Raw genomic sequence first — 144179 nt, 5'->3', positions numbered from 1 at the left:
CCAGTAGTAAGGTGCCTGGAGCTTCCTGAGAGAAATATTTATGTGTGAATGAGGTAATAGTACAGAGCAAGCCTGGGCAAAATGAGCATATGATTGTATAGGGTACAATGCAAGCATACAGTTCATGAGTGAGAATGAAGGAAGATGTGTTCTAGGAGCATAAATCCACTGCTGATGCTTTATGATACAGTAGTCGTGATAGAGAAGTGTCTTCAATCATTTTCTAAATTGGAGCAGATATGGGATGTTCTTTTGGGGGTGATCTGGTGTCTCTCGCCAGTGTGAAGGACATGTCATAGTAAGCACAGGTTGCTCTTAAGGCTATTCTTGCACCACAAGGCACAAGAACATCATTTTAATTAAAATTAACGTCATATGGAGCTTACCTTCAGGCACTAAGTAAGCGTCTGTTTGGCCTGAGTAGTCATCAATGTACAGTCTGTCACAAGGGCACTGTGTTATTGCTTAAAGGACGCTTAGAGTCTGCCAGGGGACAAATATTTTCTCATAACCTTAACTTAAAATGTTATGTGTGAGAGGTAACTGATCGTATGAGTCTACTGTCCTCTGGTGTGCAATGTTTGTATTAGCTGAGATGCTCTACACAGCAATGACAGACATGGTTCGAATTTGATTATTTCAATGTCAGTCTTTAAAATCCAAACTCTGTCCCAATTTTATTTACAGTTCTGCAGCACATGTTTTCACAAAGGTATGAAGAGAGAACTTGCTTTGAATGAAAAAAGAATATTAGGGAAATATGTGGATTAAGAGCTAGTACAGTCTTTTCCTAGGAGTCTGTCAGTTTACAACAAAACTCATAATGAATGTTCATTCAGCATCTACAATACCATTTACATTCTTCTCTGATAACCTATCAATTCCAGGATCAGTCCTACTCATGTTCTAAGAACTGGCATGAACGTTGCAAACAATTCAATGTAAATACTTAAGGCAACAATTATAATGCAAACATATTACGGTTTAGATAATAAACTGAACAACATATTTAAAGAAAGAACAAACAATCATTATTTTTCTTTAGGAAGTATAAAAAATATTTTATTGATAATTATTTGAGCAATAAAATTACCAATTCATACTATTCCGTTCATATCTGCATTCACACGTCCCACAAAATCTGGACTCAATTAAAAACAACAATTTGATGACAAAAATAATAATAACAATTGATGTCCGTTTTTGATGTCCATAGGAGAACAATGTGGTACAATTACAATTGACTGTTGTATTCTGTACTCCTCTACAATCCTCTCAGTGACCTCTTTTAGTACATTGTGTTACAAATGTTTGATGTGAATGTGTGCATTGTTCATTGTGGAGAGCACAAGAATAACCCAACAACTAGCAATGAAGTAGAAGATAATCTAGTCAACTACCGGACTGAAACTCATGGTGGTTTCCCAGAGTAATGTGCTACTAACAGCAAAGTGCATCTGAGCAATTACAATTGCAATATTATAGAAGGGGCCTATGTCATAAAATGGGCAGCTTTGTATACCTCAATGCCTATAGTGAAATTGTAGAGGCAACCCCAGTTGTGATGTGAATACCAGGGTGAACCTATCAGAACTGCTTGCCCTTTAGATCTGCATTGTACCCTATTATATCAGCTCAGCTGCACTATTTTCAGTGGTGAACAGTCATTTTGTTATCCATTCTTGCAATACATTACAAAGGAAATTGGTACTCCCAATTTGCAAGGTACTTTAAACCTCTAACATGATCCAGATATTGTGGTTCAAAAGGGTGCCCAGGGCATGGGTGTTAAAGGTGTTACCAGTGCCCACAGCACTATTTTGTGCCACACTGGGGGACCCACGTGAACAGATGACTGCAGGAACACTGCACACTGCTCCAACTCAACTTCACCCTCACCATGACTAGTAAGGTAAATGCATTTCCTACATTTTGTATATGTCAGTCACCTCTAAGATATGCCTCCTAACCCCAGGAGACAGGATGCAGTATATTAAAAGTATGAACATATAAGTGCAAGCCGATATGTCCCTACAGTAGCCCTTGCCTTTGAGGATTACTACAAGTGATCCGCGGTCCATAGTATAACATTTACTGGCACCTGTGCACCCTGAGAACTTACAGAAAGCTAGAGATTGCTTCCTGGCTTGCACAACCAGTGACAGAAGGGCAAACAGTTCTTGGCCTTCTCAGCAGCATACTATAGCAGAACACAAAGTTGCATCGAAATCAAGAGTTATGGTGTAGTGGGAGCTGTGCCTTGTTGCGCATATTGCTATGTTAGCATAGGCTTTAGAAGTTTAAACGCCATTTTACATTTTCCTGATTTTTGCACACAACACTGCATATAGCTGTTGTAAGTTAGGCTGTGTGAATTTTTTCACTTGAGAAAGGCTTCTTTTCGGCATCCCTAGACTTACATCGCGACCCCAGTCTGCACAGTGAGTGAAAGCCTCCAAGGTTATTATAACAAGGTAGCTGTTGTTCGGGCTGATCACTCACGTTTTAGACATAACATACATGCAGCTGCAAGCCAACGAAGATTCTGGGGCCTTTAATATTGCACTGTGGGCATGATTTCAGACACTTGGAAGAATTCTGTTTCTAGAGAGAGAGGGAACTTTTGCAGATCCTGGTGTGATTCACTCTTGCTGACCTTTGAGGTATGGGGTCTCCCACACAAGCATAAGAGACTTTCTATATTTTATAAAATATAGTTCCTACCTAGGAGGGTGTTACACTAGGCACTATAAGACCTGTTTTTACCATCATTGTAATATGATTTCTCCTTTTGTGTTTTATTGAATTGTAACAATGCTGATCATATTATTTCTAATCATGTGTCTGCTTATGTTTGCAAAGTACTACATCTTAGAGCATCTAAGTCGCATGTTCGGGGTTGTCTAATCATTGGTTCCTTTGCTATAGGACTAAGAGCTAATGTGACACTGATGCTAGTCGGTTAGGGTTTCTAGGTACTGAGGTGAGTTTTTTGGTCCACCACAATTCACTGAGGTCCTAGGTCTCTATGCACAGTTCTGTGTAGGAGCGGAATCCATGTAACAATGAGTCATCATTTAGAGTTGGACAGGCCTTGTGCTATACTCCGTGGGGAATGACAAAAGTCTATATGGTACTAGGGTCAGCCACTGGTTCACGGAAGAGGGCAAAGAAGCCCTGCTTTGCCCCCCATCTGCCAATGTATACTGGCATAGCCTGTGCACACCACTGGTCAGATGCCCATATTGGGTGAGGTGTAGAATCTGGCACGGGTTCAGACTGTGCAGTCCAGCACCCAATGCAAAAACCTGTATTCTCACTCACTGACATACCAATCAAGAAACATATATTTTTATTTAGTTTTAAAAAATGGCAGTTTGCTCAAAATAAATTCATTACTTATGTTCATATTTACTTTTTTATGTTTTGCAACTGTAAATAAAACTATGACTGAGACAGTAGAACACGAACATAAATGATGAAGGTTTAGTTTTTTTTTGCAAGTCAGCTAACTGTACTTCTATGTTTTTTACTTGTGTTCCTTCTTCTCCAGAGGACATCACTGACCTGCACAGAAGTTAGTGCAAGCCAATTCTGAGGAAGCATATACGAATCTGTAGAATGCTCTGTGGCAGAGTGTTGCCAAGTGGGATAGCATGATGTTACACGGTGCCAAATGTAGTTGCATCTCTTCCGAGTATTGTTTAATTTTACCTGAACTAAATTGCCTTTGATGGCTATAGTTAAGATGCTTGTTAATCTGTCCTTCAATTTTTCTTTTTGCATTTGTCACCCCGAGAGGGACGGGTATGCCCAGACGTGGGTCCTGTGCTCTCCATGCCACTGGAGTCAAGCTATCCTGGCTCGTGAGGGCAGAAAGCCCTCCTAGGATGGTTGTTTCCAGTCCAGGAAGGCCCTGGCCTGGCAGTTCGTGCTGGACTATTCCGATTGCGTGCAGGGTCCAGATTCATTTGCAAATGGATGGGTCCAAACTGGAATGGCATAGTGAGCAAAAAAACGATGGTTTTAGACCCCGATCTCTGTGCTTGGTTGAATGTACAACATTGTTCTGCATTCTGCCCATCAATTGTTCTTTTTGCATTTGTCACCACGAGTAGGACTGGTTTGCCCAGATCTGGGTCCCCTGCTCTCAATACCACTAGAGTCAAGCTTTCCTGGCTGATGAGGGCTAAAAGCACAAAACCGGTCCTAGAATGGTTGTTTCCAGTCCAGGGAGGACCTGGCTTGGCAGTTCAGGCTGGACTGGTCCCATTGGGTGCAGGGTCAAGACTGATTTGCATATTGCTGGGTCCAAAATGGAGTGGGATGGTGAGTAAAAAAACGATGGATTTAGGCCCAGAACTCTGTACTGGGGTGAATGTATAACAATGTTCTGCATAATGTCCATCAATTCTTCTTTTTGCATTTGTCACCCCGATTGGGAAGGATTTGCCCAGTAGTGGGTCCCGTGCTCTCCATGCCACTGAAGTCAAGCCATCCTGGCTCATTAGGGCTGAAAGCCCAAAACTGGTCCTAGGATGCTTGTTTCCAGTCCAGAAAGGACCTGGCTTGGCAGTTCGGGCTGGACTATACCCATTGGGCATAGAGTCAAGACCTATTTGGATATGGCTGGGTCTAAACTGGAATGGCATGGTGAGCAAAAAAAATATGAATTTAGGCCCATATCTCTGTACTGGGGTGAATGTACAACATTGTTTTGCATTCTGTCCATCAATTGTTCTTTTTGCATTTGCCACCCAGAATGGGACGGGTTTGCGCAGATGTAGGTCCTGTGCTCTTCAAGCCATTGGGGTCAACCTGTCCTTACTGATGAGGGCAGAAAGCCTGAAACTGGGTGTTAGATGCTTGTTTCCAGTCCAGTGAAGATCTGGTATGGCAGTTCGGGCTGGACTCTTCCCATTTGGCGTAGGGTCAAGACTGATTTGCATATGACTGGTCCAAACTGGAATGGCATGGTGAGCAAAAAAATTGTGCGTTTAGGCTCAGATCTCTGTATAGAGGTGAATGTTTGACATTGTTCTGCATTCTGTCCATCAATTGTTCTTTTTGCATTTGTCAGCCTGAGTGGGACGAGTATACCCATACGTGGGTCATGTGCTCTCCAAACCACTGGAGTCAAGCTTTCCTGGCTGATGAGGGCTGAAAGCTAAAACCGGTCCTAGGATGCTTGTTTCCAGTCCAGGGAGCACCTGCCTGGCAGTTAGAGGTAGACTCTGCCCATTGGGTGCAGGGTCAGTACTGCTTCGCATATGGCTGGGTCCAAACTGGAATGGCATGGTGAGCAAGCAGAAAAACGATGGATTTAGGCCTGGATCTCTGTACTGGGGTGCATGTACTACATTGTTCTACATTATGTAAATTAATTGTTATTTTTGCAATTGTTACACCGAGTGGGACAGGTATGCCCAGACGTGGGTCCGGTGCTCTCCTTGCCACTGTAATCAAGCTTTCCTGGCTGATGAGGGCTGAAAGCCCAAAACTGCTCCTAGGATGCTTTTTCCAGTCCAGGGAGGACTTGGCCTGGCAGTTTGGGGTGGACTGTTCCCATTGGGCGCAGAGTCAATACTGATTTGCATATGGCTGTGTCTAAACTGGAATGGCATGGTGAGTATTAGATTTGGGGGTCTCTAGTTGGCACAGGTAGGTACTTGTGACAAATAGGGACCCTTGCCTCTAGTCAGGGAAAGGATGTACACTCCTAAAATAACCCCCGCTCACCCCCTTGGTAGCTTGGTACGAGCAGTCAGGCTTATCTCAGTGGCAGTGTGTAAAGCATTTGTGAACAGATACAGTAATCAAGTGACAACACTACAGATGGACACCACACAAGTTGTATATTAAAAATAAGTATTCTTTATATTGACTTATCACAAGACCAGAAACGAAAAAAATGTACAATACTATACTTAAGATGGGTAGGTTTAGCTTAGTTCTCTTTAGTTCTTAAAATGCGACACTTTGAGTCAATGTACCTTAAGATGCGACACACAGGGCAACAAAAGTATTGCAAAGATCGAAATGTGGCAAAGATCCAGTGCAAGGAAATAAAGACGTCAAGTTCTTCCTGATAAGGCACGCTTCACCGATGTAGTGAGAAGTCTCGACTCGATGCGTCAGCTGCAGTGGCGACACCCTTGTTCAGTGATGCAACAACAGCGGCTTTGGCCGTGACACTCTTCTCGGACGATGCGAGACGCTTCTGCTCGATGCGACAACTGCAGCGGCGACACCCCTGTTCAGTGATGCAATGACAGCAGCTCTGAGGGCGGCACGCTTCTCCGTGGATTCGAGGCGCTTCTTGTGACGCGGTGCAATGCGACAACTACAGCAGCGACATCCTTACTCAGTGATGTGAAGGCAGCGGCTGCGACGGCGACACACTTCTTCCTCATTGCGGCACGCTTCTCTTGAGGCGGTGCAATGCATCTGCTACAGCGGTGACATCTATGATGCAACATCGACGTCTGCGACATGCTTTTTTGGGATTACGGGACTTTTCCTGAGATGCGGTGCAATGCGTCAGCTACAGCGACGACATCCACGATGCCACGGCAGCGGCTGCGATGGCAACACGCTTCTTCCTCTTGATTCGCGCCTTCCTGCTCCTTGCGACATGCAGTCCCCCAGAAGGCCCAAAACAACAGCAGGCACTTCCAAAGAACTCTGGGGAGCTGGGCGTTGAAGTCTGTTGTCCCTGAGACTTCAGCATGAGGCAAGCTCTTCTCTCAAGCCCTTTGAGATCCTTCACAAGTTGAAATAAAGTGCACACAAAGTCCTTTCTCCTTTCTTTGGCAGTCAGGCAACCACTGCAGGCCAATACCCCTAGCAGCACTTCAGCTTAGGGTCTCTCCTCAGTTTCTTCAGGTTGCTCTCCTCAGCAAAGGTTTCTTGTTGTTGTCCAATAGTGATCTAAATTCTTGGGATCAGGGTCCCAATACTTATACCCCAAAATCCCTTGTCCTTGGAGCCAGCACTATTGGGGGCAGGCACAGTCCTATTCAGGTCCCAGGTGCAACTCCTCCCTCCCGTACAGATGGAGATCTCTCTATTCACCACCGGACTGACTCACCCTGTCTCCTGGAATCCCCCAGCCCTGTCACTCAAACTGCAGACACGGAATAAACAACCTAGCAGAGGCAGGCATGGATAGGTAGACAAGAAAATACAAACTTCTTTAAAGTGGTATTATCAAACACAGAATGTTAAAACCAAAGTCACTTAAAGATGTATTTTATCATTCTGAGTTCAGGCATACTAAACTCCAATTTCTACCATGTTCCCTGAGTAAGTTAAGATTATGAAATGTAATACTCTAACTGCCCATTCTGGCCTATGGAGAACATGTAGCCTTGCAATGGTGAAAAACGAAAATGGCTGTAATTCACTATTAGGACATGCCACAGACACCAGGGCATGTCCTACCTTATACTTGCAATGCACCCAGCCCTTGGACCTACCATAGGGGTGTCTGATAAGAAGAAAAGGGAAGGTTTTAGGGACTGGCAACTGGGTGCACTTGCCCAGTCAGTATTGCAGTACCAGACTACACACAGGTTCTGCGATGGCAGACCTGAGATAAACTTTTACAGGTTGCTTATGTGGGTGGCACAACCAGTGCTGCAGGCACACTAGCAGCCTTTGGATTTACAAGCCCAGAGCACACTCAGTGCACTGTACTAGGGTCTGAGTAGTAAACCAAATCAGCCAATCATGGAGTCACTAATCCATACATCAATTTACAATAGGTAGAGCATATGTACTTTAACACTAATCAGCAGTGGTAAAGTGCCCAGAGTCATAAAACCAACAATAACAGATTAGACAAAATACAGGAGGAAGGCAAAAAGTTCAGGGATGACACTGCAAAAAGGGCCAAGTCCAAAAAGGAGCAAAAAAAACGATGGATTTAGGCCCAGATGTCTGTACTGGGGTGAGTGTACGACATTGTTCTGCATTATGTACATCATTTGTTCTTTTTGCGTTTGTCACCCGAGTGGAACGAGTATGCCCACACATGGGTCCCATGCTCTCCATGCCACCGGAGTCAAGCTCTCCTGGCTGATGAGGGCTGAAATCCATAAATCGGTCCTGGGATGCGTGTTTCCAGTCCAGGGTGGACCTGGCTTGGCAGTTCCGGCTGGACTGTTTCCGTTGGGTGCAGAGTCAAGACTGATTTGCATATGGCTTGGTCAAAACTGGAATGGCACGATGAGCAAAAAAACAATGGATTTAGGCCCAGATCTCTGTACTGGGGTGAATGCACAACATTGTTCTGCATTCTGTCCATCAATTGTTCTTTTTGCAATGGTCACCCTGAGTGGGATGGGTATGTCCACACATGGGTCCCGTGCACTCCATGCCACTGGAATCAATCTCTCCTGGCTGATGAGGGCTGAAAGCCCCAAACCGGTCCTAGGATGCTTGTTTCAAGTCCTTGGAGGACCTGGACTGGCAGTTTGGGCTGGACTGTTCCCATTGGGTGCAGGGTCAAGACTCATTTGCATATGGCTGGGTCCAAACTGGAATTGCATGCTAATCAAAAAAATGATAAATGTAGGCCCAGTTCTCTGAATTCGGGTGAATGTAAGACATTGTTCTGCATTCTGTCCATCAATTGTTCTTTTTGCGTTTGTCACGCCGAGTGGAATGAGTATTTCCAGACATGTGTCTTGTGTTCTCCATACCACTGGAGTAAAGCTATCCTCGCTGATGAGGGCTGAAAGCCTGAAAACCTTCCTATGATGCCTGTTTCCAGACCTGGCAGTTCGGGCTGTACTGTTCCCATTGGGAACAGGGTCATGTCTGATTTGCATATGGCCGGGTTCAAACTAGTATGGCATGGTGAGCAAACATACTATGGATTTAGGCCCAGATCTGAGTACAGTGGTGAATTTACGACTTTGTTCTGCATTCTGTCCATCACTTGGTTTTTTTGCATTTGTCTCCCCAAGTCGGACGACTATGCCCAGACGTGGGTCCTGTGCTCTCCATGCCACTGGAGTCAAGCTATTCTTGCTGATGAGGGTTGAAAGCCCAAAACAGGTCCTAGGATGCTTGTTTGCAGTCTAGGGAGGACCTGGCCTGGTAGTTCGGGCTAGACTGTTCCTATTTGGCGCAGGGTCAAGACTGATTTGCATATGGCTGGGTCCAAACTGGAATGGCATGGTGAGCAAAAAAGCAATGAATTTAGGCCCAGATGTCTGTATTGGGGTGAATGCATGACATTGTTTTGCATTCTGTCCATCAATTGTTCTTTTTGCATTTGTCACCCCGAGTGGGACGGGTATGCCCGGACGTAGATCCTGTGATCTTCATGCCACTGGAGTCAAGCTATCCTGTCTGATAAGGTCTGAAAGTCGGAAACCGGTCCTATTATGCTTGTTTCCAGTCCAGGGAGGACCGGGTCTGGCAAATCGGGCTGGACTGCTCCGATTGGGCACAGGATCAAGACTGATTTGAATATGGATGGGTCCAAAGTGGAATATCATGGTGAGCAAAATAACTATAGATTCAGGTTCACATCGCTGTACTGGGGTGAATGTATGACATTGTTCTGCATTCTGTCCATCAATTGTTCTTTTTGCAATCTACAGTTGAAAACTAACTTTTTATGTCATGTGTGTATTTTCTCACAATATAGCATAGCCTTAAAGAAAACGTAAATAAAGCAATCAGGTATCAGACAATGTCAATATGTTTTTATGTCTCAGAGCACATACACTAAACATGAACAGCATTCCCTTAAAGTGAAAAGTCTAAAAAAGAGCAGTAAAAATCAGAAAAAATGTGGATGATATGGACATATTTTTTTTTGGTACCAATCACCCTTACTGTCCTACTCCAAATATATTCTGTCAAGACCAACCTTCTTGCCACACATAAAAAGCAAGAAAACAGGACCTTTTCGGTCACAACACCCAACTCATTCATATTATCATGTACAGAGTCTGGGCTGCCTTGAACCCCATGTGATTCAAATTCCAATTCCCTTCTAAGCTCAATCTGTTGTCACCCCTTTCCCACTCTACTACTACTGTTGACTGTCTAGTCACCATCCATCAATCTCAGAAGCCTTTCCTTCTTCAACTTCGGATCCCTCAATGAAAGAGTATGACACCTTTTAACATAATCAAAACATATTCAAACCTTTGCTAAGGTGCTATTCATTTATCCATATATGCATTCCATGGCTAGATCACCATGACCATTGTCTGAAGCCACACTGCAGCAATCAGTTCTCACTGCTATGTACAAACACACTTCAAGCACTATACTTACTAAGGAGTGTGTCACTTCAAAGGAGAGGACCTATTCTGTCTACCAATGTGCCCACTGGGATGTGAAAGCAGCCCATTCACTCCAACAGTAAGGTGCCTGGAGCTTCCTGAGAGAAATATTTATGTGTGAATGAGGTATTAGTACAGAGCAAGCCTGGGCAAAATGGAGCATAGCATTGTATAGGGTACAATGCAAGCGTACAGTTCATGAGTGAGAATGAAGGAAGATGTGTTCTAGGAGTATACATCCACTGCTGATGCTTTATGATACAGTAGTCTTTATAGAGAAGTGTCTTCAATCATTTTCTAAATTGGAGCAGATATGGGATGTTCTTTTGGGGGTGATCTGGTGTCTCTCGCCAGTGTGAAGGACATGTCATAGTAAGCACAGGTTGCTCTTAAGGTTATTCTTGCACCACAAGGCACAAGAACATCATTTTAATTAAAATTAACGTCATATGGAGCTTACCTTCAGGCACTAAGTAAGCGTCTGTTTGGCCTGAGTAGTCATCAATTTACAGTTTGTCACAAGGGCACTGTGTTATTGGTTAAAGGACGCTTAGAGTCTGCCAGGGGACAAATATTTTCTCATGAACTTAACTTAAAATGTTATGTGTGAGAGGTAACTGATCGTAAGAGTCTACTGTCCTCTGGTGTGCATGCACTGTTTGTATTAGCTGAGATGCTCTACACAGCAATGACAGACATGGTTCGAATTTGATTATTTCAATGTCATTCTTTAAAATCCAAACTCTGTCCCAGTTTTATTTACAGTTCTGCAGCACATCTTTTCACAAAGGTATGAAGAGAGAACTTGCTTTGAATGAAAAAAGAATATTAGGGAAATATGTGGATTAAGAGCTAGTACACTCTTTTCCTAGGAGTCTGTCAGTGTACAACACAACTCATAATGAATTTTCATTCAGCATCTCTAACCATTTACATTCTTCTCTGATAACATATCAATTCCAGGATCAGTCCTACTCATGTTCTAAGAACTGGCATGAACGTTGCATACAATTCAATGTAAATACTTAAGGCACCAATTATAATGCAAACACATTACGGTTTAGATAATAAATTGAAAAACATATTTAAAGAAAGAACAAACAATTATTATTTTTCTTAAGGAAGTATAAAAAATACTTTATTGATAATCATTTGAGCAATAAAATGACCAATTCATATTATTCTGTTCATATCTGCATTCACACGTCCCACAAAATCTGGACTCAATTAAAAACAACAATTTGATGACAAAAATAATAATAACAATTGATGTCTGTTTTTTATGTCCATAGGAGAACAATGTGGTACAATTACAATTGACTGTTGTATTCTGTACTCCTGTACAATCCTCTCAGTGACCTCTTTTAGTACACTGTGTTACAAATGTTTGATGTGAATGTGTGCATTGTTCTTTGTGGAGTGCACAAGAATAACCCAACAACTAGCAATGAAGTAGGAGATAATCTAGTCAACTACCGGACTGAAACTCATGGTGGTTTCCCAGAGTAATGTGCTACTAACAGCAAAGTGCATCAGAGCAATTACAATTGCAATATTATAGAAGGGGCCTATGTCATAAAATGGGCAGCTTTCTATACCTCAATGCCTATAGCGAAATTGTAGAGGCAACCCCAGTTGTGATATAAATACCAGGGTGAACCTATCAGAACTGCTTGCCCTTTTGATCTGCATTGTACCCCTATTATATCAGCTCAGCTGCACTATTTTCAGTGGTGAACAGTCATTTTGTTATCCATTCTTGCAATACATTACAGAGGAAATTGGTACTCCAAATTGACAAGGTACTTTAAACCTCTAACATGATCTAGATATTGTGGTTCAAAAGGGTGCCCAGGGCATGGGTGTTAAAGGTGTTACCAGTGCCCGCAGCACTATTTGTGCCACACTGGGGGACCCAAGTGAACAGATGACTGCATGAACAGTGCACACTGCTCCAACTCAACTTCACCCTCACCATGACTAGCAAGGTCAATGCATTTCCTGCATTTTGTATTTGTCAGTCACCTCTAAGATATGCCTCCTAACCCCAGGAGACAGGATGCAGTATATTAAAAGTGTGAACATATCAATCAATCAATCAATCATTGCATTTGTATAGCGCGCTACTCACCCGGGAGGGTCTCAAGGCGCTGGGGGAAGGGGTGTGTTACTGCTCGAACAGCCAGGTCTTGAGTTGCATCCTGAAGGAGAGAGGGTCTTGGGTGCGTCGAAGGTGAGTGGGGAGGGAGTTCCAAGTCTTGGCTGCCAGGTAGGAGAAGGATCTTCCTCCGGCGGTGGTTCTGCGCATGCGAGGTACGGTGTCGAGTGCATGGCTGGTAGATCGTAGCTGGCGCGTGGGCGTGTAGAAGGTCATTCGGTCGTTGAGGTACTTGGGTCCCAGGTCGTGTAGGGCCTTGTGTGCGTGGGTGAGGAGTCTGAACGTGATTCTCTTGCTGACAGGGAGCCAGTGCAGTTCTCTCAGGTGTCCGGTGATGTGTGTCTCGGGGGATGTCCAGGATGAGTCGTGCGGAGGCGTTCTGGATTTGTTGGAGTCTTCTCTGAAGTTTGGTTGTAGTTCTGGCGTAGAGGGCGTTGCCGTAGTCCAGTCGGCTTGTGACGAGTGCCTGGGTGACGGTCTTCCTGGTTTTAGTGGGGATCCATCTGAAGATCTTACGGAGCATGCGCAGGGTGTTGCAGCACGAGGAAGAAACGGCGTTGACTTGTCTGGTCATTGACAGGGAGGAGTCCAGGATGAAGCCCAGGTTGCGTGCGTGGTCTGAAGGTGTGGGGGCGGTGCCCAGGCCCGGGGGCCACCAGGAGTCGTCCCAGGCGGAGGGTGATGATCCCAGGATGAGGACTTCCGTTTTGTCTGAGTTCAGTTTGAGACGGCTGTTTCTCATCCAGTCGGCGACGTCATTCATCCCTTCGTGTAGGTTGGCTCTGGCGGTGGTGGGATCGTTGGTGAGGGAGAGGATCAGCTGGGTGTCGTCGGCGTAGGAGATGATGTTGAGGTTGTGTTGGCGTGCGATGGCTGCGAGGGGGCTCATGTAGACATTGAAGAGGGTCGGGCTGAGAGAAGATCCTTGTGGTACACCGCAGATGACTTCGGTGGCCTCGGAACTGAACGGAGGGAGGCGGACTCTCTGGGTTCTTCCGGTGAGGAACGAGATGATCCATTCCAGTGCTTTCTCTCAGATTCCGATGTTGCTGAGGCGCTTCACTAGGGTTCGGTGGTAGACTGTGTCGAACACTGCGGAGAGGTCCAGGAGGAATAGGGCTGCTGTTTCCCCGTTGTCGATCAGGGTTCTGATGTTGTCATTGGCTGCGATCAGGGCGGTCTCGTTGCTGTGGTTGGCCCGAAATCCAGACTGCGAGTTGTCGAGGGATCCGTTCGTCTTGAGGAAGGCGGCAAGCTGTATGTTGACGGTCTTCTCGATGACTTTGGCCGGGAAGGGAAGGACCGAGATGGGACGGTAGTTCTTGAGGTCGGTGGGGTCTGCTGTTGGTTTCTTCAGGAGGGCGGTCAGCTCGGCGTGCTTCCAGCTCTCTGGGAAGGTGGCGGTGTGGAAGGAGGCGTTGATGGTGTCTCGGAGATGGAGTGCGATGGTGGCGGCGGCTTTGTTGAAGACGTGGTGTGGGCAGGGGTCGGTTGGTGATCCGGAGTGGATGGAGTTCATCGTGCGGGTGGTGTCTTCGGTGCTGATCGGGGTCTAGTTGCAGAGGGTGGTGGTGACGGGCGTTGGTTCAGTGGTAGGGTGCGTGGTCTGTTGGTTGAAGCTGTTGTGTATGTCGGCGATCTTGCGGTGGAAGAACGAGGCGAGGGGGTCGCAGAGGTCTTGCGTGGGAGTTATGTCGCTGGTTCCGGCGCTGGGGTTGGAGAACTCTTTGACGATGCTGAAGACTTCTTTGCTGTCGTGGGCGTTGTTGTCCAGTCGTTCTTTGAGTGCCGTCTTCTTGGTGGCGCGGATCAGTTGATGGTGTTTGCGGGTGGCGTGCTTGAGGGCAGTCCAGTTGTCTGTGGTGCGGTTGAGCCACCAGGCTTTCTCGAGGTTGCGGCAGTTCTTCTTGGATTCCTTGAGTTTGTCGGTGAACCAGGGGGTTTTCTTGCTGCTGGGTCCGCTGGGAGGGTTCTTGAGTGGTGCGAGGTCATCGGCGCAGGCGGTCAGCCACTTGTTGAGGTTGCTGGCTGCTAGTTGGGGTCCATTGTGCTGGTGGGGGTGTTCTGGCTGAGGGAGGTGGTGAGTTGTTCGGCGGTGATCTTGTTCCAGCTGCGCGGGGGACCCGTTGCGGATGGCAGTGGGTCGTAGTTCTACTGAAGCTGAAGTGGACGCAGCTGTGGTCTGTCCAGTGGAGTCCGGTGGCGTGGCTGAAGGAGACGTGCTTTCTGGATGTGAAGACAGGGTCCAGCGTGGAACTCTGGGACCTGCTCAACACAACTGCACCGGACGTCGCCTTCCTCACCGAAACCTGGATGAACACCTCCTCAGCGCCCGACATCGCCACAGCCCTCCCGGACGGCTACAAGATCACCCGGAAGGACCGCATCAACCAGACTGGAGGAGGCATCGCCATCATCCACAGGAACACCATCCGCATCTCGACTAACTCCGACGACACCCTCGCACCCGCCGAGCACCTGCACTTCCAGATCCACATCAACCCCAAGACCACCCTCCGAGGCACCCTCATCTACAGACCCCCGGGACCACGCACACAATTCAGCGAGGACATCGTCGACTTCGTCAGCCCGCACGCCCTCCCCTCCTCTGACTACATCCTCCTCGGGGACCTCAACTTCCACCTGGAGAACAACAACGACCGCAACACCACCGCCCTGCTGGACAACCTCGCCAACCTCAGACTCAGGCAACTGGTGACCACCCCCACCCACTACACCAGACACACACTCGACCCGGTCTTCTCATCCAGCAAGGACATCGCCGCCAGCCACGCCACCGGACTCCACTGGACAGACCACAGCTGCGTCCACTTCAGCTTCAGAAGGACCACGATCCACCATCACCAGCAACAGGCTGCACGCAGACGCTGGAACAAGATCACTGCCGACCAGCTCGCTACTTCCCTGAGCAAGAACCCTCCCACCAGCACAACGAACCCCAGCCAAGTGGCCACCAGCCTCACGAAGTGGATCAGCAACTGCGCAGACAACCTGGCCCCTCTGAAGACCCCGACGAGCAGACCCGGCAGCAAGAAAGCCCCATGGTTTAACGACGAACTCAAGAGCTCCAAGAAGAACTGCAGAGCACTCGAGAAAGCCTGACGCAGAGACCCAACACCGGACAACATGACTGCCCTCAAGCACGCCACCCGAAAACACCATCAACTGATCCACGCCACCAAGAAAACTGCATTCAAGGAACGACTGGACAACAACGCACACAATAGCAAGGAACTCTTCAACATCGTTAAATAGCTCTCCAACCCCAACGCTGGTAACAACGACATCACCCCTTCGCAAGACCTCTGCAACTCCCTCGCCTCCTACTTCCACAACAAGATCGCGGACATACACAACAGCTTCTGCACTCAATCGACGCACGCCACGACCGAACCACCGCCACCACCACCCTCCACGCCTGGACCCCAGTCAGCACCGAAGAGACCGTCCGCACGATGAACTCCATCCACTCCGGATCTCCGACCGACCCCTGCCCTCACCACGTCTTCAACAAGGCCGACGCTGTCATCGCACCCCATCTGCGGGACATCATCAACACCTCCTTCGACACCGCCACCTTCCCGGAGAGCTGAAAGCACGCCGAACTCAGCGCTCTCCTAAGAAGCCATCAGCCGACCCCACCGACCTAAAAAATTACCGTCCCATCTCGCTGCTCCCGTTTCCTGCAAAAGTCACTGAGAAGACCGTCAACAAGCAGTTGGCCGCCTTCCTCAAGACGAACGGATCCCTCGACCCCTCGCAGTCTGGCTTCCGGGCCAACCACAGCACCGAGACCGCCCTGATCGCAGCGACCGATGACATCCGAGCATTGCTCGACAACGGAGAAACAGCGGCCCTCATCCTCCTAGACCTCTCCGCGGCCTTCGACACTGTCTGCCACCGCACCCTAGTGCAGCGCCTCAGCAACGTCGGAATCCAGGAGAAGGCATTGGAGTGGATCATCTCCTTCCTCGCCGGAAGGACACAGAGAGTCCGCCTCCCCCCGTTCAGATCAGAAGCCACCGAAGTCATCTGCGGTGTCCCTCAAGGTTCCTCGCTCAGCCCAACCCTCTTCAACGTCTACATGAGCCCCCTCGCAGCCATCGCACGCCAGCACAACCTCAACATCATCTCCTACGCCGACGACACCCAGCTGATCCTCTCCCTCACCAACGACCCCGCCAGAGCCAACCTTCACGGAGGGATGAAAGAAGTAGCCGAATGGATGAAGAACAGCCGCCTGAAACTGAACTCGGACAAGACGGAAGTCCTCATCCTGGGATCTTCACCCTCCGCCTGGGACGACTCCTGGTGGCCCTCTGCCCTAGGCAGCGCACCCAAACCAACAGACCACGCACGCAACCTGGGCTTCATCCTGGACTCCTCCCTCTCCATGACCAGACAAGTCAACGCCGTCTCCTCGTCGTGCTTCAACATCCTGCGCATGCTATGTAAGATCTTCCGGTGGATCCCCACCGAGACAAGGAAGACGGACACCCAGGCCCTCGTCACCAGCTGTCTGGACTACGGCAACTCCCTCTACGCCGGAACCACCGCCAAACTCCAGAAGAGACTCCAGCGGATCCAGAACGCCTCAGCACAACTCATCCTGGACATCCCCCGTCGCAACCACATCTCCAAACACCTGAACTGCCTGCACTGGCTCCCGGTCAACAAGAGAATCACCTTCCGCCTCCTCACCCACGCACACAAAGCCCTACACAACGAAGGCCCAGGATACCTCAACAACCGCCTCAACTTCTACGCTCCCAAACGGCAGCTTCGATCGACCGGCCACGCCCTCGTCCCCCGCATCCGAAGAGCCACCACAGGGGGAAGGTCCTTCTCCTACCTCGCCGCCAAGACCTGGAACTCCCTCCTGACTCACCTCCGCCTGACCCAGGACCACCTCGCCTTCAGGAAGCAGCTCAAGACCTGGCTGTTCGAGCAGTAGCGGACCCTCCCCCTAGCGCCTTGAGACCCTCCGGGTGAGTAGTGCGCTATATAAATGCTTTGATTGATTGATTGATTAATTGTGCATGCACACCTATGCCAGCCATGTGACAGACAGAAATGCCCTTAGGGCATGTCTGTGTGCCACATGGCACACATGCCTGTATTTGGGGTGGTAGAGGGTGTCAAAGTGACTCCCCCTGCACCCTTGCTGGAATCGGTATTTACTGAATATTGCCCATTGATTCCTATGGGCTTCAAGGCCCATAGGAATTAATGGGCATTACCGAATCGGTATTCACAGAATCGGTAAATACCAAATCTTAACGATTCGGTATTTACCGATTCTGAAATACCTACACCCCCCCCCCCTCTATTTTACCACTTCTTAAATACCGAATCGGTAAAATTCGTTATTTAGGAAGTGGTAAGATAGAATTACCTGCATCTGGCCCTAAGTTCCTACCTAGGAGGGTGTTACACTAGGCACTATACGACCTGTTTTTACCATCATTGTAATATGATTTCTCCTTTTGTGTTTTATTGAATTGTAACAATGCTGATCATATTATGTCTAATCATGTGTCTGCTTATGTTTGCAAAGTACTACATCTTAGAGCATCTAAGTCGCATGTTCGGGGTTGTCTAGTCATTGGTTCCTTTGCTATAGGACTAAGAGCTAATGTGACACTGATGGTAGTCAGTTAGGGTTTCTAGGTACTGAGGTGAGTTTGTTGGTCCACCACAATTCACTGAGGTCCTAGGTCTCTATGCACAATTCTGTGTAGGAGCGGAATCCATGTAACAATGAGTCCTGATTTAGAGTTGGACAGGCCTTGTGCTATACTCCTGTGGTGAATGACAAAAGTCTATGTGGTACTAGGGTCAGCCACTTGTTCACGGAAGAGGGAAAAGAAGCCCTGCTTTGCCCTCCAACTGCCAATGTATACTGGCATAGCCTGTGCACACCACTGGTCGGATGCCGATATTGGGTGAGGTGTAGAGTCTGGCACGGGTTCAGACTGTGCAGTCCAGCACCCAATGCAAAAACCTATATTCTCACTAACTGACATACCAAACAAGAAACATATATTTTTATTTAGTTTTAAAACATGGCAGTTTGTTCTAAATAAATCCATTACTTATTTACTTTTATATTACTATTTATATTTACTTTTTTATGTTTTGCAACTGTAAATAAAACTATGACTGAGACATAAATGATGAAGTGTGTCACGTGCTGTCATCTCTGTTCTTATTAATTTTACATGCTTGATGGTATTTTTACTGCGTCACATGGCCCTCCCAGCTCTGGTTTGCTTTATTTTTGTGCGCCACGTGCTTTGTGCTTCATCGTATTTGCTCCCTCCTAATTCTCTCCAGTAACTTTTAATATTTATTACTGCCACCCATGGCCTTCCCAGGCCTCTATTCTTATTGATTGTGCGTTCATAATCGTAATATTTCCTTTTGTGTCATGGGGCCCTCCCAGGCCTCTTTTCTTATAAATTGAGCATGCATGAATTTCTGTGTCGTATTTTTGAAGTGTGTTACATGCTTTGGCCTTTATTCCTATAACTTGTGCGTGCATGTCATTATTTTTTACTCCGTCACGTGGCCCTTCCACCTTTGTTTTGCTTTATTTTTCTGCACCCCGTTCTTTTTACTTCCTCGTATGTACTCCCTTCAAATCCTCCCGTGACTTTTAATGTTTAATGTTGCCTCACGTGTCCTTCCCAGACTTCTATTCTTATTGATCATGCGTAAAATATTGTAACCTTTTGCATCACGAGGCCTTTCCATGCCTCTTTTCTTATAAATTGTGCATTCATGAATATCTGTGTTGCATTTTTGTGCTATGCCACGTGCTTTGTGTTTCAACTTATGTACTCCCTCCTAATCATCATAATTGCTCCCTTTTAATCTTCCACTGACTTTTAATGTCCCTTGCTGCCTCACGTGACCTATAGTTGATTTTGTTTATGTGGTCTAGTTGGCCAACAAAAGTTTTGCCTCCTGAGACTAGCATAGTCTTAATTGATGATAATTAATAACTATTTGTGCACTTGTGGGACCTCACTCCTGTGCTCAAAGGTGGTATGTCAATCTGAGAAAACTGAGAAAAAATATACAACAGTTCCTTTTTGGTCACTTAAAATGGACCAATGGATAGTTGATGAGGTTAGGTTCCGCTACTTGTAAATTGTGTATAGTATAGCTAATGCCGTATGATGTACATGTTGGTTCCTCTTTAGAAGCTCAAGTGCTTTCATATATTTTTACAGGTAATCGATCCCTTCCTCTCAAAAATATGTTTGTCAAGACCAAATGTATGTATATTTTCATTCCTAATACAGTTACCTATCTTTAAGTAATAATTTCCCATCAATGTGTGTACTGAAATTCTTTAATTTAAACCTTAGTGTTTAGCAATATCAGCAACAGTGTCGTCCTGTATCTTCCTTGGCAAATATCGCTCTTCTACACCTGGCCTCATTTCCTGCACATTAAACACCCCCCCTGGGGACCATCAGCACTGCCTTTGGCGGGTCCGGGATCACGGGGCACGGGGGTTTAATTTGAGCGCCATTTTGGATCGGGCTGGGGCTCTCTCGCGTATTCTCGCGAGATTTCGGCCTGCCAAGCCTATTTGAGCCTTTCATCGGTCGCGCAGCGGGGACGCGCAGCGGGAGCGCCTTCATCGCGCCAGAGTCCAGCCCGTCTGCGCTCGTCCGCGCTAGGCAGGGCTATGCAGGTCTCTTTGGCTTGATAGGATGATTTCTTCTGTAGATCTACGCTCGTTGCGACGAGGGGTAAGTGGATGTCGCCACGGTACTCTGGATCCTCTCTGTGGTCCTTATCAGTGCCCCATTTGCTCTTTCATTCTTCCGGCTCCACAACCTATTGTGCTCTTTCTACCTAAATCCCCTAGAGCTCCCATTTCTGGTCCTATACGGGGCTCAGTTATTAGCTCGCCTCTTAAAATATTTCATCTGAATGTAAGGTCCTTGGCCTGCCACTCGCAAGAAGTCTTCTCATTGATTAATGATGAAAATCCTGATATTTTCTTCTTCACCGAAACGTGGCTCCACGACAATTCAATGGCCGTGATTAACTTAGCCCTCCCAGCAGGCTATACCATGCACTCATCCCATCGTACTGGTAGAGGCGGAGGCATTGCAGTCGCGGTAAAAACCTGCTATTCGTGTGCCTGGTCTCCCACCACTATAGCTGGATGCGAGAGTGCTCACTTCAACATCACTGTAAGTCCCCATTTCACCTTTGCGGGACTCTTAATCTATAGGCCTCCTTGTCCTGATGGAGCGTTTCGTGCCAGTCTTCCAGACGTGGTCTCCTCTTTAGTTTTGAAAACCAATAATTTCACTGTTGTTGGTGATCTTAACCTTCATATGGATGCCCCACTTTCCAACTCAGTCCAAAGCTTGCTTTCTGATCTCGAGGCATTTCAATTAGTCCAACTGGTTGAGTTCCCGACCAAAATCGGCGGACACCTGCTGGATCCTTTTCTGACGAACATCTCCTCTAATATTGAAGTGCTCCAGCCAAAGCCTATGGTCTGGACTGATCACTATTTGATCGAAATGCGCATAACTATCAACATCCCTCCAGCCAATAACAACCTGCCTAAGACTCTTAAGCGTCCTTGGAGAAACCTGAACCTAGAGCACTTTCATCTTCTTTTGATGCAGCATCATCCCCAACCTCCTGAGGAAGTTTCCTGTGGTTATGATGACTTTTGCAAGTGGCTTGAGCAGTCTCTGGATACACTTATTCCAGCTAGGTGGAGCAAGGCTAAATCGGGCTCCCCCAGTCCCTGGTATGATGACTCCCTCAGGGTTTTGAAATCTTCTTGGAAAAAAGATGAACGTGCATGGCGCAGAAACTATGATACTGATCTTAAAGCAGCCTATAGATCCTGCACCAGAACGTATCATAGGGCCATATGTTCTGCCAGGGCTGCCTTCTACTCACAGGAAATAAAAAACAGCACTAACCCTACCAAGACTATTTTTAGGGTGTGCAAAGACCTCACCAATAAAAGAACTGCCTCTACGTTCACTGCCTCCATGACACACTGCGAAGATCTGGCCTCGTTCTTCGTTGAAAAAGTGGAGGCCATATATAGGTCGTTTGCTCTGCCTTTTGTCAGGGAAATTAATAGTGCCCCTAAGGTCTCTAAATCCCTACTAGCCATTACAGGTCCTACTCAAGAGGAGTTCCTAAATTTGACGATCAAAGTTAAATCTGGCTCCCTGGATGACCCTATGAGACCCATGCAATTTCGCGATTTCGCCGATTGCTGCTACCCGGCAATGCAGAGCTTAATTGATCTCTCTTTCAGAACTGGTAGTGTTCCCACTGCCTGGAAGCAGGCCACCATCATACCAATTCTAAAAAAACCTTCTCTCGACCCTTCCAAATCAGAGCACTACCGACCTATCTCCCTCCTTCCTTGGATGGCTAAAATAGCTGAAGCTCACGCCAACAGGATTCTATCCCTCCACCTGCAAGAAGCAAATATATTGGATAACTCCCAGAATGGGTTTCGAGCCGGTCATAGTACCGAGACTGCCCTCTTGGCAGTGGTGGAACATATCAGGAAAATATTAGACCAAGGTCAGACGGCGGCACTGATCCTACTGGATCTAAGTGCCGCTTTCGACACGGTCTCCCATCAGATCCTGTTACACCGCCTTGCGGAGGCAGGAGTCGAAGAACTAGCACTTGATTGGTTTCGATCATTTCTTATGGATCGAACCTTCAAAGTCTCCACACCTCCCTTTACTTCTGCCCCTCGCCCCATTCTGCAGGGAGTTCCACAGGGTTCGGCTCTCAGCCCCACCCTTTTTAATTTGTATGTTGCACCGCTGGCGCAAGTAGCTGCCAGTTTTGGTCTTACAATAGTGTCATACGCCGACGACACACAGTTGGCTGTGTCACTCAATGGCGACTCTAATATGAGCGCCTCCACCTTTCAGGCTGCCCTTAAAGCTGTCGCCGGCTGGATGGCGAATAATCGCTTACAACTTAACGCCACCAAGACGGAGGTTATTCTCTTTGGTAGGGACAGTGAGCTATGGGGAGACCAATGGTGGCCTCTTGAATTGGGCCCTGCTCCCAGTCCTGTAACTGAAGTCAGAAATTTGGGCGTATGGCTTGATGATCAATTGTCATTTATTCCTCACATCAAACGTGTCGCGGGAACTTGTTTTGGCGCTTTACAGTGCCTACGGCCTATTTTTAAATGTTTTGACGCAGACACCAGGCAGATCATAGTCCAAGCTATGGTATTGACCAGATTGGACTATGCTAGCTCCCTGTTTCTGGGTGTTAATCAAGCTGAGCTAGCCCGTCTTCAGCGGATACAAAATGCGGCGGCTTGGATGCTGGTCGGCCTCCCTAAATTTGTTTCTGCTCGCAGCACCATCCATGATCTCCACTGGCTCCCAGTAGGCCAAAGAATTAAGTTTAAGGCTTTGTGCCTTACTTTCAAAATTCTTAACTTGGCCTCCCCTCCTATTCTCACCCAGACCATTCTTCACTACGTCCCCTCAAGAGCCCTTCGGTCTGCAGGGTCAAATCTCGCCATTATTCCCCGTTTTAAAAAGTCCAGAATGGGTGGCCGGTCCTTTTCGGTGATGGCGGCTACACTGTGGAACTCTTTGCCTGCCTCACTTCGCTCCATCCCTGATTTGTTTCAGTTCAGGAAACAATTAAAAACTCATCTATTCTCCTTTGTTTAGCTTCAGTGCTACCTGGTCCTTTCTGTTGTGTTGTGTATTCCTTCTCCAATAAGCGCCGGGACGCCTCTTGGCTGCGGCATCAGTGCGCTATACAAAATAAAATAACATAACATAACATAACATAACATTTCGGGTAAATATTCATATCTGTTATGTGACTTTTCAGTGTTACTGGTGCAAAGCAATATTGAAAGGTAGTGATTCTTTGAATTAATGTTTGATAGAATTGAGTAAAGTTTTGAAGAGTGAAAAATGTAAGCTGTTTTTCAACGGAAGTTTGTCAATTTTGTATATATATTGTGTTGAGATTCACGTTTTCGAATTGTTGTTAGTCTAAGGGTATGTATTTGGTATGTAACATAATACCGTTTTTCATGATTGCAATTTTCAACTATTCAGTTACCTTTTCACAAAATAGACACTGTTCTTTGCCCGACAAATACTGACTGTCATTGTATAATCTTGGTAAGTGCAACTTTTTTTACATTTATCAATCTATTTTGAAAGTTCTTCTTGGAAAATGACTGATTGCAATAGTGTAAATTGCCCAAGAAATATTTTTCAAATATTTAAAATGCTAATATTTCTAAATGATTTTGTAATGTATCTAGAGCACGGCTCTTTACCATAAAATGTAAACTCTACATACAAAAAATCTGATTTCAATTTTTTTTCTCCAGATTTTGAAACCTTTAACCAAGACAATAATAGTTCAAGATTCACTGAGTAGCACCTTTTTTACCTATCGAGACTTTTTACTAAATTGGAGGTAACCTTTCCCTAAAAAACGTAATTCATCTCTCTTTTTATTTCTTAGAGTGCATAATTATAAAATTGTCAATACGATTCCTCTTTATGAAATGAAACATAGTGAAATATTTAACATAACCATTCGTATAAGTGTTTTCCTACAGCAATTGAAGCGTCCCGACTATGATCAATGGCAGTTAGTCGTACAATGTAACCAAAAGCAACAGGACAGCTATAATTGTGATGTATTTTGCATACTGGTAATAGTACTTTCATTATGTTTTTTTTTAACTTAATTTGTTGTAGATACATTACGTTATGTTAATAGCTTACTTTAAATAGGAAAAAAGGCTTTTAGTAATGACATTTGGCAAAGCCTACCGGCCTAACCATAGTGCCCGTCGGAAGCATATTGCTATTCACATATGACTTTGTCTGACCACTCGTATGGTCCTAACGCAGTTGCTCTGAAACCTATGATTTCTTTTCAACCTCAAAACATTCAGGTTGGACTTTTGCTCAACATATACATTTGTTATTATGTTTTCAGTTTGCAGAATGCTACCTAACTCAGCAGCCAGTTGCCCAAATTTTTACTAATGTAATATTTCTGGGGAATTATCGACTGAAAATTGCAATGGACCTAATGGAGTCTTCAGGTTTGACTTTAACATTTCAATGATAAATAAGGTGTCACACTCTAGTGTTGTCCTGAACATTGGATTTTTCTGTATTTTGTTTTTTCATAGAAGGTCTTTTATAGATAAAGGCATATCATTAATTTTTAACATAGTATAGTAAGATATTGTCATTATGGTTGTGAATTTTCAATGATGTTCGTAGTGTAGCCACTTGAATATGTTTGCAACAGTTGTGACTGTCTCTATTCCCTGATCTGAAAACACCTAGAATCATGCATGATATATTCCAAAATAAGTTTTGAATTTTTAGCATTGCTGTTATGATGTGCTAATGTACATCTTTTTTTACATTTAGAGTCTGTTGACAAGTATTCTGATGTGTGCAACCAAGATACTATATCAATTTATATGCAAAACTTAATGGTAAGTACCCTCAATTACTCTAGACGCTGACGATCAAAAATTATGTGATATAAGTCCTTGGGGTGTTTTGGTGGCAATAAATCTCAAAGTTCACATTCGTCTGATGCAGGGTGTATGTTAGTATGACTCAGATAACTGAGGCATTTGAAAGGGTCTTTTCAGAGTTGCGTCCGCCATGTTGGATAGCTGGCTATGCACCCTTAATAGTTATGGACTCATTACCAGTTTCCCACTCAGTGTTGAGAGGTCACTATGTTTACTATGTAAATACATATAAAGTTTTAATTTCAAAAAGCTATTGACCTTTAAACTATGCAATGTTAATAACATGTTACTTTTCACTATCTTCCAAACAGGCCAAATGTTTCGAATGCGGCAGATGGGTCCCCCTTGAAATTATCAAAACAAATGTAACAACCTGGTTACCTTTTACTGGTTACAAATGTACAAAATGTATGTTTTAAAGTAAAGATGTGATTGCATGCAAAATGTCTAAATAGATGTTTTGCATACTCCTGCCATCTAGTGTTGTGTCCGGATTATCATAAGAAGTAATTTTGAGACACACTTCCTGCAGCTGTCATGACTTGCCCAATCCTTTTAGAATTGGGCCAGACTTCCTATAACATTCCTACTTAATTTTCTTTTTGAAATCGAGCAACTATTTTGCTAAGGTGTTGAAAAATAAATGTGAATCTTCCTCCTCTTTGAAGGTCAACAAGAAATACCGCTTATCCACATGTTATTGTTCAATGGTCTAAGAAGTAGTGGTAATTCCACTATCACTAAGGTAGACGTCTGACAGTAGAATCTATAATATAGTTACACCACTTTCCCTGAAGGGAAAAAAAGGTTAATGCTCCATTAGTAACCTGTAAAATTTGGCAAACAACTCTTTCAAGGGGTGATCCATCCAAAAAATACTCCTTTGGCACAGCTAATATTGTGTGACACGTCAAGAACGTGCACCCCAACAAATTTGCTCGAGCTGCAATACGGAGGTTGCAGGACAACCCACCTGCTGCTGCACCAAGCACATTAACTGCTGCAGCAGCATCTTTGGCAAGCAGTCCACACTCACATATTGATCCTGATTTTGGTGAAATTAAAATTCTATGCATTTATTGCGATGAACTTTTGTGTTACGGGGAACAGTCTATCGACCTGATAAGACGCAGGAAGCAGGAGCATCGCTGTCCTCGAGATTAGTCATTAGACATTTATCGAGCATTTTTGTTGTAACAACTACCCCGGCCGAAGGCAGTAAGAAATTTGCACACTTGCTGCCTTTCTTGGGTGGGGTTATCAATTATTCTTTAATTTCATATTCTCATTCAAAGTCAAGGCCCTTTATTGAGCCTTTTTGTTGTAGCTACTACCCCGGCCGAAGGCAGTGGTAAATTTGCACACTTGCTGCCTTTCTTGGCTGGGGTCATCAATCATTGTTCAATCTCATATTCTGATTCAAAGTCAAGGCCCTTTATCGAGCATTTTTGTTGTAGCTACTACCCCGGCTGAAGGCAGTGGGAAATTTGCGCACTTGCTGCCTTTCTTGGCTGGGGTTATCAAATATTCTTCTTGTCATTCAAATTCAAAGTGCAGGCGCTTATTGAGCCTTCTTGGTAACTACTACCCGTGAATGGCAGTGGGTAATTTGCACACTTGTGTCCTTTCTTGCATACTGTGTGTGTACTTTGTGCACTTGCTTGCCTCATTAGATTTGGTACCTGTTTCTCAGGCTCCCACTGCGGAATCCGATGCCCTGTCTGTGTAATGAGCTGGAATTCCAAAGATCCGCTTCCCTGACAAGGCAGTGGGTAGCGCGTCTCCAGCCTTTCTTATTTTTCACCTTATTCATCTTCCACTCAATCAACACATCATCCACACATACACACACCTACTTGCTGCCTTTTTTGGCTGGGGTTATCAATTCATATTCCTATTCAAAATGCAGGCCCTTTATCGCACCTTTTTGTTGTAACAACTACCCCGGCCAAAGGCATTGGGAAATTTGCACAATTGCTGCCTTTCCTGATTGTGGTTTTCAACTAGTCACCTATTTCATATTCCTATTCAAAGTGCAGGCCCTTTACCGAGCCTTTTTGTTGTAACAGCTACCTCGGCTGAAGGCAGTGAGTAATTTGCACACTTGCAGCCATTCTTATTTTTCACCTTATTCATCTTCTACTCAATCAACACATCATCCACACGTACACACACATACTTGCTGCCTTTCTTGGCTGTGGTTATCAACTATTCTTCTATTTCACATTCCTATTCAAAGTGCAGGCCCTTTATCGAGCCTTTTTTGTTGTAATAACTACCCCGACCAAAGGCAGTAAGAAATGTGCGCACTTGCTGCCTTTCTTGGCTGGGGTTATCAATTATTGTTCAATTTCATATTCTGATTCAAAGTCAGGGACCTTTATTGAGCTTTTTTGTTGTAGCTACTACCCCGGCCAAAGGCAGTGGGAAATTTGCACACTTGCTGCCTTTCTTTGCTGGGGTTATCAATTCTTCTTCTTGTAATTCAAATTCAAAGTGCAGGCCCTTTATTGAGCCTTATTGGTAACTACTACCCGTGAATGGCAGTGGATAATTTGCACACTTGCGTCCTTTCTTGCATCCTTTCTACTGCACAGTGTGTGCACTTTGTGCACTTGCTTGCCTCCTTAGATGTGGTACCCGTTTCTCAGGCTCCCACTGCGGACTCCGACGCCCTGTCTGTGTAATGAGCTGGAAATCCAAAGATCCACTTCCCTGACAAGGCAGTGGGTAGTTTGCGTGTCTGCAGCCTTTCATATTTTTCACCTTATTCTGCATCCACTAGCTAAAACACACCTACCTGCTGCCTTTCTTGGCTGTCTTTTCCAGGTATTATTCTAATTCAAAGTAGAGGCCCTGGAAAGGGCCCAGTGATGCAACTTTTCAGCCCTACCGCCCAGAGTGGGAACTTAGTGCACTTGCATTGCTTCCTTAGATGTGGTAGCCGTTTCTCAGGCTCCCACTGCGGAATACGATGCCCTGTCTGTGTAATGTGCTGGAAATCGAAAGTTCCACTTCCCTTACAAGGCAGTGGGTAGTTTGCGCGTCTGCAGCCTTTCTTATTTTTCACCGTATTCATCTTCCACTCAATCAACACATCATGCACACGTACACACACCTACTTGCTGCCTTTCATGGCTGAGGTTATCAACTATTCTTCTATTTCATATTCCTATTCAAAGTGCAGGTCCTTTATCAAGCCTTTTTGTTGTAGCTACTACCCCGGCTGAAGGCAGTGGGAAATTTGCAAACGTGCTGCCTTTCTTGGCTGGGGTTATCAATTATACTTCTTGTAATTCAAATTCAAAGTGCAGGCCCTTTATTGAGTCTTCTTGGTAACTACTGCCAGTGAATGGCAGTGGGTAATTTGCACACTCGCGTCCTTTCTTTCGTCCTTTCTGCCACACAGTTTGTGTACTTTGTGCACTTGCTTGCCTCCTTAGATGTGGTAGCCGTTTCTCAGGCTCCCACTGCGGAATCCGACGCGCTGTCTGTGTAATGAGCTGGAAATCGAAAGATCCACTTCCCTGACAAGGCGGTGGGTAGTTTGCGCATCTGCTACCTTTCTTAATTTTCACCTTATTCTGCATCCACTAGCTGAAACACACCTACCTGCTGCCTTTCTTGGCTGTCTTTACCAAGTATTATTCTAATTCAAAGTAGAGGCCCCGGAAAGGGCCAGGTGTTGTAATTTTTCAGCCCTACCGCCCAGAGTGGGAACTTAGTGCACTAGCATTGCTTCCTTAGATGTGGTAGCCGTTTCTCAGGCTCCCACTGCGGAATCCGACGTGCTGTCTGTGTAATGAGCTGGAAATCGAAAGATCCACTTCCCTGAAAAGGCGGTGGGTAGTTTGCGCGTCTGCAGCCTTTCTTATTTTTCACCTTATTCATCTTCTACTCAATCACACATCATCCACACGTACACACACTTACTTGCTGCCTTTCTTGGCTTTGGTTATCAACGATTCTTCTATTTCATATTCCTATTCAAAGTGCAGGCCCTTTATCGAGCCTTTTTGTTGTAACAACCACCCCGGCCGAATGCAGTGGGAAATTTGAAACACTTGCTGCCTTTCTTGGCTGGGGTTATCAAATATTCTTGAATTTCATATTCTGATTCAAAGTCAAGGCCCTTTATCGAGCCTTTTTGTTGTAGCTACTACTCTGGTCGAAGGCAGTGGGAAATGTGCACACTTGCTGCCTTTCCTGGCTGGGGTTATCAATTATTCTTCTTGTAATTAAAATTCAAAGTGCAGGCCCTTTATTGAGCCTTCTTGGTAACTACTACCCGTGAATGGCAGTGGGTAGTTTGCACACTTGCGTCCTTTCTTGTGTCCTTTCTAACGCACAGTGTGTGTACTTTGTGCACTTGCTTGCCTCCTTAGAAGTGGTACCCGTTTCTCAGGCTCCCACTGCGGACTCCGAAGCCCTGTCTGTGTAATGAGCTGGAAATCCAAAGATCCACTTCCCTGACAAGGCAGTGGGTAGTTTGCGCGTCTGCAGCCTTTCTTATTTTACACCTTATTCATCTTCCACTCAATCAATACATCATCCGCACATACACACACCTACTTGCAGCCTTTCTTGGCTGTAGTCATCAACTATTCTTCTATTTCATATTCCAATTCAAAGACAAGGTCTTTTTTCGAACATTTTTGATGTAACAAGTACCCTGGCCGAAGGCAGTGGGAAATTTGCACACTTGATGCCTTTCTTGGCTAGAGTTATCAATTCTTCTTCTTGTAATTCAAATTCAAATTGCAGGCCATTAATTGAGCCTGCTTGGTAACTACTACCCGTGAATGGCAGTGGGTAAGTTTGCACACTTGCGTCCTTTCTTGCGTCTCTACCACACAGTGTGTGTACTTTGTGCACTTGCTTGCCTCCTTAGATGTGGTACCCATTTCCCAGGCTCCCACTGCGGAATCCTACACCATGTCTGTGTAATGAGCTGGAAATTCAAAGATCCACTTCCCTGACAAGGCAGTGGGTAGTTTGCACGTCTGCAGCCTTTCCTTTTTTTCACCTTATTCATCTTCCACTCAATCAACACATCATCCACACGTACACACACCTACTTGCTGCCTTTCTTGGCTGTGGTTATCAATTATTCTTCTATTTCATATTCCTATTCAAAGTGCAGGCCCTTTATCGAGCCTTTTTCTTGTAACAACTAACCCGGCCAAAGGCAGTGGGAATTGTGCGCACTTGCTGCCTTTCTTGGCTGGGGTTATCAAGTATTCTTGAATTTCATATTCTGATTCAAAGTCAAGGCCCTTTATCAAGCCTTTTTGTTGTAGCTACTACCCCAGCCCAAGGCAGTAGGAAATTTGCGCAGAAGAGGAGACTTAATTTCTTGCTCCAAGTTGTCAACTCGCTCACATCTTCATTTATATTTCCATTTTAAAACACACACACACGCACCGACAATTAAAAAGATCAAACTTTATTTAAAAAGGCAGCATAGCCCTGTCTTGGTATTTTTCGTAACTACCTGCAGAGTCAGTGAGTGGGTAATTTGCGCTTCTGCTGCCTTTGTTGGATATGGTAGCCGTTTCTCAACAGGAAACAGACCTTATTTCTTCTACCCAGTTGTCAACTTGCTCAAACCTTCTTTTAAATATACATTTTTAAACCTGAAATATTATGCATTCAAAGCCATGCAAAAAGTGATGGCTGTTTGGAATAAACCAGTGAAAGGAAGCCTGGAAGCAATAGTGTTAAGCATAAATTTGTATGATTCCTATTTTTGTTCTCTAAAAACGCAACAATGGATAGTTGATGATGTTGGTTTCTATAACATGTAACCATTTACATCCAAAATAGATATGAGCTTGTTCTACACTTGTCAAGAAATAAACTTCTTCAGAGAAAAACAACTTTCAAGCATCCCAACACAACACGAGATGGCAGGACTATGGAAACCATCTAAATCTACAGCACTACATGGCAAAAAGAAATGCTTACTGTGTAAGTGACATTTTCCATCTGTAAGATGTAAGATCAGTCAATAGTAAAAAAACATGTTCTCAGTGTAGTGAAATTAGTTTTTGTGTTACATTGAAACTATTTTCACAACTTGTTTACTGTTGTTTGTTGTTACAGTGTCTGTAGTCCTCACGTTCAATATTTTGAGCTACACTGCAACTATTTTCACAACTTCTTTACTGTAATATCGAGGTTTTTGGTGCTCACATAAAATATTTTGTGATACCTTGAAACTATTTTTGAAACTTGTTTACTGTAATATCAGTGTTTGATGTTCTCTCATAAAACATTTTTGGATACATTGCAACTATTTAAACAAATGATTTACTGTAATATCAATGTTTGAGGTGGTAACGGAAAATAATTGTGATATATTGAAAATATTTTTACAACTTTGTTACTGTAATATCGGCATATGTGGTGCTTCCTATGAATTGTAATAATTATGTATCTTGGAAATGAAGCAACAATATTTTGTACTCAAGTGTATATTTTGAAATTATTCAAAAATGTAATAGTGTCACTATGCATTGTGTCAAGTGCTTTATTTTGGATATACAGGAATATGTTACCTTTGATTGTCATGACACACAAAGCCAGAGAATACTGCAACTCAAGCGCATTACATAATAGTACAAAGCATGTAATTTGAAGATTGGGCATTAGGATGGCATACAGAGCTCACATGTAATTTGATTTCAGAAACTTGTTCATTTTTCTATGGTAAAGGTTGGTAAGGTCTGTCCTAGAAGATTTGTAAAATTTAAAAGGGGAAAGTAGGAGGTGAAGGACAGAGGTAGGAGGTTACATCACAGGATACAAAACTGGATGAAAAGGGTGGTCCAAGGTCTGCATGTGCAATGGCCAGTGGAGATGTTTTGACGCAGAGTACAGTCAAGGGGTTGTGTAATGTGCAATATGTGGTGGCGGTACCACCAACAGAGTGGGCAAGGGCAGATGGATTGTATGTGCTTGGACTATGATGACAATACACTGTAGGAGGACCACGGTCAAGTGCAGAGATTTAATACTTAAGGCATAGCAAAGGAGGTGGCAACAAGTGGCAGGAGGATCCAAGAGTGGTGTTATGTTATGTTATGTTATGTTAATTATGTCTTTTATAGCGCACGGCTACTCAAAAGAGTGTCCCGGCGCTTTATTGACATCCTGAGAAAGACAAACACAACACATAGATAAAACAAGAGCGGAGTCAGCTAAGAAAAGGGGGAAAACTACAGGGCAAACAACCAAGTTTTAAGGCCCTTCCTGAAGGCCAGCAGGTTCGAGCTACTACGCAATGCCAAAGGCAAGGTGTTCCACAGCTGTGGGACCCGCAACCTAAAGGAACGACCTTCAATGCGGGCCTTCTTCACGCGAGGGACCGCGTCAAGGAACATCGATTCTGATCTTACCGCTCGTGCCGGTTGGTAAAAGGCAAGCCTCCTTTGCAGATATTTAGCCCCTGAGGCGTGAAGAGCCTTATGAGCCAGAGTCAAGGCCTTAAAAACTATCCGCTTCCGGATAGGGAGCCAATGGAGAGTCTGTAAAAGGCATATGGCTCATGCGGCCGTATTCTGGACAACCTGCAGGAGATACTCCGGCAGGCCAAGGTACAGCACGTTGGAGTAATCCAATCGTGAACCAATTAAGGCCTGTACCGTGGTCCTCCTATGATCCTCAGAGAGCAAAGGAAGAAACTTCCGAAGCATCCTCAGGAGGGCGAAACAGGTGCCAGTAAGCGCAAGGATCTGAGGTCTGAAAGTCAGGCCGCTGTCTACCTTAATCCCTAGGTGGTGGAGGCTGGGTTTCTTAATCCGTGTCCTACCTACTGTGTTGCAAGCTTACAACAGTGACTACCAGAGTGCCTTACTTTGTCTCGCCCCATTACGTTCTCAATTAGGGTGGAGGGAGGGAATAGAAAGAAGCAAACGACATGTCTACAGATGTAGTGGTATGTTCAGGACACTGGATCAAGCACCGAATAACCAATGTCAGATACAAAAGAAGATACACAAAAGAAGGCTGCACAAAAGATACACAAAGGAAGGCTGCATAAATAGGACGGAGGATCTTGTTCACAAACTGGTAAGTCTGCAAAAGAACAAGAAGTCTAAGAACACTGGAACGGACGCTACTCTGTGGAACTGATTGTGATGAGAAGTAGAAAGACACTTTAAAAAAAGCGGACTTCAAATAAAGAAAAAGTAAATAAATATACATGATGACAAAGACAATGGGGTAATACTCTGTTGCCCAACACAGAAAAGATTATGCAGCAATTATATGTTCGAATGTTTAAGGAGCTGCAAAGGGGGTACACAAACACTATCACCCTAGTCAACACACACGGCCAACCTAGAATCGGCCTCTATAAGCTCCCTTTAGACTTAGGGGGTACACAAAACCACGGGGAGCAGAAATACTATCTGCTCCCCAACACCGCCAGTCGAACCCTAGTCAGCGCATACTGCCAGCCTAGAATAGGCCTGTATAAGCTCCCTTTAGACTTAGGGGGTACACAAAACCATGTGGAGCAGAAATACTATCTGCTGCCCAACACCGCCAGCCGAACCCTAGTCAACGCACACTGCCAACATAGAATCGGCCTTAGGGGGTACACAAAACCACAGGGAGAAGAAATACAATCTGCTCCCCATCAACGGCAGCCAAACCCTAGTGAACACACACTGCCAACCTAGAATAGGCCTGTATAAACTCCCTTTAGACTAAGGGGGTACACAAAACCACGGGGTGCAGAAATACTATCTGCTGCCCAACATTGCAGTTTCTGCTGATGTATATCTTTTTTGGTTTATCAGCATTCCTGCCATGGTTTTAGTGACGATTGCCATGTATTTTTTTATTTGTAAATGCACAGTTTTACCACTGCTGAGACTCAAACCTGGTTCCCCAGGTCTGAATTCAACAGCTCTAGAGGTTAAACTACAGTATCTCTCTCTCCTTCCTTCTATTTTACTTTTGCTTGTTAATCCTTCTCATTGTCCATTTCTTTCATTTAATATACTCATGCAGTCCCCTTCGCCACACCACCTCGTAATGCAGAGCACTGGGATTTCTTAAAACAGTCAGTAAATTCTCGCCGCCTTCCTTACAACAGATCAGATATGGCACCAGATAAACATTAGCAAACTGCAACGGGATTTAGTGCTAGATTTCCACATTGCCTTGTGTGCACCGATCACAAACATGCGCAAAAATGATACGCTTCATGGTTTGGTCTGAAGCCCTTAAATCGTCTTTAGAGAAAGTGCCCTGTGCCCCACCCTCCATCACAGCTTGTTATTTTTAATCCTTCGGAACCCCTCACCATCACTTTTAATGAGCATTTTCCTGTCTCAGCTCAATGCCCGATTCATGGACACTGTGCTTTATCTTTCATACATACTTTCTCAGTAGCACACTCTTTCCCTACTCCACTTTCCTACTGCTCCCCTCTCCCTCCAGGCCTCTGATCCCTCAGTCGTTGCACCCAACTCCCTCCAGGCCCCTTGTCCCTCCCTTGTTGCTCCCCTTGTCATGTAGTTCATACATAACCTACACTGGATCTGCATGTTGGGATAACATAAACCTTGGGATTGGTGGTGGACTGATTCCCTGCACCCCCACCGGATATGTTAGCCTGTCTGTGTCAGCTAGCTCACAGTGCCACTATAATCTCATCTTACCAAGGAGAGAAAAGATTCTGGCAACTTCAGAACATGGCAACCCTGATCCCTCAGAATTGTGGAAACAATATACTACCTACTGCTCAGTCACTCGTGCTCACTTAGTTTGTCACAGAGATACACAGAATAAACGGGCTGGGTGTTTCAATAAGTATTTATTGAACTGTTGTTGTTCTAGTGTAGAATAGATGAGGTGCAACAACCATTAGACAGTGGTAGAGATATATGATTAGTAGCACTAAACACATGATACAAGGTGCATACTCCTAGGATGCCTCCCTAACTAGATGTACCTTAATTGACCTAGCATCTGTGTAGGTGTTATGCCAAAAATCCCTCTAGGATCTAATCAACCCCATTTACCTGAAATAAGAGAATGTGGGACCCTGTCCTGGTCTCGAGATGGACACCCCGTGAGGGAGGTTAGACCACTGTGAGCTGGAGCGTCTGCATGGAGGAACATCAGATTCTCTGGTCAGTGTGTCAGCCGGGAAGTCTTGGTCTCCTCTGTCTTTCTAAGTCAGACATTATGTATATATTCCCATAGGTCTCCCAGGGGTCCTACCTTGCTGTGTTGGCCTAATGCATGACATCGGGCCTGAATTTTATACAGAGATATTATACAGGAGATGGTAATCCTGCTGTTAGTCCTGCTGTGCTTCCAAGAAACCTCATGCATAATGCATGAGATTTGAAATAGGGAAAAACCTGTGTTCTGAATGCAGAGTTGTATTTAGGTAAAAGGTCAGTCCCTATGAACCGTTATGTATGTAACGTAGGGAAGAATATAAGTGAAAGGTTGCAGTTTTACCAGTAAGCATGGGCTGAAAATTCGTTCCGTTCGCATAATTTGCGGATTTTTTGCGATTTCGAGAGCCGCGAATCTCGTGAAATTGCGGTAAAATCCGCTAATCAGCGGGGACGAATTTTCAGCCAAGCACTTACAGGGTTACAGAAGCAGGTGCAAAAGTTGAAGCTGATTTTTTGTAACCTTTTACAAAAGGGTTACAAAGAAATTAACTTCAACTTGGGCACCTGCTGCTGTAAGCCTGTAAGTGCTTCCTGGCGCCTCGTTGCCTACTTGCAACTATTCTATGACCCTGCTCTGACCCTTGAAGCAGGGTCAGAGAATAGTTACAGTAGGCAATGAGGCGCCTGTCACGAAAATTAAAGCTCAACAGGAAGCACTGACAGATATAAAAACAAGCATTTGCAATGCAACAGGTCTCGCTATTGGTCTTGTAAATTACAATTAAATTTTTTTGATTTATGTGTTGGTTTTGAAAATAGCTAAATTAATAGCTTTGTCATTTACAATGCCAATAGTTATGACTTTCGCAAATGTGACACCTATAGCATTTGTAATGCAACATGTTTTGTTATTTACGTGACTTAGCTGTATTGATATTACACATTACAAAGGCTTTTAATTTTTTAAAATAATTAATACTTACATAAAAGTGATTTTAATTTATAATGGCAATAGCTTAAACTTTTGTAAATAACTTTTGTGAAGATTATGTTCAGTGTATTTTATTGTGATGAAAATCCAAGAACAGAAGTGAAATAACAACATCTTTTTGTGACATTTGTAATAAAGTTTGAAACATTGAGAGAACATATTTGAACCAGTTGATGTTGAATGGTTGCGCAGATTGATGCTGGGGAAGCGCAGAGTAGTGCTGTGGTGGTGCTGAGTAAGCATGGGCGGATTTTGCGGATCCACGATTCACGAATTTGCGGATTCACGGATCGGCGGATTTGGGGGCGGGGCTTCCTCGAGTGTGTGGGCGGGGCCAAACGGACGGGGCTTCCATGCGAGCGCACATGCCTCTTGTGTATACAAAAGGTCAGAGACCGATCAGAGCAGCAGATTAAGAGACAGAAGCCCCTGGTCACAGGAAAGGCACGGGGATTGCGCTCGTGAAAGTCAAAGATGCAAATGCCTCTGGCCAGCATCACGATTTTTTTTGGGCTGATGAATGAGTCACTGCATTTGCGCTTCAACTAGTTCCAGCGACCAAGTGTGTGTTGCTATGCAATCGCGCCGAAGTGCGCAGGGGTCCCTTGATTGAAATGTCCATCATAGTGGGTAAATGGCGGGAAGACGGTGCACACCTCGAGTGTGTGGGCGGGGCCAAACGGACGGGGCTTCCATGCGAGCGCACAAGGCACACCTGCCCAGCCTCCACAATGCTCACGATTATTTTTTGGCTGATGAATGAGTCACTGAATTTAAGCTGCAACTAGGGCACATGCGTTATTGATATCTGCAAGTGTTTCCTGTTGAGGTTTATTTTTTGTGCCAGGACCGTCGTGCCAGAATGAACCCTGCCCTTCAGACACCATGTAAATAATTTACGATGGCGCCGGCAAGCTGCCAGCGCCATCCTGCAAAAGTTACTTAATTAGCTTCAACAGGAAGCTCCAACTGATAAAATAAAGCAGGCGCTCGAGCCCCTGCTTTATCTTATCTGTTAGAGCTTCCTGTCGAAGCTAATTAAGTAACCATTTGAGGATGGCGCTGGCAGCTTGCCGGCGCCATCGTAAATTATGCAGGCTTGAACTTTTGACCGCAAAATCCGCTCCGATCGCGGATTGCGGATTCTCGGTAAATCCGCGAGAGTTCGCGGATCGCGGATTTACCGAAAATCCGCAAAATCCGCGATCGGAGCGGATTTTGCGCTCATGCTTAGTGCTGAGTGGTGCTGTGGTGATGCTGAGTGGTGCTGTGGTGGTGCAGAGTGATACTGGGATGGTGCTGAGTGATGCTGGGGTGGTGCTGAGTGGTGCTGTGGTGGTGCTGAGTGATGCTGTGGTGGTGCTGAGTGGTGCTGTGGTGGTGCTGAGTGATGCTGTGGTGGCACTGAGTGGTGCTGTGGTGGTGCTGATTGGTGCTGTGGTAGTGCTGAGTGATGCTGTGGTGGTGCTGAGTGATGCTGTCATGGTGCTGAGTGGTGCTGTGGTGATGCTGAGGGATGTATGACGTTATAACGCAAACTTTTACAACGCCTACCTTTACAACGAAACTTTTACAACGCAAAAACCATTACAACGCATACATTTACAACGCATGTTTTTACAACGCATATACCTTTACAACGCATACCATTACAACGTAAGTATTGGTAAGTATTTAAACATTTTTAAATGTAAATTAATTAAAAATATTATAATTTAATTTAATTTAATTTAATTAATTTAATTTAAATTTTAATTTTTCTTTATTTTTAACCTGTACCCCAGTATCCCAAAAACCCAAACCTAGCCCTAAACTCTAAAAATACCCCTTTACCCAAAAACCCAAACCTAACCCTGAACCCTAAAAATACCCCTTTACCCAAAAACCCAAACCTAGCCCTGAACCCTAAAAATACCCTTTTACCCAAAAACCCAAACCTAGCCCTGAACCCTAAAAATACCCATTTACCCAAAAACCCAAACCTGGCCCTAAACCCTAAAAATACCCCTTTACCCAACACCCCAAACCTAGTCCTGAACCCTAAAAATACCCCTTTACCCAAAAACCCAAACCTAGCCCTGAACCCTAAAAATACCCCTTTACCCAAAAACCCAAACCTAGCCCTGAACCCTAAAAATAACCCTTTACCCAAAAACCCAAACCTAGCCCTGAACCCTACAAATACCCCTTTACCCAAAAACCCAAACCTAGCCCTGAACCCTAAAAATACCCCTTTACCCAAAAACCCAAACCTAGCCCTGAACCCTAAAAATACCCCTTTACCCAAAAACCCAAACCTAGCCCTGAACCCTAAAAATACCCTTTTACCCAAAAACCCAAACCTAGCCCTGAACCCTAAAAATACCCCTTTACCCAAAAACCCAAACCTAGCCCTGAACCCTAAAAATACCCCTTTACCCAAAAACCCAAACCTAGCCCTGAACCCTAAAAATAACCCTTTACCCAAAAACCCAAACCTAGCCCTGAACCCTAAAAATACTCTTTTACCCAAAAACCCAAACCTAGCCCTGAACCCTAAAAATACCCCTTTACCCAAAAACCCAAACCTAGCCCTGAACCCTAAAAATACCCCTTTACCCAAAAACCCAAACCTAGCCCTGAACCCTAGAAATACCCCTTTACCCAAAAACCCAAACCTAGCCCTGAACCCTAAAAATACCCCTTTACTCAAAAACCCAAACCTAGCCCCGAACCCTAAAAATACCCCTTTACCCAAAAACCCAAACCTAGCCATGAACCCTAAAATACCCATTTACCCAAAAACCCACACCTAGCCCTAAACCCTAAAAATACCCCTTTACCCAAAAACCCAAACCTGGCCCTGAACCCTAAAAATACCCCTTTACCCAAAAACCCAAACCTATAACATTTTAAATATAATTATATACTTACCAATACTTACGTTGTAATGGTATGCATTGTAAAAGTGTATGCGTTGTAAAAACATGCGTTGTAAATGTATGCGTTGTAATGGTTTTTGCGTTGTAAAAGTTTCGTTGTAATGGTTATGCGTTGTAAAAGTTGCGTTGTGAGTGTTGTATACCGATGCTGAGTGATAATGTGGTGGCGCTGAGTGATGCTGTGGTGGCGCTGAGTGATGCTGTGGTGGCGCTGAGTGGTGCTGTGGTGGTGCTGAGTGATAATGTGGTGGTGCTGAGTGATAATGTGGTGGTGCTGAGTGATGCTGGGGTAGCGCTGAGTGATAATGTGGTGGTGCTGAGTGATGCTGGGGTAGCGCTGAGTGATGATGTGGTGATGCAGAGGGCAGAAAGGCACAAAAAGCAGTCTAACAGAGGACAGAAGGGCTGAAAAACAAGGGAAAACGAGTCTAACTGAGGGCAGAAGGGCACAAAAACAAGGGAATAACAGAGGGCAGAAGGGCACAAAAAACGTGTCTAACAGAGGGCAGAAGGGCAGAAAAACAAGGGAAAAATGAGTCTAACGGAGGGTAGAAGGGCACAAAAAACGAGTCTAACTGGGGGCAGAAGGGCAGAAAAACAAGGGAAAAACGAGTCTAACAGAGGGCAGAAGGGCACAAAAAACGAGTCTAACAGGGGGCAGAATGGCAAAAAAAGGCGCCAGTTATTGTGCGCCGCAGCTCCGCCACCCATGGTGCACCGCATTTACAATGCTGCGCACCATGTGGCAAAAACGGCACAGATGCGACGCAGCTCCAGCAAAGCTCTGGGGGGCCCTATCTCCCCAATGCTGCATCAAGCCTTGCGCCTGCTTCAAGCAGGCGCAGAGTTTTGATGCAGCATTGGCCTAAAAGTGACTGAGTGAATTCTTGTAGATTTCACTCATCCACTTTTAGGAGGCGTTCCTGCGCAGGAACGCCCTCCCCTGCGCCGGAACGTCTCCTGATGGTGCAGGGCTTTACAACGTGACGCATCTCTCAGATGCGTCACGTTGTTAATACCCAGCACCATGGCGCATCTTTTGTGCTGCCGCTGCGTCACAAAAGGTCTCGGTAGAGGGTGGCAGTGGTGAACCAGAGGGTGGCAGCGATGAACCAGAGGGTGACAGTGATGAACCAGAGGGTGGCAGGGGTGAACCAGAGGGTGACAGTGCTGAACCAGAGGGTGGCAGTGCTGAACCAGAGGGTGGCAGGGGTGAACCAGAGGGTGGCAGTGATGAACCAGATGGTGGCAGGGGTGAACCAGAGGGTGGCAGTGGTGAACCAGAGGGTGGCATGGGTGAACCAGAGGGTGGCAGTGGTGAACCAGAGAGTGGCAGTGGTGAACCAGAGGGTGGCAGTGCTCAACCAGAGGGTGACATTGGATAACCAGAGGGTGGCAGTGGTGAACCAGAGGTGCTGTGATGAACCAGAGGGTGGCAGTCGTGAACCAGAGGGTGGCAGTGGTGAACCAGGGGGTGACAGTGCTGTACCAGAGGGTGGCAGGGGTGAACCAGAGGGTGCTGTGATGAACCAGAGGGTGGCAGTGGTGAACCAGAGGGTGGCAGGGGTGAACCAGAGGGTGGCAGTGGTGAACCAGAGGGTGGCAGTGCTGAACCAGAGGGTGACAGTGGTTAACCAGAGGGTGGCAGTGGTGAACTAGATGTGCTGTGATGAACTAGAGGGTGGCAGTTGTGAACCAGAGGGTGGCAGTGGTGAACCAGAGGGTGACAGTGCTGTACCAGAGGGTGGCAGGGGTGAACCAGAGGTGCTGTGATGAACCAGAGGATGGCAGTCATGAACCAGAGGGTGGCAGTGGTGAACCAGAGGGTGACAGTGCTGTACCAGAGGGTGGCAGGGGTGAACCAGAGGGTGCTGTGATGAACCAGAGGGTGGCAGTGGTGAACCAGAGGGTGGCAGGGGTGAACCAGAGGGTGGCAGTAGTGAACCAGAGGGTGGCAGTGCTGAACCAGAGGGTGACAGTGGTTAACCAGAGGGTGGCAGTGGTGAACCAGAGGTGCTGTGATGAACCAGAGGGTGGCAGTCGTGAACCAGAGGGTGGCAGTGGTGAAACAGAGGGTGACAGTGCTGAACCAGAGGGTGGCAGGGGTGAACCAGAGAGTGGCAGGGCTGAACCAGAGGGTGGCAGTGGCGAACCAGAGTGTGGCAGGGGTGAACCAGAGGGTGGCCAGGGGTGAACCAGAGGGTGGCAGTGGTGAACCAGAGGGTGGCAGTGATGAACCAGAGGGTGGCAGTGGTGAACCAGAGGGTGCTGTGCCCATACACGACCGCATGGGTAACTTCCCCATGCAAGCGGCTTGCAAACACGCAAAAAGCCCCGCGATTACGCAAAAAAACCCGCGAACACGCAAAAAACCCCACGAACACGCACAAAACCAAAAATCCGCAAATTCACATGAATTTGCGGATTTTGCGGATTGCGAATTCGATTTCGCACGAATTTGCGGAACACGAATTCGCAAATTTCGCCCGTACTTAGTTACCAGCACCTATATGGAATATAGCACCCACTCCTCTTCTGACTGGATGATATATGTAACCTATTACTGTACTACCATCCTAACCAGATATTGGTACGCACAAATTTTAATAACATTTCTTATGCTGAAATATAAAAAAAATCTAAAAATATCCCAAAACTTTAAAAATTGTAACATTTTTGCAAGCCATACCTCTAAAGTGTCCGTAGATAAAGTCCGAACAACTATAAATATTAGAAAGCCATGCATGTCCAAAATGAACGAAATGTCAATTTCAATTTGGTTTCTGAGTTCCAAATCGAGCTTGTTTGAAAAGGGCAAATTTCTTCCAGTACACAACGAGCCAAATGAGTCAATTGTTTATGTGTCCTGGCTGGTAGATGCAACATTTTCGTTGCTTGCTTCTACAGTAGACGGCCCCTGTAGCACATTGCAGAGTACGTCAATTGAGCACAGATGATTTTCCACACTGTCAGCAGCTGGTGCAGGGGCGCCCTGTGCACGGTCAAAAGCCTGGGTGTCAGTGGGGTAGCCGGTGTTGATATCAACAGGAGCAGTTACTACCTGCAGTGGCTCAAGGAATGCCACCATCAACATTGGAATACGCTGAGGACCGTGCAGAACATGGGCAGTTATCGGGTCCAGTAGAGAATTCACGTCCGGTTGCGCACAGGATCGGAGTGTCAAACTAATGTCTAACACGCAATCTTCTCCACAAAACAGGCATCGGAGGACAGATAATATGCAGTCCATTCAGACTGGTTAAATGACAGAACCAATATGCACTTAGTTTGCTTCGGTGAGGCATACCTAGAGAATGTACAATGAGGTCACTGTATTTACGTTCCAGGAGTGCTTTCTCCATCTCCTTGATGACTGGTACATCCATTGTGTAGCAGATCAAAGATAATCAGGATACCTACTATTAGAAATAGGATTAGTGGAAGTTCTACAAAGATGCTTCTGAATACAGAGTGTATGAAGTTTGGTATAACTCCAAGTACCGTCTGAAAGGTGCCTAGAAGTCCAGAACCTTTGGTCTTAAATAGGTGGATGATGCCTGTCGTATCAGACATGTTAAAGATACGATTTACCATTTTTACATAATGGAAAGGGCAGTTTGTATGGATAAACGCTTGTATCTCTGCTGAAGACATTGCGATCTGAAGATCAAAAGTTTCTTGAGGGGAGGTTAAGGGCATTGACTTCTGTAAACGCATGGCTTTCATTCTGCTTAGAGTATCATCTGTATTAAAGAAACATAAGTGAAGGCCATAATGGTGCTGCCCTGACTGTATGTGTCAGTGGAAATAATACTTGCATACAAAAAGTAACCCTGGAGCTCATGGTGACTAGAAATGCGATGCCCTGGAGCATTCCACAGCCGCCATGACTGTTCAGCATCAAGTAACTCCCATTCGAAAGTAGCCAAATGCTGGAGTTATCACTGCAGCTGGGGCACCCCTCGGATGGCAGAACAGGTTTGCAAGAGAACCAGTACAAGCCCCGTGCCTCATTATATCCTGACAAATTATTGATCCACTTAAAGCATTCTCACACTTTCTACTGCTTAGAAACACTTCTTGATCCCCACTCCTGCATTGAAATATGTATGGTAATTCCCACGATTGCCTAATGTATTCTGTTCCCTATTTTTTCATATCTGCCTGCCTGCTTTTGTTCAAGACAATTCTGAAACTGAAAAGTAGTGACTGGTACAGTAATGTGGCCATGGAATAGCCATTCAGTGGACCATGATTCTGCCACTGTAAATGATAACCTATCCAGTTTTTCTATACGCAGCATTGTATATTTTGATCCCCTTTGTGCCATTTCTCTCTGTTTATCTGTTAGATTGTATTCAGAAAACAAACAGAGACGCGCTGTTGATAAAACACACATTACCTGCAAGCAAAGATTGCAGTGTCCAGCTTAACAACCTAATAGAACATAATTGAGATTGCCCCTGTTTTAATATGGCTAAATCTTGTTCCAGTATGTCTTTTGCATAAGCGACAATGTTGTCTAAGGAATATATCCTGGAGGTCAATGTAGTTAGCCCATTGTTTAACACTGCAATCTTTCTAGACGTATATGGTTTATTTCACATAATCTCTCTATGTCTTCTTGCTGGGATATTTTCCATATTTCAGTGCAGGCAGCATAAATGCCAGCAAAAAATGACGTTGTTTCCTGGGACCTAGTAAAAAATCCCTAAGATCCACAACCTGTGACACTAAGGATAAGTGTTGTTTCACCTGTGTGAGTGTTGAGGTTTTTAGCCAATCAAGGCACAACTTCCCGAACCCTGGATGTTCTCTCTGCACATATCATGGATCTGGCCTATTGATACTGAACCCTCAGGTCCTACCCATGAATCTAGCTTGACAACTATTGGTGTATCAACATTTTTTTCCAATTGGGGTCTGATCTGTTGTATTGTATGATGTCAATTCATGTACAACCTTTAAGTGATGTTTCATTACCCTCTGTGTGTGATGGAGATTGCAGCCTAGGTGTGTTCAAGTTTTTGTTCTTGGCTAATCCAAGGCAAGACGTGTGTTGCACTGTCTCATCAAAAACATGATCTGGTGAGGGATGAGGCATGCTCTAAATAAAGCTACTGTTCCCTGAACTTGCCATTCTCTAGTATCCCAGACTGATATTAAATGTCTATAGTGACTTTACATAAGTCGTAACCTTGTTAGACAACTGGGCAATAAAGGATGCAGAATAAATCAGTTTGGTGTTTGTTAACATATTTTTCTTTGCTGATGTTGGTGCAACCTTCTAATAATATGAGGCTGAGTCAGAAATATTAAACCCTGAAAACTATGGAAAGCTATGTGTAAATGCTTTTAAACTGCCTTTCGGCGGTGTTGCACAATATTCCCACTGGTGGTATGTGAATAAATTTCTAGGATTAGAAGTTTTATGTAAAAAGTGATGACCATATTGTTGAAAACAATACATCATTTTGAAATCTGGTGTGTTTTGCAATGTTTCAATTTTAGAAAATGCAGCAGATTTTTCTAAATCAGACAACATGTTATTTACAGTCTCAAAATCCCAATCATCAGAAAATGTATTTGAGGTAATGATATCACTTAATTATATTTTAAATGAATGAGGAATTTTTTAAAGTTCGGTCAGGCCAAATATATCGAAATCAACCTTGTCCCAAACATATTTTTCTTTGCTGATGTTGGTGCAACCTTCTAATAATATGAGGCTGAGTCAGAAATATTAAACCCTGAAAACTATGGAAAGCTATGTGTAAATGCTTTTAAACTGCCTTTCGGCGGTGTTGCACAATATTCCCACTGGTGGTATGTGAATACATTTCTAGGATTAGAAGTTTTATGTAAAAAGTGATGACCATATTGTTGAAAACAATACATCATTTTGAAATCTGGTGTGTTTTGCAATGTTTCAATTTTAGAAAATGCAGCAGATTTTTCTAAATCAGACAACATGTTATTTACAGTCTCAAAATCCCAATCATCAGAAAATGTATTTGAGGTAATGATATCACTTAATTATATTTTAAATGAATGAGGAATTTTTTAAAGTTCAATCAGGCCAAATATATCGAAATCAACCTTGTCCCAAACTATGCCATCAGGTATAGGAACTGCTGTAATATTCACTAATGACAAGTTTCTTCATTCTCAGTGAGATGTTTGGTGTGGGTTTTAAAAGTAAATTCACCTTTTGGGCTGCAGATCATTGTCAAAGGTATTTTCTATTAATAAGCATGCTAAAAACTATTACGAAGCCTACCCAGAAAAGAAAGAAAAATATCCTGTAATTACCCATAGTTCTACCCAAGGTGATACCAGGTAAGTCTTTTTAAGGAAGTTCAGAAAGTCTGCTGTTTGCATGATTGTTAAGCTGGCATTGTTTGAGGTTCACTTGGATCCAAAGAAAACGTATCAAAGTTTATGACGTAGCCAGAAGCAGTTCAATCAATTGTTGGTATTGTATCTGGATTTGTTGGAATCTTAGTTTGCTCTTGGTGAGTCATGTTGATGTGGACATCTGTATTTGGTTGAATAGAATTTTTTTATTCATTTTGGCTCTGAATATTAACTTCAGGTTCAAGAGGAACGAGTTTCATAGCATTGTTGCCTAGTTCATCATTCCGTGCTGGTGACTCTTCGAATGTGATGAGTCTCTCTGAACTTCTTGAATTTTAGGAGGAGGAGGGCGTCTGCTACTTTGGAGTCCATGTGGCCTAGTACCTAGTATCGGCCACATGGTGTGGTTTTATTAGGTCAATTGAGACAAATCTTTTCTCTTTTTTTCTGGCAAAAGGCGGTAGAAGTACAATTCTTGTTCCTTCAAATGTTAGGACCTGTACAGGCTTCCTGTAGGATGGCCCAAATTCTGTATTGTCCACTATTTTGTCTCTGACCAGATCTCCAACTTCTGGGAACCAGACCGGTCTTGCTGTGACTGATTTGACTACCCCAGAGGCGGAATGCTTCAGGTGGATGTTACTTTGTTGTGTCCTGGATTCTTTTAGATTCTGTAAAACAGCCGAATGATCATGAATGTCAAGAGGCCTTTCATCTGTCACTGTACCTTAACAATCAAGATCATATACACACATTCTTGTCTCAAATAGGACCTCACATGGAGTGAGCCCCCTAGAGAATTTCTGGGCATATTGTTCAAAGCTCGCTGCACTCCATACAGATTTTTTACCCAGCTCTCACCTGTGCCTAATACTCTAGCTGATAAAGACTGCAATACGTTCTTTTTTTTCTCTCCACGACAGAATTTCCCTCTGGGTGGTACAGTGAAGAGTACCGCAATGCCACACCAAATCCTTGCATGGCCTCCTTTTAAGCCCAAGAGCTAAACGCAGGGCCCTGGTCAGAATGTAATATGCCAATTGTGTATGTCCCTATAAAGAGTTGCAAATCTTTTATAACAGTTCGAGCATCAACCGAGCACTGTGGCCAAAGCCATAGGAATCTTGAGCAGGAATCCACTGCAACCATGATATACATGTAAGCCCCATCTCTTTTTGAGGGTTTGCAGTGGTCCAAATAAACACACACTAGTGGTTTGTCAGTTATTGACAATGGTGTCTGCTCTTGACGTGTTACAGTGGAACCTTTCATCTGCAGGCAAACGTCGCATTTCAAGATCTTAATTTTTTGTCTGCTTGGTTAAACCTGGCCACCAATAGCGTTGTTTCAACAAATAAACAGTTGCCACAACTCCTGCATGTGCAGAACCTATCCCTTTGTGTGCTGATAGGATGAAACCTAACCTACGATCCATGTTTGGAATTACTCTATCCCCCACTCCAGGAATCTGAGCAAATGGAGTGGTATTGGCAACTAACTTTTAGGAGTACTTGGGTGGAAACTTCTTTGGTAGTGCTTTGCTGTTTTTGCATGCAGCAATGACAGCCACCATAATCTCACTGTCTATTATTGTTTTAGAACAAGTGATTGCAGCTACAGAAGCTGTGCATACAGCCCCCTTTGCGGCTTTGTCAGCCAATGAATTCCCTTCAACGTGAACGCCATCATGCGGATGACTCAGTGTATGTATCAATATGAGTCCTTGGTAGTTCCGATTTAAACTTCAATACCTGTTCCCATAGCATTTTATGCTTAATTGTGCCACCTTTTGCATCTTTGAACCCATTTTGAACCCAGTGCTGCAAATATTCATTATGTGACTGTACAGAGTAAAATGAATTGCACACAATTAGTATGGGGAATTCTCGATCCGTACTTACCAGTGTCAATATCAAGGCTTTTAACTCTGCCAGCTGTGCCATGCTGTCTCCTGGAGATTGCGTTTTCGTGCAACTTGGATGGAACTTTCCATCCCGCATATGACCTTAAATGATTGCACATGCTGTGCTATATTGTTGCTTACTTCCTATGACCGGTTGAGCAGATCCTGCAGTGTAAATTATATATTCATACTGATCTAGAGGCATTGTTTTATTTTGTAGAGGATATTTTAGTTCATATTGCAGAAATGCTTGTGTCTTTAGATTTGGGTCGTACCTATATTGTACATCTGTTGCAGTAAGAGAATTAGCCCATTATATCTATCTCAGATGTAAGGTTTTAGCATTAGGAATGCTCACCTTTGTCGCAGCCTCTAAGGCCGGCACCGGAGTCACTACTGTTATTCGTTTCCCCTGAGCCAGTGCTCTTTCTCTCACTACAGCAGTCTGTACTGCCATTCAAATCTTTTCTGTGGATACGAAGCGCATCACAGAGTTTGTGTACAAATGTGATTTGTATGCAGTTGGTACTATTTCATGTTCATTATATGTTAGATAGGTGTACCCAGATTGACCCGCAACTATACAGATCACCAGGTTGTGTAGGTTCACGCATGTCTGTAAGTGTTTGGAAGCTATCAAGTCAGCATGTAAGGACCGAAGGATATCTGTGTGTTCCTGCATCCATTCTCTTACTGAAAAAACAGGTTTTATTAGGTCGTAGAAAGATTTTACTCTTTCTGCGTAATCTAAAATGTATGTTGTACCAACATTTAGGAATACCAGGAATGATTTCAATGTTTTAAATGATTTTGGAAGTTGGAACAGTGCATATTTAAAAAAAAATGGCTGCCAGGCTTTTTCCTTCACTGAAAGCTCATATCCTAAAAACAGGACACTGAGGTGGGCATTTTTTGATTTTTTAAAGTGGAATTTGTATCCCTCAGATGCAAATACCAAAAATATGGTATTCACTTTGCTCAAGAGTTTATCCAGGACATCGTCCATCAGATAAATATCATCCACATAGGAGAATGCCTCTTAATCCAAATTTTGAATTCCTGCGCATATGTGTGTTGCAAGTGCCTGGGAATATGATCTGAGAATGCCAGTAGTTTTACAGTTTCTCCTTTAGGGCAATCAATGACGAATGCAGATGGCAAATCACGTTCAGCTAACAAAATGTCATAGCCAAACATCAGGTTCTCCCAAAAGAGACCTCTAACTGTCCTACATGTGTCCCCCTCCATTTGGAGTGTTATTTCAAATAACTTATGTGGGACACTCACCCTAGTATCAGGTGTTTCCACCGTGAAAAAATCACTCATGTCCACTGTCACCAGAAATTCCATCAGGTTCATGGAAAGCTATTGTAACTTCTGCCGCATTGTCTAGCATTGTCATAGCCCATTCCCTGTTCAGTAGTCGAGTCCTCAGAATTCTGGGCATGTCTGATCTTTAGACCTACAACCTTCTTCTTTTTCTACTGTGGCTTTTGCTTTGAGGTCTCTTCTTTTTTAGAAGTGTAATCTTAAGTGTGCTGCTTGTCTCTGGACTTCGGATGCTCTTCTTGTCTGTCTAACCGCCCCTCCCTCTCTGAGTTTTTCGATGAGCCCTGAAAGGAATGAGAGGAATGTGTATCAGTATTCTGATACCAGTCAGGTTTCTTAATATTATCCCTATTCCGTAGTTATACTTCTTTTAGGAGGGCTCCTGTGGTGGAGATATACCTCAGGATTGAGATCTATTTTGATTAAAGTTTTTATGTTTCTTATTGTCCCACTTCTTTTTCATTAAGGCTAGTGTCCGCATGAAAGTGTAATTTTCAGGACTGCCCATTAGTTGTGGTTTTAAAGCTTTCACACCCAAACTGTCTCTGCCTAATTGCGCATATACCGTTTCAAATATTTGTGCTAGTTCGTGATCCTGTCCTAAAGGACTGAATTCCCTTAGGCGTTGGCAGATAGCCACTGAAACTGCTTCCCCTTTAATATTAGCTAATGTTATGGCTGATACCTGGATTAAGAAAATAAAAAATAAGGACTTTCATACTATGAATGCGTTGATATGGACAATTAATTGTGAATAGAAACTATCTGCAATACTTACAGATACGTGCAAATGTGCTCGGGGAACCCTCTGTGTTTTTTCTATTACAATAGAAATTATCTTGTAATTACTGTTGAGGGACAGCATTAGGTGGTAGCTGTCTTTGGTTCCCCTTGATGCAACTTAAAAATATTTTTCTTACACTATTTGCCACATGGGCTATGCGCTGGAGATACCTACCCATCTGTTGTTGTAGACTGTTCATAGTTACCAAGTAACTTCATCCCTTCATTACCAAGTAACCCTTCATCCCTAAGTTTAGGGCAGGCTCTGGGCTGTATTCATTCTGTATTTGTCTTAATTCAGCAGGTATCACTGTTAATAAAGGAATGCTTTGAGTTTTTGTATTTATGGCCGCAAAGACTGTACCCCAAGAGGTAAAATCTTCTACTTGTGGTGTTATCCCCATGGTCAAGCCGATTTTTTGCATTCTGTGTTTTTCATACGGGTAGTATCCAGGAATACTGCATCTAGCTGAATTATTTTCTGAGCTACTCAGAATGGCACTTGTTCACGTTTTGTGGGCATTTTACCCATAATCACGTGTAATGTTTGTGGTGTGATTTCAGTTGCTATACCCTGAGCTTGAGTTCCATTGTTGCAACAATTGCTGGTTGGACTGTAAGTGTCCTGATGACGAATTGAGTCAAGTGCCTTTAGATTTTCATTAAATCTTTGTGTTGTGTGAGTAAGTTTCCTACTAGCATTGTATCAATGTCAGGAGTGTAGGCCGCTAATATAAGCCATGTTGCCCCTTCTCCTCCGAGCGGGCCGAGTCTTACTCTTCTTCTTATGTGGGGTAGGGCTCCTTTAAACCAGTATAAGTTTTCCTGATACGTGAGCAGAACCTCAATGTCCTCAAACGGACAATATCCTACTGGTGCATCTCCTTCTGTGTAGGAGTAGCATTTGCTCCTGGGAATGTAACCCACAAATGAAATACCACTGTTCTGTTTGATTTGTGTGCCTGAATAACAAAAGCTACAATGTAACCCTAGGTCTTAAACCATGCTCTAGCAGTTTCAGTGTCACTGTATTCCTGAGTTTTTCTGCAATTTGTTTTGCATCTTCATCTTCTTCTCCCACTGGGAGGTGTAGATCTTGATTTAAGTTATCATTTACTCAGTCATTTTTTTTTAGTAATGATTTTTTAGCCTACTCAGCTGTGGTGGGGTTTGTGCCCACCCACTCCAGACGTCTCTGGTGTTTTGTGAGTGCGGGTCTCTGAGAATATCACAACTGAACTACTCAGATTTTACTGTTATATAGGTACCCAACCAAAGTTGGCGGCCCCATGTCGTGTAGTTCCTATATAACCTATACAGGATCTGCACGTTTGGATAACATAAACTGTGGGATTGGTGGCGGACTGATTCCGTGCATCCCCACCGGATATGTTAGCCTGTCTGTATCAGCTAGCTCACAGTGCAACTATAATCTCCTTTTACCAAGGAGGGAATAGATTCTGGCAACATCAGAAGATGACAACCCTGGGCCCACAGAATTGTTGAAAGAATATAGTACCTTTCCCTCAGGCTCTCGTGCTCACTTAGTTTGCCTCAAAGATACACAGAATAAACAGGCTGGGTGCTTCAATAAGATTTTCTTGAACAGTTGTTAGTCTAGTGTAGAATAGATGAGCTGGAACAACCATTAGACAGTAGCAGAGAAATATGATTAGTAGCACTAAACACATGATACAAGGTGCATACTCCTAGGATGCCTCCCTAACTAGATGTACCTTAATTGACCTAGCATCTGTGTAGGTGTTATGCCAAAAATCCCTCTAGGATCTAATCAACCCCATTTACCTGAAATAAGAGAATGTGGGACCCTGTCCTGGTCTCGAGATGGACACCCCGTGAGGGAGGTTAGACCACTGTGAGCTGGAGCGTCTGCATGGAGGAACGTCAGATTCTCTGGTCAGTGTGTCAGCCGGGAAGTCTTGGTCTCCTCTGTCTTTCTAAGTCAGACATTATGTATATATTCCCATAGGTCTCCCAGGGGTCCTACCTTGCTGTGTTGCTGTGTTGGCCTAATGCATGACATCGGGCCTGAATTGTGCGATAATCATGAATACATGCAAGTTTATAAAACACATGATACAGGGTGCATACTCCTACGATGCTTCCCTAACTAGATGTACCTAAATATACCAAGCATCTGTGTAGGTGTGATTGCATGAATCCCTCTAAGATCTAGTCAGCCTCATTTACCTGAAATAAGAGAATGTGCGACCCTGTCCTGGTCTTGAGTTGGACACCCCGCGAAGGAAGTTAGAGCACTACGAGCATCTGCATGCAGGAACCTCAGCATCTCTGGTCAGTGTGTCAGCTGTAAAGTCTCGGTCTCCTCTGTCTTTCTAAACAAGACATGATGTATATACACCCATAGGCCTCCCCATGGGTCCTACCTTGCAGTGTTACTATGTCAGCCTAAAGGGTGACTTTGGTCCTGAACTTTATATAGAGACAATATACAGGAGATGTTCGTCCTACTGTTAGTCCTGCTGTGCTTCCAAGGAGCCTCATGCATAATGTATGAGATTCGAACTAGGGAAAAACCCACGTTCTGACTGTAGTGTCGTATCTAGGTAAAAGGTCAGTCCCAATGAACCGTTATGTATGTAATATAGGGCAGAATATAGGTGAAAGGTTGCCATCTATAGTGTACCTACATGGAATATAACACCCTCTCCCTTAAGGCTTTTTGCCCCTCCCTCATTGCTCCCCTCTCCCTCCATGTGTGATCCCCCTGCCCTCCACATGCACACTGAAATGTTCAGCCTTCCTCTGAGAAATGCAGATGTGATTTGGCGCAGCCTAGGGTGGCAGCGGTGTTGGCATGTCCCTTAGCAGCACATACACTGCTGGGGCAACGCACTCCCTCCACCCCTTCGGCTATCAGCCAGTCTCAGAGATACGCTTGAAGCAGAGCTTGCAGGGAGATGAGCCTGACACAGAAACTTGAGGGTTGCATACAGCCACCCCATCTAACGACAAACTACCTGTTACATTTATTTCATTATTTGTCATGATGTGTTGTCTGAACTGTGACATTTGTCGAAGCTGGCGCAAAGGGGGTTGCATCTGCGTGAGTCAAGGATGCTCCCAAGTTCTAGAGGCTGATGTTGTGCTTCTCAATCCTGAATGTCAAAACAATGTGATTTCTCATCCCTCCCTTGTTGTTCTCCTCTCCCTCCAGGCCTGTTGTCCCTCCTCTGCTGGTCTCCTCTAGTTCTCTCATACTTCCCCTCTCCTTCCAGGCTCCTCATCCCTCCCTCGTTGTTCCCCTCTCCTTCCAGCACTCTCATCCCTCTGCTGCTCTCTTCTCCCTTCAGGCCTCTTGTCCCTCCCCTCTCCATCCAGACCTCTGGTCCCTCCTTCAATGCTCCCCTCTCCCTCAAGGCTTCTCATCCCTCCAATGATGCTCTCTTCTCCCTCCAGGCCTCTCGTCCCTCCTCTCCTGCTCTCCTCTACCTCCAGGGCTATCATTTCTCCCCACTCCCTCCCTTTTAATGTACAGCGGATATTACTTTATTATATGTATACTTCATCTCTACTCGTATTTTACACGTTCCTTTCTCTCATCTTCATTCTAGCTCCTTTGTATAGCACTGTATATCACCCTAGTCCCTCAACTAGTCTTCCTTACACCTTCCTTTACTATCCAATAATCAGGGTTTTGCATTATGTCAAAAGTCTGATATTACCCTATGGCAGGTGATTTATATGCAGTCTGTTATTTCATCATGAAATATATAGATTGGCCATAAGAATCAATAGCTGTGACGTGAATTTGTCACATTACGTGTTGAAACATTTGCATTCTTTCTACTTTTTCCTTCTTATTCGGCAATTTAAGATATTGTAATTATTATCTTTTTCTGCTTTCTTTCATAGAACTGCCTCTTCAATTCTGTCCATGTCAGTGATTGGTGTTGGAGTTTGAAGCTTGTATTTTGTCTTTTTTGTGAAGCATGATTAATATGTGTGGGTGTGATTCTTTGCTTCAAAATTGTTTTTGTTTTTCTATTGAAAAAGTCATTTAACCCTCAGAATACTTCTCTTTGCATAATTAAGTGGACCTAACTCCACCTTAGGGCCTATTTTAGACACTTCTTCAAATGTATATTTTCAATCGGTGATGGAGTAAAAATTAAGTCAGGTTAAATGGAAGTTCTGTGCAAACAATAAAATATGTTTTTCTTTGTTTTTATTTTATTTTCAACAGTAAAAAGCGAATGCAATCTTCATAGTGAGCTCCCACGTGTAATTCAAGGTCTACTTTTGAGTTGCAGAGAAACATAATGGTATATTTTCATATAACCAAAACAATATCTTCATTGTTTAGCTATGGCTTTTATGTTGCTCCTGCTGCAGTGCGTCGACATGAGAAGAATAAAGCGCTGAGCAGGAGCTACCTTGAATCTGACCAATGTGAATTATGACTCATGAGTCAAGGCACACTGTGGGTTAACATGCTATTTTTATTCGCAAGCATAACAGTGAAAATTAAAGAAACATTAGTTAGTATACAGTCAATCGTAAGACAGAAAAGTGTTCATCACATTGAGTGCAGATATTCTGTGAAGAACCTCAATGGCATCATCACCAAGAGGCATACATTACATAACAAGAGAAACACAGGAGTCACATTTAATTTGGAAGTAGTGGATCATTAATTAAGGTAAATATCCCAACAAGATGTTTTTTTTACAAACGTTCATCTTTGGCATTACCTCTCCTTCTCTATCTTTTCATCAACCACTGCAGGATCCAGCATTATTGAGGTGGAAATTTGTCCCCCTGCCCTGATGAAATTACCGCCGATTTCTAAGGTAATGAAACATGTTGGACGTTCAACTAAAAATGGTATAAACGTGCCCTCTTTTGAATTGGGTGTAAACACTACGTAAATATTAAATACATATGATAGGTGTTCACAACGTATTTTAATGGGGAATGCAGTTGACTATATGTTACACGTTATGGGGTTGAGATGGCACCGTTATTTGTTACACCTTTCTCATTTAGGGTTTGCATTTTCACATTTTCTTGAGTTAGGTCACATTTATTTGTTTTTTGTCATGAAAGTGCTGATGATGACAAAGTGAGCAAACTGGTGAGTACCTACCAGCAGCTCTGTGGACGTTGCGTATGTGAGGCACTTTCTGACCCATCTCACATTTGTTTATCACTTTTTTATGACGAATGTACCAGTATCATCCTCAATTTTTTTAGGATAATTGAGATGCATGTATGGTTAAATGTTTTTACAAAATAATTGTACACACGTGGGAGGTGTGACTAAATATTATAAGCATAGCCGCACCCAGCAGGCATTTATTGATACCCAGTGAATTATGAATGCATATATTTAATGTGTGTCAGCTACAACCGGTCCTTTTTGTTGAGTAACTTTGTGAGGGGAGGGCGGCCTGGTAACATATCCCTCTGATGCCCAGAATAACTAAGCCTTGCATCAAGGTAAAGGCTTAAGTAAGATTTACAAAACCAAGCAGGGGGGGATATGCATGACTTTGTAAATAAATGTGATGCAGCACTGTGGCTTGTGCCGCGTTGCTTAAAATTTCATAGTTGTAGCCATTTGATGGGTGAAGCTTGGGTGTTCCTGTGCATCCATTATGAAGCATGAGTATTACTTATGTATCCACGATTAAATTTCATGCAATCCTAGATATACTACAATTGGAAAACCATGTATTCTACCAAAATCATGGCACAATGAGGAGAACTATGTTTATTTAGCCTTGCTATTTCCTCTTTCAATACGTGATGCATTTAGCGTCATGCATTGAAAAAGGAAATTTCTTCTTTTAACTGTTTTGTGCAGGAAGGTATTTCTTTTTGGACTAAAATAATCCTGCCCATAATGCAGGAACCCTACCACCATGTGCAAGGGTGTCTGCTTTGGCCATAGGCTGCATAAATGATGGAGCCAGCACATTGCCGTTCATCCATTTCAGGTAGCAAAATATTTACCTGAAGGGTTTAATGTAATGAAATAGGCACCTTCTGTCATTGTGTATCGACTTTAACATCTGCTTTCCAAAATAAACAGATCTAATCTGTGTCATTTGAAATGTTTTCCTCCTATTGAACCAGTCAGGCCTCTAGCTGTTGTAATTGGCTTCTCACCGTAAACAACTGAGGACTCACGTGCTGAGCTTACGTTTTCCACAAGACAACAAACAGTCACAAAGTAACAGGTGGCAAAGCGAAATACTTTACATCCTAACAGGGCCTTATATGGACAAATCTTCGATATCCACCATTTGTCGAGGGGGTGAGCAGCACCAAAGCCTTTGCCTACTGTGGCAAACGTTTTAATAGAGTTCTACCTCTAAATGCCTATTTACTTTAATATGTGATTTTCACAATAAAAACACCAGACCTACTACCTTTTAATTATAAACTATCAAGCCAATAATGTTATCCTTTTCTTGTCACCAAGCCAACTCAAGCCCACAATAAATCTTCCTCATCCGTATTGTCCAGGTCACACTATTCACATGTTGGTTGCACTTAAAGGAAGTACTCTTGCCTACTTTACAGATAGGAGCAAAAAGTCATTTAGGATTGCATATTCTGCATACTTGAGTGTGATCTGGGCATTCCTAATCTGAATATAAATTCCCTTTTTGCCACATCTACAGCAAATCATGCCTTTTACATCTTCTGTACGCTGTCCACATGCCAACTATCTGGCATAGAGTTATGCATGTATGAATGTAAAGAAAATCACTGTTTGCAAAACAAAAGACAATCACTCCTAAGAGAACCTAACAAGGATTATTGATCTCACAGACTTTGTTTGGGTGGATCACCAGCACCAAAACTCTTTACTACTAAATCTGTGAGTTTCCATCTAGCAATATATCAGCATAGTATAATAACAATTCATCACTATAATGCTTTTTCCCTTTGTGATTACTTTACACCCTAACCATGACATGCTTATTCAAGTTTTCTTAAACTTGCAACCCTCATGCATACAGATATAACATTTCAAATATGTAACAAACTACAAATGCAAAATAATAAACAATCACTCTCTATGGGGTCTATCAATGATTATCTCAGTGAAATCCCTCAACATTTTATAAAGTGGGTGGCCAGTGCAATAACCCTTTCCCACTCTGCTGATCCGTGAGATTACAAGTAACTAAAAATCTGTCTATAGCCTGTAACTCCATGTATTAAGCAACTATGACTTTGATTTTTACAGTTTATAAGCTAGACAGACTACCTTTGGCATAATGTTTCATAATAAGGACACCAGACATGTCATTGGAGATACCATTTCCATTGCACCTAACAGGTGTATATCCTAACCATCTAAGGCTTACGGTTTTGAGAGTAAGCCTTTCCAGAAGACAACCATCAGACACACGGTCATAAAACTAGAAGGGTTTGCAAAATGCTGCCTGTCCAACCTTGGGCTAAATGGACTCTCACACAGCAAGCCTTCTATACCTACAGTTTCTTATACTGAGTGACCGATAAAAAACCCGCTATGGGAAATGAGTGAGATTCCATATTACTTCTAACCTATCTATAGGCTTTTAAATAGACTAATAACATTCCAACCTTAAATATCCATAGACCTAAACATAGGCTTTTCACAATAAATGTGTCAGGCCTAATGCCTCTATGTTAACATTGAATCATAGGCAGTTCAGGCATATAGTCAGAATCACAGGCTTGACACTTTAAACTGCTCAGTCCTGCTACATTGAGTGTACACTTTTCCATAAGCCAAAAAGTGGAATACAAGTAGTGTAGTCTTAGAAGAACACATGTTTGGCCCATTCATATCCAGGAGTCATGAGAACCATAATGCAGGTGGAGCTTATGCCCCTTTCTCAGTAAGACTTCCAAAGCTTTTTTTGTTTAATTCATATAAGGTCAGGTAACAGTTGCACTTTTGTGCTAGAAAAAAAAGTCAATATAGATTAGTGAAGCCCTGGGTCTCAAATACAAATCTGCAGTGTGAAGTGTAAAGGTATTAACCATCCTCCGCTCATCTGTGCTTCTGCCAGAGAAAAACAAACACTGTATATTATCTTGTTATCCAAGACTATATCATGTATGTACGCATGAAAGTTTAAGCTAGCTAAGCTGGCTACATAAAACATTATCACAGCTGTGTGTAGGGCAAGCATTTGTTTTGTAGAAGCTCAGTATATTTTGAGTAACCAAATAAGTACTCCAGGCTACCAACATGAGGACGGAGCCAACGCCGCCACCTGTAAGTCCTCCTTATAGTCTGTTTTATGATTGATCGCATAACGTCCTGCAACAGCAGCAATATCAGCCAGATCCAATGAGCTTTTGGACGAATCCAGATGAATGTTTTATAAGTGATGGGCTGCTAGTTGGTGAGGTCATCAGGGCCAGTGTAGGATTCTCCAGGCTTGGGAGTATTCGGCCTGGCCTGAGAGCTTCTGAGAAAATACTTTGAGTGAGGGAGGCATTGGCAATGAAGAGTATGTGTGAGAGTGAGTTTCCTCAAAGGTCTTTGAAGAAAGACAATGGTAAGACATTATGGACCTTATTTACAAGGCCCCTGCACCACAGGAACGTCACTTTTAATGACGCTTTGAAGGCACACCTTGCAGTGTCGTATCTACAAGGGCATGTAAAGCCACTCTGCAAGCCTTGTAGATTTGGAGTGATGTACGGCAGCATAATATACTGCATTGTCTCACACTGCGTTGGGGAGGCGTGCAATGGGCATTACGGTTTCAGTTCCCATGTGACATCCGTGGCATTTGACATATGCCCAGATGTACACTGTAAACATGGCAATGGCTCAAAAGTCTGCGCCTCTCAAGGGGAGGCGTAGAGGAGGCAAAATAACATTTTTGTCCTACTTCTCCTAGTTTTTTTCTCTTTCTATGTGTGCTGCATTCATTGACTCCATTAATTGTAGCTGTGAAAGATGTTCCCTTCCTGCCCAAAAAGAATCATTCATATAACACATCCACCCTTGCATCATGGGGCACCTACATTGGCACACGGCAGTCCATTGATCATTTGTGCAGTGAAATAGAACAGGAAAGTGCTGTATATGATAGACATAGCACATTCCTGCCCTTTTCCTTTGCCATACAGCAGCAAGGCGGCTTTCAGAGCTGCTCTATGACACGCTATTGAAAATGCAGCCCTATCTTGTGGCTTTGACGGAGTTCAATATGATGGTGAGATGGGAGAGAGATAGGAATTTAAAGACTTATTGATGCTGGATTGTATGGGAAGGTGCAGGTGCAAGGGATGAAGGAAGGTTGATGTTGTTAATGTGCTGTTGGGTGTTCTTCATTCATTCGCTGAGAAAAGTTTGCTGGGTTTGCATGTTTGTGTACAATGAGTAAAATAAGGGCCTGTAAGGGGATTGATACCGTGCTTGGTTGTATGCCCTCTTTGGCCAGAGGACCTGGTCAGCCAGCAGCCCATTCACAATTAAGGAGAGAAGCTTAGGAGATGTGAGAGCTCCACCCAAAGGTATTGCAAAGCGAAATACATGAAAAGAAGCAGATGACAGGGATTGCACACACATTGCAGTGCTATAGGAACACACTGATTTAGCCTGTTGCAGCTTTCTTCAACCTGCTGTTCGCCACTGTCAGCTTATGTATGATGGTTGGTAATTTAGCAGTGATCAGGGGTGAGTACTCTTGACTACTCTCAACCAGGGGGCGTAAAGTCACTATGATTTCATCCAAGACTACCAGCAGACCGTCAAGGGTCCCACTGAACTCAACATACATGCTTGCTGCACTGGTCTTGCCAGCCAAGATGCTCAGCAAACTGGTGCATTTCCTCAACGGAATGAGGAATTTGTTTAACTTTTGATACAGTGTCTTTTCCGAGTTTAGGTCTCGTTGGAGGTCTTGAATGTGTTCAGTGTTAGCCGAAATGGCCCTTTTAGTGGAACGGATTGACTCCTCATAATATTGAAGCTCAGATTCAAACTTGTCCACAGCAGCCTTGTGTATCTGTTTCAACCTTTTAGCTTCGTTAGCTCTATTTATTGCATCACGAATGGCTGCATCTGCTTTAGCGATCATGATCCCACCTGAAAGAAATGGGAAAAAGACTACATGATTATTGGTACACTGAAACAATGAGGTGTGTGAATAAATATAAATTATGAGATTATTCACGGACATTTAATTAACAGTTTATAAAGCATTTATTTGTATTTTCTTTTAATTTGGCTACGAGGCACCTTCTTAAAAGGATTTCATGTTTTGCTAATAGGATGACATGCTAACTGTTAATATTGGGGCCTGGGCGGATTTTTTTATTCTACCAGTGGAATTTGGTAATTCTGCATTACTCTTTGTTAGACCTGTCTGGATTTTTTTTGCGCAGTCCCTCCTCATTATTATTTATTTTGTCCCCTTTTTGCCCCTCATACCCTTACTATTTTGCTGTGTACTATTTTTTTTAGGTGTTGGTCAAGGGGATAGGTGTTCTTTTTCCCCCCATAATCTTTTACCTCAGGCCCTGAGGCCTGTTCTGACAGGAAAGCTGGCACCACCTAAAATGGTGGCCACCAACTGCCCCAACTGTCGCACCTAGAACTTGGCCATAGCTTAACATAGGGCATTCCAGAACCTTCTGGTCCATGCTGGACCATTGAAGGGCAGCCTATAAAAGGCGGAATGCGGGGCAGCCATTTTGTCTACCTGTGGAAGTCAGCTGGAGGACAGGTGGTAGCTGAGGGTGGGAAGAGGTTAGACTGAGGGTGGACCCCCCTGGACTGGGAATCTGCCTTATTGGTCCAACCCACTACTCCCCTGTTGGTTACTTGTCCTGGCCCCGCTGTAGGAAGTTACTTGGAGACCCTGGGCGCCAAGCTGGCCCCATTGTCTAAAACTATACAGGGACAGCTTCTGGAGAAGGAGACTGCCGCGCTGCGGAGCGCAGTCCTCTGCCCAGCTGGAGAGACTTATTAAGGAGTGCGCCTTCTTTCAACCCCAGCCCTGTCCAGGAACTGCCAACTGCCCAGGACTGCTAATTGCCCCCCCCCCTGGGGTTGATGTATGCCAGTAGGCTTGAATTAACTCAGCCTTGAGATTGCCTCTTTCCCCCACCATCTGGCCCTCACTTGCCTTTACTGCCGAGTGCTAGCTATCCAGGTGAGGCGTGGGAGAAAGGTGACGCGATCGCCCTGAGGAGATAGCTGGGCTTGTTGTCCTCATCCTGAAAGTGCAGACAGGTGTTGGTTGACCCAGCGACTGAAGAGGGAAGAGAGCGCCTAGAAGGAATAGCGATTGAAGAGGGAAGAGAGCGCCTAGAAGGAATAGCGATTGAAGAGGGAAGAGAGTGCCGACTGTGGAAGCGGTCCGGAGCCTGCAGCGGTAGTGTGTTGGAGTCGCTAGCTCCCCGCGCATGCTCCGTGAGTAGGCCAGCGAGTGGAAGCGAGGCGGCGCTTCCTCAGAGCCGCTGATCCCCTGCTCTTGCCCAGTGAGCAAGGGAGGCGGTCTGAAGAGAGAGGCGGCGCTCGCGTAGGGATCTTGTCTCCCGCGTTTGCTTTGTGGAGCGAGCGCCTGGAGCCCCCGACGACCCCCTCATTTCTAAAGAGTCTAAAACCCCCAGCGGCCCCCCCCCTCCCTCCTTTTTCTGAAGAACGTCGGCGGGAGGGAGTGGAGAGAGGCCGGTGGGAACCTCAAGAGAGCCTGAAATCGTCAGCAACGCGTGGGGACTGGGACAACATCGTCCCCACGCTACAGTAAGGAGTGGGGCTCTCTATTTTCTGGGGAGTTCTGAGTAATGGTGAATTCTTACTTTTGACAGATGCTTTCCCTCCTTAGTGGAATAGAAGTCCTGGGGAGCAACAGACAAATCTAACACATATTTAACTGGCCTAAAAAGGCATAAAAGGTTACCTGCTTATTATTGATATAATGCTTGTAAAATGTAAGGCAACACAGAAATTCATTGGTAATTTTCATAGAAGATTACAAGTGTTACTGCAAGTGCTGAGACCCGTTGTAGATTACAGAACCTACTTAGAAACTATGCTTAATTAAATGCTAGGATCTCTAGTAATGTAAAGTTAATGACTAGTTAGCACCTTGGTAGAGATTATCTTAAATTCCTGATTAATAGGTATTGTGTTTTCTCTCCAAAAGGGAATCTGTATAAAAGGTCAATCTAGTAATGTTGAAAAACTAAGCATATGTACCAGTTACCTGCATTGAGTTGTAATTCTCTTTCTATAGACAAACAGTGTTATAATTTTTCCTAAACTAAGTGTACATTTTTCCTGTGTGAATACTAAGAGTTAAAGCAAAGAGAATCCTATTTTTATAAAACAGCTCATATTTTCCTAACATTTTTGGTGTAGCGTTTTCTTTTGTGTGCTATTGCGTGGTTTTATTCTTGGGTGGTCTGCAACCTTAACACTGTGCCTCTGAAATGCATGTCTTGCCCTAGGCCAGGCTACCCAGTTCCAACATTTGGTGCCTAGCGGTGGGATTACTGACTTGGTTGCAGCTACTCACTAGTAATTCAACGCAATACACTAAACCTACACCAGGAGTTTTCTCCTTGCGGCCCTCCTAATTTACATTTTTGTTTTTTCTAAATTTATTTCTGGTGGTGGGTGGAGGTTAACCTCAGGTCACTTCGTGGTTTTCTCCTGCGAGTAATTTCATTCCATGGCAAAGATGGAGGTGAATCTTAAGGAGCTGGAAGCCAATACTGTGGCCCAACTCAGGGATTGGTGTCAGCAGAAAGGGGTATTTGTTAACAAAGGTGCCAAGAAAGGAGAGTTGCTGACAAGCATAAGGGCATGGGTGGAAGCTCGTATAAGGGAAGAACCAGAAACTGAAGTGGGTGAAGAGGACACTGTGACTGAGGCTGCATCGCTGAACCAAGTGGGGAGAGGGAATCTTCTGACAGGTCCCAGGATACCTTCAAGGGCAAGCAGCAGCGTCTCAGACAGGGGTTTAACCGAAGCCGAGCTAGAAGATAGGAGGGAGGAGAGGAGAATGAGGCTGGAGTTAGCTAGGATGGATATGCAAAGGGAGGAAAGGAGGTTAGCTCATGAGTGAACCATCAAGGAGATGGACCTACAGGTCCTAATACAAAGGCCTCCCACTCCAGACAATGGTGGCAGCGAAAAGAAAGTAGACACCAGGGAATCTAGACCCTACCTACCCAAGGATGTCATTGCTAGGTACACCCCAGGTGATGACATTGCCAAATGGTTGGCCGCTTATGAGGTTTCTTTAAGGGCTCACGGGATCCTAGAAACTCATTGGGGAGGTGGGCTGTATAAATACATGCCACCTGCTGGCAGAGACACCTTGTTGGCTCTGGAGCAGGATGAGCAAACCCACTACCCTGTCATGAAGGTGGCACTGGTGAAAAAGTTTGGACTTACCCCTGAAAGGTACAGACAAAAATTCAGGGGAAGTCACAAAATGAGTACCCAGAATTGGGTAGACTTTTTAGACTACGCCAAGAAAGCTTTAGAGGGTTGGGTCAAGGGCAGCGAGGTAAAGGACTATGAGGGGCTGTACAATCTATTTTTGAAAGAACACCTCCTCAAGAAATGTTTTCCCGAGTTGCGCCAACACCTGGTGGACAGCAAGCTGACCGATCCCCGGAAGCTTGCAGAGGAGGCGGACACTTGGGCAAGTACCCGGGTGTCCTCCAAGGGGACTGGAGGGGATTCTCAAAAAGCCGGACAGGGCGCCCCCCAGAAGAAAGAGGGAGGAGATAAAAAGAAGGAGTTCTCCAAAGGTCCCCAAAATAATTTCCAAGGTAAGGGAGCAGGTTTCACCCCTAGGGCAAACCCGCCCAGAAACCCTAATCCTGGCCAAAGCCAGCAGCCAAGGGTTCCCCACTGTTTTGAATGTGGTGGTGTTGGACATTATAAGGGAGATGTCAGATGCCCAAAGAGACCACCCCCTCCCACCGGAGGAAAGTCACCGGGAGTAGCTAGTGTAGCGCTCGGGGAGGAGTTGCCCTTAGATAAGGGGGGTGAGTGGGCGGGTGTCACCTTAGTGTCCCTGGGAGAGCGGGAGATGGTACCAAAGATCCAGGTGCCCCCAAATACTACAAAGTATGGGCAATGGGTTACCATCAATGGCCAAAGAGGGGAGGCTCTGAGAGATACAGGAGCCAGTATGACTATGGTGAGAAGTCAACTGGTGTCTCCAGAGCAGGTTGTTCCTAATGTACTCCACCCCGCCGCGATGGCTGACGGCAGAATGGGCCACTATCCAGTGGCTGAGGTTCCCTTTGAGTGGGAAGGGGTTGCAGGTTCACTTCGAGTTGCCGTAAGCCCTGCCGTGCCAGTTGATTGTCTGTTGGGGAATGACATGGAGCACAACACTTGGAGAGAGGTGGAATACCGGACGCATTCTGCGATGCTGGGTATACCTGACTGGGCCTGTGTAAGCACACGGTCTGCGACTGCCCGGAGAGGGAGTTCGCCTGGGTTGGAGCCTGGAACAATGGCCCAACCCGCTGCCAAAAAGGGTCAGAAACGGAGACAGGGACAGCCTGCTTCGGCTTCCACGCCCCATGTGACAGATCGGCCACCTGCACTGGTAGGCCAGGAGTCCGTGGAGGGGGGAGTAGACTCTCTGGAGGAGTTACCCATCCCTGCTGAATGGCATGTGGAGGGAGGTCCTACCAGAGAGGAATTCTGTAAGGGGCAGAGGGAGTGCCCTACCCTTGAGGGACTGAGGCGTCAGGCTGAAGCCCAGGCAGCAGGTGATGCTACGGGACACCACCATATTTACTGGGAGGATGGCCTCCTCTACAGTGAACCTAAGGTTCCTCTACCTGGCTCATCAAGGGCCTTGGTGGTCCCGCAGCAATACCGAGCCTTTCTGCTGGAATTGGCTCATGCGATACCACTGGCAGGACACTTAGGCCAGGACAAGACCTTTGCACGGCTTGTTCTCCACTTTTACTGGCCTCAGATGAAAGCGGCGTCCAACACATACTGTAGGACATGTGTATCCTGCCAGGCCAGTGGGAAGACAGGGGTGAAGCTAAAGGCTCCCCTGGAACCACTTCCTGTCGTTAGCACCCCCTTTGAAAGGGTGGGCATCGACATTGTAGGGCCATTGGATCCACCAACAACAGCTGGTCACAGGTTCATCCTGGTTCTGGTGGATCATGCCACATGGTACCCAGAGGCCATCCCTCTGAGGACTGTTACTGCACCTGTGGTGGCTAAGGCCCTGATGGGAATCTTTACTAGGGTAGGATTCCCAAAGGAGGTTGTGTCTGACAGGGGGACTAACTTCCTGTCTGCTTACATGCAGACCATGTGGAAGGAGTGTGGGGTGACCTACCGGTTCACCACTCCCTATCACCCCCAGTCCAATGGACTGGTTGAGAGGTTCAATAAGACCCTGAAGGGCATGATAAGAAGTCTGCCAGAGAGTTTACGGAGGAAGTGGGACGTCCTCCTACCTTGCTTACTGTTCTCCTACAGAGAGGTGCCACAGAAAGGAGTGGGCTTCAGCCCGTTCGAATTGTTGTATGGGCACCCGGTGCGTGGGCCTCTCAGCCTGGTGAAGGAAGGATGGGAGAAGTCTCCCAGAAAACCTCCCCAGGATGTGGTGAGCTACATGTTGGCCTTCAGAAGCCAGATGGCCAAGTTGTGGAAGCAGGCTGCTGACAACTTGGAGGCCAGTCAGGCAGTCATGAAGGAATGGTATGATCAGAATGCTCACCCGGTGGAGTTGGAGCCTGGCCAGAAAGTCTGGGTGATGGAACCTGGAGAGCTAAGTGCCCTTCAGGATCGTTGGACAGGCCCCTTTGAGGTGTTGGAGAAAAAGGGTAAGGCCACTTACTTGGTGGATCTTAAGACCCCGAGGCAGCCCCTACGGGTGCTGCATGCCAATCGCCTCAAACCCCACCATGAGAGGCCAGAGGTCATCCTGATGTTGGTGACTGATGGTGCTGAGGAAGCAGAAAGCGAGCCTCTCCCAGACCTCTTTTCATGTCAAGAGAAGGATGGGTCGGTGGAGGGAGTGATTCTCTCCCCGTCCCTCACTCCTGAGCAACGAGAGGACTGCCGACAGGTATTGGGGCAGTACTCTTCACTGTTTTCCCTTGTCCCAGGAAGAACCCACCTGTGTACCCATGATGTGGACACAGGAGACAGCGCCCCAGTGAAATCCAAGACCTATAGGCTGTCGGACAAGGTGAAGGCTAGCATCCATGGCGAAGTTGCCAAGATGTTGGAGCTAGGAGTGATAGAACCGTCCAGCAGCCCTTGGTCCAGTCCGGTGGTGCTAGTCCCAAAAGCCGCCCCACCGGGCACCACACCAGAACTGAGGTTTTGTGTGGATTACCGAGGACTGAACTCCTTTACCAAAACTGATGCTCATCCCATCCCCAGGGCGGATGAGTTAATTGACCGGCTAGGAGCTGCCCAATACCTCAGTACCTTTGACCTCACTTCAGGGTACTGGCAGATCTCCTTGACAGATGGAGCAAGGGAAAGGTCAGCCTTTTCCACGCCCGAGGGACACGTCCAGTTCTGTGTGATGCCCTTTGGTCTCAAGAACGCTCCTGCCACATTTCAGCGACTGGTGAACCAGGTCCTCTCTGGAATGGAGGGTTTCTCGGCTGCTTACCTGGATGACATTGCTGTCTTCAGTAGCAGTTGGGAGGACCACTTGCAACATTTGCAAGCAGTTCTCCAGGCGCTGAAACAAGCTGGATTGACCATCAAAGCCAGCAAATGCCAGATTGGTCAGGGGTCGGTTGTGTACCTTGGACACTTGGTGGGTAGGGGGTCCGTGCAACCCCTGCAGGCGAAGATTGAGGCAATCATGGCCTGGGAACCCCCCAAGACACAGACTGAGGTCCGAGCTTTCCTGGGCCTCACAGGTTACTACCGTCGCTTTGTGAAGGGGTATGGCACTATTGTAGCGCCCCTCACAGAGCTCACCTCTAGGAAACAACCTCGACGGGTAGTTTGGACAAAGGCTTGTCAGCAAGCCTTTGAAAAGTTGAAGCAGGCCATGTGTGAAGCACCGGTCCTGAAGGCTCCCAATTTCTCCAAGGAGTTTATTGTGCAAACAGATGCATCCGAACATGGCATTGGGGCAGTGTTATCGCAACTAAATGAAGAGGGCCTGGATCAGCCTGTAGTCTTCTTGTCCAGGAGACTGCTTCCCCGAGAACAGAAGTGGAGTGCAATTGAGAGGGAAGCTTTTGCGGTGGTGTGGGCTCTGAAGAAGCTGCGGCCATACCTCTTTGGCTCGCACTTCCTGGTTCAGACTGACCACCGCCCCCTTCGTTGGCTGATGCAAATGAAGGGGGAAAATCCCAAGCTGTTGAGGTGGTCCATCTCCCTACAGGGAATGGACTTCCGGGTGGAACATCGGCCTGGAGTGGACCACACCAATGCAGACGGTCTCTCCAGGTATTTCCGCCTTAGTGAAGAGGACTCCCAAGGGGTTGGGTAGTTCTCCCCACTTTCAGCTGGGGGGGACGCGTGTTTGACCTGTCTGGATTTTTTTTTGCGCAGTCCCTCCTCATTATTATTTATTTTGTTCCCTTTTTGCCCCTCATACCCTTACTATTTTGCTGTCTACTATTTTTTTTAGGTGTTGGTCAAGGGGATAGGTGTTCTTTTTCCCCCCATAATCTTTTACCTCAGGCCCTGAGGCCTGTTCTGACAGGAAAGCTGGCACCACCTAAAATGGTGGCCACCAACTGCCCCAACTGTCGCACCTAGAACTTGGCCATAGCTTAACATAGGGCATTCCAGAACCTTCTGGTCCATGCTGGACCATTGAAGGGCAGCCTATAAAAGGCGGAATGCGGGGAAGCCATTTTGTCTACCTGTGGAAGTCAGCTGGAGGACAGGTGGTAGCTGAGGGTGGGAAGAGGTTAGACTGAGGGTGGACCCCCCTGGACTGGGAATCTGCCTTATTGGTCCAACCCACTACTCCCCTGTTGGTTACTTGTCCTGGCCCCGCTGTAGGAAGTTACTTGGAGACCCTGGGCGCCAAGCTGGCCCCCTTGTCTAAAACTATACAGGGACAGCTTCTGGAGAAGGAGACTGCCGCGCTGCGGAGCGCAGTCCTCTGCCCAGCTGGAGAGACTTATTAAGGAGTGCGCCTTCTTTCAACCCCAGCCCTGTCCAGGAACTGCCAACTGCCCAGGACTGCTAATTGCCCCCCCCCCCCTGGGGTTGATGTATGCCAGTAGGCTTGAATTAACTCAGCCTTGAGATTGCCTCTTTCCCCCACCATCTGGCCCTCACTTGCCTTTACTGCCGAGTGCTAGCTATCCTGGTGAGGCGTGGGAGAAAGGTGACGCGATCGCCCTGAGGAGATAGCTGGGCTTGTTGTCCTCATCCTGAAAGTGCAGACAGGTGTTGGTTGACCCAGCGACTGAAGAGGGAAGAGAGCGCCTAGAAGGAATAGCGATTGAAGAGGGAAGAGAGCGCCTAGAAGGAATAGCGATTGAAGAGGGAAGAGAGTGCCGACTGTGGAAGCGGTCCGGAGCCTGCAGCGGTAGTGTGTTGGAGTCGCTAGCTCCCCGCGCATGCTCCGTGAGTAGGCCAGCGAGTGGAAGCGAGGCGGCGCTTCCTCAGAGCCGCTGATCCCCTGCGCTTGCCCAGTGAGCAAGGGAGGCGGTCTGAAGAGAGAGGCGGCGATCGCGTAGGGATCTTGTCTCCCGCGTTTGTTTTGTGGAGCGAGCGCCTGGAGCCCCCGACGACCCCCTCATTTCTAAAGAGTCTAAAACCCCCAGCGCCCCCCCCCTCCTTTTTCTGAAGAACGTCGGCGGGAGGGAGTGGAGAGAGGCCGGTGGGAACCTCAAGAGAGCCTGAAATCGTCAGCAACGCGTGGGGACTGGGACAACATCGTCCCCACGCTACAGTAAGGAGTGGGGCTCTCTATTTTCTGGGGAGTTCTGAGTAATGGTGAATTCTTACTTTTGACAGATGCTTTCCCTCCTTAGTGGAATAGAAGTCCTGGGGAGCAACAGACAAATCTAACACATATTTAACTGGCCTAAAAAGGCATAAAAGGTTACCTGCTTATTATTGATATAATGCTTGTAAAATGTAAGGCAACACAGAAATTCATTGGTAATTTTCATAGAGGATTACAAGTGTTACTGCAAGTGCTGAGACCCGTTGTAGATTACAGAACCTACTTAGAAACTATGCTTAATTAAATGCTAGGATCTCTAGTAATGTAAAGTTAATGACTAGTTAGCACCTTGGTAGAGATTATCTTAAATTCCTGATTAATAGGTATTGTGTTTTCTCTCCAAAAGGGAATCTGTATAGAAGGTCAATCTAGTAATGGTGAAAAACTAAGCATATGTACCAGTTACCTGCATTGAGTTGTAATTCTCTTTCTATAGACAAACAGTGTTATAATTTTTCCTAAACTAAGTGTAAATTTTTCCTGTGTGAATACTAAGAGTTAAAGCAAAGAGAATCCTATTTTTATAAAACAGCTCATATTTTCCTAACATTTTTGGTGTAGCGTTTTCTTTTGTGTGCTATTGCGTGGTTTTATTCTTGGGTGGTCTGCAACCTTAACACTGTGCCTCTGAAATGCATGTCTTGCCCTAGGCCAGGCTACCCAGTTCCAACACTCTTGTTATGAGTAATTACATTCTGCTGCTCCCTTATTGGGGCACCACTAAAAAAAAGTCAACAGCCACCAAATTCATATTAATTAGCTGCAACATAATTTTGTGGTATAACCCAAATGGGTTTATATCAGAAAAAAGAGATAAACTATTTGGGTTAGACCCTATCCTTTTAATAAAAATAATCACAGCAGGAGTGTTACCTCTCCGGAATCCAGAAATAAAAAGTAGGCTTATTCTTACATTGTATATCCATCACGCTAGAGCTGTTTTTTTCTTATTTATGTGATTTCTAAACTGGCTAGGAAGGATGAAGCAGTCTCTATATGTTTAAAAACATATTATAAACTTCAATCTGCGGTGTTTTTTAATGTAGAGGAATTTGTCCTACTTTCTGCCGTGTTTAGAAACCACTGCCCAGCAGTGCATACCCGTCAGCACCCATACATACTCTGTAGTAATCATTGTAGTAAAGTATGTAAGGTCACCAAGGGGTATGCAATGCAGTGCAGTAAGTCTTAGTGCAAAATGCATCATCACATTCTGTGTTTGGGTATAAGGGTGCTTTTTTGTGCGTTAAGAAAATAGTGTGAATTTGCCGGAATTCCACAGATTTTCCTGGCATTTTAATAGAATTCAGCAGAATCAAACTATGAACATTCCACCCGACGCTTGTCATTATAAGGAAAAAACTATCAATTCCTTGACATTTAAAATAAAAATGCTGCATCTATGATTCATTTGAAACCCACTGCAAATGGTAAGTGCAGGACATGAGTGAGGCTGGTGTGAGTGTGCCCCCCGCAGATGTCCCATGTGCGTTTGATTTTAGGCTGCACTTGTCATAGCCAGGCTGAAACATTTAAATACATGTCGATTTCAATATTCATGGATTCATAGTGAGCGAAACATAACTTGCAGATCCATTGGAGGTACATTTACTAAACATCCTCGGGATCGTGGGCAGCAAGCAAAGATGCTGGACTGCACTGATTTGGGTATAATGGATACAGCAGAACTGGTCTATATTTACAAAGATATGAAACAATCCTGCTCTCTTCTTGACCTAGTACACTGTGTGCAGCTAACAGCCACTGCTGACACCCGTGCATCATAGTGCAAAGTTTCCTGCATTGCAGGCAGGACTGTTTCTGTGCAGAAAGGGTAACCTTCTTGCACAAAACAATCCTTAGAGGTATTTTCCTCTTTATAAGTGTGCTGCAGAATGCAGCTCAACTGAAAAGAGGAAATAACCAGAAATAAAGATGTTTCTCCTCCCACACCTCACTTGGGAAGGTGCAACATTCTGATGTCATCAAAGATTTACTGGCCTTAGTAAATATGGGATTGTGTCAAAATTAGTAGGTGGACCCATGGAACTCCTCCTCAATTCAGAGTAATCGAAGACACTGATTTCGGCTAAGCCATGCCGAGCCACTCAAGGTGGGTTTACAAGGCTCAGTAAATGCCATTTAAAGGCTAGTGTTGCCTTCTGTCACCTTGATGTCTTTCAGGAATTATGTCTTGAGAGTTTGTATTTGTCCACACAGTGTGTGTGTGTGTATGTGTGTGTGTGTACGTGCAGGTGTGCATGTGTCTGTGTGTGTGTGTGTGTGTGTGCGTGTGTGTGTGTGTGTACGGGCAGGTGTGCACGTGTGTGATTACGTGTTTGTGAGTTATTTCTTTGCAGCTGAGCCTTTTCATGTGTATCTATTAGTGTGAGCATGGTGAGTTTATGTGACTATGTCTTTCAGTGGATTGTGCCCCTCTATGTGAAAGTGTGTGTTAGAAACCAGGGCCCAATTGTGCAAATATTTTGCATATCGTTTGTGTTGCAGACCCGATGCAAAATGCAGGATGGCATTTCCAAACCAATGCAAATGATGAGATGTGTTGTCAAATGACCAAAAGTAATGCAATGCAGTGCAACACAGCCTTGCATTCATTTGCATCAAAGGAGTGTACTGTGGACAGTGCATGGGCATTCCTTTGGGTCCACCAATGGATTTAAAACAAATTCACATCAACGCAGACTGGTATACAATGATTTACACCTCCCTGCGGCTGGCATCAATATTTTTATGTTTCCTCCTTTCTTCCTCTCTGGATGTGTGCTGCATTCTACAACACCCAAAAACAAAGGAAATTGCATTAAAATTAAAGCATAGTTTCTGGGCAGAGGTGAAATCATTACAGAACAAAAACGTACCCACAACTCATTTGCCCCTGCCTTAGTGTGCAAGGGTGTCTGCCTTGATGCAGTGCTGCAGAAAGTGCCTGCACATAGAGCGAGCATCACTGCGCCAATTCTTCGCAGATATGGCACAGTTCAGCTCTCGCTAAAACAACACAGAGCAGCAACTTTTTTAGCTGCGCTGCGTTGCAAAAAATCTTTGAAAATCTGTGACTATGTGATAAGAAAGTGCTTATGCTATTTATTTTACGATATTCAATATGGGCCAAGAACCATATATACCTGTAATTGATCCAACTATCGGAATAAATACCAGGCCCAGGCCTACTTTCCTATCATCCTCTGCAGAGTGCCATGCTCGAATCGCTCTTTCTAGATCATAATCTGCATCCCTGAGGGCTGCCTTTGCCTCCTCTAGTTGTCGTTTAATCGTGTGCTCCTGCCCCTGCTCTCCTTCGAGTTGCACTTTAAGTCCTTCTTCCCGAGCTTGTAGCGCCTTCTGTTCATCATTCAGACGGTTCATCTTGTCTAAGCGCTCTTCCATATTTTCGTTCAATGATTTCACTTGTGCCAGGGATGACTCCTCTGCCTTTGACAGACTTTTCTCAGATGCCTCCAGGTGTTGGCGAACATTTTGAATGCCCTGCTCTAGGTCGGTGCTGGATTGCAAGGTTTCAGCAACAGACATCAAGGAATTTAGGCCATCCACAAAGGATGGCAGAACAGTCTGTTCATAACTCTTTTCTGTAACAGGAGTGGCACTCAGAATGTGACCCGGAAACACTGTACCTTAAAGGGCAGAAGAGAAGAACAAAGGTTAGAGATGATTCAGGAGGAGGCAGTCGTGTTTTACAATATTTTTAGATAGGGAGAATGTCAGACAACAAAGATACTGCTCTACAGCTTGACAATATTTTACAAATAACAAAGCTTTGACATTTCAGGCCTCAAAACAGTGCTGTAAATGCAGGGGATGCTCCTGAATCTTGCATCTGGCAACTACTGCAAAACAAGATCCGGTTACCCCCAGGGATATGTGCCGAAATCAGGGCACTTTCAGCAGAGCTGTACGTTCTGTGCTTTGCATTCAGTGCATTAACTTGCAAGAGATGGGGAAGGTCTCTCGATTTCAGTTCCAGCTTGGCCCTATATTAATGGCTCTACTAAGAGGTCAGAACCACTCCTTTAATATGAGTCTTAGGGCCACAACTACAAAGCATTTTTGCAGTTGGAAACAACCAATCAGGCTGTTTGTGATTGAACAAATGCTTTTGCATATGTACAAAACACAAATTATGATTCAATAAAACATTACCGAATTACAATTTGTGTGTGCAATTTCGTATTTGGAAGGGGCGTGTTTAAGGCGTCCCTTCCAAATAATGAATCTGAATGAGATGTATTAATGTTTAGGGCCGCAAACTATTCATGTTTTATCAACTCCAAGGAGGTGGTAAACTATTGCAAATGGGAAGGGGTCCTCAGAGCACCCCTTCACCTTAAAATTATAAAAATATACATTCATAAGATCAGGCAGTTTAATTTATTTCTTCTTTAAATGCAGCCTGTTTCCTCTAAGAAAAATGGGCTGCATTACAAAAAAAAGATTGCTTTATTAAAAAGCAATCACAACTATGGTGGTCTTCCCATCCATATGATGGCTGCGATTCCTAATGGGTCACTAATTGCAACATACACCCTTTAATATGCATGAGCTAGGTCTATTTACAAACCACTAGGAATCGCTAATGAAGCTCAAAGGGGTTTCATAAATAAGGAATTCTGATTTCCTAGTTCAGATTCAAGAGGACAGCGCAAATAGGAAATCAATATTCCTAAAATTAATACTTCTGGCCATAAGTCTTGACTGGGGGCTCAATGGAGCTTCAATATCTTTAACACCACTTTCAAATGAAAATTCAAGTCCCTGTTTTACAAAATGTAAAACTGAACTTGGAAACCCACTTACTCGTTTTTAAAATGGTGAAGCTATGGTGAAATTCATTACCAATGGTGATATTCGTGGGTGATCAACAACATTGATTTGTACCAAAGTAGTTGAGGGTTTTCACATATATTTGACAAAGACATTTCAAACCCTCAATGTAGTTGACATGGACAACTCTACCTTATATACATTTTGCATGTCCATTTCCACACTGGAAATGGTTGGAAATGTAAACAAGATAAATCTGGGATGGTGGTTGGGAAGGGATGGGGACTATCTCTAACATGGGCAGGGGCTCAGGGGAAACAGACACCGAACTGAAAAGAAAATGCAAACAAAAATCTATCATAAGCAAAATAAATGTTCTGTGTTTGAAGTCCCGGATATGCACGTACAAAAGTATGTGGCATGTTGCTAAACTTAAGTTTTTTTTATCTGCTTACACATTGTGTAAAATCTTTTCATGTGGAGAAACTCATCTAAACAGAAGAAATCATGCACTTAGCAGTAAAATTGCTCATACATGGTGAGAGCAGCAGAAGCTGGAGTAGAAAGAAGCAGCAGCGGAGAGGAGCACCACGGAGAGGGGGGAGTAGCTCTAAGCACAAGATGCTCCTCAAGTTAAAACGGAGCCGGCCTCGTGAATCTGTAATTCTCTCTCATCGTGTCTGCTGCGGTTGCTTCGATTGCTGCTAGTGCGGCAGCTGTACTCGGCTCCCGCTGAGTGTGCGCCCCCAGGAGGACTGTAGAGGAGGCCCTGGCTCGTTCCAGGTGCAGGCTGCGGTTCACCTGGTGTGCCTCACTCTCTAGACAGACTGCTGAAAAAGGCACCGCTGGTGGGGGGACTGTAGGTGAAGAACCAGCAAAACGGCCAGGATTAGGACCAGGTCCAGGCCATTGGGATCCATTGTGGCAGCAAACCAAGCCTGCAAATGTAGCAGAAGAGGGGGATCAGCTACCAGTGGCTGTTCTGTGGGATGTCAACCTGACTGACTGCCTTACGTCTGCCTTACGTCACCCTGTACTACCCTCCATTAAGGGCTATGAACTCGCAAAGCAACTTCAGAAGTACTTTGACGGCGCAAGGCGGCACGCAGTGGTGAAAGCAGTAGCGGGTAGAGTTGCGGAGGTGACCAGTGTAAGGTGGCTGCAGCTTCCATGCTGGTGTAAAGCAGCCCGCTCTCCTGCTCCCTGCCTCAGGCTGCCCTTGGCTGCCCGCCACAGTCTCTAGGTCTTCCGCCTTCCGATGATGACGTGCTTCCTCCCCCCACCTCCTGTTGCAAGCTAGCCTCAAGCCTCCCCGTGCCCCTAAGCATTTGTGTGTGTGTGTGTGTGGGGGCGGGGGGGGTGGAGGTATAACAGGACGTCTGGGTGGCATACTGGGGTGGCTGAGTGGAGCAGCAAACTCCAGAGTCCACACCCAAGAGCAGGGCCAGTAAAAGCAGTAGACGGCTCACCAGTTTGGAAGCATCTCGCAGGCACCGGCAGCGGTCCAAGCAGTGTCCTCATAAAACCATTAATAAAACGTTGAACTGGAAACAACTCAGGGAAGGGATCACCCCTGCATTTTACAAGCATCAACGCACCCCTAGCTCAGCCTACGCGTCATCAGTCCAGGCCAGAGCAGACTAGGAAGGATGGCCCGTTTAGACAGTGAAATCACTACATGGTGCAATTCAGCAAGATGGGAGCTAAAAAGAAACATTGCCTACTTACGACCCCTAAAGAAATGGTCAGCCTGCAATCGCCAATAAAAAGGATTACAAAAGAGTACAATTCTGCCAGTGAGCCCTACCAAAACCCTCCAAACTAAAAACAATTGGTGACCCCAGCACCACCCAGGCCACTGTTTAGGGCTGGCAAAAGGACAAATACCAGGATGCACTAGTTTCCAGGTCTAACACACGCATTTTACAGGGCACTAGCATCACAAGTGCGAGCAGAAAGCCAACCGGCTGCCCATATACACCCAAAAGAGGCCTACTTTTAAGTCCGGCATGCTGCAGTGAGCCAGAAATGGATGACTCTCCTCTTATTACTGGGTTGCATATGGCCAACATTGCATCCTCATCCTAAGAAAAGGCGCCTGACCTCTCAATGTACTGGTAATATGAGGCAGCATTGTTAAATGTGAAACATGCTCTAGTGACAGTGGCTCAAATTCACTTGATCAAAAGCCATGATCAAGATGCCCAGAATATCATGAACACTAAACCAATTTTATCAGCCACAAGCTTTGTCATGTCTTTATATGACCCAATTCCAGATTATCCAGTAGTAGGGGACCTCACCGCCTCCTTCTTCCAAAAACTCGGTCAATAAATTGAAAGAACTCTGGAGCTAACCCCAGAATTGGTGGGGTTATTAGAGCCTCCATGGGACTATAAAGTAGAACATTATTTTCAAATGACAGTGTTGATGAAGATCTACCAAAAATGTCCATAAACAAAGCATTACTGTGGCAATCATCAAAGATAGAGGTCCACACAGACCTCCTGCAATCAATAGCAGCCTGCTTGTTAATTTAAGCACCAGGGTGGAAGATCTGGAAAAGAGGATAGTTCGGATTCTTGTTGCCAACATTGGCCCATGTTCCTGCCCAATTCTCCTCGACAAGTGGGCTTCTCTTCCAGAGGTCCTAGCGGACATAGTAGAGATAGTCAGAGGAAGTAGGGACAGGTTGACTTCCAGTTCAACAGACCGCCGGGCGACCTCAAACATTTTCCACCTGGCTATGAGCAAGAGAGAGGCAGTCCCTCCAGGCCCAAAATTAACAGACAAAGCCAAACAGATTCAGGTACAAAGGCCGAGGAGCCAGGCAAATGGGCCTAATGCATCTCAAGGCAGTGGCGTAACGAAAGTCTAAGGGGCCCCCCCTGCAATGTACACGGAGGGGCCCCCCTCCGGATTTAATCCGGAGCTCTCAGGCCTGAGTCCTGTGCTGAGGCGGCCCCTTGCAGTTCAGGTCCCCCCCACACCGCGGCAGATGCGGGGGCCTGTGTTACGCCCCTGTATATATGAGTTGTTCACAATGATGAGAGATAATAGAAATAACAGCATCTCCGTCAACTGATAGATCCCTGCACCACAGTCTAAAGATCCCAAGGAGAGCACATTATCTCTTTCGCTCTACCACCAACATAGGAACTCACTTTCCAGTATAACAAAGCACCCATTAAAAACCGTTGTTGGCACAATTGTCTCCACACACCCTGCCAAAACAATGATATTACCTCCCAACAAAGATAAGAGCCACTAAGAACCATGTAGAATTCAGAAGAAAGACTAGAGCTAGTCATTCAGATGTGGCCACCTGCGAATATGTGTAAGACTTTTCCAAAAAGATAAGAGACAGTACAAATAACAGCAGCTTTGTCTACCCACAGATGCCACTACACCACTTTTGAAGTCTCATGGTGGAGCTCATCAACTCTATAACTGAATAAATATTGCAGCTCCTCACGACACCCTGTAAAGATGTGCCCCTCCTGCATGAAACTGAATTTTACTTCCCTGTTTAATTTGGCCTCCATTTCAGTTCTCCTCACATGTCTTCTGCCATCCTGGCCCAATCTAGCTTTATGGCCTGCTTCACTCAATCATCCTCTGCTAAATAGCTTGTTTTCTGCAATTCCGGCACCATATACACCTTTTCCGCACTAAACCATAACAATCTCCTAATTTCCGTATAATCCATTTGCACAGTTCTCCCATCAATTACACTAACACACCCATGTTTACACTAGCAATAACTGTTAATTCCTTAAAATATTACATTTGTTCACGTAATTCTTATTTTTGTTCTTTTCTCATTTTAATTTTTACATTTTAACCTTCACTTCCAATGCCATCTTAATCCAAACCAAATTCCATTATTCTCAATCACAAATAACCTAGATTTATTGGATTAAAGGGTGTATGTCACAAGCACAAGATTAAACCCTACAAAGTTGAAAACTGAATTTACGAATAAACATTGTGTTAACCACTATCCCTGGGTTCCCAGAGTTGCTCACTGAAAGAGCTTCAGCGCCTTATCAAGGGCATAAAGCACTATATGACTGCAAGTCCGCTAAAATCCCTGTTTACTTTCTGTAGTATCTTCTCCTTATCTTTCTTTCCTCTAGCTCCTCTGTAGCAAATAGGATAAGGTTGAGGGGCTATGTATGGGTAAGACAGGTGGTCAATCATGTGATGTCACATGAGGTCAAAGGGTGCTTGCTCTCACTTCCTCAACTCTTGGCATTTTGGTTAATAAAAGTATTTTGCTATTCTGTATCAAAAGCTCCTAAGTATTATCGTCATCCAGCGCGTTTCAGCCTCAGTGGGCAGTCAGTGATATCAATTAGCCTATTCAAAAGCATCAGCCTACGACATCACCATTTTAAATAACATAACCCTACACTATATGAGTGTGACATCAACCGCCCTCCCCTCCCTGATTCCACAACGCCATCATCCACGGACCACTGCTGCGGCTGGCTTGGACTGTTTTTTTATTTCATTTATTTAATGCGATTTTATTTAGAGCGAACTTTACCCGAAGGTGTCAGAGCGCTTTACATAAGAACCAGTTGCAATGCATAAGGATTTAGGGTTACATGAGTTACATAAAAGATACAAACGGAAACAATTGCAAATGTACAAGTTGCAGAGACACACAAGGAGGAGATACAAACAGAATTTTTTTTTTGCAAATGTACAAGTTGTAAAGTCACTCAAGGAAGAGATACAAATGGATAAACTCTAAGGGCCGTATTAATGAAGGCTTTGCGCCGCCGTTGCGCCACTTTTAAAATGGGAAACAGTGATGCACCGGCGGCGCAAGGCCTTCATAAATAAGGCCCTAAGAGTCACATAGGAATGGTAGAGACTACAAAGGTCTACTACATATACTAGTGGCCTGCTTGGCTATTTGTTTTTGAATTGCATTTGAACTTCTCTAGGATCGTAAAATTCGGAATGCTAAAGACTCTTCACATGCCAATCGCTGATTAATTGTCTGGCGTGAGCCAACTGTGGGTTGACCTTTCGTTTCCCTCTCCTAATAAAATAATAATAAAAACATTTATTAAGCGCCTGAATACACTAGGACAGTGCGTCTCCGCGCTAGGATGCGTTCAAACATTAAAAATCAAGAACAAACCATGGAGAAGAGGAACAAGGGAAAAAGGAGACCGTCAGGAAGACTAATCTTTTGGAAATAGATGGGTCTTCAGTTTCTGTCGGAACCTGGTTTCCGATGGCTCCATCCGTAATTCCACATGAAGATCATTCCATTGTTGGCTGGCCAGAAATCTGAAAGAGCGCCCTCCCATCCGTGCTTTGTGTATGCGAGGTATCACAAACTGCATACTGCCCATGGTTCTCAGGAGTCGTCTGGGACGATAGATAGTTAGCAGCTTGTGGAGATAGACCGGACCCTTGCCATGTGCAATACGGTGACTGAAGCACATGGTCTTAAACCTAATGCGTTCCCTCATGGGGAGCCAGTGCAAGCGCTGTAGTGCACGTTTACCAGACGACCTCCTCTGCAACTTCAACACAAGCCTGGCCGGCGCATTTTGGACAAACTGTAACTGGGTCAATCCCTTTTTACTAAGGCCACAGAGCAGAACGTTCCCATAATCAAGATGGGACGTGACCAAAGCGTGGACCAGGGTTTTCCTATCTTTCATAGGTAGGAGATCCAGGATCTTCCACAGGACCTTCAGTATGCCGTAGCATCTCCCCGCCATCTTACCTATGTGTTGAGAAAATGTGAGCTTGGAGTCCAAAAGCACACCCAAGTTCTTCACAATGTCACAGGGAATGGGTGTAGGACCCAGGTCGATGGGCCACCAAGCCGATGACCAAATTGAGGGCGAGGAGCCAATCACAAGTAGCTCCGTCTTATTGCCGTTCAGGCGAAGACAGTTGCACTTCATCCAGTTCGCCAGTGTCACCAGGCACTCCCTGAAATTACCAGCCATCTCAACTGGGTTATGAGATAGCGTAACCACCAGTTGCGTATCATCCGCATATGATAAGATCTCCACCCCATACGATTCCACCAACCTGGCCAGGGGTTCCATGTATAGATTAAACAGTACAGGACTTAAAAAGGAACCCTGCGGGACCCCTTGGTTTAAAATTCGGGGCGTGGATTTGAAGGGGGGACAGTGAATTTGAAATTGTCTGTCCGCCAGGAAGGAGGTTATCCATTCAAGAGCCGGGCCAGCAACACTAATTTCACTCAGACGGGCTAGCAATCTGGGGTGCGACACGGTGTCAAATGCCGCACTTAAGTCCAGCAATATTAAGGCGGCCGTCTGTCCTTCATCCACTTTCTGATGAAGCAGTTCTGTGGAAAAGAGAAGGGCAGTTTCCGTCGAATACCTGGCCCTAAAGCCAGATTGGAAGGGATGAAGAAGCTGATTGTCTTCCACATATTTAACCAGCTGATTGGTAACCAGTTTTTCCACCACTTTAGCACAAAATGGCAAAAGCGAAATGGGCCTGAGGTTGTCTAAGTTCGAAATGCTAAATGTAGCCTTCTTCTTAATTGGAACAACCTGTGCGAGTTTCCATTCCGTCGGCACTAATCTTTCTTGGAAGGAAAGATGAGCCAAATTGCCAATGTAACTTGATAAGAGGTGGGCATGGTTCCTAAGGAGCCTAGGCGGCGCCACATCCAAAGGGGAGCCAGACTGAATACTCATGATTAGCTTTATCTGTTCCTCCCTTGGTGGGACCGTAAATTCATTAAGACAAGCGCTAGTATGCGGTCCTGGGTCAGTGATTCTAGCCAATAATTTTTCATGTGTTCCCTGCTGAAAAGACACATAAATTTTCTCCACCTTATGTACAAAGTGATCGGCGATAGATTCGCATATTTCAGTGGATAGATGGTCTTTAGTCTCCGTCCTGGTGAGAGCCGTGAGCTCTTTATAGATAGAAAAGAGCTCCTTTGAGGAGTTTTCAGCAGATTCGATCCTTACTTTGAAGAATAGTCCTTTCGCCTTATTAATGCGCCTATGGTATTCCTTCAGGCTGCTCATATACCGCTCTTTCATATCAGAGTCGTAATCTTTACGCCACAGGCGTTCAAGTCTTTTACAACTGGCTTTTGCTGCTCACAAATCCTCGTTATACCAGGGGGCGGACTTTGTCCTGCGAGTAGGAGCTTTATGGGTCCATGGGGACACCTTGTCTAACGCTTTAGATACCCAGTCCTCATACTCCAACCAAGCTTCCTTAAAACTTTTACTAAGGGGAAGTTTCCCTAGCATAAGCATAGATTCGAATGTCTCCTCATTAAAATTGTTCCATTTCCTACGTTTACATACAGTAGGCCGCTCAGGTCTATACCCCTTACCACTGCCAGTGATATTAAATGGGATAAGATAATGATCAGACCATGGAACTCTAATAGGAGGGAGCACCCTTATACCGTCCCAGTTAGAGAATATGGGGTCCAAGGGATGACCCGCCTGATGCGTGGGCATCTCAACCAAAAGGGAAAGCATCAGGGATTTCAAGGAGGATATCATTGATTGTGCCTCTATGCATTTCATATCTTCAAAGTGAAGATTAAGATCACCTAGTAAGATGAATTTATTGTAGCGTAGAGCCGGCTGAGTCACTGATTCCAGTGGACTATCGGCGAACAATGTAGAACCCCCAGGGGGGCGATAGATGAGATATCCCATAATCGTGCATTCAGGGGAGATTTTAATGGAAAAAAGACCGGCTTCACAGTTACTAATTTTTATAAGTTCTAATGAGCACTCAAACTTAGCCTTATATACCATTGCGATACCACCCCCTCTTTGGACTCCTCTATCGATTCGGAGTATACTATATTCTGGTGGAAGGGCCTCCAAGATCTCAGGTGACGAAGATTCCTCTAACCATGTTTCAGTTAAAAACAGCAGATCTACCTGATACTCAGTCAAGACATCATAGATGTCTAAGCTATGTTTTTTAAGAGAATGGCAATTGATTAAAAACCCCTTTAATAAATCTCCGGTATTGCTAATAGTCGGGGCCGGGGCGAAATTAAGGTGACACACCATACACTTCAACATCCCATCACCCGGAACAATACTGTGTTTACAGGCGGCCTTGACAGTGGTGCGAAGGTTAAGCAATTGCTCACCCGTAAACATTATGGTTTTAGCCGGTTCCCTCGTAGAAGAGACAGAACTCCTCGCCCTTAGCCGTATGCGGTCGCGGACGGGCGCAGATGGGCTTGCCTTGTGCGCGCCTTCGGTGCGCACTCGGCGCGCCCGCTGCGCGCGGTCGCCGCCCTAACGTCATAATAAGGGGGCTAGAGGGAAGAAACTAGAACGCTCACCCGAGCGCAGCGTAGGTAGGAAGTGGAGTATTCCTCGCCCTCCGCACAAAGGCCCACAATGGACGCGGCGGACCGGGGAGGGATCAAGAAGAAAGGCACAGGTAGTTAAAAACAAATTTAAACAGGAAAAAGCAATTTATCGGAGTTCTCACAACATTCTAGGAGCAATAGGTTGTTAAAACAATGTGAAGGTTAATTTAAAAATGCAGGGTCTGTACACCGCATGAGCCTCTCCTTCGCCCACCACGCCGAGGTTGTTGAAGACAATAACGTTAGACTCTCTGTCCCAAATACTTTGAATTGTGCTTCGCAATGATCATGACAACGGACCAGGCCAGCCCCACCCACCCTGAAAACTGCACAGACGCCAAGACAGTAAACTGTGTGCCGCGTGCCCACTGTCTATTTAATGAGAGCCTCAGAGGCCCGGCCGGGGCCTTGCGCATGCGCAGTTGAACTTGCGCACCACCATTTAATTATTGGACAGCCTCAGAGGCCCTGCCGGGGTCCGGCCGTGCGCACCATTTAATTTTTGAAGGGGAGCGTGCGCACCATCGTGATGAAGAGGCTTGCGGTTGCCCTTGCCCTTGCTAGCTCCACTGCTGAGTCTGAGTGAGGTGGCCCCCTGCGGGGCCCCAGAAGCACGGGACCTCCCGCAGGGGGCTGCGGGGGCCTGTGTTACGCCCCTGCGAAGATGATGGAAACACGAACAAGATGCAGTGGCGTAAAGAAAGTCTAAGGGCCCCCCCTGCAATGTACATGGAGGGGCCCCCCTCCGGATTTAATCCGGAGCTCTCAGGCCTGAGTCCTGTGCTGAGGCGGCCCCTTGCAGTTCAGGTCCCCCCCACACCGCGGCAGATGCGGGGGCCTGTGTTACGCCCCTGTTATATGAGTTGTTCACAATGATGAGAGACAATAGAAATAACAGCATCTCCGTCAACTGATAGATCCCTGCACCACAGTCTAAAGATCCCAAGGAGAGCACATTATCTCTTTCGCTCTACCACCAACATAGGAACTCACTTTCCAGTATTACAAAGCACCCATTAAAAACCGTTGTTGGCATGATTTTCTCCACACACCCTGCCAAAACAATGATATTACCTCCCAACAAAAATAAGAGCCACTAAGAACCATGTAGAATTCAGAAGAAAGGATAGAGAAAGTCATTCAGATGTGGCCACCAGCGAATATATGTAAGACTTTTCCACAAAGATAAGAGACAGTAGAAATACCAGCAGCGTTGTCTACCCACAGATGCCACTACACCACTTTTGAAGTCTCATGGTGGAGCTCATCAACTCTTTAACTGAATAAATATTGCAGCTCCTCACGACACCCTATAAAGATGTGCCCCTCCTGCATGAAACTGAATTTGACTTCCCTGTTTAATTTGGCCTCCCCTTCATTTCTCCTCACATGTCTTCTGCCATCCTGGCCCAATCTAGCTTTATCGCCTGCTTCACTCAATCATCCTCTGCTAAATAGCTTGTTTTCTGCAATTCCGGCACCATATACACCTTTTCCGCACTAAACCATAACAATCTCCTAATTTCTGTATAATCCATTTGCACATTTCTCCCATCAATTACACTAACACACAAACGTTTGCACTAGCAATAACTGTTAATTCCTTAAAATATTACATTTGTTCACGTAATTCTTATTTTTGTTCTTTTCTAATTTTAATTTTTAAATTTTAACCTACACTTTCAATGCCATCCTAATGCAAACCAAATTCCATTATTCTCAAACAAATATAAATCCCAGCAGGTAATCTTAGCGGGGAACTTTTACCTGAGTAATCTAGATAAAGCAAACTCCCCTCCCCGGTGCAAGAACCCCTCTATAATATCCTCAAAAATCACAAGCTATGCACAACTCACACACTAAAGGAAGCATGTTCGACATCCTGGAATCCACAACCTTTCAGAACATCTCGAGAATCAACTATATCATAGTCAGTGAAGCAATCACAGCCAGATTGCAAGATTTTGAAGTTGAGGACATGGCTGAAAGTGATCACAGGCCCTTGAGAGATGTGATCTAGCTTGAAGTACCAACAGCCACCATCTTTCAATCAATAGGAGAGTCGAGAGGGGAAGAAAAGCATAAAGTCTTCTTGTGGATAAAATGGTCTATAAATATAGGAGAGAAGATGAGAGTTTAGTTGGATCTGAAGCAGGAAGGTACTCTACCAACGCATCTATCACCTATAAAGGATTGGGAGACTATCGTAGAAGACCTCCGATTGAAACTGGGAAACCTTCAGCATCAACGTCCAAGTATCAAAGCGCCATCAATTGCACAAAGCAAATGCCAAATGAAATACATACTCAAAGGTAGAAGGTAGAAGCAAAGAAAAGAGGGGGTACACCAATGGAGGAAACGTCGGTTACAGCCCTAAGTTCAGCCTTAAGAAAGAAACTGTGGGAACACAAAATGAACATACAGAAAGGGAATGCCTTAAAGTTTTCTCTCTGTTGAAGAAAAAGAACCCCTCCTGGCTGTGAAGGCACATCAACCAGTTGAGCAGTCAAGGGGCATCAAGAGAAAACGGAGTGGCGGAGAATGACTGGCTAAATAACCGGTACTTGTGAGCTAGGAAGTGGGGCAGACCCGGCTAAATTAAATAAAGTTCCTAGATTCGAATGTTTCTCCTGATAACAGCCTTATAGATCAGAGCACCTGGAAAGAGGAACATTGAAGGTCGTGAGGTCTGATAAATTCCGACATGTTTATCACGAGCTTCAAGGGCCAAAAGGGTTACCTGCATCTGTATATAAAATGACACTGGACTTCAGGGTAGCAATCCTAACCCCACTATTTAACCACATTCTTTCGACAACTAGGACACCAGACTGTTTGGAGGGGCTCTATGCTTGTCCCCATCTTTAAAAAAGGCAACCGTTTGAAGCCATCAAACTACAGGCTTATCACCCATCTAGACCTTGAAGTCAAGGCCTATCCTCATTTCCTCTTGAAAGATCTAGAGTCTTGGGTGCAAGAAAAAGGCTTTATCCCCTTCAGTCAAGTTTTAGTTCTCAGTCGACAACCTCGGATAACATCCTTGTGTTAGCTCATATATCAACCCAGGGGGTTATGAAAAAAAGTCCTCCATTGTTTTGCTGTTTCATCGATTACAGCACAGCATTTGAAAAATTTGATAGCAGAAGGCTATGGTGGAAATTAGAAGCCTGGGTAATTCCACCTAAACTCCTGAACGGGATTTGATCCTTACATGAGGATACATGAATGCGGGTTAAAACAAGCTCCAATACAGTGACCCTCCATAATTGCCACAAACAACAAACTCAAACCGGGTTGTGTGTTGGCGCCCATCCTCTACACCGCAGACCTGGGGGTTGCTCTGCATAGCGTCAATCTAGTAGCGCCTTGGCTGGGAAGTGTGAGGCTGCCGGTACTACAATATGTTGATGATAAGCAAAATTGGATCACACCAAAGTGAACCTACATGCACTTGATTGCTTTAATAAGGATAACTTGCTGACAGTCAACCAGGGGAAGACCAAGGAAATCATCTTCAGGAGATACCACCTTAAAAGGAAAGCATAATGGCTCCTGGGTGATTTGCCAATTGGCACAGTGGCTTACTATAACTATCTTGGGGTCAAGCTCTCAGAACAGGCCGAGGCGAACATTCATTTGAAACATCAGACCTCCAAGGAAGGCTAACCATGTCATGCACTTGCTAAAACAACTGAGCCAACATCTGCTAAGTCCTTAGGCTGGACCAATAATGTTCTAAAAGCAAAACTGCTTCCAGCTATCAGTTATGGCCACTTTGCCTTCCCTGGGTCATTGGATGTCTTCTTAAATTTAGACCAAGGCAAAGCATACAAATCAGTGTTCCTTATCCTAATGACAGGCAGGAAATCCAGGCTGAGATTGGAGCTTGGCCTTGGGAGGTCAGATCTGACATGCCTGGGGACCTTATACAGCTATACTTAAGGATCTTGAGGGCTCCAGCAGACTCCTTAAGATAATAATTGAGATTCACCTTTGAGGAGGCGGGCTCAGTATGGTATGCCAGCCATTAACATACTGAAGATAGAGGCAGCAAGCCTGCAGCTTTTGGAAAACCCACTCAATGCCAGGAAAAAAGCAGTTAATAAACAAGTTTGTAAAACATCCTTTGCTCAAGACATTAAAGCCCTTCGTTCGAGTTCTAACTTAGAGCCACTGAATAAATCATGCATGCCAGGAAAAGCCCAACCCTACCTAAGCAAGGCCCTGACACGTCAAGCATGAAGTAAAATACTTTTTGTTTGACTTACAATGTTATGTATTGCTGGTTTTAATCCACCATGGGCATGCAAGAAGGAAAATACAGAATTTAGGCAGGGCTTCTTCCTGAAGGAAGACTGACTGCATCTTGTGTGCTGCTGTCCCAAACCGACTGAGGAAACTTGGCGCCTCAATCAATCAATCAATCATAACACTTGTATAGCGCGCTACTCACCCGGAAGGGTCTCAAGACGCTTGGGGGAAGGGGGCTGCTACTGCTCGAACAGCCAGGTCTTGAGTTGTCTCCTGAAGGCGAGGTGGTCCTGGGTCATCCGAAGGTGGATGGGGAGGGAGTTCCATGTCTTGGCCGCCAGGTAGGAGAAGGATCTGCCTCCGGCGGTGGCTCTTCGGATGCGTGGTACGGCGGCGAGGGCGAGGCTGGCGGACCGTAGCTGGCGGGTGGGCGTGTGGAAGGTCAGGCGGACATTGAGGTACTTGGGGCCCAGGTCGTGGAGAGACTTGTGTGCGTGGGTGAGAAGCCTGAACGTGATCCTCTTGATGACGGGGAGCCAGTGCAGGTTCCTAAGGTGGCCGGAGATGTGGCTGCGTCGAGGGATGCCCAGGATGAGTCGGGCAGAGGCGTTCTGGATGCGTTGTAGTCTTTTCTGTAGCTTGGCTGTGGTTCCGGCGTAGAGGGTGTTTCCGTAGTCCATCCGGCTGGTGACGAGGGCCTGGGTGACCGTCTTCCTGCTTCGATCGGGATCCATCGGAAGATCTTGCGGAGCATGCGGAGGGTGTGAAAGCATGAGGAGGAGACGGCGTTAACTTGTCTGGTCATCGAGAGGGAGGAGTCCAGGATGAAGCCCAGGTTGCGTGCGTGGCCTCCATCATCCGATCTTTATTGCCAATGGAGCAACCACCTGCAGAGAAGCCTCAGCCTTATGGTTTTCCAAATCAAAGTCAATGACTTTAGTAAGATTGGGGAAATTCACGCACCTGATCAGGATTGCCTTAAAGGATTCGCAGGAATGCAATCATGCTCTTGTAACTGACACGCCAAATCCAGCTGAAGCAAGCGGGCTGGTCCCCGAATGGCACTGAGGAGTTCCGCCCTTTTACTCAGAATTATCAAGTTTGAGTATTTTTAAAATTCTGTAATAATGTGCTTTTAATCAAAATGCATTTTGAATAACACTTGGGACTCCACAGTGTGGGCATAGGGATGACCACAAAAGTCAGGACATAGAGGGGAGGGTGCAGGGGGCAGGAGGGTGGAAATGTCCAGTTCAATTATGACCCTTTCAACAGAGTTTTTGTGTTTACTGTAATGATTTTAATTAATCGAACAGTTAATAAAAAATCAGTAAAATGGAATGTGCAAATGATTTGCTGAGAATATTCATTGGGTCAAACCTTTTTGAGAATAAGGCCCAGATTTAACCTCATTTTGTTTAATACAGCCCTGGCACAAAGTCTTTTTTGGTTTGTACAAAGACACTCATATGAGATTTGCATGTTTTTTGTGAAAAGACACAATGGAAATCATCACATTACCGCCCTTCCTTACCTTGCATCAGGTAATGTTACATGGGTGATATAGTGATATAGTGTGATGCAGACCCATATAACAAGACTTGTTAACATGGGTTTGTGCTAAAATGGTACTCCTCTATTACTTTTTGCATGTGCAAAATGAGGATATAGCCTCTAAGTTTAGTTTTTTGCAGCGGGACCCCCCATTACAAAACAACTATTCTGCCTACAAAGCAGGCACCATTCGATCATGACACAAGAGTTCTTGCATTTGTGGTGGGCATCCTAATTTGTACCAGTGATATGAGAAAGCAGAACTGTGCAATATCTTTGTAGATGTGTCACTGTTTGAACTTGCACTTTCTGGTTGGTTGAGGCTGTGCTCTGGCCAGGCAGATCCTACCACTCCCATGAGGGGTGGGAGATTACAGAGGTGATGGAAATATACTTGGAAAGTAGAGAAAGGCCACATAGAGTGCCAACAGCCTTTATTTTGAAAGTGTCCGACATTGCCCTCAAAAAGAACTATTTTTCTTTCAATGGTGAATTTGTAATGCAAATTAAGGGGACGGCCATGGGCTGTCCTTAAGCTCCGGAGATGGCGGTCCTCTATATGGCCGAATATGAGAAAAGATTTGTGGAAAACAATAATCCTTTCAAAGATTCAATCAGCCAATGGTTCCGATTAAGCATGGGCGTAAAATCCGTTCCGCTCGCGGATTTAGCGGATTTTCGGCAAATTCGCAATCCGCGAACTCTCGCGAACTTGCCGAAAATTCGTAAATCCGTGCGAAGCGGATTTTTTGCTTGGTCGCACTTGCCAACTAGAATACTATGCAATTTCGCGGGAGTAAACACTTGCGAACACGTAGATGCGGCGGGCAGCGACAATCTCCCAATTGCGAGATTGCAAAATTTGCAATTTCGCACAAGAAATCCACCAGCAGGCAGCATAAACCTTGAAAATTATGATTTTTATCAGAATAACTCCTCAGGTTGACATTTACCTGCACTTTTTTTTTGTAAGGAGTCCATTTTGGGTGGGCGGGGTGGGAGGAAGGAAGTGCCCCACAGTCTCCAACTTCCTGTTCCTGTCCAGCAGGCTCCTCCCAGTGCTTTCTTCATGTGCTGGTCACTTTGATTTGGAACTTGACCTGGAAGGATTACTTTTTGTGAATGCTGCTGGATATTTTGATTTTTGCAAAACTGAAAGCACTCAGCAGGTGCAAAAGTTCAATCTTATCATTAGTAACCATTCCCTGTAGTGCCTGGAAGGATTACTTTTTGTGGATGCTGCTGGATATTTGGATTTTTGCAAAACTGAAAGCACTCAGCAGGTGCAAAAGTTCAATCTTATCATTAGTAACCATTCCCTGTAGTGCTTCCTGAGGGGCCCCTTCAGAGTTCAGTTGCCTACTTGCAACTATTCTATGACCCTGCTCTGACCCTCACAGCAGGCTCAGAGAATAGCTACAAGTATACAACAAAGGTCCTGTTAAAAAAATTACACTGCAACAGAAAGCAATTACAGATAAGGAAGCAGGTGCCAGCCTGGAAGTTCAAATTCAGTGACACATTAATCAGCCCCTAATTCGTTCATATCAGTTGAGGCAGGGCAGGTGTGCTTTCCCCCATAATCTACAGTGATGAACTAGAGGGTGGCATGGGTGAGCCAGAGGGTGGCATGAGTGAGCCAGAGGGTGGCAGTGGTGAAACAGAGGGTGGCAGTGGTGAAACAGAGGGTGCTGTGATTAACCAGACGTAGAAACAACATGGTCGCGACCGTTGCTACCCGACAAGTAAGTTCGCGTTTGCGAACTGGTAAGAAACCCTTGCGAAATGACAGAAACACTTGCGAACACAAAAAAAAAGGAATCCGCAAAATTTGCGGGAGTTCGCGGATTTTGCGGATTGCGAATCCGTAAATATGCAATTTCGCGGATTGCCAATTTGCAAAATCCGCCCATGCTTAGTTCCGATATATTGACGACATCTGGCTTCTGTGGCAGGGGAGCAAGGCGGAGTTATTAGTATTCCATGATAGGCTGAAGGCCAGACATCAGGATATAACATTTTCCATTGAGTATAGCCAAACAAAGATGACATTCCTGCAACTAACATGCGTTGAAGGAGAACTTAAAGAATCCCTTTATAGGAAAAGCACGGATAACAACACCATTTTACATCATAAAAGTGCACATCCTAGGAGTCTAAAAGCCAATCAGCCTTATGGACAATTGCTACGCATAAGGAGAAATTGTACCGAAGTAACTGATTATGAACAACAATCAATCAATCAATCAATCATTACATTTATAAAGCGCGCTACACACCCGTGAGGGTTTCAAGGCACTGGGAGGGTGCGGGGGGGCGCTACTGATCGAAGAGCCAGGTCTTGAGGAGTCTTCTGAAGGCCAGCAGGTCCTGAGTCTGTCGTAGGTTGGTTGGGAGAGTGTTCCATGTCTTGGCGGTGAGGTAGGAGAAGTATGTTCTGCCGGCTGTGGTTTTCCCGATCCGAGGGACTGTGGCGAGGGTGAGGTTGGCTGAGCGGAGGCTTCAGGTGGGGGTGTGGAAGCTGAGTCGGATGTTGAGGTCGGTGGGTCCGGTGTTGTGTAGTGCTTTGTGTGCATGGATGAGGAGTGTTGATGGGGAGCCAGTGCAGGCCTCTCAGGTGGGGTGTGATGTGGCTGCGGCGGGGGACGTCGAGGATCAGTCGAGCCGACGCGTTCTGGATTCGTTGTAGTCGTCTCAGGAGCTTGTTTGTAGTTCCTGAGTAGAGGGCATTCCCGTAGTCTTGTCTGCTGGTGATGAGGGCCTGGTTGACGGTTGTTCTAGTGTCTGTAGGGATCCAATTGAAGATTCTGCGGCGCATTCGGAGGGTATTGAAGCAGGACGCGGAGACGGCGTTGACTTGCCTGGTCATGGAGAGGGTGGAGTCGCGGATGACCCCCAGGTTGCGCGCGTTTTCCGTGGGTTCCGGGGCTGTGCCGAGCGAGGTGGGCCACCAGGAGTCATCCCAGGCTGATGGGGCGGGTCCGAGGATGAGGACCTCCGTCTTTTCTGAGTTCAGCTTCAGTCTGCTGTCCTTCATCCAGTCGGCTATGGCCCTCATTCCGCTGTGGATGTTGGCTTTGGTGGTGTGGTCTTCAGTGAGGGATATGATCAGCTGGGTGTCGTCGGCGTAGGAGATGATGTTGAGGTTATGTTGTCGTGCGACGTGGGTGGGAGGAGCCATGTAGATATTGAACAGCGTCGGGCTGACGGAGGAACCCTGTGGGACGCCGCAGATGATCTCTGTGGTTTTCGAGCGCAAGGGTGGGAGGCGGACGCTCTGGGTTCTGACGGAGAGGAAGGATGGAGAGGAAGGATGTGGTCCAGGCCAGAAGTTTTGCGGGGAAATGGTACAGAGAGGGTACCCAAAAAAACTTCTAAAACATTTGACTAAGAGGACTCGATTTACTCCCCGGGAATGCCTACTCCAGGTTAAAGAAAAGCGAGAACTGGCCAGATTGGTCTGTGTTACCACGTTTGGGCCAGATACCCATAAAATGAGACAGATGGTTCTTAAAGCTGACACTCACTAGAGGGACTCGAATGTTAGTTCCCACGCCCCAACTTTGCATATAAGAAGAACCAGAGTATAGGGCAACAAATCGTGCAAGCAAATATTTCGCTACCAAAATCTAAAAATACTTTATTATCCCAATGGAATATTAAGCCAGTGGAAAGGCACCACAAATGTGGGAATTGCGTGGCCTGTCTGAATACCATCGAAGGAAGTGAGTTTGTCCATTACCTTAGTGAAATGGATATATCCGAGCTTTACAAACTGCAAAACGAGAAACGTTGTTGATATAATAACATGTCCATGTAATAAAATCTACATTGGTAAAACAAATCAGCAAGTGAATACGAGAAGTACCCGACATAGGTCTAGGCTAAAAAAGAAAGTAATGACGGCCCCTATGGTGGAACACTTTGAGGAAAAAGGGCATGGTGAGAATGAGTTTAAATGGTCAATCCTTTTCTGTATGAATCAAACAAAGCGTCCGGCGGATGTCGATAGAGTGCTGTTGCAGAAAGAGGCTTATTGAATTCTAAAATTTAACAGTACCCAAACAGGCCTCAACAATTTATCAGAAATATCAAGGTTATGAATGTGCAGACAGGCTTCTTGTTAATAATGAGCTTGTATTTTCTGACAATTCTGTTTTGGCATGATAAGTGCAATAAAGAACTATAATGCACACTTCAGGGACTGAAAAAGTTCATAGATAAACACTGAGAGCCCACACAAACATATATGAGTCTCGAGAAATGCAGGCTAATATCAAACGGAACTCTGGCTAGGTGGAGAAACTACGAGTACCATGATCCCTTGGGCCATGACGAAATATATACCGGAAGATTCCAAGATGGCCGCTAGTGCGGGTACAATCGGAAAAGTGACTGCTTGTGGTGGGAGAGAGAGGTAATGTGTTCCCCCTCCCTCTTTACGAATTTATACTCATGCGAACGCAGATTGTAGAGATCTCTAATGCGTGTTTGTTTACGCATCAGTAATCGGCAGGACATACGCGACCGGGAGTCACAGCGGGTTCTCGGAGGAGAACCGGTCGAACAGCACGATCAACGAGGCAGGCCACAACAAACAGGTACATACCGTTTGGGTGGGGACGCAGTATTGATGTCCTGAGATGTAGACTAAACCCTGTCCCTTATCTTAATCAGCCAGCAAGAGACATAATATGCTGTGACAGAGGCAAAGAAATTGAGATAGAGTACGTGTGGAAAGAAATAACGGGCCCCGGTGCCATGAACACATTGAGCTACTCTCCATATAAATAAGGTATGATCATCTCTGTGAGTCCGAGAGGACATCTGGAATATAACAATACATTCTCTATAAAATGTCCAGCCTTTTTAGAATAAAAATCTTTTGTTTGTAGGAATAATTGATATAACCAAGCAGTCAATGGATATATCCGATTTAAAAGAAGACACAGTTGGCCCAATTCACGCAGGTAGATATGCGGAAACACTCGGTGTGGGCAGTGTGTTTGGGGACAAGAGAGGGTAAATTCAATTAATAAACAAAACGTTATTGTTGTTTATACCTATTGCAGATAAATGACAGAGCCCTGATGAGAATCCAAGAACTTGCTTACTTGGATTCGGAATGCGTCGCAAAACTTAAGGGGCGAATACTCTCATTGATTGAGTCAACTAGCGACAGCTGGTTTTAAATTTGGTCACCTTTTGGTGAATTAGTCTCCATTTTTTGAATACTGATTTTTGTGTACTGATTTATTTAAGTACAAACACATTGAGATGCATTGTCTGTATTGTAAGTTGGATTATTACGTTGCATTAATTTCCTTATCAGTGATGTCATGTAATATGTATATGTGTTGTAAATAGTATTGAATGTACATATGTTTATTTTTTCATTCACAAATTTGATAAAAAGAGTTTATAAAAAGAATTGTAAAAGTCATCAGGGTATAAATAAAGGTACCCGGACAAACTAAAATTAACTCTGGTTTAGTTCCTAAAATAAGTATTTGAAAACGAGTTTGGTGTGGGCATTTTGTGTATTTTTCCACTTCCTAGAAGTGGCATTTCTAAGCTATCAATGTCAAATCCACTTTTACCACAGGAAAGGGTTTGTCATTGTGAATCCAATGATAGGAATCATTATGAGGCTACTCCATTGCAAACCGCTATTGCAGACTGAGCTAATTTCACCTATTTCTCTATTTTTATTCATGGGAAGAGCAGGCCTCATAAGTAGTGACAACACACATGGGTATTCTTCCCTATCTGGGCAGAGAATACACGTCTACATGAAGAACTAAAAACTTTTGTAGAGACTCGTAACATCCTGCATCCACAGCAGTCGGGATTTCGCTCCGGTCATTCCACCGAAACAGCTTTGATCGAACTAGCTGATTCCATCAAGTTCTTGCAGGATGAGGGTAGGCAGGCCGTCCTCATCCTGCTTGACCTAACAGCAGCGTTCGACACTATCTCGCATGTCATCCTGATCAACAGACTGCGAGAGATCGGCGTGACAGACACAGTCCTGGCATGGGTTAAATCCTTCCTATCTAATAGGTCCCAAACTGTGTCCCTGGGTCCCTATCTATCCAGCGAGAAACCTATAACATCAGGTGTCCCCCAGGGGTCCATATTAAGTCCTCTCTTTTTTAACATCTATATGGCCCCCCTTCTCGCTGTGATAGAATCCCATGGGATCCTCGTCACGTCTTACGCTGACGACACACAACTTGTCGTCACGATTGACAAAAAGTGTATGAGTGCAGATTTGCGTTTCCAAAATTGTCTCTCCGATGTTTTCCAGTGGCTTAACAAAAACCATTTAAGATGCAATAGTGCCAAAACTGAAATCATACCGCTGAGCAAAGATCTATCCTTCTGCCCGAAGGACTGGTGGCCCACAGGATCTGAGGCCCCACCCAGCGCTGTACTTTCAGCGCGGAACCTGGGCGTGCAATTCGATTCGTTTCTCTCTTTCGATGACAGGATCACCGCTGGACGTTGTTTTGGACTTATTAAATCTTTAAAAAAATTCTTTGATCTTCTCCCCATCGCAGCTCGAAAATCAGTCGCGGTAGCGTTAATACTCTCCCGACTTGACTACTGTAATGGATTAATGGCGGGAGTGAAAAAGTCCACCCTTAAAAAGCTGCAGAGCATACAACATGCAGCTGCTAGATTGGTGCTGAGACTCCCTAGAAGGTCATCAGCTTCAACTGCACTGAACATCCTCCACTGGTTACCACTGCACAAAAGGATTCTCTTTAAACTCCTTCTTACCGTATTCAAAACTATGAAAAACACAGGTCCCCATTACTTTGCAAAGCGCTTCACACGCTACAACCCCTCACGATGTCTGAGATCCTCTGGTACAAATCTCATCACTATTCCAAGATTTAAGTACAAAACCAGGGGGGGGGAAACCTTCACCGTCCTGGCAGCTAGGGCATGGAACAATCTACCTGTCAATCGTAGATTAACTGATAAGGAAAGCCTTTATAGAAAACTCCTAAAGACATGGGTGTACCAACAACCAGACGCCTCGGTATTGGCAGCTATCTAGTTCCAGTTTCTTCATCACACACCATCTGTCACGTACCCACTGCACGCTAATCCTAGCGCCAAGATGCTCCCTTCGGAGCGAATGTCTGCGCTCTACAAATACCCACAAATATCAAATATCAAATATCAAATACCTGCCCTTCCTCTCACCTACCACTCACTTCACCTCTTAAGACTTACTTCAGGGGTGCTCTAGGGGTAGTGAAGGCCCCTTCAGGTCAGCCAGTGGTTTAGAAACCAAAGCATAAATGGCGTACACACTGGCCTGCAGTGGCAGGCTCGACACATGTTTAAACACACCATAGCTGCAAGTGTGAACACACAGGCCTGCAATGGTAAACCTGAAACGTATTTAAAAACACCATGTCAGCACCACTTCTTAACATGTGTAGAAAGGGCACGCACCATTTCACACTGCAACCAAAGAGTCAGGGCCCTAAGACCACTAAAAGAGAATACGCAACACCCAGTCTCCTTAGTACGGCAACCCCACATGGGGTTCCCTACTTAGGAGGCATGGAACTACCTTGTGTATATGCTCTGTCTTTAGCCTACCACTTGCTCCATCCCTCTGAGCTCCACCTAGAGGTACTCCAGTGGTAATAGAAGGCCAAATTAGGGGTAGCTAGTGAGTTAGTAATGCTTATCTGAGCCTAAACGCAACTGTGCATCCACAGACCTGAAAAACCAGGCCTGAAACATGTTCGAAAGGCTGTTCTTTAGAGTGACACAACCAGTACTGGGGCCTGCTAGTAACCAGTACAGTACTTGCCCTGGGTATGTGGTATAACTTTTTACATGGTTATCACAGATACAGAACATAGACCAATCAGGTAAGCACCCCTTCCTACTGGGTGTAGGAAGGGCATGTGCACTTTCATACTGTATTACAGTGTGAAAGTGCCCAGAGTCGTAACGCCACAAAGACAAAATAAGAAGATACCAGGAGGAAATAAAGCAAAAAGTTTTAGGAAAATTACCTAAGACAAGGCAAGTTGAACAGCTGCAATTCTAATGTCTCGATGTCACGCAGCACAGCACATCAACATTGCTTACTCCTTCTGTTTAGCATCAATTCTTTGTGAATATTCCCATAAATTTTGTTCAGATCTTACATCACATTTTCACATGAAGCATACCATTCAATCATAATGCAAGTGGCTGTGAAGCACAACTCAAATAGACCACATCATTTGTATGACAGCTACATGTTTTACACATGGAAAAAATAATATTCTATCCACTCCTGCTCCTAGAATTGGACCTGCGGTTGAAGCTGTTCTTGATGAGAGTTAGGTACCCGAGTGACACGTTAAAGATAGCAATTCATAAAATATGTTTGGGAACTCATGAAAAGATTTAGTAATGCTTTAGTTCATGAAAGTAAAGATGTTCACAGGACTGGGCAGTGTACTTGTTAAATGACTAATTAAGCTGCTCAAAGGAAACTGTTGCAAGGATTCGGCTCAGTAACAGAACTATGCTAGGGACAATAGAACATTTGTAGATAGGGATTGAGTCACCATATCACCTCAGTACCATGAGCCCTGGTCTGAATAGCTATTGTGTCTTACTTAACCTCCTATTCATATACATTGAGACAAGCAAATTTTTACCCCAGAACACAACACTCCCATTCCTCTCAGGGATCGCAGTGACAGGACACCCTCCTTTGCTCACACACTTGTACTCGTCCACACTATGAAATGACAGAGTCATGAAGGAAGATTGAAATGTTTATTTAAACTATTGTGCTTTAGAATGCAGTATATATGTTCCACAAAGAGAAAACAACTTCCCTTGCAAAAATACCATCAGCGTAGTCAGAAAAATGTATATTATGAATAGCCCTGTCATATTATAAGACAAATTAGCCTAACCCCTGTCAACCTTCTACAGAAGCAAAATGATTATACAGCAAAGATTTCTAGGATAAGAAGCCGTCCCCGTACCTTATCATACACAGATGGACTTTCTACATCTCAGATACGGCCTTCAATCAATCAATCAATAAAACATTTGTAAAGTGCACTACATACTCACAAGGATCTCAAGGCACAGGGGGATGCTACTGATTGAACAGCCAGGTATTTAGTATCCTCCTGAAGGTCAGCAGGACTTGGGTCTGTTGTAGGCTCAGTGGGAGGGTGTTACATGTCTTGGCGGCGAGGTGGGAGAAGGATCTCCCACCGGTGGTTGTTCTTCGGATGCATGGGACGGTGGCGAGTGAGAGGTCAGTGGAGCGTAGCTGGCGGTTGGGGATGTAGAAGGAGAGCCGTCTGTTGAGGTAGGCTGGGCCAGTCTTGTGGAGTGCCTTGTGTGTGTGGGTGATTAGCTTGAAGGAAAACCTCTTGTTGACGGGGAGCCAGTGCAGGTTTCTCAGGTGGGGGGTGATGTGGCCTTGGGCATGGTACGTCAAGGATCAGTCACGCCGAGGCGTTTTGGATGTGTTGTAGTCGTTGATGAGATTGGAGATGGCTCCAGCGTAGAGGACGTTTCTGTAGTCGAGTCTGCTGCTGACGAGGGCCTGGGTGACTGTCTTTCTTGTGTCTGTCAGGATCCATCTGTAGATCTTGCAGAGCATGCGGAGGGTGTTGAAGCAGGAGGAGGAGACGGCATTGACTTGCTTGGTCATTGAGAGCGTTGAGTCGAGGATGAATCCCAGGTTGCGTGTGTGGTCAGTGGGTTTCGGGGCTGCCCCCAGTGCAGTCAGCCACCAGGAGTCATCCCATGCTGAAGGGTTGGAGCCGAGGATGAGTACCTCTGTCTTGACGGCGTTCAGCATCAGACGGCTAGTCTTCATCCAGTCGACGATGGCCTTCATTCCTTCATGGAGGTTGGCTTTGGCTGTGATGGGGTCCTTGGTGATGGAGAGGATCAGCTGAGTGTCATCGGTGTAGGAGATTATGATGAGGCCGTGCCGTCAGGCTACGTGTGCAAGCAGGGCCATGTAAATGTTGAACAGCGTCAGGCTGAGGGAGGATCCCTGGGGTACACCGCACACGATCTCAGAGGCTTTGGGATGGAATGGGGGAGGCGGACCCTCTTGGTTCTGCTGAGAGGAAGGAGGTGGTGCAATCCAGACCCTTGTCCCTGATCCCTGTGGCGTGGAGGCATGCACGTAGTGTGCGGTGGCAAGCGGTGTCGAAGGCGGCAGAGAGGTCTAGGAGGATGAGTGCTGCGGTCTCCCCATTGTCCAGCAGGACATTTGTAGATAGGGATTGAGCCACCATATCACCTCAGTACCATGAGCCCTGGTCTGAATAGCTATAGTGTCTTACTTAACCTCCTATTCATATCCATAGAGACAAGCACATTTTTACCCCAGAACACAACACTCCCATTCCTCTCAGGGATCGCAGTGACAGGACACCCTCCTTTGCTCACACACTTGTACTCGTCCACACTATGAAATGACAGAGCAGGATCCTTACATCGTCGGTGGCGGCGATGAGGGCAGTCTTGTTGCTGCGGTTGCTGCTGAACCCTGACTGGGGAGGGTCCATGATTCTGTTTTCTTCTAGGTATCGGGTTAGCTGTCTGTTGATGGTGTTGTATAGCATTTTAGGACCCTAGTGTAATTTTCCCGATTCATGCCCTTATATAGGTATAGAGAACCTAGGGCCTCATTTATGAAAAGTGACGCATCGCTGCGTGAATACAGCGATGCGTCACTTTTCACTGCGCACTCCTTGCGATAATCCTGATGCGTCATATTTACTGTATGACGCATCATGTCGCAAGGACTTACAGATACGTCAGTATTTCTGACGTATCTATAAGCGCAAAAGTGACGCACTGCTGCAGTGTGTCTCAAAAGTGATGCAACTCCAGCAATGCGTTCTCTCACATGGGGCAAGCCCCATGTGAAAGGGCTTGCGTCAGTCTTATGCCTGCTGTGAGGCAGGTGCAAGATTTTGACGCAACAGCGTCCTAAAAGTGACGCAGTGAAATCTCATAGATTTCACTGCGTCACTATTACGAGGCTTTTTGCGGGGAAACGCCCCCTCTGCATACATTATACCTGACGCAGGTATAATGTAGCGCAGGGGTTTACAATGTGACGCATCTACCTAGATGCGTCACTTTGTAGATATGGTGCAACAAGGCACATTTTTTACGCTGCTGGTGCGTCACAAAAAGTGACGCACCGGCGGCGTAAAAGGCAGGCACGGCCTCTTAAATGAGGCCCCTTGTCCTTATTTAGGCATAGAAATCATAACCATATTTTGATAAAGCCCATGCAGTCCAAATACGGCATGGCTACTTCCACGATTTCTTGGAAAACTCGGCTTCAGCAGTTAGGGACTTCCCCTTGCTTGAATATTGATTTGTCCAAGAAGTCATGGAGTTTTCAAAGAACTGAGACTCTTTGATGACGTTACTTATGTCCACCTTTAAGTCAAACTCGGCACCTTCAAGGTATAAATATGCCCACACTTGCCCAAGCAAACACACAGTGGTTTGGAGAAGTTCGACTATCTACTTGCCCGACGTATCTCGCTACAGCTACGTGATCGCTGCCATTAGAGACCCGAGTCTTGGCACCCAAGGCGTTTCTTCCTCCCTTCTTTCCTTCGAAGGTTGTGTTGCCTTTGTAATGGTACTAGCCTCCGATTGAAGGAATCCCAGAGGGGACGCCTAATAGAGATATGTACGTCAAGTTTGGTCTTTCTGCCATAATGTACAGCACGTTGTGGCATAAATATACCAAAAAGGATCCTGAATTACGTTGGCCAATGCATGGGTCATTTGATGCACAGAAGATTGAGTATGTGGAGCAATGTATGTTTGAGTGGAAGTCTGGAAGTGATATGTTTGAATGCGTGCATATGTGGGAGAAAGAAGTGCGACAACAAGCGAAGTGTGAGCAAGCGTTGATTGTGAAAGAGCAGCGAAAGAATGTGTATGAGAAAGCGTTGGAGTTGAGAAAGAATGAAGTGAAAGAGTTGAAAGAGAGAGAGGAGAAAGAACACAGGTTGCAGGTATCTGGCCAATATCCTGTCCGACAACCTCTTTATCCTGTCCTTAATAAACCACAAGATGATTGTTTGTTATTAGATCGACCTCCACCTCCGTATGCCGTTCGGTCCGCTCCGGTCGAAGGTGATGAGGATTCGGACGCAGATCAACGAACAGCGAGGGACACTCAATCCATGTTGTCTGTTCAGCACTCGGCCGATATCAGACAAGCTGTTTGTAAAGCATTACGTGGCACTGATTCTGCTCCCGATCTTTTAGCTAGTATGAAGGGATGGTTGGAGAAGGAGCAGATATATTTCACTGAATCATTTGCTTCAGAAGTTGTAGAATTCTTTCGGAAATTCTCTCCAACAATAGAACCTGAGGATGTAGCAGCTGATTGTAAAAACATGCGTGATGGTCTTTTCCTTTTCCCTCAGGTGGCTGACACGATTATACGGTTGGTTAAATTACGAACTGAAGCGGTTCACTTGAAGGAGAAGAAAAAGCTTGCAGAGCAGCTGCGCAGCCCAATCTGTCCGGAGAGTCGCAGTCTTCTATCTTCGGAACAGATAAGATAATGCCAGTCGATATGAGGCCTATGCGGGAAGCTGCACCCTTGTATGTTCCTCCTAAAGGAGCGGGTGGTAGTGATGATAAAAATTCTGCTGATGAAAAAAGAAGACTTTATTCATAATTGGGTGTATACTCCTTGGAATAGAGCAGATGTAATGGCGCACAAGGCAGCATTACCCGATCCGCGTAAAAATCCAGCCGCTTTCCATGAGGAAGTTGAAGGCGCTATAAATTCCTGTATTACGACTCTATGCGATATAGATTTATTTTTCGGCTTAATATTACCACCAGATATGTGGCGGACTGTTCGTAAAATCGAGGATTGTGTTACTTTGGTGCCGAATGGAAGGAACTAGAACGACTGGATGTGGAGAGGGAGCCCGCTCAAAAACCACAAAAGTTAATATTAGATCTCCCTGCGGCAATATTAATCAAGCTTAAAACAGTTATTCCCCCTAAAAAGATAGATTGGACTGTTTTGGCATCGTGTAAACAAAAAGTAGATGAATCAGTTTCTGATTTCTTTACTCGCTTTGAGGAAGCTTTTCATGATTTTAGCGGCCAGTCTTTGACGGATGATACAGGCAGACACCTTTTTGTCGATAAATACGTTATGAATCTGTTGCCAGGGATAGCTAGCCACTTAAAATCTAGTGAAAGATCTTGGACTACATCTTCTCCAGCATCTGTTTTGACGATGGCTCAATATTATGAGCGTCAAGAATTAGAAGCAAAGGGTAACGAAGAAAAGAAATCCAAAGATTTGAAAACAAAAGTTTTGTTAGCCCAAGTCTATGGTCTGCCCCCTAGAGGCTATGATAGAGGCGGACGTGGATCTTTCAATCCCCCCTATACTCGTACGAATCTGTCTATTAATCAATGTGCGTATTGTAAGAAATTTGGTCATTGGATGGCTGATTGCCCAGTGTTGCGTGCCCAGCAGAATTCACGAGGGCGGAGACAACTGAGAAATCGTTTAGGTTTTTCAGGGCCTAGGGGAAATACGTATGATCATGTTCGATTTGATACTAATTTGCGAACACAAGATGGGCTCAATACTTTTGATAGACGAAATCAATAGCAAATGTCTGATTATGTTCAGCCTGACCTTTACGATTCTGTTCACGCATAGGATTGCCTAGGATGGGGTAAGAAATCAGTTGAAATCCTGGTAGATCAGACGGGTCCCTATGTTAAAGCACATGTTTTGGGTTCTACTGATCGGTTTCTGGTTGATACAGGGGCTACTCGTAGCGCTTTGTCTAAACAATTGGTTCCACGGGCTCCCCTGTCTGGCGTAACTATTACTTCCTTAGCCCATTGTCACAACCACTTGCATTTCATGTCGATAAATTTAGTGCTCCATGTCCGTTTTTGCTTTCTCTAAACACACCAGATAATATTGTGGGCCTTGATATGCTGAAGTATTTTAGAGCCACAATACGATGTTCTCCTGAAGGAGTGCGTGTCATTTTGAATGATAATCATTCTGTAACTGAAAGAGCTTGTCTTGTTAAAGAGGATATTGCATTGGCTTCACTACCTATAACTTTGTGGGCTACCTCAGACACTGATGTGGGTCAGATGGTTATCCCACCGGTACACATTAGTGTCAAGGAGGGAGCTGTGTTACCTCGCTTGCCTCAATATAGGATTCCAAAGGAGGGTGAAGAAGCACTCATACGAATTGTACATGATCTCATTCAAGTTGGGGTTGTTGAGGAAGTTCCATTTAATGTTTGCAACAACCGGATTCTTCCAATTCTGAAAAGAGATACTGACACTCGAGTTTACAGATTTATTATAGACTTGAGAGGTAAACAAGATTGTTGTACCGCAGTACCCTGTGGTTTCTGACATCACGACACTCCTTATTTTAGTGCCTCCGACTGCCACCACATTTTCTTTTCGATCCCTATTCATCCTGACAGCCGATACTTGTTTGTTTTCACTTTGAATAATCGATTGTTTAGATTTTGTAGAATTCCTCAACGCTATACTGAGAGTCCGAGTATTTACAGTCAAGCACTAAAAATAGAACTTGATTCTTTTGTGTTGCCTGAAGGTGTGGCTCTCATACAATATGTCGATGACATCTTGCTGGCAGCTGACACCCCAGAGCAGTGTGAAACGTGTACTCTTGCTTTCTTTCCTTGCTTCACATCATCATAAAGTGTCACAAAAGAAACTGCAATATTGTAGACCAAAGGTAACCTACTTAGGTCACCTTTTGTCTAAGAAGGGACGTGCATTGACATCAGATCGTATACAAGCAATTTTAGATACTCCAGTACCTACTACACAGAAAGAAGTGCGTGCATTTCTTGGTCTTACTTCCTTTTTTGAGGCAATGGATTTTGGGGTTTTCATATATTGTTAAGCCTTTATTAGCACTTTTGACAAAAGACACCCCCATACCCCTTCCATGGACAGATGAATGTGAAACTGCTTTTTGACAGTTACGACAAGCCTTTTGTTCAGCACACCAAATTACACGAAGCCTTTTACACTTTTCGTGGATGAGAAAGATGGATATGCATTGTCAGTTTTAGTACAGTTACATGGTGATAAGCAACGTCCCCGTGCTTATTTTTCAGCAGTTCTTGACCCTGTCGCTCGAGCATTACCTGGGTCTTTTCGCTCAGTTGCGGCAACAGCTGTGTCAATACGACAGAGTGAGGGAATAGTTTTGTAACATAAACTGTTAGTGTTGGTGCCCCATGCGGTTGATGCCCTTTTGAATCAAACAAAGACGCAACACTTAACTAGCGCTCGTCTGACAGGATATGAACTGACATTGCTAGCTTCTCACATTACATTGAAGAGATGTGCAACTTTAAACCCAGCTACTTTGTTGCCGTATCCGGCGACTCAGCCTCAGTCACAAGAAACACATGATTGTATATTCCTGACTGAGGAGCAGACAAAGGGTCGCATGTATTTACAAGATACGCCCCTTCCAGATGTGGATGGTGAATTGTGGGTTGACGGGTCTTGTTTGAAATTACCAGATGGTACGACCTCAGCCGCATATGCAATCACCACGCTTGAAACAATAGTGGAGACAGCTCGCATACCACAGAAATCGGCTCAAGCAGCTGAGTTGATAGCTTTGACACGAGCATGTGAGCTTAGTACTGATGTGTGTGTGAACATTTATACAGATAGCCGTTATGCTTTTTGAGTGGCGCATTATTTTGGCCTACTCTGGAAGGAACGAGGCTTTCTTACATCTCACGGAATCCAAATAATGCACGGAGACTTAGTACATAATCTCTTGATTGCATTGACATACCCATAGAAACTAGCTATAGTGAAGTGTAGTGCACACAAGAAAGTGACAGATAAGATTGGACATGGTAATGCCTTTGCAGATCACGTTTCACGTGAAACTGCGACGCAAAGAAGCACTACTTCCATGTGTTTAGTGAAGTCACAAGCTGAGCGATAGCATGATGCTAGGCAAGAAGTACAAGAGTTACAGAAATCTGCTTCTGTAAAAGAACATGAACAATGGTCTGAAGAAGGAGAGTTGGATGATGAAGGTTGTTGGCGGAATAAGCAGATGGATAGATGGAAGCTGCCTATAGCTTTTGTACAACCTATGGTTCAGATGGCACATGGGCTAGCACATGTTGGAGCTTCAGCAAAAACGAAAATGCTTACGCAAGTTTGGGAGCATCCAGAAATTGCTAGCACAGCTAAGAGAGTAGTACAGTCTTGCTTGATCTGTTTACAATATAATCCTGGAAAAGGAACGCGAGTTCCAGCTGGAGATTTTGCTACACCAACTGCACCTTTTGAAGTTTTGCAAATGGATTACATCCAACTTGAGCACTGTAATAACTTGAAGTGCATTCTAGTGGTGGTTTGTGCCTTCAGTAAATGGATTGAGGCATACCCCACAAAGGACAATACAGCTATTACTACTGCTAAGATGTTATTGAAGGAATTCTTCCCGAGATTTGGTGTTTGCAGACTCCTATGGAATGATAACGGACCTCATTTTATTGGGGAAGTTATCAAATATGCCTTGAAGGGATTAGGAATTAAACAGAAGTTCCATGCAGTGTTCCATCCACAATCAGCAGGATTGGTAGAAAGGTATAATGCTACTTTGAAGCTGAAAATAGCGAAAATTCAAGCTTCAACACACTTGACCTGGCCAGATGCGTTGCCACTGGCATTGTTGTCTATCAGATCAGTACCACATTCTAGAACGGGTCTTACTCCTTATGAGGTAGTATTTGGTTGACCCATGAATATCTGGGGAGTTCCAAAATCGAGTTCTGTGTATGATGTACCTTGTGTCTTGATGAATGACTATTTGGCAGAGTTAACCGACAGTTTGGTTTCTATTCATCAACAGGTTCGAGAAGCACTTCCTGACAGATCGACAGGTGAAGGCCATGAGCTCCGACCCGGTGATCTTGTGATGGTGAAAGCGTTCGAGAGGTCAAGCAGCATGGAGCCGAGGTGGCGTGGACAAGAGCAAGTGCTCATCGCCACGAGAACAGCAGTTTGAGTCACCAACAAGAAAAACTGGGTGCATAGTACCCATTGTCGAAAAGTATCGTCGACTCCGGTGGAACCTGCTGTGTTGACCGATCATCGAGAGATCTTGACTACGGAGAAAGGCCCTGCTGTATCACCTGACGAATCTGTGGAGTTCTTCCCGGACCAGACGATTCCTGGAGCATCGCGATACAACTTGAGACTGAGGAAAGAATCTACAGTTTTTTTGAGAGAGACAGGTTGAGCAACCGCCCTGGGTAGTGGAAACGGAATGCCGATATGACAAGGGGGGGGTCAGCCCTGCGTAGTGTAGTGACACCCGTCTTGATCTTCGGTGAAGAATACGTCTACCCACAGAAGTGTCGTGTATTTCTATAGGTTCTGAATCGATCCCCCTATTCCTGACCCTATTCTGGTTAAACTTACTAGCTAGTTAACTAACAGTCAGCCCATGAGGCAAGAAATCCCCCATGATGCAGATACCGTTATCTGACGCAGTCACACTACGGCACAGGAACGTGTTATCTGATTAGGTCATAACGCTTGAGATCTAATTAGACAAGCGATATTCCTCCAGCCCCTGATAAGGCATACGACGTTCTCATAACAAATCAAACCTATGACAACCTGGATAATCCGTGCGGCCATTGTTTTGATTTCACAGAGAACTTTAGTAAAGAATGTGCTAACGAGCAAGTCGTATGACATCTTTATTGACGTACCTATGTCCATCCTTACGTCAATCCCGGCACCTTTAAGGTATAAATATTGCCGATCTTGCCCTATGCAACACACACGCGTGGTGACAAGACGGAGCAGCCATACTTGCCGAAGCCGAGAGCAGAAGCAGACCCCGCAGGCAGCAGCCCCGCCTTCCTGACGCGCTGAGAGACGCGCTGCTATCTCAAGCCGAGAGACCCAGCACCGGCGTTTCTGGGCAGCCCTCGCAGGCAGCCTGGAATATCGAGAGCAGAGAAAGAGATACCATTCCTCATTCATCCTAAATTCCAGGTACAGAACTGAATAACCCCTCCTAGAGAATTCTTTAGTTATTCACTTGGCAAAAACAAACTTAACTTAAACTGTAACTTTCTATTCCCGCCCACGCATTAGACTTAGGTCAGGTACACGGGGTAGGCGTATTTAGAAACACCAGTTGAGCACGTTTAGTCAAATGTATATGTGTATGTAAATATATTTTAATCATTTTAAACATCTTATGGCTCAGAAACCATATCAATGTTTTTACAGTATTATTTTATACTATTGCTTTTAATGTATGCACTTTACTTAACTATAAGTATCGCAATAATATCGATCCATTTCTCTTGTACGAGAAAAGAGACTGATCAATAAATAACACCTTTTATTGAACACGCCCGTCTCTTCCTTTTCTCTACATTCTGATGAGACTAAGAATGCACGTACTGACTGAGTAAAATAATTGCCTTGTGCTCACACGACTCTTGAGATTGACTCTTGATTAGGGGAGAGCAAAGTTGTCATGTTCTATGGTTGTCAGAAACTAAATCCCTTCTTGTCTAATCAGGGAAGTTAATCCTTCCTTGAACATTCGAGAAAGTTTCTAGCGAACTCTGAGCTTAGCTGGCAAACCCAAAAATTAAGTCTAGTATCGACAGTAGTAGACCTAGTTAACGTCTGGCCTAGGCCTTTACTGCTGTAGGTACTATTCCAATGCGCAGAGCCTATTGGGAAGATAGGAACTACACTACATGGCGCCCAACGCGTTTGGAAAGGGCGATAAAACTAACGTAAGACATTTAGAGTAACTCAGTCGTGCTTTCTCACTCAGACCCCTTTTTCCAAAATACTCCAAAGACGTCTGGAGTGGGTGAAAGGTTATTATATCCTCCAAAACCTCGCAGGAGGGAACTCCTATGTATGGTTCTTGGTCTAGTCAACGTTGAAGGATAAAACAGTTCCAGAATATTGTGCATCTAATCTCTGTTTCCATAAAGAAACCTGATCTGCAAATAAAAATAATACCATCCTGCCAGTAAAATGGGAGACAGTGATGGAGAAAGAGAGGCAATTAGATTAGCTACTGAAATAGCAGATGCTGATGCTACCATGCAAACAGCAGACCCGGATATAATACTCATCCAGGTCGCCAAAAGGAGATCTATAACCTTAAAACTTATAGAAAATGGACTGACACCTAGAGGTGGCACAGTCATATTCGTAATTGAGGCACACGAATATCGGCAGACAGAGGTATACTATACATGGATACATTTTCCAGCAGCAAATGCTGTAACAAAGTACTTCCACTATTACAAAGTAGAGGAACCTCCTGAAACGTACACTCCTTTCGAGGAGGTGGAAGTACCACTCAAATTCCAAGAGCATTTGCTCTTATTTGATGGCGCCCTAAAACATAATATTCACATTACAAGGCTCGGTCCTTTAGGAAGACCAGGAGCAACGTGGCCGGTCTTAGCCGGATACACACCACATCCAGACATCGACGAGATGACTGCACCAGAGCTATTAATACAGCTAAAACAACTACTAAAAATTCACAGACAATTAGTTCAGTATGTAATGCGGACTTCAACAATTCAGCCAGCGATTAAACTTCCACAGCTGACCCCTCACCAGGGGAACACAAATAAAATTACACCACAGAACATCCAATCCTGCCTAGGTAAGGTTCCAGCTAAAAGGGAACAGATACCATTCTGGTTGGCACAGAAAATTACCCAAATAGAGGCGGTGTTTCCTGACACCACCCCGCTAGAAAAGCACAGGATTCTGACTATATGTCTCCCAATGGGAATCGCACCACACATTGAGGACTGTGACACTTGGGGTACAGTCTTTGCTTCCATCTACACAAAAACGCACGGTGTCCCATCCATTTCGGTGATACCAGATGTGCTAAAACAAATTCAAGATGAATATGGTCCAGAACCTGCTTTAACTCTTGGTATGAAATTACTGAAAGACTTCAAGCAGGTCTCGGCTATATTACTAGCCAACATAAAGGGTGAAGCAGCAAACGTGGCGATCCGCCAGAGGTTAAAAGAGACAGATATAGCAGACCAACCAGCTGAAATTGCCAGAATCATAGAAAAATCCTATGAAGAACTAGGCAGAGATAGTCTAGGTGGAATACCAGTAAAACCGCAACTGACTACAAGTCCAGAAAAAATGTTTTTTAATAATAATAATAGCCCATGAGCCCATGAGGCAAGAAATCCCCCATGATGCAGATACCGTTATCTGACGCAGTCACACTACGGCACAGGAACGTGTTATCTGATTAGGTCATAACGCTTGAGATCTAATTAGACAAGCGATATTCCTCCAGCCCCTGATAAGGCATACGACGTTCTCATAACAAATCAAACCTATGACAACCTGGATAATCCGTGCGGCCATTGTTTTGATTTCACAGAGAACTTTAGTAAAGAATGTGCTAACGAGCAAGTCGTATGACATCTTTATTGACGTACCTATGTCCATCCTTACGTCAATCCCGGCACCTTTAAGGTATAAATATTGCCGATCTTGCCCTATGCAACACACACGCGTGGTGACAAGACGGAGCAGCCATACTTGCCGAAGCCGAGAGCAGAAGCAGACCCCGCAGGCAGCAGCCCCGCCTTCCTGACGCGCTGAGAGACGCGCTGCTATCTCAAGCCGAGAGACCCAGCACCGGCGTTTCTGGGCAGCCCTCGCAGGCAGCCTGGAATATCGAGAGCAGAGAAAGAGATACCATTCCTCATTCATCCTAAATTCCAGGTACAGAACTGAATAACCCCTCCTAGAGAATTCTTTAGTTATTCACTTGGCAAAAACAAACTTAACTTAAACTGTAACTTTCTATTCCCGCCCACGCATTAGACTTAGGTCAGGTACACGGGGTAGGCGTATTTAGAAACACCAGTTGAGCACGTTTAGTCAAATGTATATGTGTATGTAAATATATTTTAATCATTTTAAACATCATATGGCTCAGAAACCATATCAATGTTTTTACAGTATTATTTTATACTATTGCTTTTAATGTATGCACTTTACTTAACTATAAGTATCGCAATAATATCGATCCATTTCTCTTGTACGAGAAAAGAGACTGATCAATAAATAACACCTTTTATTGAACACGCCCGTCTCTTCCTTTTCTCTACATTCTGATGAGACTAAGAATGCACGTACTGACTGAGTAAAATAATTGCCTTGTGCTCACACGACTCTTGAGATTGACTCTTGATTAGGGGAGAGCAAAGTTGTCATGTTCTATGGTTGTCAGAAACTAAATCCCTTCTTGTCTAATCAGGGAAGTTAATCCTTCCTTGAACATTCGAGAAAGTTTCTAGCGAACTCTGAGCTTAGCTGGCAAACCCAAAAATTAAGTCTAGTATCGACAGTAGTAGACCTAGTTAACGTCTGGCCTAGGCCTTTACTGCTGTAGGTACTATTCCAATGCGCAGAGCCTATTGGGAAGATAGGAACTACACTACAGAAGAAGAGCTCCTACAACTATTTTTGTTTTGTTTTGTTTTAGAGAAAGTTGATTTTTGTTGCTATGATGAATAGTACATAGAAAATCTTAGGTGTTATAGGGCTTTTTGCTGTTTAGACAATTATAGCAGTAATCACCTGGTCTGTTGAAATGATGGCTCCTGCTTATGAGTTTTTTGTGGTTACTACTCCAGTCCCAGAAGATCACCAGCATTTCACTCTTCCGTATCATTAGCAGAAGCACCGACAATCTTATATCAATAACACGTTTGTTCAGATGCTTCACCACACTCACAATGCTACAAACACTACTAATTGTTGGGTATGTGGTATGCTTCCAGCGCATCAAAAGAAAGGAGGAACACCTTTTATTCCACTTCCTTTCTCGCATAATGGTTCTTGTCGAGCCTGGTACACTCTTTTGTTTGCAACTAGAAAACCTACGGTAGGTGGACTTCTTTTCCGTTTGAATAAGGAGTGTTATCAGGACAAAGATGGGTATCCTCAAGCAAATGGAACTATATGGGAATGGGAGGAATACCGACTGGACAATATTTCTACGCCATATGTGTTCACCCACACAAGAGACTTTGCCACAAGCAACCAATCTGTGATTACTGTCACAAGGACTAAAGCAGACTTATGTGTACAAAGTACTGGGTGAATCCCAGTTGGAATTAGTGATTGTATTACAGTTTTAAATATAAATGGAATAAATAACAGTTCATTCCTAGCTTCGCATAACACATATCTAATATGTGGAAGTCATGGATATCATAGGCTACCGGTTGGGGGGTCAGGTGCATGTTATGTATCTTTTTTGTTACCTCCTGTTTTCCTAGTACCTGCATCATACCATCGAGATTTTTAACTGTTTAGGAACATTTCAATAAACCGATACAAAAGAACAAGAAGTACTAATGAAGTAGACCAAACAGATACTAGTCTATAGCAATATGTTGATTTTAATTTGGGCCTGTTTTCTTTTGTGGACGCTGCATTAACCCCTTGCGTGCGTGTGACAGAACCGTTCTGTCACAAGCCTCGGGTGGGCTGTGCTGGTGACGGAACGGTTCCGTCACGGCCCGCTCGCCGCGCCTGCGCTGTGCAAATTCTGCGCCTGCGCTGAGGGTTCTATTGGGCGGGCAGGGCCGTGACGGAACCGTTCCGTCACAAGCACAGCTCACCCGAGGCTCGTGACGGAGCGCTTCCATCATGAGCGCGGGAGTGCCGCGTGGCCCCCCTCCCCTTAGCACTGCGGCGGAATAGCCGACGCAGCTAAGGGGTTAAATAGTAGGAAAGTGCGATGATTAACTAGGGTTGTGGAAGCTGTCACTAATGAAACTGCTATGGCGCTTGGAAAAATTACTGAAGAATTGCAAGTTGCCAGAATAGTAGCGCTCCAAAATAGGATGGTGTTAGATGTGATGTTAGCCGATAGAGGCAGTGCTTGTAAAATTATCGGTAGTAGTTGTTGTGTTTTCATTCCTGATAATTCGCCCTCAGTATATGATGCAATTCTTAAACTGCATAAGATAGCTACAGACATTCATACTAAGAATGGCACTTGGTCTTTTGCTGGATGTTTTTGGGCTCTAGTCTCTGCCTAGGGTTGGAAATTACTGACTGTTTTCTGTATTGCAATTGCAGTGATTTCCACCTGCTGTATGTGTATCCATTGTGTCCCAATGCTATGTTCTATGTGCATCGCTGCTCATATACCATTCAAGAAGAATACCGTGGATGTAAAAGCAGAACACACGTTAGATAAAGAACTAACTGACATGTTGCGTATAGATATACATGATGAATGTTTAGGTTATCCCAGATGAGCATATTTCTTCAGCTAATGCTGAAAGGGTCGTCTGTTGTAATTTGACAGCGATTAGATTAAGCATTAGCGGAAGACATTTTAGTTCTGGCGGTTATCTTGACATTTAGCCGACTCCATTTTGAATTCATGGCAGCCATTTTGTTTGCTTCATGCTGCCTCGTGCCGACCATGTGCTTTGTCCTATCTTCCTGTTCATGGTGCTGAAATCTGCCCGTCAACAAGCTAAATTTAGCATCCCCCATTTTGCCGCTGTCCGTTAGGGTTCAAATCTGGTAGTGATTAGTTCCAGATAGGAATGTGTTTGTCAAGCCCCTAGACTGTTAGCTCCTACCACTGATCGATTGTACTTCTCGATATTACCTTATATGTACATAAATTGTGCTCTTGTGTTTTGTACCGCCTTCTTTTGAGCCCCTGTGCGGGTATAAATAAACCAGGCTTTCTTCGCTCGTGGTGCTACTTCTTGCAATACCGAAGGGTACTGTTTGAACCGTAGCACCACCTCATGAGGTGTAATAAATGTTATGTTTTCTATTCCAGTTTCTGTGCCAACTTCTTTCTATTGGTCTGAGGACTTCGTGCAGAGAAGGGCGAACCCCTTGCACTAGCGGGTCTGGCTGAGGCATGCACGACACTGTGAGCTATCCATAATTCCGTGTGGAGGGGGAAACAAGACATAGTTGCAGCAAGTGACTTACTGGGAAATGGATGCAATGTCCCCATGTGTTGCAGTTGTTTAAAGGGAGATTCAGATCATTAAGCAAACACAGAGTCAAGTTGATCAATTTTCTGGGCAATCAAAAAGGAATTGTCCACGTGCTTTGTTGGGCATTTGCTCATAATTGAATGTACAATGACCAGACTAATAACAAGTCGCACAGCTTGTTGTGGTTGAACAGGTATACCAGCTATAACAGGACCAGTCAGGATGGCACAGGAAACAAAATGTATTAAGCCTCAATATAAAATAGTTACTATTTGGTTATACTACGCATGAGTTTCTGCAAAATTTAATGCAGCTAAATTTGGGTAGGGCACAAAGCCTGCAAGAGTAGACCAAGTGGCCCCATACATGGTCTCATATGAACAATGCCAGGAACGTGGAGAAGTAAGCCATTAAACAAAGTCTGGTGTTCCCAAATCTTAAGAGGAACTACAGGAATTGCATAAGGACAAAGATTTGGTACAATAGGTGCAGTATAATTATGAAATATTCGCAGCACCACCACCGGAGGAAGATAGTTCTCCTACCTGGCAGCTAAGACATGGAACTCGCACACCTACGACTGACCCAGGACCACCTCACCTTCAGGAAACACCTCAAGATATGGCTATTCGAGCAGTAGCTGCACCCCCCCCTTCAGGGCCTTGAGACCCTCACGGGTGAGTAGCACGCTCTATAAATATCACTGATTGATTGATTGAAAGTGGTGTGCTGCATCCTCCTCAATCACAAATACGGCAGGAGTGCCCTCCTTAGGTACTTCTCACTGGAGTAGGTTTTGAGTTCCTGCTGGGTGGCAATAAGCCGTAGTTGCGTTGGCCACAACCAATTATCAAAGGATTCAAAAAGGCAGCACAAAAGGGGCTATGAACCTTTTAATATTCACGCTTGAAGAACCAATAAAACTAGGCATTCCCTAAAAACTGTGGTGGATAATTCCCCTACACTACAGACTTCTACGCAAAACTGTGCAAAGTTTTTGTGGACAAGCACAAGCGCTACTCAGGATCCCTGATATATGACCTGACCAAACATTGGTGGCACACTGTTGCAGGCATTCTTCTTAGGAATAGAACTATGCCTGAGACCATAGAAAATTAGTAGCCAGGGACTGAGCCACCAAGAAACCTAAATGCCATGAGCCTGAGTCTGTCTAGCTACTGTGTCTCACTTGCCCTCCTACTCATATGCTGAGACAAAAGTAATTAAAACCCCAGAACACAACACTCTGGACCCTTCTAGGGATCATGATTACAGGACACCCCATTTCACTCACATACTTGTACAGGTCCACAATAATAAAATGACAGAGTTATGAAGGGAGTTTGAAACTTTTATTTAAACTATTGTGCTTAAGAATCCAGTATATGTGCTAACAAAAGAAAACAACTCCCTAGCAAAAATACCATCAGCATAGTCAGTAAACTGTATATTATGAAAAGTCCTATTATATTATAAGTCAGATTAGCCTACCCCCTCCCCTTCTACAGAAGCAAACTGAATATACAGTAAAGATCTCTAGGATTAGTAGTGAACCTCTTACCTTAGCATACACAGACGGATGTTCTACATCTCAGATGCAGTTGTGATCTTCTCAGAAAAAATCTCTCTCTCTCTGAGTGTTGCATTACTGTGCATAGCTATATGACAAAGCATACGTGCTACTAAGCAACATCTGCATTTATGTGTGTGTCTAGGTGCTAGTGCTAACCAGAACACATTAAAAAGAGACATTGTTGTTTGACCTTGTCAGCTGAGTTCAGACTGAATCCCAAGAAAGAACTGAGCGCGAAAACAATATCAGGTTCTGTGTGAAAATATAATGTGGCACAAAGTCAAATGCGTTTATATAGTGAAATGTACATTTTGAAGTTAAAAACAGGAGAGTTTAAAACATATAGACAATGCCTTTAGTGAGTGTGCTGGAACTTAGTAAATTAGGAAATGATTTCCTTTTTTTCCAGTTCTCTTGCTGCAGTTTTGAGGAATTTTATTGCTCTACAGGACAGTTGGATTGATAGCACTCCGAGGCATTGGATGACTGCTGCTCTACATGACCGTATTTGTTCCTTCCTAAACGCTTTCCAGAGGACCTTTCTGTGGTTCTCTGCCAGGGAAGGGCAGATGCATAGTAAGTGTAGAAAAGACTCATCCCATCCTCCGCGTTTATATAGTAACGTGTGCAAAGATAATGCATCCTGTGTCATGCACAGTTAGGTTAACATAGGGAGAACTAAAATGTGCCATGCACTGAACACATGACAGAACATTCATATTATTGTCTGTTTGTGGGAATTCTAGCAGGCACATCCCCATTCTGGGTAAGTGTAGAGGTCAAGTGGAAGACTAAGTGAACATGAAAGGTGGAAAGTGGGACAGAAGAATTCCCAATACTGGTGGGGCTGAAGGGAGCAGGAGAAGGAAAGAATCGAGGACGTGTGGTCTTCATGTTATTCAAGTGTTAAGATTGTGAACCATGTGTGTACCTGCTCTGTCTGCTAAAATGGATAGTAGGAAACTGGAAATCTTTGAAACATTTATCTTTTTATTTTGAATGTCTATATACCGCCAACCACATTGTTAAAAAACAACCAAGTGCTTCACATGGGCTATTTTAGAGCATGCAAAGAGGCACATTAAAGCAAAATGCCTGTGGATCAACATAGAGTACAATGGTCTTCAAACTTAAGGGCGGCCCTATGGGAGGGTGTGACATCATTTGGAGGGGGGACCAGTCTGTTTCCTCCCAGTGGGGTGCAAGAGCCCTAGAATGCACACACTCACATTTCCTTTTTTTTGTTTTTTAGCCTATTCAAGTCATTGTGCATTTTTGGCCCTATTTTTAGAGGAAGTTGACTTGTGCTGCAAATGGCTCTGTCTCAAAGTAAATAAGAGCCCCCTCCACTTGCGACGGAAACTCGACAATGGAGCAAGGGTAAACATAATGCTACCAAAGCACTTTGCAATTTATTTCTTAACAGTATGCAGTCTTTAAAAATGAGAATGTAGATGAATTGGGTAACACAGAGTAATAGAGGTGCAACTGAAGGACCTGCAAATGTATAGATCGATCATAAACATGTACCCAGGCTAGATGACAATAGAGTGGGAGGTCACCTGAATTATAGCAGCTCCAGCAAGTGCTAACAGTGGACTCAGTATCCAGTTATTGTAAAGGGGTGTCACATCAGCATCATGCACCCAGAAAACAGCCATTACATTGCATGTGTTACAATGCATGTGATAACAATGCGGTCATTACAACAACCACATTTTTCCATCGCAGTACATTACAACGCAAGTCATTACATCGACTTGCTGTAGGGGGTGTGCTTACTTATGGAATAGTGTCATTTACTATTCTCAAAAATTCCCTAGTGTTGTGCATACTGGAGTTGGAATAGTAAATTATACTCTGCCTAACTGCAGCGCACACCCTGTATGTGGACGTATCAACTTGCATTGTAATACACTGTGCTGAAACAATGCAGTCTTCTTAACAACCTTGTTGTAATTGCATGTTTTGTAAACACATGCGATGTAAAGGGTCCTATTCTATGCACCCTTTTGTTCTGAGTGGACAGTGACTTCAAGAAGGTGTTGATGAGTTCATAAGAACTCATCAACACCTACTTGAAGGCACTGTTAGCATGTTGTTGTTCAGAGCGCTTACTATCCTGCCAGAGTGGGAAGGAGTCCAGATCATTTCCAAACTCAAAAGAGAGGGAGAGGAGGAGGTTAGTCAAGAGGAAAAAATGAAAGGGGAAAATATGCATTTGTTCATCAGTCTGGATTTCTCCAGTGTGTAAATCAACTCTGTACAATTATACTGTGGAGAAATGGCAGCCCAGGGAATATGTTGCATGAATTACACTTTAATATACAAGGAAAAATTTGGTTGTGACAATTTTCCAAGTGTCCTACTTATTCAAGCAAAGTAATACAACTCTAAATATATAGGGGCTCATTGATGACCTCTTGATGAAGTGCAGCATGTCACCTTGCTGCTCTGCAGTGTGTGACAGGGAAACAGCGGGAATGCCCCCTATTTAAGGCAATATAGAGAAATCGTGTACTTTCCCTTGCACCCTTTTACCAGACTTTTGCCACTGCAGGCACCTTCCCATCATGGTTCAAGGGTGACAGCGTTAAATGAGGATTTGTTTTTATGAAGGAAGGGATACCTTCATGTGCAAAAACAATCCTGGGAGACAGATTTCTCTTTCTATGTGTGCTGCAGAATTCAGCAAACATAGAAAGAGGTAGAAATTAGGAGAAACAGAGATATGTTTCCTTCTTATGCCTCCCCTGGGAAGGTGTAAGATTTTGATGCATCCCAGGTTAACAAGTTCTTGTACATATGAGAATGTGTCATAAAAACACCCATGCAAAGCCCAATAGAAGTCCTTTCTGCAGCATGATAACCTAACACAGCAATTTACGCTGCAGTGCATTACCCCAGATTTTTGAAGCAACTCAAAGCCAGCAAAGTGGCTTTCAGTGGTTCCAAAAATTTGACTGAAAGGTTTGCGTAACACATGTATCACATTGCATGGTGCAAACGTGACATAACCCTCTCATAAATAAGCCCATTCTTTTTTTGTAAATTTAAGCAGTGTATTTACCACTGACAATTTCTCAGCTCCCTGTATTCAACCAAATTCTTTTCATTTTTTTAAATAAATAATTTTACCATAAACAAATGTGGGATTGCAATTTATGGTGGCTACAAAAGAGTAAAGATAGGTAACATGAGTGGGCTAAGCAATGGTCCATGATGCATAGGGTTGTCCATCTAACATGATTAACTACCTGGTATCTTATCCCTCTGGGGAACCTCCATATTGTATTTATGCAAATTTGTGTGATATCTGACATGTCAAGTCACTAACCTGCGATCACAGTAAGAAGAAAGGAAAAGAGTTGAGTGGAACCCATGCCTTTTTCTTTGTTTCACTCGGGAGGAGGAATCTCAGCTCCTGAAAAACATTCAGAATTTTTTTTGTCAATGAGGTCAAAGATTCAAGCAGTGGCATCTTAGGGGGAAGTGATATATTTATGTACATTATATTTATATGCATATTTTAGTGATTGATTTATGAAGGCAGCCCAGATGGGAAGACAGAACCACCCCTAGAGGTCAGTGGGGAAAAACAGCCCTCACAACGCATGCAATTACAATGTGGTTGTTATAACAACTGCGTTGTTACATCGCATAACCATTAAAATGACTTGCTATAGGTGGCTCTCTAAACTAAGGAATAGTATAATTTACTATTTCAACACCTTCCCTACTGTTGCACACACTGGGGTTGGAATGGTAAATTATATTATTCCTAAGTCCAGCGCACCCCCTACAGCAAGTTGTTGTAACGACTTGCGTTGTAATGGTACTGCGATGTAACAACACGGTCGTTGTAATAACCGTGTTGTAGTTGCATGTATTGTAAACGCATGCAAAGTAAAGGGAAACAACCGTTACAATGCAGTCATTACATCGCACTACCTTTACAATGCAGTTATTACAAAGCAACATCCTTTACATTACGTGCCATTACAACACATCCATCACATCGCATGTCACTACTATGCATGTCATTACAACGCATGTCATTACAACGCATGTCATTACAATGCAATATAAGGTAAGTTACGGGAATAGTAATTTTTACCCCACCCCTATCCAACACTTACCCTACTGTTGCACTCACTGGAGTGGGAATAGTAATTTTTACCCCTACACTATCCAACACATACCCTACTGTTGCACTCACAGGAGTGGGAATAGTAATTTTTTACCCCTACCCTATCCAACACTTAATCTATTGTTGTACTCACTGGAGTTTGAATAGTAAATTTTACCCCTACACTATCCAACTCTTATCCTACTCCTACTGTTGCCCTAAAAGTAATATGCGTTGTTGTAATGGTATACATTGTAATGGAATTCATTGTTAATGTAGTTTCTAAAAATCCATTGTGATGGCTTGCAATGTAAAAACATGTGCTGTAAAGAATGTTGCAATGTAAAAATTGTTTAGTAATGGAATGCATTGTAAATGTTTGCCTTGTAAAATCATACATTAGATGTAACCAGCTATATTCGCCAATGGGACATGGAATTGCTTTGAGTCTTCTTTAGAGGAACAGCAGAAAAGAAAAAATACATCAAACATTTCATTTCGGGGGCCCACTGGATGCCTTTGAAATTAACTAAACAGTATGCTACAGCCCAGAAACCTACTAGATGGAAAGGAATTAATGAAAGTGCACTACTGATCTCAGCATACAACACTAAGTTGAACCCATCCTTGAGGCACACTGAGGGCTAAATAAAGAAAGGACATGCAGAGGAGAGTGCCTTTCCACCTATGATGTGGAGTATAATGAAGCCTGTGGCCAAGGAACTGCTGCTCTGAGTCTCTTAAAGCAATGTATCTAGATATATATCTCTCGCCAGTTCGAGGAGCAGTCCGAAAGAGACCCCAGTGTCGGCAGCCAGCATTCTTTGATTTAGAGATTTGTTCACACGCCTTACACATTTCTGAGTTGCGACTGCTTTTTCACAGGGATGATATGCTGCGCTTAAAGCTTGTGAATACATCTCTTAATCAAATATTTCCGGCTGCCTACACTGGAGTCTGTTTTGGAGTACTCCCTGTACCGGGTAGAGATTGTTTTCCATAAATTGACAGCGTTCCAGTCATGAGGATGCACCACCCTTGGAAATGAGGGCCCAAGGACATGTAATTGTTTCACGTCCATTTGGAAGAATAGACCAGCAAAATTTTCAGAAAGTCTTTGCTCAGTGGCCCACCAGAGGATAAAATGAAATCTTTTTATGGTAGTGTGCAGGAGTGGGGAACAAATATTTAAAGAGGCATCCTCGATCACATTAGAGGCATTGTACTACACATCCCAGAATACAATAATTCTACTTACTCAACTGTGAGGCCCACTGGAGGACAATTGAACTAAAAGAAAGGCTGGGACAATTCTTCTTTTAATACTGTGCAATGTGTCAAAATATGTGGATTGTTTTTTACAGCCCTATGCCATCTCCCTCCCATCTTATGTAAAGGACACTACCAATTTTTTGAGAAAGAGTAATGAGGAGGCATGGCAACCTACATATTTGCTTCTACTTATGGATATTGAATCCCTATACATAAGCATTAACCATTCTGATGGTCTAGCTGCAACTAAGTACTTCTTGCACAATAGAGATATCAGCATGAAGGAACACAACTGTTACTAATATAGATGATAGAACTGTGCCTATGTAATAGCTATTTTTCATTCAATCAGGACTTATACCAACAGCTTAGAGGGGTGGGTATGGCGGCATGCCTATCCCCAGCTATTCATGTCTTCATGTTGGCTGATGGGAGAGGTGTGTCCTCATGGCTAAGCAAGAGGATTGGAATAGACATGTGATGTATGACTGATGCTACATAGATGATATTTGTCTACTTTGGGATGGAAATTAAGAAACAACATTTGTGTTTGTCACTGCTATCAATTCTAATGAGCAAAATCTTAAATATACTGCCACAATTGATAATAAGAAAGTGTAATTCTTAGATGTTCTTGTATATATCAGTGAGGACAAAATCCACACAAGGCTCCATCGCAAACAAACTGCTGGTAAGTCAATTTTACATGCAGACATTTTGCATCCCCGTCATCTGATCAAAAGCATACCTTATGGCGAATTTGTGCATATTCACCGAATTTACAGTTTAGACACCGATTTGCAGCTTTGTCAACAGGAGGCACTATGTTGGTTTCTTGAACGAGGTTATAAGATGTCCCAGCTGACTCAGGCTCTCAACAAAGCTAATGATTTGCTTAGAGAAGTACTGTTTGCACCTAAAGATCACTTGGTCTCCGCTCAAGTTTTGCCCTCAGGGAATACTGTTTTTAAGAAGCAGAATGTTAGACTTATTACCACCTTTAGTCAACAGGAACAAAAAATCTGCAAAATCATTAACTATCAATGGCAGATAACACTTACTGACAAAACACTTGGACCCATTTTACGGGTTTTGCCAGCCCTCACATTCAGGACGGCTCCCCTTCTATGAAGGATGCTTTAGTCAAATCTAGCCCTGAGATTAAACCCAAAGGTACAAGGCTCAGTAAAAAGGGTTTCTACAAGTGACCCTCATGCTTGTACTTTTGCAACTAACGCAACACACTATGTGACTGCATTCAGTGACAAAAGAACAGAAATTATGGAATATTTCACTTTTCCAACTGAATATGTAATATATATAAACTACGGTGCACTTGCGCCCTTGAGTGCATAGGAAGCACCATGCCACCTGTACAGAAACGGATTCTGCAGCATGTCAGGGCTATTTTGAACTCTGACTTTAGTTATCCAGTTGCCAGGAATCTTTTCTTGCCCCCCCCCCCCCCCCCCCCACAGCCCCGGGTACCACTACCTCCCCAGGGCACACTGCTTTTTTAAGGAAATGCAGCGGGATGCCCTAACGCGTTAGGACTACCCCCTACCTGGGGCAAACACATTGTTTTTTAAAGTGGGAGAGTTGTTATGGCCTTCCCCAGAGGTGCCACCTTCATGTGGCACTTAATAGCAATGCGGTCGGCCTGCCCAGTCACACTGCAGCCCTGGGGACAGCCACCTCCCCAGTGTGCAGTGGGCTGCACATTGGAGGGGGGCCACACACCCCCTTCCTAGAGCCCTAGATGGGCCTTGGGACAGACACCCCCCCACCGTTGACACCAGCAATGTCCCAGTGTCCCCAACGCTGGTACATTGCAGTTTGCTATGACTTAGCAGGACCAGCTCTCCTGATAATCCATAGCAAATTCAGACCTGCTTTCAGCAAGCAAGAGGAGAAAATGTACTCACTTGCTGAAAGCGGAGCATATCTGTTTCCCTGCCCGCTGTCAAATAATCAGGGAAACAGATAAATTACTTTGAAATCCAGGGAGCTAAATGTTAGCAGTTCCCTGGGTCTCAAAGCAATGCTGCCTCCCACAGGAGCAGGGGAGCCGACAAGGTCCTCAGGGGCCTTGAGGCTCCCCAAAGGCGAGCCCGGGTCTGAGGAAATGGGGTTCCTGGGGCATATATTAAACCTAGGAGGGGGCCGCATGGCCCCCTCCCCATTCTAGAAATCCTTGACCAAATATGGCCTAGGAAAGGGAAAACTTCACAGCCCTCCTTCCTTTATACAAAGAAAAAAATAGTAAAATGCTGGAGGCTCCGCCCCTTTTTGCAGCACGCTGCAATCGCGCCTTCTGGCATGCTGCATGTTAGGGGTTCAAGTCCCCTTGGCTGCTGAAGGTGCTTAGGGGCTAACAAGTCCTCCTGTTACCCCAGTAAGTCCCACTCACCAGGATTGCTGAGAGGTGATAGGAGGCAACTACCCTTTTCTGCACCAATCTGCATACTCGCCTCACATACACTCATTAACCAATAGAGCCACTGACTCACTGACTCACTCAAACATACAGGCAGTTACACACACCCTCACCCACCCACACAGATCCTCAGATTCCCATACAGGTACTCAGAGAGCCAATCACTCACCTATACAGCAACTCGTGTACCCACTCACACTCATACAGCTACTTAGACATCATTGAAAAACTGATACAAACATTCACACAACCAGCCACTCACTCATATATTCACTGAGGCACCTAATCATTCACTAATACAGTCAGGCATGCACCCCCTGAATCATTCATACAGGCACTCGTGCGCTCACTGATTCACCAATACACCTTGTAATATATATTTAACACTCATAAACTTTTTAAAAACACTCACAGTCACTGTATAATGTCATCAGTGATCCATTTGAAATGTTATGATTGATCTCATGAGTGATTTCACTGGCCATGTCATGAGTGATATACTATGTGAGTTCATAAGCATAGCAATATGGGGGCACACGTTTTCATTAGCTGAGCTAACAATAACTGCTGAATGTCACTGTTTTTGTAGGAGTGAATACTCAGCCTAACTATAACATTCCCATAACCATTACTTTTTTACAGTGAATTTCTAAGGTATTTTTATTACATTTTCAAACTATAATGTCCCTGTAATCTTTGCTGTGTTTGCTTTGTTCGCCCTAAGATGGCAGGGTATGCCCAGATGTGGGTCCCTTGCTCACTTTTATACTGGATTCAAGCTAGCCTGGCTGATGAAGAGTGTTACCCCGAAACCTGTCCCAGAATGCTTGTTTCTGGCCAGAAAAGATTTAACTCGGCAATTCAAACTGGACTGTTCCTATGAGGAACAGGGTCAACACTGATTTTCATATGGCATGTTCTGAACTGGGGTAGCAAAGTGAGATAATGATCCATGATGGATTCAACCCAGATCTGTAACTGAATGTGAGTGTCTGAATAGTTTCAGTGCTCCCTCCATCATATCCTTGTGTTTGTACTGGATTCAAGCTAGCCTGGCTGATGAGGGATAATACCACAAAACTGGTCCCAGGATGTTGTTTCTGTTCCAGGGAGGACCTAACTTCACATTTTGGACTTAATTGTTCCAATGAGAAGCAGGGTCAATGCTGATTTGAATATGACTGTGTCCAAACTGGGGTGGCATGGTGAGCAAAATAACCATGGTTTTAACCCAGATCTCTTTCTTGACTATTGTGAGTGTTTGAAATTTCAGCTATCCATCCATCATGTTGTTGAGTTTGTTATGATCCCTCTAAGTGGCCAAGGGAATGCCCAGACATAGGTCCCTTGCTTGCTGTGCCACTGGATTCAAGCTAACCTGGCTGATGAGGGTTGATACCCCAAAATTAGTCCCAGGATGCTTCTTTCTGGCCCAGGCATAACCTGGCTTGGCAGCTCGGGTTGGATTATTCCCATGGGGAGCAGCTTAAAGACTGATTTTCATATGGCTGGGTCCAGCATGGTGAGAAAAAGAACAATGGATTTAAATATCTTTGACTGGGGTGATTATTTAAAAAGTTTTAGCCCTCCATCCATCCTCTTCTTGTGTTTGCTATGTTCACCTTCAATGGCCAAGGGTATGCCCAATTTATTTTTATTTATTTTATTTGAAGAGTTTTATATAGAGCTGGCTAGACCCGGAGGTATCAGAGCACTTTACATGAGGAACGTTGAGTTACAAGATACAAATTACATCTGTTACAAGAGCATAGTTAAAACACAGGCAAAAAAAACCCTATTTTAAAGTAGTTCATCAGAGGGAGACAGAGCGGGGAGACAAGGAGAACTGTGCCCAATGTCCGGCTGGGTAGGTGATGGCCGAGGGGGAAACCCAGGGCCAATCTCCTCTATAGCTGTCTAGCAGCTCCACCGGACATCAGCCATGTTGCTCAGGACTGAGTCCTTTGCTCGCTGCGCCTCTGGATTCAAGCTAGCTTTGCTGATGCAGTGCAATAGCCCGAAATTGGTCCCAGAATGCCTGTTTCCGGTCAAGGGAGAACCTCACTTTCCAGTTCAGGCTGAACTGTTTCCAAGGGGAGCTGGGTAAACACTAATTTGCATATGGCTGGTTCCAAATGGGGGTAGCATGGTGAGGAAAAGATGGATGGATTTCACCCAGAACTCTTGACTGGGGATGAGTGTTTTGAAAAGTTTCAGCAGACAATCCATCACCTTGTGTTTGCTATGTTCACGCTAAGTGATCAAGGCTATGCCCAGACGCGGGTATCTTGCTCGCTGTGACACTGGATTCATGCTAGTCTAGCTGATGAGTGGTTAAACCCCAAAGCCTGTCCCAGGATGCCTGTTTCCCATCTAGGGTGGACCTGGCATGGCATTTTGGGATGGACTATTCCCATGGGGAGCAGGATCAAGGCTGATTTGCATATGGCTGTGTCCAAACTGGGGATGGATGTTGAGCCAAAAAACAATGGATTTAAACTGGATCTCTTGACTGGGGTGAGTGTTTGAAAGGTTTCAGCACTTTGTCCATCATCTTGTTCTGTTTGCCTATAAAAGTTAGATTGACTACGTAGAATCTATCTCTTATTGCATACTTTTTCTGCAGTACTAAATAAGTGTGTGAAACATAATGAACACAAGTCAACTATCACCTGCACACAGAGTTACTCTTGATTAGAAATGCATATAACATGTTCAATGCCTCTGCACACCTTTTTTGCATTAGGAGCAAATGTGTTTTGCAAATACTTACGCTTATTACTGGGCCCAGGCTCTACTAATAGAGGCAGAAAAGACATTTGGTACTGAATTGTCATAAATGATGTCATATAACATGCCATGAATGATGTAATATTTGAAGTCATATGCAGTGCATATCAGGGTGCAAGTTATAGCTAAATATAAGTGGTGTGTTTCTGTGTCAAAGCATTAATGTTGTCACTGACTATAATGTTACTTTAACCTTTGTTTTAGTGAATTTCTAAGTAAAGCAATATTTAATTATTATGAGTGTATGTAACCCCCTTGGAACACACTGCGAAAGGACCTTCAGCCAACCCTGTACATGCTGACACCTTACTCTTCGATGACAGGAGCACATAGTAGGGTGTGCACTGGGACTGACTTCTACTCTGAGACCCACCTCTGCATGATAGAAGTGCGTAGCAGGCAGTGCGGAGTAATAGCCCCCTCTTCTCAGACCTCTCTTTTGCATGACTGTGTAAGGATGGACTGCCCCCTCTTTTCAGAAATCTCCCTCTGATGACGGGTGTGCATAGTAGAGTGTAGGAAGGACAAGGCCTGTCCCAGATTATGAATATTAGTAGCAGGTTTTGGGGATGGACTAGAATATCTTCTGAGACCTGCCTCTCAGATGATGGGTGTACTTAGTAGTGCATGGGGGCACTAGCTTCTCCTTGAGACCTCTCTCACAGATAATTGTTGTGCATAGTAGAAAGTGCAAAAGGGCTGGACTCACCTTTCAACTCTCTCTCAGATAACAGGTGTGCATAGGGGGCTGGCATCGTTGCTGATACCTCTGTCTTCAATAATGAGTGTACATAGTAGAGTGTGTGGGGAATTGGCTTATTTGCTTACAGCTGTCTGCAGAACATTTTATGTGCATAGTAGGGTATGGGGCCAAACTTACCTCTTCTCTAGTCCTCCTCCACAGTGTCATAAGTATGCATATTAGTTATTGGAAAGGGACTAGTCTCTCTGCTTACAACCCTCCCTTGGATTAAGGGGGTGGACAGGAGGTTGTGGGGAAAGATTGTTCTCCTGGCTCCTGTTTGTTGTATGATAGTTGTGCGTGCTGGGGTAATCAGTGATGCTTTAAATTATGTCTTAGAACATGCTATGACTGATGTAAGGTGTGAGGTCAAAAGCAATGCATTGCATGAGTGCAGCAAGGCCCTGCATCCAATCACCATGGGCAGCCAACTCCATTGAAGAGCTACATCATGAGGCAGTAATAGCACACTTTATTTCTCACACTTTGTATCTTTGCATGTCACCATGCAACTCATTTTTGCTGTCTGGATAGGTTCCTGCTATGTAAATTCTACATACATGCCCAGATAATTTCTTGTTCAGTCACTGACTCTTACATTCACTCCCTCACAATCCGTAGTTAGCCCAACTGCAGTTTAGCAACATAAATGCACATGTGAAAACACCCGTCAATATTAAAAGAAGACAACGTAATCGATTCCTTCAATAAGATCAGAGAAAGGTGGAAAAAGAGGGAAGGCATTGAAATTAGCAAACTGACATGGGATAAGATTAATAAATTTAATAAAACCATCTTCCGCTGTGCTAATTTTAAACGTATGCAATTTTATAATAAATTGTTAATTTATAGAACTCCCTCATTCCTCCACAGTATTTATCCCCAAGTTGCCGATAAGTACTTCCGTTGTGAAGAAAAGGGCACCTGGAAGCATATCATCTGGGAGTGCCCCAAAATACAGGAATTTTGCAAGGAAATAGAAAAATATATCTGTACCACTACCAAAGCCATCATTTCATTTGATGAGTTAACTTCAGTCCTAGGCTGCTCCCCGAGCCACACTCCATACGATGAGTCCCTAATTATAGCATCTCTAATAGCTAAATCGCTTATTTTGCAGTCCTGGAAATCAGAGATAGTACCAACCCTACAACCATGGAAGGCAAAACTATTACGGATTCAGGGTAGGGAAAGAAAATACGCACTGAGATCAGGGGCCCTCAGGAAATATGATAAATATTGGAGTGTGTTTGAATCCTAGTCTGACTCTCTTGGATATTTATTTTTAAACCACTTCTTCTAATATTAATCTGCTGGATCGCTATTATATTTGCACTTTCCACACTGCACTTTATAAGTAAGTTTTAAATTGTTGAAATCTGAACACGTTTTCGTATTTAAATGAAGTTAGTGTAAGCTGGGATTGGTTTTTGATTTTTCATTTTTTGTAATGTAATGTAATGTCTTTTTCTGTGTTTATGCACACACACTTTACTCCGTACTGTATTAATTCTGCTGCCAATGTGCCATGTAATGTTTATTTTGTGTTTATGAACTCTCGATGAAAAAATATAATTAAAAAAAACATGTGAAAACACCCCCATAACAAGTGGAGTAGTCGAAATCTTCCTGTTTCGAAGAGTTATATCGACATAGAAAAATAGTATTCTTCCATAACTCTAATTCCTGTATACGGGAGAAAAATGCACAGGAGAAAATCAATTATTTTCATTGTCACGTCTGAATATTTTGAGTTAGAGTAAATCCATGGTGGCTTAGGCATGCAGATGATCTAAGTACTATAATTTGTAAAGTTTCTACCTGGCTCCCCTAAAAGCAGCACAGCTAAAACACTTTCTCTATTTTGAAATTAAATGTTTATCATGAGCAATCAGAAGTGTCGGTAATTAAATCGCAAGGTATGAGTCAGGTCTGACCCCAGATTACTGTGTTAGTTCAGTCAAGCCCAGTCCATTGCTTCAGGTACTGGTCTGGGTTAGTACCTCCAGGAGGGGCGCTGTTCTTGATTTCCGTACATTTCTTGTCCCTTACCTAGTGTCTGAAGAGGTTACACCAGGTACACGTTCTTCAGTCTGCACTTGAAGGATTCCTCTGCACAGTACATGCCTCATTGTGCAGACTCTCTTCTTTTAAAGAGCCTGAAATGCAATCACAGGAGGAGGCAGAAAGTGGGATGTCCAACTGCACAATGGCCACTCCCCTGCAGCTATCTCCCGTGCTTACAAAATGTCTCCACCCACCGCACCCCCAGCAGGCTGATGCAACTTGAAGGCCAGAGAAAATTGCTTCTGAGATCATTCAACAATATTTAAAAAAAAAAGTAATTTGGAAATTCCAACAATCATCAACTTACAAAGTTTCACAGATGGCATGTACTCAAATTCTGTTGCCACAAGTAAAATGCCAAATGAACGCTAATACTTTAGGAATAAATCAACAAGGGCTTGAGGGGAGCCAAATAAACAGGTAAACAGGAGAAATATGTCAAATTGGTTACTAAGGAGTTTATCACTGAAACAAAGCAAGACATGATAAATGCAAGACAAGTCTCTTACCACATTCTCACTTTCACTCACTAACTATGCCATTTATCTTCATTCACATATGCACACCACCTGCACCATCAACTGTCCTCACATCCCCTCTTTCAAGCACAGAATTATCAAGATTTTACAATGATGCAAAGTCAGGCGGTGTCACGCAAAGCTGCATGCAATCTTTTATATGATTTAGGGCTAGATGTAGGGACATACTGTAACCTACAATTTCAACCTAAAACTTAGCAAGTAATCTTGGCCAAAAAGAAGGCCTTTGTATTTCCAAAGTAAGAAGAATGATCTAGATACAACTTCCTACTCTAAAGGACTCAGAGACATTTGGGTGCACACAAAGGTCTCACAGGCAAACAATATGCAGCAATATTAATGAATATTGAAAGTATCCTTCTGACTGTGCTACAGATATTGGAACTATAGGAGGAGACTAAGACCGAAGCAGCCATGGCCTTATCTTTACCAATTAGTAAGCACAGGCACAAAACAACAAGTATCAGAAGTAGAAAATCCAGCTTTACACAAACTGACAAATGTTTCAAAAGACAGCACAATCATTATTCCCATCCCTTACCATTCATGGTTCTATCTAGACTGGACTCAGAGACCTAATTGAAAATGGCAAAAATATAATAATCATGGAAAAAGAGACAGTGACATTATCTATGATATTGAGAGAAAATGATGATGAGACTAACCCTGGGAGCAGGACTACACTACGCTCGTGGACCGTAAGTAGTTTGCGCTACTATGCGCTGCACGAATTGCTTGTAGCACAGTGCAAAAATGCGTAGCGTAGTGCAGCAGGCATTTTTTGCTTGCTCGCGGTCCTCAACGTCAAGTTGGCGACCTCGAGCAAGCAAAATTAACATCCCGGCGAGACTTTTTCATCATTCGCGATCAGCAACATCAAGTTGCTGATTGCGAGCGTGGAAAATAAACCTCCTGGCGAGATTCGCAAAGCGGGGAGGTCAGGTTTCTCATTGCGAGTGGTCGCGTATGATCACGACCGTTTGCGATGAGCAACTACCAGTCCGCGTTGAGAAAGCCGCAGCTAAAGTACAAATCTACTTGAGCGACAGAAAAAAAACGCTTGCACTGTTCAAGATGCCATTTACAATGCGGACAAGCATCCGGTACTGGCAATCATTGCGAAAAGCATTTTTCTTAATGCACTACGCAGTTCGCGTAGCTACGCGTATCGTGTGTGGTGCAAGTGAACTTTATGTAGCTACACGTCGCGCTATTACGTGAACTACGCCCAGGGTTAGATGATACACCAGTGGTAAATAGGGATACCTTCACTCTTCACCTTCAAGTGACAGGTCCCCCGCCCCAGAAATGACGTAGGGGGGTGAAGTGTCCCAGGCGTGGGATCACGTAGGGACGGGGGCATGATACAGAACCCGGCGAACCAGACCCCATGTGTCAAAAATGTGATGTAGTGGTGTACACCTCTTTTAGGGAGCTTTAAATACATTTAATGGAATAGCAACAAAGGGGTTGGCCATAGGCGTCTGGACAGGGCCGTATAATTAACAAAGAAAAGAGGTGTCCTACCCATCACATTCAAATGCTGGTAAAACAATTTAACAGACAAGAGACCATGAATTCAATTAATATGGACTTCAAGCATTTACTTGCTACTTCATTCTTTTCACCCTAATTTGCATATTTCCATGGGTCAGGTAAGTACGGATCTGTTTCAATTAGTACAAATTATGCATGTTAAAACAACAAACAGAACAAAGACATACAAGCTTTGTGATAAGATAATGTGATAAAGCAAACAATACATGAAGAACGTTGCACAAAATCAATTGTCTAAATGTTGGAACCTAATGTTGTCAGGTCACTTAGGGTAGCCTGGCCTAGGGTAAGGCAATATCAACAGAGGCACATGTGTGAAGGTTGCAAACCACCCAGCTGTAACATCAGGTAATTCCACTCAAAAATGACGCTACACCAATCTTTGTGTAAAAATACGAGCTTGTTTATAAAAATAGTATGACTGTAGGTTTCTTATTCTCAATAGTTTACAATCAGATACACTGAGCAGTTTTATCAACTTTTTCTACATATTCAGTAACATTCAAAGTTCTCCATCAGCAAAATTTCCACCCCCAGCAAAGAATTATTCCTGTTTAATACTTCTTTTGCCGACTCTAATAGCCTATTTACAGTGATGGATTTTATATCCCAAGCTGGGGACTCCTGGTTACTCCACCAGAATGATTACTCTTGAAGAATACAAATAGTTCAGACTGAGCTTTAGGAGTGACAGGTTCACAAAACTCTGGAAGTCTTCCAGCTCACCCTTGCTTCATAACAGCTCTGTTATCACTTATTTGCAGGTAAACTCAGAGTGTATACATGTACTCCTCTCCTCCACCCGCAGTTCTCAGCAACCTCAATGTCTTCTGACACTTCCCCACACTGAGGCAAATCACTGCTGCGTTTATCCCTCTAAGCTTCTATTTCCGTTTGATGGCTGAATAGACCTCCTTTCCCCTGTCAGAGTCAATGGTAGAGTAAACCGATGGCTATATCGGAACAGGGAACCTCCAACAGTTACTTCTGAGGTGATGGCTGTGACGGAACTCCTCCCCAGGGCCTTTGCGGTTTCCCCGGCTCCTGTTCCACTTCCCCCCTTTCACCGCACCTTACTTGTTTCCCTGCAGGCTGCGGGGCTAGAGCTTCGTTTCCCCTGGGTCGGGAGCTGTTCCTTCGCCCCCGCCCTCACCAGGAGATGGAATCGCTGGGAAGTCTGGAGTCGCGATCACTCGCAGGAATCCTACGGCCCTCTCCCGAGCCAAGCCACGGCAGCGCAGGCGCGGGAGAGCAGTGTTTCGGCCTCCCTCGTGTGGAGTTCAACACACCACTTCCGACCTTGCGCGGGGATCAGTGCTTCGCCGCTTCCCCGCCCGCCTCACCTCCAGATGCACCGCTGGGCTTGCGCAATGAGCAGCGCCACTTCCTTCGGTCCTATAGTCCTGTCACGTCAACGCCCACTCGCGCCTCCGGCTCAGGGACACTTCGGCGGCGTGGGAAGACAGAACTCGCCTGGGTCGTCTCTTCTGAGCCCCGGTAGGCTGGGACCTCAAAAAGGAAGGTTGGGAGCCAGTTCCCAGACTGAAGTTGGTAGAATGAGGATGAGGGACAAAGGCTAGAAAGGGGGGGCCAAATGCCGCAGTTGCACCGGTTACCACAAATAAAGGCAGACCGATGGGAGGGTTTGGTCAGGAGCAAGAGGGGGAACGTCTTCTGAAAGGTGTTGTCAATCCCACAGACCAACTAACTCCTTCTAGCGCGTCCTCCTCCTCACGCCCACTGCCTCTCTCCTCTACTTAACTGGACTGCACAACATGGCTTCCTGACCTCTGCCCTTATATAGCCTGTTCACACAGGGTCCAGTAGGGTCCAGAAAGTTCTGGAAGGCCTAATGTTAACCTATGGGGCATGCTAGCATATGGCAGTTGGAACAGTTGGTAGCCACCATTTTGTGACTCTCAGTGAATTCCTGTCAGGAAAGGCACCTAGGACTGAGGTGAAGAATTATGAAGGAAAAAGGGCACCTATCCCCTAGGCCAACACCTTGGAAAATCTAGTGGACACAAAAATAAATAAAGGCATGAGGGGCAAGAAGGGGACAAAATAAATAAATAATAGGAGGGACTACGCAAAGGGCCAGACAGGTCTAACACTAAACAATAAATCACCAGTCTTATTACACAAAAATAGCAGCTACTAGGACATCCTTTAACATCTACAGTGTATATCACATTAAAAGTGCAGATACCCTCGGAGAATTAAAAACATTAGGGACAGTAGTAAGAAAATGTAAATAACATTTCTACAGGGGGAAACTAAATCAGATGCAAGAGTCCCCGAGTTTTGAAATGCCAGAGTACATTTAAGGCATTGTTAAGTGCCATATACAGCAAACAGGAGTTGGTATATAGAAAGAGCACCTTATCAATATGAAAAATACAGCCTACTCATCAAAAAGACCCCTTTGGCGAGTGAACAGTGCATTATTGATAGCTATTATTGTAGCATAACACCAGCGGGGTTGGATGAGATTGCTCAACTGGTACCTCCTAAAGATATGGGCTGCGATGTTACTGGTTTTTAGGATGACCTATGCCATCAAATTTAAACGCTTAAGGATTGGCTTTGACTGGTGTCTCCGATTAAAGTTGACAGCAGCGACAGTGAGGTCTCAAGTAACAGTGTCGGTCATACTGGCAGCAATTTCTTCAACATGGAAGATGGTGAAGAATCTATAGTTCTTCCTAACTCACCGGAATATGAAGACATGTTTTTTTTTGGAGGAAGCCGTTCCCGACTCGGTAATCGTGCAACAGCCTGGTACAATCTCCGAAGCCAGTGGGGCCTTGCTGGACCTCTGTGACTCTTAAGATTTTGGAGCTGCAGCAGAGTGCTGTGAAAATGCTGAGGTTAGTAAAATCATTAACAACAGTCAACCTATTGGTGTATTTTATTTTAAACAAATTGATTGTCTCTCTTTCTTCTTTTGAACCACATAGAACATCCCCAAAAAGAACCGGGGCGGAAAGACAGATGGCAAAAGTTAACAACATAGATTTTTACTGTCTCTGCTGTTCAAAACAGACTGAAAGGGCCACATGCCAAAACAACAAGGGTTGCAGGAACTGTCTCTGTGCCTTTTGGAGCAGCAATAGTGAAAAGGAAACTCCAGGTGTACCCCGAGGCAGTATTTCCTGTTAAAGGATTTGCTACAGTTGCTGTACTAGCATGTGTCAAACATGACTATTATAGCCTTTGTTATGGACCTCTGTATAAAATTAAGGATTCATAAGAGGCTACGCACGAGTGCCTATCCAGAGCAAGAATAATCTGGCATATATGTAGTTTGTTAGACCTGTACAAGGTGTATAAACTATTAAGGGTTGTGCATGGGCTGTCTCCTGAAAAGAAATATGGACACCCTGATATGCTAAAGATCTTTTCAGGAGCACTCAATGAGTTCCGATAAGCCAGTGAACCAAGCTCGAAACTACGGGTATGCCTAGTTTGTGTATGTGCTTTGATAGAAAGATGATAGAAAGACTAGAGGAAAGGCGTATGTGAAATACGTATTTAAAAAATAGGAAATAATGCCATTTAGTATTTTTTAATGGTCCGACTTACTATTTATTTCGGAATTTTAAATGGCCTTCTTAGATGTACAAAGGGGCAAAAGTAGTCACAATTTTTGTTATCGACACGTAGAAATCACAAATTGCAACAGTGATTTAAGAATTGCAAATCGGGTTCACCTATTTGTGATTCCTAAAACAGATGTATGAATTCGGCATTTAGGAAATGCAATTACCATCACCTTCAATGGAAACCAGTTGCAACATAAAAAATGGATTAAAAATGTATGTTTTTTTACTGTGACAACAAGCGCATATATGCCCATAGGAAATTGTAAGTTAGGAAATGCAAACTATTTTTTCCCACAGGCGGGAAAGCAATCAAATTTCCTATTTGCCATTCCCTAACAGCGATTCCTAAAATGTAGGAATCGCTATTAGGGAATGGCAAATTTTGTACATATCTTTTTTTATTTTGAACCTAAGTACAGATGGTCCCCTATAAAAAATAGAGGAGTACTTAAATGGCACTCTCAAAAGAAGAACCCCAAGCAGGAACATAGCTTTGAACAAGAAGAGAAAGACCTTACATCTGATGCTATCTAACATCAGGTGAATATGCATATACGTTTATGTACAGGCACTATTACAGATACCAGTCTGGATACTGGGGACCACTGTACTTTCAAGAATCCCCCGTTATGTACGGGACCGGCTTGAAGGGTTTCTTCCATAGTTTCTTTATAAGACCAATGTCATTCTTGAAAATTGCAAAACCCCATGTTAAAGCTGCTGTAACGAACATAGCCCAAGATGTGATTGGGTTTATATTGTCTGTTGTCACTAAGTGCATAAACAAGCAGCCACAAGAAGGAACTGGGCTGGTTTACAGACCAGGCACACGTGTTAAAAGGAAGCATCTCTCTTCGAGAGATCCTCCAAAAGATCCTCATTACATGGGTGGAACATATTGGGCGGTTGTGTTTATGGAAAGTGATAAGGTTACAGTGTATGACAGTACAGCAGAGTTCCCCAAACATAGCATCTATATGAAACCCATATTCAAGTATGTGAAAAAAGGTGCAGCGAGGGTGGAGGCTAACATGATAAGGGTCCATGATTCGCTAGTCATCCCACGTGGGGAACATTATATATATTTTATAGGAAAAATGTGCAAGGGTATGATGTTTACAAATCTCTTAAATATATATTGAAATGAATGACCTTGTTAACAATGACCGGATAGTTATGAAATATGTAAAAGAAAACTCCTGGCTATGGTTTGCTTTGTTAAAATAGAATACACTGCATGTCACAATTCTAAAGTCGTATAATATATGTATGTTTAATGGCATTTAAATAGATGAATTAAAAAAAACATTAATTCAGATTGTTCATTCTTATACTGACACATACAACATACTTAAAATGTTTTCAAAGATGACTGAAACAGGCTGAAAAGATAAAAGTGTTTATTACAAGTAGTTTTGTAGGATGGGTATTACATTGAAGGCTTTACTGAAAAAATATAATACAATAAAAAAATTCAGGCTAAAAAGTACACCCGGTGCATAACTATACACACACACACAATGGTTTCAAATGTTCAAAAGTCTAGAGAAACTTCAGGTTGGAAGCCAAGTGTGGGGTCTAGACAATGTCTTTTTTGAGGTACAGCAGTGGTAACCGGGGTGCTCCAAGCGGGGGATAACCGCGAAACATCTGAGGCTGCTGGCAATGTTGAAAGGGGTGCCTACAAACTTTCAAGCAGGCACCTGTGTTCACCATTTCCCACAAGCATCGAAGGGATGTTAAGTTCAGCAAAGGCTCACAGAAACTGATCCCAACCTCTAGGAGCATTTTGGTGCATTAGGGGTTTGGTGTGCTTGAGACTTTTGATTAGGTTGTACATGTGTGACCCAAAAAATGGCTGCCCTTTGTAGAGGAATTTGCCCCGCTCATTCCATTACTTTAGTTCTTTAGACGATGTAAGCCTACTCATCAACATTTGCGTTGCCGTGGTACCTTTCACTTATATTTTTAAGGGGTTGTGATCAAAGATATCTGACGATGTTGCTGGTTTTTGCAGCAGTTGTTGTTGATGTTGCGCCACTGTAGGGTTTGTTGACAGCTGTTGAGAGTCCAGGGCATGTATAGTAACTTATTTTGTTTTGTATTCCACTGTTTGTAGTAGTTTAAACACTGTTTTAGGGTGTTGGTGTAAAGGCTTGCTTTGTTGTACAGATTTAGATCGGTCCTGTTCAAAATGTCTTTAATTTCAGCGTCCAGCTACAGAGTCTCATTTTTCCTTTTATCCAAAGTATTGTATGTAGACGGTCCCAGCTGTTTCAACTGCTGTCTGGGCACCAAATGCATCTTTGAGACATGCTCCATCACTGCACCGATAGGATACTTCTAATTATAGATATAGCTATGCCCAACAGACTGTCAGTTCGTGGAAATGTGGAAAGACATTTGATTACTGAGCTTCTTGATAGGGTGCTGCCTCCTCTTCAAAACCTGTAACTGAGGCTCTGATATAGGAGCATAACCTTTTAGGGTGTTTAGGGCTATTTCTGAAATGGCTGCTACTAAATCATCCAAAGCCATGCACACTATTGACTTTCTGTGGTGGATGCTGGCTGTAACCAGCATTTTTAGGGGGGCTAAATTACGCTGTAGACCACCAGACATGGTCACCACCTTATATAATGAGGTCTAGATTGTAAATGTCACAGAAATTCTTTAACAACTCTTTGTGTAGGCTCTGGGCTTGGTCTCAGGTAAGTAAGCCATAGGGATGTCAGGGGGAAAATATCAGCCCATAGTCTGTTGTCTTCTCGAGTATTCTTTTTTAAGTCAACAAACAAGTAACTGTGGGGTTTTTCGGAGGCGTTGTTAAAGGCGTCTGTGAAAAGCAGGGTGTTTCCTAGGTACAACTGTTTAGCTATGATGGATATTTGTTGTTTGTCACAGGGGGTTTAAATACGACAAGATATGAGGCTTCAGAGCTATAAAATGATTGTTCTTGTAAAACACGTTCTGCACAATGTAGCATATGCTTAGATTGCGATGGAGTGAATATCAAGTAAAAGCTTTCTCCTGCTCAGGGTGATCTGCACCTTTATGCATACGTTTGTCTACAATTACCATGTTTAAAAGTTGCTTGGTAACAGCACATCATTGTTGAGATGTGTATGTTAACCTTCTATAAACCTGATATGTGAAACACTTTGGGATAGTTGTTTATAAGGATATTGCCAGCAAGAATAAAGCTATAGAATGATGTTAGGTGTTTGGAATAAAACACCTGTAGCATTTTCTAGGATCTTTTTTATAAAGTAGCTTTTGCCATAGTTTGAGGGACCAGCTACGAAGCATGAGAGCCAATGCTTTAATCTGGTGTCCATACTGTAGGGGTCAGTTCTTCTAATGTCTTTAATATACATAGAGCAGTGTTTTATAGTCCTCAGTCAGGACCCTTTTATCTAAAACAACGCATAAGATTTTATGTAAGGGCTCTGTTGTAATTTCCTACTTCTTTTTGGATCTAACTATGCTAGGCTCATTCACAACTATGCTTTTATTATTATCACAGTTGTCCCCTGGATTTCTCAAAAATAACTGTGTCAGTATTGTAATACCAAGAGCAGTCCTTTAGTTTATCCATAACTCTTTAAAGCTCTAAATGAACTTGAGTGATCGTGAAGCACACTACGAGGATGTTTATGTTGTTATACGTTGTGTGGTACTCTTTTGTGTATTTCCGACAAAAGGCACGGTCTTGGCATTGATAAACTCACAGCTGAACACCTTGTAACATGGCTCAAAAAGAAACTTAAACAGTTCTTCAGAATCTGTGATTATGGTTGTGTTTGACAGGTTTGTAAGCTGTGTGAATTTTCCGCATAAGAAGTTGAGACAGAGTTTGGATAACATCATTTGGTGGGATTGACCTCAATCAAATGTGAACACGAGCATTTACCCTTGTGAGCTTAGTAGTCATTGATATATTTTGTTTGCATTCTGGCTAGTGCACTACTCTGGTTATCTAGATAACTGCTATTTGTCACTGAGAAACAAGTTAATATACAGAGAACAGAGTTACATTGTGGTGCTCCTAAAATGACAAACTTTGTGTACTCTGCCTAGCCTGTAGCCTTTCACTAAGGCAGCCTGTACCTCCATGCTGTACCATGTCTCTGTGAGCATCCTTTGTTCTTCAGTGTGCCTATACTTACTTGCATCTTTACTCTTAGAACATGTTCGACAGAGAAAAACATTAGCTTCCCATAAACTCTGTATGGTAGCACTGGAAAATAAAACCGCCTATGAGGGTAGATTTGACATTTAACTAGCCCTAAGAATTCAAATATGGGTTCAAAGTCTCTATATATGATGGTGGGGTGGCCTGGGGGTATAACTTCATCTTGTACTCAAATGGCTACAGGCAAGTGAAATCATTGTAGTGTATTTTCTCACCATCAACCGCAGCCCTGTACAGCTGTATATCATTTGTATGTCCCCCAAATAAGGAATACCGGGGCTCTGAGGCTCTGGTAAATCCCAACTCTTAATGAAAGAGCAGAGTTCTGTATTGGATGTTAGCATATATAACCTATAATGCTCTCAAAGGGACCTCAGAGCAAAGCCAAAGTTTTCAACATATTGGGCCCTTATCATAGTACGTCTGTTTAGGTGTTCAAATTTGATACCCAAAAGTCTGTTAAACACATGGGTTTTGTAACAATGAGTACACAAAGAGTATACCTATCAAGCTAATAAGTCCCCAGACGGTATTCATCCCCCTGTAAGGCGTGTTGAATATACATGTCTTCATTCGCAGAGATGTGCATGAGCCATTGAATAGATCAGGTTTAATGATATTTCTTTTGACCATTATGGAGATTTGGCAGGACTAAAGCTATACTTTTAGGTCTTAAAAGTATGTTTTTGTAGATGGACATAGACATGGAAGCCAAAGTGATGTTTGGATGAGGGTATATGTATTCTATGTATTTTGTCATTTGTGGAGTGTTGGGTTTCAAAACCTTTACCTTCTTAGTGATAGACACCACCACATCTCTGAAGAGATTGCAGATTTTCAGCAGGATCATCACATCAGCCTGACAATAACCGTTCAGTTCGGTTTGAAAATGAACTGTACCATTGCAAAAAGCTCTCTTTCTCATCTGGATTTATATACTCACCACTGCAGATGTCTGGAGTCGGCTTGGGGACCACATAATTCTGATTCAACCAGTTGTTAAAAAAGTGGGAAAAATAACGTTTATATCCTGAAAAACCAAAGGCTTTATGCAGCTTGTTCAATTTCATTTGCAGAAAATACAGGGTGTCTATGAACCTAATTTGTAACAGGCCAGGCGTTAACAATATTAGTTTGGAACTCTGGATAATTGGTGCTATGGCCATCTTTTCACAAGTCATATTTTGGAAAATAAAAGAAGGAATTGTATGCTTTTGAGTTATGTGCTAGCATGGAATTCCCTTTGAATTTTGTTTGAATGAATGTCTCGAGGAAATTACCCACAAACGAGTGCCGTTCAAACTCCAAGTTGTCATTGGAAGTTAGATGGTGAGTGTAAATATAGTTAGGCTGGTGTACCCCTGTCTCTTGTGTACACTCAATATCGAAAACTATGTAGTCTTGGTTTTGGGGGAAATGGTCAAGATGGCGGCCTACATCAAAAGCCCTGTAACAGAGCTCCTCATCGACACCAACAATTATCCTGTGTCCCGGCATCTACCCCCTTCAAAGAGATTTGGGGGCAATTGGAAACCTAGCGGATTCACTGGCCCGAACCCGAACCGGAGAAGCTCAATCATCTCCAGTAAGAGACGGAAACTGTGCTGAATTTCGAGCCGGCCCTTCAGCACCGAGGCACCCACCAGCCTCCTAAGGGGATGGATCAGCTCAGGACACGGCCTAATGGGGGAATCTTGGTGACCAAGAGAGATTGTGGAGTGTCAAACCCTGCATGCTGTGTCCCAGTGGACAGTGGAGCCAGACCAGTACCAACCACTTGAACTTGGCCACCGCGCCCAGACTACGCAGAAGATGCAGCCGAGAGACCTGTGCAGCAGGCAGAGACAAAGTGGGTTAAGGGAGATTGCCAGCCTACCGCACATGAGAATCACGGGTAAGAAGAGGGCTCAGTCTCAACCTGAAGACCAACATCCCTAGAGATGAGGCCTCCCCAGACACAGAGCCACAAGGGCAAAAATCATCACCAGGAGGCCCTACACAGGAATAACCTCTACAAACGATGGCAGACTATACCACAACCGACTGAGCAGTGAGTCCAGGTCCCCTACTAAACAACATAGAAGCAGACACTGCTTCTCTATCATTGCTACCCACAGACACAAACTTGCGCATCGCTGTCACCTCAGTAACAGGTGCCGCCATTGGAATCCTACAATCTTGCTTGGCTTCCTTCACTGTTTGTGGCCGTGGTGCCCCTTGACTACTGCATGGGAGAAATCCGTTCCAATTTTCCATTTGTGTTGCTTTTTCGCAGCAGGAGCCCCAAAGACCCTAAACAAAAGACCCTCCCCTTTGAGTAGCAGGGCCCCTTTGGACAGTTCCAGCATGGTAGAAGACGCGCAAAAAATAGAACACCCAGCTGACTCCTCCGCTATTGTCACCTCCATGCTACAGGAGATGCAGGCTGGCTTCAAGACACTGGACAGTAGGTTTGATGTGCTTGAGAAGAATCTTGCCAGCTTGGGGGCTAAAATTCAAATTTATGACAGGAGACTTGACATGGTGGAGGCACGTATTTTGTACATAGAGCATGGGACTGCTCAATCCATTAAAAGATTGGAACGTGTTGAACGTATCCTCAAGGATGTGGCAATCAAAAATGAGGCCCTTGAGGTATGCAGTTGACGCAACAACATCTGCATCCTAGGGTTTCCAGAGACCACTGCTACTGGCCGTATGGACCTGTTTGTGGAGAAGCTGTTATATGATTTGTTTTGAAGGGAGTCTTTCACTTCTGGTTTTGTGGTGGAAAGGGCACACAGATCGTTGGGCCGACATCCTAATCCGGGTCTCCCACCCAGTCCCATCATCGCATGTCTCATGAACTTTCCTGACCGAGACTCGGATTTTGAGACTGGCTAGAGAATGTGGGGACATTGTTTGGCAGAGCTCTAGGTTACTCCTTTATCCGGACTTCACTATGATGGTGCAGGACGCCTGTCGCAAAAATAATGTGGTGAAGGCCACCCTCGGGAACCTGGGACTAAAATATGGTATAAAAAAAAAGCTTAAAAAAACTACTGCGATACGTGGTTGTGTGACGTCTTGCGCAAAACCAATAAAGTAGAGAGCATACCAAATGATAAAAACAAGTGCTCTAGGGGACAAACAGGCAACGACCACTTGCGTGCCAAAAAGTGTTTCCTCTGTAAACAGAAGAAGCAAATTATAAACAGACTTGATCCCCGAGCAATAAAGAGACAATATTTGATAAGAAATATCAGTCCAAGAAAGGTTCTCCAGATCGTATCTTTCAAAACGAAGTCTTTATTTTCAAGACACAGATTTCAATCGGTGATCCAGCGTAGTTGGGATCATCCAAAGTAGCCAAACAAAAAACAGCCAACACGTGTTTCGTCTTGGGAAGATACCCAAAGACTTCCTCAGGGCTACAAGAAATGAAAGTACCACATAAGTTGTATTCAGTGTAAATAATGGTCATAGATAGACCGCGACAGCATTAAAAAAGACAGATATCAGATATAATTGTGAGTTAGAAAAGAGAAAGAAACGATCAGTGCAGAAGAAACCGAAAGTGAGAAAAAATGAGAAGAAATAACACCAATGAGGAATGAAAATCTCAGGCGAGAAAAGAAGTCAGTAAAAGACCATAAGCCACCACAGAGACCCATTATATAATTCTGAGGCCATCCCAAAAAGAAAAGTCATGGGGTAACCCTATGTGGTGAATTAAATTAACATCGCTTACGAGCAATCCAAGAATCATATCCTAAGGTAGGTGAAGATCCAAAGTCAATAGTAATTGCGCAAAGGGTTAGTCAAAAGGTCTGTAAGACTCACCCAGAGCAAATTTTATCAAGATCCAATCAGGGTTATTTCACCATATTATGGTCTCATCTAATGGTATTCTAATACATAGAGGGAAGAAAGAAGTACAACAAAATAAGTACCATAAACCAATACAAAATCTGTTGCATCTAAATTACATGAAGTCACTTTTGGGGAGATGTCTATTCAGGATGTACATAATGTTACCACTTTACTATCATGGGATGAAGATGTAAATGCACCTATTACTGTATCACAAGTGGCTTTGGATTTAGAACAATGTACCAACGTAAGTATTGATAGTGGTCTAAAGAAAAAATCGCGCTGGACCCCACAACTTTCCAGTGGTAACAATATTGATCTTTTTCACCAAAAGGTGAATATGGAACTAGATGACTGGGATAAACAAATGATTAGAAAAGGTTACATACCAAAATCACGTAACATGACCTTTAAAGAACGACAGGCCCTGAAAGATCTATCTAGTGACCCTAACATTATTGTTAGGGAAGCAGATAAGGGAGGAAATATGGTTGTAATGGACCGAGATAAATATGATTTGGAGATTCTGTCACAACTTAATAATCGGAACTGTTACAGAAAGCTTGATAACAACCCTATGACAGCTTTTGTTAAGATTATTAACACAGATTTACAACGCTGGTTTGATTAGAATCTCTTATCTAAAGAGGAGTTCATGTATCTTAAGACGAATAAACCACGCTTTCCGTGCTTATATACACTCCCTAAAGTACATAAGGACATGAAAGCCCCCCCCCCCGGTAGACCAATAATATCTGGAATTGGGGGGCCAACTGAGAAGATTGCTGAGTTTGTGGATGGCTTTCTACAGAATTATGTAATAAACCTTCCGTCATATATTCGTGACAGTAAACATGTTTTGAATATACTGAATGACCTGAATTGGGATGAAGGAATGATTTTTGTAACAATGGACGTTTGTTCGCTGTATACAAACATCTTGCACGAACATGGCATACAGGCGCTTAAACATTTCTTGTTCCGACGCCCGATTGAACTATTAAAACATTCTGAAATGCTTATTGAGATGGCATGGCTGATTCTTAAGAACAATGCCTTCCTGTTCAATAGCGAGCGGTATCTACAGATCTGTGGGACCGCGATGGGTTCCAGATTTGCCCCGTCTTTTGCCTGTCTCTTTATGGGATGGCTCGAGGTGGGGCATATCTGGGGCCCATCTGGGGCTAAGTGGCAGGAATATATCCTGTACTATGGCCGTTACATAGATGATTGCTTAATCATCTGGACTGGCTAGGAAGAATTATTGTTGGAATTTTTCAATCATATGAATAACAACGAGTTCGACATGACTTTTACCATGATGTCTGATCCTAATAAAATTGTTTTTCTGGATTTGGAACTTTTCCATTATGATTCCAAAATACATAGTAAAATGTATAGAAAAACTACCTCATGTAATTCCATCCTGCATTCCAATAGTGCCCACCCAAGGAGTCAGATTAATGCTATCCCCTTTGGGGAGATGTTAAGAGCCCGTAGAAATTGTAGTAGAGAGGAGGATTTCAAATTCAATCTTGGAGATATTGCCATCTCCCATGCATAGTGGCGTGGACGCAAGTGTAGACCTATTCTCCAGCTCCGGCAGGGTCTAATATTCCCCTGCTGCTCCTGTCTCTCTGCTGAAAGACTTATAAGGAAAACGTTATTCATCCTGTTATGATCCTTCACTTGATTTGTTTGCCCTTGCATTGCCACCCCCTATGGTGTATCCCTTAGAATTGTTCTTGTGCACACAAGGGTGCGGTTCTTGGGTACTGTCAGTTAGGTATCAAGTCAATTGGTGCTCCATGCTCTATTACTCGTTGGGGATTAGCCTCACTCTGTTATAGAGAGGCTGTGTTGGGGGGTGGGAGGGTGATCACGTTCATCTATATGCTCTTTATTGGTTGCAAATATGTTCACTGTCACAAAATATTTGTCTGATCTGGCAGAACAGTTGGGCCTATTGTAATGTGAATAGTGACACCTATGCCAGCCTAATTCCCAGTTCCTCCTGGACTAAAGACACATGGGGCCCATATCATTCCTACATGGAAAGTCTGCAACGTGCCTCCATCTCTCAATTGGAAAACGGCATTGTCCCTGAGGGAATGGGGTAACAAACTGCAACATATTGGGCTCCCTTTGTAACCGGAACAACTCACACTGATGTTATGTCTGGAATCTATGGTCCTCGATGTTTACTCTGTTGAAGTCCTGGAAATGGCTGGACCCAACATTGGCTGTGGGCGGGGAAGTGGCCTTCGAAAAGATGGCCTTATGACACAAAATCTATTGCAATTCTTCGTAGTACATATCTCCTTATGTGATGATAACAGTGTAACTATCAATGCAAGGCATTGCATGTATGTATATTTTGAACCAACGTAAACTGGAAAACAACGTTTAAAAAAAAACAATTAAAAAAAACACTTAGAAGCACCATTTGAGGAGCAGGCGGGGCGAACCACAGCGGGACCGGTTAGTCTCCCCAAGAGCCAAGCTGAAGGGCAGTGCCCGGGATCGCAGCGAGCAAGCACAAGGGGAAGAGAAGATGCCAGAAATCTCGCATTCAAAAACAGCATTCCTGGCCACATTCTACGCCCCAAGGGACTGACACATGACCCATATAATACAGGCCTGAGTCTCTTAATGTGGACACAGAATTGGGGTAGAAAGCACTGCTGGTCAACTACCAGGAACACCACGCAAGCCAGTAAGGACAACGACACATGTGAATTCCCCCCCTGAAATACATTCTCACTCCAATTCTCCTATTGCCAAGACCCTGCTTGTGTTGCCCCTGCTTGCTTTGCCAATACGAGGGTTTGACTGGTCATTTAGCGCTCACAGAAAGCACTGTGCAGGGATAGCGCGAGAGGATTACAAGCCACCTGGACAAGGCCATAATGGTAAGCCTATAACCAAGCTCCGCACAAGTCACAACAACAGACATAGGATGCAAATGCTGACTTGGAGCAAAACGCCCCCACAGATCCGATAAGATTGCAGCTAGATAAGATCCTGGAGGTTAGCGGGAATGCACTACAGCAAGATATAGGTGGGGTGTCCGTGGGACTAGGTTTACAGAGAACAGAACACCACCACTGACCACATCAAAGGAGTGGAAAATAATGTCCAGGAAATACAACCAGAATGTACAATGCTCTCCAAGCAAATGTCGAAATTGATGGACAGAGTTCACTTGTCAGAAAAATTTGCTGAAAACGCTGAAGGCTGCAACAGTCACAACATCATTAGGGTGGTAAGTCTTTCGGAAGGAATTGAAATAGGAGACTTGGTAGACTAACCCAAAAACTGGTTATAGACTGAAGTTGCCCCAGGGTCCATGACTACCTTCCTTGCACTGAAAAGAGTGCACTGGGTCCCATCAGTACCACTAGCACCGGGCAGGCTACTGAGACAAGTGATGGCAACTTTACTGCATTACAGGGACTGAGAAACCATTTTACAGAAGGCCCCTTTGTAGTGACCAATCAAAAAGTCTCCATATATCCAGATTACATAGCGATGGTGAAAGCCAGGAGAGCTTCCTATACAGAGGCCAAGAGAGCACTTCGAGACTAGGGAATACAATGTTCCATAAAGTTTCCCTCAAAGCTTAGAATTATGGTAGATGGTACTATGCACTTCTGCGACACTACTGATCTAGCCTGGTCATGGATGTAGGCCTACAAAGCGGGGGTGACTAAACAGACAACATGTACAAAAGCGCTACCCAAAAGAAGAGGGAAACAAGGATGCTTATGTAGAAAACTGCTGATCAATATCAGGAGTGGTCATTTATCATCACAGACAGAAATGGAATGGGTGGT

At 44.4% G+C, this 144179-nt stretch overlaps 1 protein-coding gene across 1 annotated transcript; it reads right to left on the bottom strand.

The window, feature by feature from the left end:
- Nucleotides 1-58430: 58430 nt before the first annotated feature.
- Nucleotides 58431-116584, bottom strand: LOC144817798 (uncharacterized). Its single transcript, XM_078674627.1, has 3 exons — nucleotides 116496-116584; nucleotides 71595-72101; nucleotides 58431-59588 (listed from the first exon to the last, which is right to left on the bottom strand). The coding sequence occupies exons 1-3, from the start codon at nucleotides 116539-116541 to the stop codon at nucleotides 59095-59097; spliced, it is 1047 nt and encodes a 348-aa protein (XP_078530753.1). The 5' UTR covers nucleotides 116542-116584; the 3' UTR covers nucleotides 58431-59094.
- Between the last annotated feature and the right edge of the window lie 27595 nt (nucleotides 116585-144179).

Source organism: Lissotriton helveticus, chromosome 2_1 (genome assembly GCF_964261635.1).
Source record: "Lissotriton helveticus chromosome 2_1, aLisHel1.1, whole genome shotgun sequence".
NCBI classification, from domain to species: Eukaryota; Metazoa; Chordata; class Amphibia; order Caudata; family Salamandridae; genus Lissotriton; species Lissotriton helveticus.
Note: the sequence above shows the minus strand (reverse complement) of the source record. Positions and strands in the feature narration are given on the sequence as shown.

Excerpts from the sequence above, each read along its gene's own strand:
- LOC144817798 (XM_078674627.1), bottom strand. The coding sequence starts at position 116,541 with ATGGGTTCCACTCAACTCTTTTCCTTTCTTCTTACTGTGATCGCAG. Across the intron at positions 72,102-116,495 it reads TCTTCTTACTGTGATCGCAG|GTACAGTGTTTCCGGGTCAC; the intron begins GTTAGTGACTTG and ends CTGCCCTTTAAG. Across the intron at positions 59,589-71,594 it reads GATAGTTGGATCAATTACAG|GTGGGATCATGATCGCTAAA; the intron begins GTATATATGGTT and ends CATTTCTTTCAG.